The sequence below is a fragment of the Toxotes jaculatrix genome, chromosome 18 (genome assembly GCF_017976425.1).
Source record: "Toxotes jaculatrix isolate fToxJac2 chromosome 18, fToxJac2.pri, whole genome shotgun sequence".
NCBI classification, from domain to species: domain Eukaryota; kingdom Metazoa; phylum Chordata; class Actinopteri; family Toxotidae; genus Toxotes; species Toxotes jaculatrix.
The window spans coordinates 19,488,220-19,616,969 of record NC_054411.1 but is presented as its reverse complement, the minus strand read 5'-3'; the positions used below and the strand labels follow the sequence as shown (position 1 = coordinate 19,616,969).

The 128,750-nt window shown below is 41.1% G+C and overlaps 4 protein-coding genes across 4 annotated transcripts; 3 read left to right on the top strand and 1 right to left on the bottom strand.

Annotated features, from left to right (window-relative positions):
- Positions 1–3,421: 3,421 nt before the first annotated feature.
- On the bottom strand, positions 3,422–8,032 carry yipf2 (Yip1 domain family, member 2). The gene is made up of 9 exons (XM_041063574.1): positions 7,727–8,032; positions 7,483–7,548; positions 6,900–7,063; positions 6,746–6,826; positions 6,467–6,554; positions 5,486–5,602; positions 5,235–5,401; positions 4,795–4,977; positions 3,422–4,708 (listed from the first exon to the last, which is right to left on the bottom strand). The coding sequence occupies exons 2-9, from the start codon at positions 7,511–7,513 to the stop codon at positions 4,619–4,621; spliced, it is 921 nt and encodes a 306-aa protein (XP_040919508.1). The 5' UTR covers positions 7,514–7,548; positions 7,727–8,032; the 3' UTR covers positions 3,422–4,618.
- Positions 8,033–8,482: 450 nt separating this feature from the next.
- On the top strand, positions 8,483–10,520 carry timm29 (translocase of inner mitochondrial membrane 29). The gene is made up of 2 exons (XM_041061720.1): positions 8,483–8,695; positions 9,547–10,520. Exons 1-2 carry the CDS (start codon positions 8,590–8,592, stop codon positions 10,197–10,199), a joined length of 759 nt encoding a protein of 252 aa, XP_040917654.1. The 5' UTR covers positions 8,483–8,589; the 3' UTR covers positions 10,200–10,520.
- A 19,025-nt stretch (positions 10,521–29,545) lies between these two features.
- On the top strand, positions 29,546–36,179 carry LOC121197951 (cytosolic phospholipase A2 gamma-like). Its single transcript, XM_041061730.1, has 14 exons — positions 29,546–29,749; positions 30,186–30,296; positions 30,651–30,793; positions 31,100–31,286; positions 31,402–31,507; positions 31,601–31,741; positions 31,961–32,026; positions 32,176–32,316; positions 32,517–32,663; positions 32,777–32,860; positions 33,535–33,689; positions 33,923–34,094; positions 34,471–34,639; positions 35,128–36,179. Exons 1-14 carry the CDS (start codon positions 29,636–29,638, stop codon positions 35,156–35,158), a joined length of 1,767 nt encoding a protein of 588 aa, XP_040917664.1. The 5' UTR covers positions 29,546–29,635; the 3' UTR covers positions 35,159–36,179.
- A 2,466-nt stretch (positions 36,180–38,645) lies between these two features.
- Positions 38,646–116,054, top strand: LOC121198760 (carbonic anhydrase-related protein 10-like). The gene is made up of 9 exons (XM_041063075.1): positions 38,646–38,706; positions 43,832–43,906; positions 78,857–78,999; positions 99,445–99,630; positions 104,900–104,995; positions 105,158–105,230; positions 106,608–106,762; positions 109,318–109,492; positions 115,931–116,054. The coding sequence occupies exons 1-9, from the start codon at positions 38,646–38,648 to the stop codon at positions 115,951–115,953; spliced, it is 987 nt and encodes a 328-aa protein (XP_040919009.1). The 3' UTR covers positions 115,954–116,054.
- Positions 116,055–128,750: the final 12,696 nt, after the last annotated feature.

Sequence of the window (128,750 nt, the reverse complement as noted above, 5' to 3'; positions counted from 1 at the left end):
TCTCTCTCACACACACACACATACACAAATCCTAATTCCTATACAAACACAGATTCCTTCATGTTTTTGCATTTTGATTTCCCTCTGTGTTAAACTGAACCCATTTCAATCTTCTAATCTTTCTTACTCCCTGTAGGTCAGTTGTTCTGTTAATATTTCTACAGTGGGATCCAGATCAGAGAGAAGCACGGCCCAGCAAAGTGTCTCCTGCATATAACATCCACCGTCGTCGGCATTTGAGTGAAGAATTTCAGGTTGTCACTGAATGGAATACCATGCTCTCCCTTCGAAAAGCCACTTTAGGGTCACTGAAGAAAATGGTGAGAAGTAACCACAGCCCAGCAGAGGCAGCCAACACGTGTGACGGCAGTTTAATCGTCTCCGTTTCTTTTGTACAGGAAAAGAGGGATGATGGGATAGTGGCCACTGAGGTTGTGAATTTTGATGATGTTACTAATTTCTTTCAGCGTCCTTGTGAGTCAAAGCTCATCAACATCACTTACGTGGAGTGGACCAGAAAGACACTCGCACTGCAAAGCTCTGCTCATAACCGTTTTTATTTTGTTTTCATAGTTTTAAGCTTTCATAAGTTTTCCTTATTTCAGCACACGAGTAAATGATGTAATGTGGACATTTAATCCTGTTTCATTAATTAGCTTTAGTTTGAATTTAGAAACATGTCTGGCAGAAATTCACGTGATGTGTTGAAAGTCTTTTCTGTTGTACAGTTCTGTCCTCTGTACCTTTTAAAGTCTCACACATGGATTACTTTAGGAGCTTTAATTGCTACAGTTGTGAGTTTATCTTACAAACTTATGACCAATGTAATGATGTCCACCTTTAACATGAACAGTGATGGTCCCTGCAAAACCTCATACTCAGCAGGTTATGAAGCAGACTGAACACATTCTGTTTTTTTTGTCCTACACATTTCTATATGAAGGATTAAATGCAGGAAGTACCACATTTTTTTAAAGACTTGTGTCATAGCTGTGTGCCACATTGTGTCTGTGTGTGATATCCTACAGTTTAGCTGACTGAAATTTTGCAGCACACAGTGAGTGTGAGGTGAAGCTTCAACTTTACTGTTAATTCTTACAAGTAACTTTTTTTTTCTTTTCCTCATTCCTCAGATGCTGTGATGCCAGAGTCTGAGGACAAACCCAGAGAGACATGTCAAAGGTTGTGTCTCAGAACATTTCAAGTAGGCCTCAGCCTGAGCCAGTGGTGGGGGGCTACTGAAGGACTGTAGGTTCAAGTAGCTTCCTCCCATACATTCAGTGTCTGTCGTATACCACCTGCTATCATATGTACAATTCATTCACCAAACTTAAGTCACTGCACTTAATCCAGAGTGAACATGTTCCGAGTTGAAAACTCCTGAGTTTCCATCTCAGGTTCATCAACTCAGACTTGAGAGGTTCAGAGTTTGTTAAACCTGTTTTCTGAAAGAGGCCCCGCTCAGTCCTCTTTTATCTGTGTAATGAACTGGTTTACAGTCATTCAGCGCTGGATTTATCTTCACTGTGGTTAATGCTTTTACATGGTGATGCAATGTTTTAGACTGTCCACCAGAGGGCGTCGTTTGTCATGTCTCAGGCTGCTCGGTTTGCTTTGTTTACATGCATCTGTTCAGTCACCGTGGTTATGTGAGAAAGACAGTACCGTTAATGTTACTCTAGGTGTTTTATTACATTTGTACACATGAAAACATGTGTAACGTAATGTAAATATGTTGATATGTTAAAGATGCTGCAAACTGAATATTTTCTTGTGACCAGACACAGCAGACATTATACGTTGGTAATGTTTATTTTCTGTTTATTGTTCGTTCAGTCTTAAAACTAAGTTGGAGAAAGAAATTGCTAAGAAATAAACCTAGGAGAAAAGAGAAGAAAAGACAGAAGCTCAGACAGAAACTTCTTCAGCCTCCTCTTTCGTCATAATGTTGGCTAATTCCATTTAGCTGCTTCACTTTCAGGCTCCTGCAATAGAGAAGACACTTGATTAGAACCATAGACTGTGTGTGTGTGTGTGTGTGTGTGTGTGTGTGTGTGTGTTTTAAGTTTATTACCTTATTAATACCTTAAGCTTGGGAAATTTATCTCTGCATGTCACACACGAGCATGCACATGCAAGAGACGCTGGAGCAGGGGGCGTCTGGGGAGCTGGGGTGGATCGGTGCCTTGCTCAGGGGCACCTGAGAGCCATGAAAAAAAATGGTCGCAGAGGCCCCTCTTACCTCTGCGAGCATTTTTTTTTTTTTTTTCAAAAAAAGAGAAAGAGAGAGCCCCTCTCACTCTCTTCCTCTGCCCCTCTCCCTCCCCTGAGGGAGAGAGAGAGAGGAGGGGACAGCCTCTCATGGTCTTGGTCACGTCCGTCCCAGATGTCAGCCTGTGAGCCTCGCCTGACATCTGGGATTGCCGAGATCCGAAGACCAGCAGAGCTGTCCCTGCTTCCCCGAAGGAAGCCTGGATGAGTGAAGGAAGGCTCCTAATTTATATGATCTGGCTGCCGCGACTATGACGTCGTTGGTCATAATGACGTCGTTAGTCTAATGACGTCGTTAGTCTAACTGCGTCGTTCATAGAACCTTCGCCCGAACCGTTGCCTGGGGATACAACGCGGGGCGTGGCAGGTTTAGGATATTAGGACGTGTTCATTAGATTCCCCAGAACAAATGGTGGGTCAGAATGAGACAGAACCCTGAAAATGACATTTTGATATTATTTCAAGAGCTCAAATTTCACAACGAGGTTTTCAGTTGCTTCCAAAATTCCAATTATTCCAGCTTTCCTTTGTTTCCATTAACACATGGATTCAGGCCGTTGATGCCAAATTCTGAGCCAAGCATCCTCTGAACTGCTGCTCACTGTGTGCTTTTTGCTTTTAACTCCATTAGAGTTAAACTCTACAAACTGAGTGAAAATCCCAGGAGATCAGCAGTTTCACTCCAACAATCAGTCCACAGTCAGTCAGTGAGATCCCATTTTCTCACTCTGATATTTGATGTGAACATTAACTGAAGCTGCCACATCACTGGCTGATTGGATAATTGTATGAAGAAGCAAGTGTAGGGGTGTTGCTAATAAAAGGCTGGGTGAGTGTATTCTGTGTATGTTAGTGCACACTTATTTATAATACATGTAGCTATGCTAAAAGATTTTTTTTTTCCTTATATAGACTGAGCAGAGTGTCCAGTGCTCCACACACACTGGCACATCAAACTCTAGAGTCATTTTTACGTTGTGTGTGAAATGTGCTGTCAAACAGACTCAGACAAGAAGATTTAGAAATTTGAATCACGTATGACCACGATGCAGACGGGTCACACTTCTTCCCTCTTTCTCTGTTATAAGCCAGGACAAAGACATTTAAATGGCAGAACAAGGCAAACTTATTTATATAGAACATCTCAATTTCAAAGAAGTGTGTTTGGTCATTTACACTGATGATGATGGGAAGGCAATTCTAAATGTATGTTCTTGTAACAATTTGTTTTGTTTTTAGAACTCTGAAACAAACTGTGTTAATGTTTGTCTGCTGTTCTCAATTAGCAAACAACAAAATCATCTTTCCACAATAAAGTGTATGTATCCTGTGTGTTTCAGACCTCCCCCTGGCACAATCATCCAGGAGCTCGGCGTGCGGCTCAGACATGACAGAACTTGTGACACTCACACGTGTCGCTAGGCAGACTGACAAAGTGTCCATCTGATCCTTTGTGGTAAGTAAACATAACCAAATGTGTACTGTTGATGTGATCACAGCTGATTACAGTTTATCACAGCATCCAGCACATATTCATCATAAAATTCCAAATGCTTTACTGGAGAGAATATTTAACTAGTATCAGTGATGAGACACAATGTGTGACGGCAGTATACAATTTGACTCTTTCCAGAAATTTGGAGGAACCTAACAGGGAAATCACCGGCTGAGGTGAGTGGTTGGACTCCATTCAGAGTTAAACTCTAGAAAGTGTTGTGTGTGTGTGTGTGAAAATCATCTAATGAAAATAATGAAAATAATCCCACACTGCTGCTCTGCTTTGGACGCATTTGGTCACAAGTAGAAACATCCCACACAATCACATGAGTATTTTAGTTTTAGCGGATTAAAAAACAAACAAACCAGGTGACGTGTCATCACTTTCTTGGATCGCCGACCCTCGTGGCAAACCAACAATAAATTTATCAAAGTAACTCGTACTCCTGTGATGCCATAGTTTATTTCTCTAAACTTAAGAACTCCATTGTTTTCCATGTGATGTGTTAGAGGGAACGTTTGGCAGCCGCAGAGAGTTGTGATTCACTTGATGCATCTTGCGTTTTTAGTCTTTCTGATGAAATGAAGGAAATCGTTCTAAACATGCAGCACATCCTGAAACAGCACGGCAGAAATGTACAGTTATTGCAAGGAACAATTGCTACTTCAGTTACAGTAGAACCACCCTCAGAATAAATTAACAAACAACCACACACACACACCCATCCCAGCACGTAAGGGAAACATACAACGAATCACACAATGGCAATAATCAACATTGCCTCAACAAGCCTGTCTATACATGGATTTATATCAGCCAGCGCTCCCTTCTCCTCCTCCTTCCCCTGGGTCAGTGGGCCTTGGTGGCCAGTGTTATGTGAACTGCGGGGGTTGTGGGGACGGGTGCTGGTGCGTAGACATCAGTGTGGAAGAAGTACAGCTGAAAGAAAAGAGAGGAAATGAACTTTGTGGTCAGGGTTAACAGTGCACAGGAGATATGAGGCTACACCCACCCAGCTCACTGACCTTACAGCCTATCGCCAGCAGCGTGTGCAAAACCACTATGGTCACAACTGTAGCCACAGCCGTCACCTTGGTGTCGTCACGGACAACAGGCCAGAAGGTGAGGACTAGGACTGAGCCCGAGATCACCATGGCAACCAGGATCAGCATCCAGCGCAGCCACTCAAATGGGATGATCCACAAAATCTGAGGATGACAGGGTTACATGTCTAAGTGTGTTTTCACACCTAACCCGTTTGGTTAGTACGGTTTGTTGGGGCTGTCAATCAAACTGTGGTGCAGACTAAACAACCGGAATGAGACAGTCTCAGTCCGTCTCCACGTCATTTTTACATTAAAGATTAAGATTAAGCTTTATGTTGGAATAGTTCTTCTGTGTAAAAACAGCGTGTTATGACCCTGACACTTATTAGTAAATCTTTCAGGAGGGAGGATGCACTCACTGAGGTGGGAATATAGATGAAGAGAGAGTAGCCGTAGACACACACTGTCTCCAGGAAGGAGTATCCTCCAGTCTGTCTCTCAGTCCCTTGCCGCCACGTCAGGAAACCCCATAAGCCAATGGGCACCAGCCAGGCATACATGAAGATCACTACTGCAGCTATAGTTACTGCAAGCAAAAGAGCAGGAATCAGAAACAATGCAGTAAACGTAACACGGTGACTTCAGGAGCCTGACAATGTGCAGGACTGACCTCTGTGGAACTGTGGTCTGTAGTGGTAGGCAGGGTTTTTCATCTCACTGAGGAAGGTGGACACGTTCCCACTTATCACTACTGAGAACACCAGTGTCACGCAGATCCAGAATGGACCTATACACACACACACACACACAAACAAACACACCATAAATGAAGACATTTTATCATTTTATTTTACTCCTAAACTCAGATTTATAAACTAAATTCAGACTTCTAAGATCAAATTCACAAGATCTGTTGGATCCGAAATGAAATGTGCTTATTTCCTGTGTATTTAAATTGACACCCTTTTCCCAGATATCATATCTGCCTAAAATCCTCCAAAACAGCCTTCTTAGCAGAGCGCCCCATTTCTAGGCTGAGTACCTATGGAACTCAGTCATCTCCATTAATAGGCATTTTCTCTAACGGTGGGCTGATCAACATCTAAACTCTGAGATGACTTTGTGACCCTTTCCAGCTGTATCCAAATCAATAATTCTCGATCGTGAGGCATGGCATGGTTCATATCAGCAGATGCTTCTTGTGAACAGTTAAATCAGAATGGTTGGTTGGGGTTTTTTTTATAAGCCAAACCAGCTCTCACCCACACCTCCAATCTGGTTTCATTGACTGCACTCCAACTTTGCTAACTCCTGACTCCAGTCAGTTTTGTTGACGCCATTAGCCGAAAGGTTCACATACTTTTTCCAACACAATGACTTGAGTGTTATTAGTTCAAATAGATTGTGTTTGTTCATAGCTGTAGCACAATTGTAGCTTATTTCTATATAAATGCAGATAATTAATCACGGTATTCATTTTAAAATAAGAGGAAAAGCTTTAACCATCCTTGCGTATTTAGCATTAAAAACAAATCTAATGTAATATAAACCATCAGAAAAATGTGAAAGAGCTCATAAAAATCTCATAAACATTTACACATATGGTTTTTAAATCAAAGGAAAATAATAGAATATGTTTCTATTGGCTTACCATACAGATCTGGGTTAGATCTGAGGTAGTGTTTGATAAAGTTTCTTCCGGGTAACGGCAACACGGATCCCTTCAGTCTGTCCAGCACCTGCATCACATGATGGAGTGTCAAACAAAACAGCAACGCAAACTATTACATTATACATAACTATGCACAACTATTGTCTCAATTAGAAAAGTACATTTCTGTCTTTAAAAAAAAAAAAAACATGTATCCACTGTTCCATTACAACGCCAGCAGCATAAGGAGTGTGTTTGTAGAGAGGGAGTGGCTCATACCTGCACAGTGTCCACATTGAAGAAAGACTCATAGTACTCAAAGGTCCAGAAGCCACCAGTTGGTTTCTGTCCTCCTAACAACTGGAAAGCAAAGACATCTCTCAGGTGCTGTCAACCCAAAACGTCAACACTCTCAGCCAGATAATTTACTCACCTCTGAGCTCTCCTCCTGACCCTCCTCGTCCTCTGATAGGTCTAATTTCACATCCCCTCCTCCTCCTCCTCTTCCTCCTGCTGTAGCGGGGCTGTCTGGCGCAGACAAACGGATTGTGGAGGCCTCTGGGTTTGCAGACAGCAGCTCTGCTGCTTCCTCAAACTCTACAGATATACACAGGGGAAGACAGGGAGTCAGTGGTAGAGGTAGTGCTACAGTGGGCCCCAGATGTTCACAAACTGACACACTGCTCAACTCCAGATGAGGTTTTTCTTGCAGTCAGTGGTTTCTCTTTAACAGACAATTCAGTGTGTTTGTGAACCTTTAAATCTGTGTTGAACAAGATGTGAGATGTGAGGAAAGGACTCAACTTAGGGAAATGTGGAGACTATTAAAACAAATGAAAAGCATCCATTGTCCAGCATAGTTCACTATGAGGGCAGATAGCGATTTTTATTAGTTTCCAACAGTTGTAGCTTATGAAAAGCAGACTATCATGAAGTAAGTAAAACAAAAATAGCAAACATGCAGAAAAAAACAGGAGGTGCAGCAGAACCATATGTTTAAATTCCTTAATGATTACCTTGGAACTGTAGATCATTTGGACTGGCCATGTTTTCAGTGGCCAAACAGAAACCTCATGCAAGACCTAAGAGAAGATAAACACTGAGGTGAGACGTTATGTTCACATAATACAGCCTGTAGGCTGGACAGGCCTTATTAACCAGGTATTATCTCCTTAAAGACCAAACGTGCTAATTTACTAAGCAGCTAGCTAAGCTATCAACACAAACACACAACAATCAAGGCCTAATCAAGACACGTACCTTTTAAATTCTGGCTGTGAGTCGTGAGACAAAAAGCACAGTTTGACCTGTCCGCAGAAGAACCTGATAGTGATGGCGTGACAGCGGCCACACGGCAGTAATAGCTAAAACTAGCTAGGCTAAGCACACACTAACACAACTTGTTTCAGATTTATTTGAACATCTGAATACAGCTAACGTAAATATACGACAACGCGGTAAACATGTAGGTTTAATTAACTGACAGCAAATAATAAAACACCGCTAACGTTGGTCTGTCATAGCTAGCGCAACTGCTCTTAGTGAAGGCAGTCTAGTTAGCATGTCTTCCGGTACACGTCTCCATGTAAACAAAGCTGTCACGTGATTCATCATCATCTTCTTCTTCTTCTTCCTATTCTTCTCTTTATTAATTTATTTTTACATAAGATACCTTCATTTGAAATTTTAAAAGAATAAAAGATGAATAGAAAACCACAAAAAAGAGGAAATAGAAGAAAATAATGAAAACAAATAATGACAGTCCGCGACAATTTAAGCAGTAATATAGACGGAAAGAATAAAACCAGAGGAGATTTAATTAAATTACAGGAACTATACCTAGGTATTTAATTATTAATTATATAATTATTTAAAGGAAACTGGTCTGATATTACACACTCCAGTACAGTAGGTGGCGGTATGTAGGTAGGGTTTGTGAAGAAGAAAGGATTGAGCCTTGAGGGGCCAGCAAGCGGAACGTTTGCGAGGTAGAGCGTTCTGTCGGAAGATTAAAACAGATTCACCTCGGGGCGCCATTTTGGCTCCATGTGAGTTGTCCTCTTGACCACCAGTATGTTTCCTCTGCGTTAAGTCGACCTTCCTAGTGACTAAAATCGGTTAAAATGGCTTCGTTGCGTGTAGCGACGAGGATGTTCTGTGCTGCGGCAGAAACAGCAGCAGCTCCGGCCGCAAAGAGCCGCTGGGAAACGCTGAAGAACAGTAAAGCAGGTGAGCAACAGACCGCAACTAAAGCAGTGTGAGGTAACATGTACATTACTAGTTAGGTTTTAACATAAAGTTTAAGGTAAACAGTTTAACCTACTGCCTAGTTTACTAATAATATGTTGCATGTAGTAGGGGGGCATGTTGCTGTAACTGTTACCAGCAGGTTCATGATAACCACTGCTAACCACAGCAACTGGCTGTCCTGTCGTGTGTGTGACCCATTTCATTATTAGTTCACCTGTTATTAATTCAGTTTTTTTTTTCCATGTTGATTGGTTAAAACTTTGTTAATCTCTGTCAGAGAAGAGAAATGAATCAGTGAGCCGAGACTGTAAATGCACAATCAATTCTACTCTTTGTTTATATGTTTGTTAATTGTATGGACATTTCACTAACAATTGGTTTTGCTGTGTGTCATGTGTGATTTGTTAGAGAGCAGGCTTAGGAGTGACAAGGTCCTTTACAAGTCAAGTGTGAAGAATAAGACACATTTAATCCTGGAGTCTTTTGAAGACCTTGTCTCTGAGCCAAAGACTGTGTCTGAAAAGAGTGTGTAAATTTATGCAGGGCTGTAGGGTAATGATTAAATAAATATCTTTAATAGTTTTTATTCATAAAGATGTGAGTAAGTGAAAAAGTGAAGGATTTGTCTTTCACTATACAGGATCTGTCTTTTATTCCTTACTCTTCTGTAGCTGGTTCAACACATATCAGCTCTTCACCACTGAAAGCAGCTGCTTCAGTGTTTGGCTAAGATGAAAGCTGCAGACTGGCCCCACATGTTGGACCCCAGGTCCCCAGTGAGGTGTGTGTGTGTTTTTAGGACTAAGCGTCTTCTCCTCTGCTGTCTGTAGGCGTGTGGTGTCGCAGCCTGTTCTCTGATTATAAAGAGGCATGTAGGGAGATGGTGGTTGGTGCCTGGGAACGACCGCTCAAAGCCTCAGTGTACGTGAGTCTGCTGGGCGGGGCCTGGGCCTGTTTCCACACAACCCCGGACCAGTCGTCCTTTGAGGCAGCCCTGCTGGAGCGCTCCAACCAGCTGGCCCTGCTGTCGCCATGGATCCGCAACGCGACCTCAGATGGGCACGTGCAGAGTCTTGTGAAGCTTCGTAATGAGGGACGGCTCCACCACGCCAGCCTGGGTCTCCTCTCTCTGGTTTACCGCGCCAGCTACGACCCCGACGTCACACTGTACGAAGCCCAGTGCTCCAACGTGTCAGCACCCTGGCTGGAGTTCCCCAAGCGGGTGCTAGACGTGGGCTTTGCCGGCCGCTGGTGGATCCTGGACTTGAAGATGAAGGACTATGACGTGAACGAGGACGACTTCAAGCACTTGCCGGCTCACATGCAAGTAACGTCACCACCCAGTGTTCAGGAGGTGGAAAGGAATGAGAGGTTGCACAAGGAGTCCTGGGTAGCACTGACAGTGGAGGACGAGGAGAAAGAAGCAAATGTGGTGGACAGAAAGGAGGAGAGGGTCAGTGAAGAGAGTCAGACTCAAGCCTGAGCTCTGTGTGGATAACAGCAAATATTTCACGTGTCACAAACACATACTGGACAGGACAGAAGACTGCACCGAGGGGGGGGGACTTATTCTCATTTTCAGTGTGGTGCTGGATTCAGCAAACCATTTGACCTTTTTGTCCACTTTTTGTCCTCTGTTTACTGCTTCCACAAACCGCTACAGAGGGAGGAAACATTCGCGCCTGTGTCTCATCAAAGTAAAAGCAGCCCTTCAGAATTCTCACTTATGTTTTTATTTATTCCGTGTTGTTGTTTCACAGAATTTATACCACACATGTCAATAAACCTGTCACTTATCTCCAGACGTCTTGTTTTATCTCACTTGCCTCACAACTCCAGCACATTTATGAAGACCTTCGACCTTCGGCCTTTTACTTTTAAGGATTTTTAGAAGTTGGATAATAAACAGTGATTCCTACTTATCTAATCTCTGATGGATTTATCCTCGTATGATTGTTGAACGTCTACAAAGTTGCGGCTTTAGGAAGAGGTCTCTGTCTACTCTCCAGTTCTGAGTGGTTGACACCAAAATCTGACATTTACCTTTGAAGTTTTACATCATATAAAGGTCATAACGTGGATTCAGAAACCAAGATAAACCAAAACCAAACCAAATCCATCTGTTATGTTCAGAGTTTCCTCCTCAGCTCGACTTGGATAATAAACTAAGAATATGAGGACAAACAATGTGATGATGAAAGTGAAAGTCTGTAATGTTGATGTAGTAGATACAGTTTACTGTCACTCCCATCTTCTGTCACTGCTGATCACATGTTGAAGGGAAATCCAGCAGAGTGGTTAATGAGCTAAACTGGGTTCATCCTGGACAGCTCACTGAGAGCTGTGCATCATTACAATATAATACTCTGTTAGAATTCAGGATACACTTAGAACCATTTATTCAGGGATACCAAGATCCCCAAAGTTTTATTCTTCAATTAATAGTAGTAACTTTAACTTGGATTTTGAGGGTTTGTGGAGTACTGTGAAGTTGTAACTTGGACCCTAAATGGGCTTTATCTCCCACACAGTTCTTTCTATATTAATATAAACCTACTCAAAATGTCGTATCCATTATTTCATTTCAAATTCAGTGTGCTGAAGCTTAGTAACATCACCACTAAAACAATGTGAAGATACTCCATTATATGTAAAAAGCCTTAAATCCTTCTTAAGTAAAGATACTGAAGTATAATTTGTGTTGTACATTTCAAAAGTAAATTTGAATCACCTTATATTATTATATCTGACTTTTTCATGTCGTTAATACTGATGCATTACTGTGTAAGCACCTAATATACAGTTAGGTTTGTCCCGTGGGTTCCAGCCAGACCTGAATCCAGTAGAACACCTTTGGGATGTGGTAGAACAGGAGATTGGCAGCTTGAATGATGTGATGAATCATGTCAACATAGAGCAGAAGCTCAGAGGAAGGTTTCCAACATCATGTGGAATCAATGAGAAGAAGAGCTGAGGCTGTTTGAGAGTATAGGGAGGAACTACCCAATGTTAGTATGATGCTCCTAAATATGTGCTTTTCACTGCATTTTATTAGGTCATCATGTTTTTTTTAATGTAAAATTTTAACCTGTAAAGTACAGCAGCTTTTATAATTAGCAATAGAAATGCCGTAAACAGTAGTGGACGTATTCAGTCAAGCACCACGTGATCCCTCACCCTGATAACCCAGGTACAGGGAAATGGAGACTTGAACCATAATGGGGTCAAAGGTGGCTCATGATGTCACACTTTGACTCACTGTGATCAGATGTCAGCCACAGGAAGTCACAGGTCAGAGGCGAGCCTGTGGTTTTCAGCAGTGAGCTGATAAACTGCCTCTGGATTTCATGTCCAGTCAGTCCGAGGACAGTTGGCGTTTTCAGACTTTGCCACCAGAGGACGCTGTAGTGCCAAATAATGATGAGCCCGGTGCCAGCCAAGGCAGCCTCAGCACACTTCAATGCACTGGCTGCTGCTTAATAACTGCAATTTCACGTTCCATAAAACCCTAATATGGAACAGTGAGCAGATCCGTTATGAAACAGCAATAAGTCACTAAATGACTGTCAAGCATTTTGTTGACATGAGTTTTATAATGTGATAATTAAGCTGCAGAATCACTGAGGGATGTAGTTTCTTTTGTTTGGAGCCCAGTATGGAGCCCTGTTTGTCTCTGAGTTGGTGTGTAAACGTAATAGTGTTATTGTTTGAGTTACACTGACTCAGAATCCGTTCAGTAGCAGCTCTGAAGCTTTCCGTTACACAACTGCAAACTGAAAACATCAGAGCTTGAAGGGAATAGTTTGGGAAAATATTCTTAAACTGGAAACAGGTGGAAACGGGTAGCCTGACACTAAACCCCCTGTAAAACCACAGTTTGTCATTTTTAAACTTTGTTTTTTGTGGGGTTTAAAAAAAAAAAACCAAGATAACACATCACTTAGTAAACTTCAGAGGTGCTGATAGGCATATTCTGCTGGCTGTTTCCACCTGTTGAAATAATATAATATTTAATGGTTATTTATGGAGGTTTATGCTTATTTACATTTGCATTCACATGATGACAACTGAACCATCATCTTTCTCTTCAGTTGCTCTTTCTAATATTTCTTGCATTTTTTTGTCCTGCCAAATGTTTTTTTTTTTTCTTTTTTCTTCTTTTTTTTTACGGGGAGGGAGGTTTCCTCACCCGAATCGAGGATCAGATGGTGTCGTATACTGCACAGATTGTAAGCTGTGATTGTAAGCTGAGATTGTGAGCCACTGGAGGTTATTTGTTACATGTAGATACAGAAAAGCCTTATACTCCAGTGTAAAGTGATGAAGGGACAGAGGAGTGGGTCATCTTGTGTGTGCTAAGTGTGTGTAACTGACATCAGTTTCCTGTCAGGCTCTACCAGCATGACTCACTGTTTGTTACTGTACACAGACACAAACACCGTCTTCTCAAACACAGTGAGACGAGCTTGAGGACGGATGAATCTTTACTGAGATGTTTATAAAGACAGCTGTGATGCTGTTGGAAGCTTGATGTCCTGAGTTCAGATAAGAGGGTCTGCAGGGGACAGTCTGGGAGCAGGAAAAGAGATGTTTGGATTTAAACAGGTATTATAACTCAGCTGCTGGAGCGTTTACTCAAAAACATTTTATTAGACATTTACAGCATGAATTCCTCATGTAGTGTTTGTTAGGTATGCAAAACACTGCAGGTTCAACCCCTGTGCCAAAACACAGACTGGTCAGTCACTGCTCCTGAATGTTAAATGTACCGTACATGTTTAGCTGTACGTTCATGTATTTACATGAGCACACAGTCTTTATCCTGCTAAAGAGCATTAAATAAAGTTGGTGTAACTCATCCACATTAGTTTTATGAGACTGGATGTAAATCCTTGAAAGCAGACGTAGCGATGGACGGGTTGTCCTGCTCTCTACCCCTCTGTGTGACAGGCTGTGTGGTTTAGGTGGGTTGGTTTTACAGCACTTGTTAAAATGTGAGAGCTATGTGACTAATATGGATTGGCTGAAGGACCTGCCTAAAACAGGATACAATGATTGATCTGAGGCTGGAAAATTGGAACAATGACCAGTTTACACTAATGAACAGTTTTCTCATTCAACCAGGCTGAGACGTGGAACTTTGATCAATACACCTCACTGGCTACAGGAAGGAACACACACCAGTGTGACCAAATAGGAAAGGATTTATTTTATTTTATTTTACATTTGAGTTTCGGTTAACAGTCGAGATGCTGACAGGAAACTTAGGAAAAGAGAGAGAGAGAGCAACAAAGGTCCCTGACTGAAGTGGAATCAGGGACATACAGTCGTAAGCTTCTTATTATTTTCTTGATTCATTGATTAATCATCTGTTCTATAACATGTCAGCTGATAGTGAAAAATGAGACCGTAGCACAGGAATGTTTGGTTTTTGTGCTTAAAAAAATGACTTCAGCTGTTGATCGATTAAATAGTATCCATTATTTTTGTCGATCATTTAATTGACCGATCAGTTCAACTCTAATGTTAACTCTGTCGAGATGACATACATATTTTTTTTAACACTTTGCACAACTCCTCTATTACTTAACACTTTGAGAATAACAAAATCTTATATTTTTAAGATTAAAAGTTTGGATATTTCTCAGCTGTAACTAAAACACAAACTGCCTCAGAGCTTTACGCTGTAAAACTGTACTAGAAAGTGACATAACAGCTTTTTTAGAGCTTATTCAACTATTAGAACAATTGCGGCTCAAACCTAATGTTTCATATTTCACATTTCATTGACTCTCTGTGCACCGAGTTGAAAACATTAAGTTGGCTCTTGTGCTATCAGCGGTGGTCTCTATAGTGCGGTGCAGTTCTAGGTTCAGGTTACTGTTCTCATCCTGGAAAAACAAATTTGCCTAAAATAATACAACATCTTAGTCACACCAACAGTTAAACAATTTAAAGTGTGGTTAGAATTAAAACAGCTGTTTCCAGCTGTTAAGGTTTCTGCTGGCGAGTCAAAATAACATCTTATCTGTTACTCATGACTTTATAAAATACCTCTGGAGTCTGGCTGCGTGGTAACCGGTGGTTTCCAACCTTTTTTGGCCTCTTACAAAAAAAAACCAGTGTGTAGTCAGGGTCACATTTCAGATGTCGGAGCACTTAGCAGCTCCTCTAAATAGTGATTAATGGGTCTGGCTCTCCCCAGCCTTGCTCCACTCATGCTCAGTGGGTTGGGTGCTGCACCAGTGATGCATTAGGTTCCAATCTCACCAGTGGTTCAGGCACCACCACAACAGGCAGGTGTACATCTTCCCCCTTATAAAAGCACTTTACCAAACTATTACCCAGGATGACTGACACTCCCTGGGTTGGCAGCAGCAGCATCGGGCGCACAGCTATCTCTGCCACACCCTGGAACAAATCAGAATAGAGCATGTCATTTTGATCCGTTCCATGAATGGGAACGATGCTGCGTGTTTCAGGTTGTTTTGATCAGGGTAGAACTCCAGCCTTCACTCTTTCTGGCAGTTTGGTCGTCTGTGCACAGATCTCAAAAGTCTTCTGAAAGATCTCTAATAATAATAATGTCTCAGTGCGAGTAAGTAAAATGTACACAAAGAGGACTAAATGGTGCTGCTGCCTTGTCTCTTTTGCCTCCCTCTTGTGGCTCGTCCTTTCAAGCTTCCTCTGTCTGCATCTTTGCCTAATGGCCTTCATTGACCCCTGCACTCCTATCCATCCTGCCCCCTCCTCCACACAGACTGTGAGTCTGTTGGCCATAGGGGTCAGCAAGGACGGTCACTGTCAAGTAGTGTTTGAAAAACATGCTGCTTTTTTTTTTTTTCTTTAAATGCAAAGACAAAGCCAGTGAGGCGAGGGACATCACCTGACCGTCCTCAAAGAATGTGAGACATTTTTGCCTGCTTTTCACTATTGTATTGAATTCCTCTTCTTAATATTCAGATTGTCTTTCACCGAATGATTTGGGAAGTCAACTCTTTACTGTGTTGTCTTTCTTTCTTTCTCAAGCCAGTGCATTTATTTTCTGTCAGCTAATATCAACCTAGCTGTTAGCGGAGCTCGTGAAGGATGCAGGCGTTATTGTTTACCTCGCTTCTTTTACCTCTCTAACCCTGAGAGGAGAGAGAGCAGAAGGTGATGGAGGAGGTAGTGAAAAAAAAAAAACTAAACTGAAGGGGGTGGGGATGTCTGTCTGGCCACCATGTTGACCTCATTGACCACGGCAGGACCAGGCTCGTACGCATCCACACATAACCACACAACAACGCACACACACTTTGAGCGACCTAATCAATATGTAACTAAGGAAGGAGGGAGGATGATGGAGAGAGTGGGGGATAAGTTGCAGAAGATGGAGGAGGGTAAAGAAACGGTGTCAATGAAAATGTAAGTAAAGGGCGGGTGGTGTTTGGGTGGTGCTAAACAACAGGAGCAGAGATACACTTGAAGGAACATTTAAAAAAATGCTTTTATAACCATTAATGAATTAGACCAACCACAGACAATGATGAACCAAATATAGTAACAGTAGCATCATGTGCCTGGAAAACAAGAAGCAAATCTAATATGACAAGTGCAACTGTTGCATTGCAAAAAAAAAAAAAAAAACATTGTCCGGAAGCAAAATGGTCCATTTCTAATTAGAATAGGTGAATTTCTGAGCATTTCTGTCTTTTATTTCTGAAAAAAATAAAAGACAGCTGTTTTACAGGTTTTCCCTTTGTTTATAGATCAGACTCTCCTACAGACTATAGAAACATTACCTTCATAAACAACCTGAGTGTGGATTTAGCATTTAGCATTTATACACATTTCACTTTTATCCAGTAATTAATTCACAGGAGAGAAAATCACCTACAGGCACATGTGGTTCATCTTGTTTGAAACAAATTTTACACGTGATAAAACTGACATGTTGTAAGTCACAAGATTTTTTTATAAAGTCCAAATCCAAAATTTAAGACATGAAAATATCAATTTAACATATAAAACATGTATGAAACAACAGGTGTACGTGGCTCATCAAATGTGAAACAGCGTTATATTCCCATGATGCACACACACCTGATTTTGAGATGGTCCACATGTAAATGTATGTGAAACAGCATTTCGCAGGATTCAAACCTTTTTCTGTCATGGAACACCACACATGAAGCAAATTAAATAAATAAAATTCACACACATTATTTCACACATATTTCAGGTGGTAAAATCACTGATTGGCACGTGTGCGATTTCACTTGTGAGAAATCTTATTTCACAGATGAAAACGAGAGTTCACGTGTACTTTTTTTGGTGGTTTTTATTGTAAGACTAATAAAGTAGATTATAGACCAGAAAGTATTTATTTGACGAAAATATACAAAAACATCTTTATGTAAAAATACAGAGACCAGTGCTGGGAAAACAGCATCTATTAAGAAGACGATAATTCAAACAGACAGGACATGCAGCTGCATCAAAAGGGTTAACTGTCTGGGTCCAGTGAGAAGTGTGTGCTTTGTGTGTGTGTGTGTGTGTGTGTGTGTGTGTGTGTGTGTGTCGGTGGGGTGTCAGTAAGTGCAGTTCTATAATGTCAGTCTTGGAGTGTGAACATGTTTAAAGGCAGTGAGGGAAAAGGAGGAGGAGATAGCGAAGGAGGGCAAAGTGAGAGAGGAGTGGAGGAGGGGTGTCTGGTAGACAGAGAAAAGGAGGGAGGGAGAGAGAAAGAGAGGGGGGGGAGGAGAGACAAGCCGAGTGTGCACAATATTCATTCAAACTGACAGAGGCTCTGTATGTGTGTGTGTGTCCTGGTTTGCACTTCCCATTGCTCCTCGTTCTCTCTCTCTCTCTCTCTCTCTCTCTCTCTCTCTCTCTCTCTCTCTCTCTCTCTCTCCAGACAGTCTGCAGTTTACAGCAGTAGGAAGGAGACACCCGGAGAGGAGGAAAGAAAGAGAGAGAGAGAGAGACTGTGATAAATGACAGACAAGGAGAAGGAGCTGCAGGAAGCAAAACAGGGAGGAGGAAGGAAGTGATGAAAAGTGTGGATTTAGGGAAGAGGTGATGAGTAAAAGATGAGAACAGAGGATGAAAGAAAGAGAGAGAGAGAGAGAGGTGGCTTAGCTTTTCAATGGGAGGGGTAAAAAAAAAAAGGAGGTACAGAGACGGAGGAATGCAGAGAAAGAGGGACGGCGACACTACTGCTACCAGCAGAAGAGGATGTTGGGTAAGTCAGTTTGCACCTTCATTTCCTTCATTTTTCCAGATGGATTATCGTGCATGCGGCAGGGATCTGATCCCAGAGCAGCCCCGGCTGTGGGAGAGGCTCTGCTTGCCGGCAGACATGAATGCGATGTGACAGTGTGTCAGTGGATGTTTGCCGACACTGATGTGCATGTAGGATGCGATGCCAAGGAGGAACGCCCCGAGAGGCTGCGAGAGAGAGAGCAGAGTAAGGCATGCAAATGGGTGTAGTAAAGAACAGCAAGGTGGCATGCTAACACAGCAGTGGGTGTATTCACACAATGTGGATTTCCATTCATAATTTCTCATGTGACTGAGTGTGTGTGTGCGTGTGTGTGTGTGCCAGAAGGATGGACATGTTTTTTTTTACAAGTGTGCATTTGTTTTTGAGGAATACATGTGTACATTTATGCATGTGGGTGTCCACATAAATATGCATGTTGCAAATGTTGTGTGTGTGTGTGTGTGTGTGTATGTGTGTGTGTGTGTGTGTGTGTTGTGTGTTGCCTGTCCCAGTTGAAGAGAATGACAATTAGATTAAAGTACTGATCCAGTCTGTCTGGACCAGGTAGCGACATGCAGAGTTGGTCACACATCCAGCAGCAAACGGGAGGTGGGGTGGGGGTGTGGGGTGGGGGTGTGGGGGGGGCAATTACCATTTCCATTACCTCTGACATCACATGCGCACTGACAGACACACACATCTGTGTGCATTAATAATTTTAGCTTTAAGTGAAGCGAACCTCTAATTCAGTAATGTGATTATAAAGGGAGACTTTTAAGAAACACTACGGCTCTGTCAGTCAGTCCACACACAGACACGCAAACACAGACACCGGTGAACTCAACTCAGGTCACTTCGAGACACTCTCTTGCACGTGCACACGCCAGCACACACGCACACACACACACAAACAAACCAGCAGTTTCCCCAATAATGGCGGTGCCTCCCATGAACTCATTCACCGTGGGGTCACGGGTTCAAGTCCCAGGAGGGGGAGGGGGAGCAAGTAAGCGATTGGGAGAGTGAGGGAGGAAGGAAAGGAGGTAGGGAAAGAGGACCAACTCTCACTCACTCACTCACTCCCCACCCCGCCAACCGCCGCATGTCTCTGTGCCTCCCTTTACCCTCCCCCACTTTTTCTTTACCTCACAGCTACAATCTGTCTTCCCATTCAGGGCCATATGCATTCACACACACAACCATGCATGCAAACACACACACATGCGAAGCAGTGAACATGCAACTGATGCAACATGCCATTGTATGACTGTGTGTGTGTAATTATGCATGGATATGTGGTCTGTCTTACTCTGTGCTTCCCTGGTGCGTGTGTGTGTATGTGTGTGTGTGTATGTGTAGGTCAGTGGTGTTAAATGTTTATTTTGGTTGCTGTTACCTGAGCCACAGATGTTAAGTCTGCATGGTTGCATTTTTATCTGTCTAGATATGTGTATGTGTGTGTGTGTGTCCAGGCTTGTGTGTGTCCTTAAATTAAATTAAATTACAGCTACAGAAGTAGAAGGAGCCATGTCTTGTCTGAGGAGACAATGTTTGCGTGACTGTTGTCATCACCATGTCAGTGCAATGTAGTCATGTGAGCAGCCTCAGTCTGGATGGAGCTGAATACAGACAGACAGCCAAACAGACACACGCACGCAAACGGAGGGTAGTGTAGGGCAAATGTGTCAGATTTTATCCCAGCAGCAGCACCCACGACTATTTTTAGCTTTTTCCCATGTGCCCTTGAGCAAGACACCCAATCACCTGCCTGCACATTCTGTGTTAGCTGTTGTTTTCTGCTCAAAGTGCTCTGCTGTTCAGATCTTCATAGAGAAATACCTGGATTTTTATTACATAAACAGATAAGTTTAAACAGATTTTTAGTCATGTTGAATGTTTCCAGGACTTGAACAGAAGATGCTGTTCAAAGTCCATCGTAAACGACAACAGTAAACTGGGTGTGCTGGCAGTTGAGGGCAGCTTCGCTAATAGAAAAAGTAAAATTGAGCAAAAATTTCAAGGAGTTCTGATTAAGTTTCTCCAAGGAATTTAATCACAAGTAAATACTGAAATCACACAATGATTTTTGACCTGCAAAAAGTATGTTTAGGAGCCAGCTGTCTCTCACTTTGTTGAAATACAGATTTTTCATCCAATTTTCATTCAATTTTTGATAATAATTTATCAAGTCAAACATGTGACTTGAAAAATAATCAGATAAGGACGCTTGGCAGTTACGAATAGGAGTGTTAGAAAATGGCTTACATATAAATATTGTAAATAACATACAAAATACAAATTTAATCTGTAACAACAGAACCATAGATGTATGCACACAAACATGCAGCGTTCAGAGCGTCTGACTTGCACGTCTTTGCATGACCAGAGATTTGAAAAACACCATTTTTTTTTAACACAAAGCCAAGCAATTACGCACAAACATTTGCCGCTCTGCACATAAGCTTGAAAACACACACACCCACACCCACACACACACACACACACATAGATGCACACAAACACCCACACACACACACACACAACCTCTTTTTCATAGGAAACAAGAGCAGCTAACCTTTGACCTTTACCATTCAGCCTGTCTGGAAAATACCAAGCCTGGAATCGATCAGCACTCCACTCACCCAGACACCCCACCCTCCATCCCGCCCCCCACTACCCCCACCTTTCTTTATTCTCTCCACTCACCCTTGACTCTCCACCCTTCCCATCCTCACCCCCTTTCTCCGTCATCGCACAATCAACCAGACAGCGGTTAGGCTATGAGCTTAAAGCAGTTTTTAAGTTTTACTGTATGACCACACACACACACTCATACAGGCTTACTTACACAGGTTGAATACTCAGGTAAGACAATATATCAGAGTATTGTGGGAAATATCTGATTTATGATCATTTGTTTCGGTTTCATGATCCTTTTAAATTAAACATGAAAGAAAATGTAGTTTTGGAGGCACCACAGGCATCAAAGAAGTGTTTGTGTGTGTGTCTGTTTTATTAACATACGCAAATTAGCATAATTCATAAAAATGGATGAAGTTAGTTATCCCACTCTTTTTGTTAATTTTAAAAATGACCACATAGATTCTAATTAATATTAGGCATTTGTAAAAAAACAAAACAAAAAGACAAAATAAGAAGTGTGTGTGGAATAAAACCTATGAGGTGTTTTGTTTTTCATGTAAATTGCTCCACAAACAGAATGTCAGTGCAGCTTTTGTGTAATAATATCAGAACTGCTGTCAAATCCCATTGTTTACACTCAGTGAAACAATGGGTTTATACTGTGGTTTTATTCTAGCATTCCCATACGATTTGAGACTAACATCATTATTGTAAATATGAAAAATACATGACTGCAAATTAATTAAAAATTGCAATGTATATTTCTTATAACAACCCTAAAGACCATGATTTTCAAGCTCATGTAGTTACAATATCAGGCTGACAAATATAAGTAACCTCCACTCCCTAAACTGGTTTGAGAAGGTTTACTGTCCAATGCATCACTGGTTAAAATGTGTGTGTGTGCACCTGCAGTGCTCTTGTCTCTTCTTGTTTAACATCCTCTTGGGTCCGTCCTGTCATGGCTGTCCACTCCTTGTAGCACTGGAGGACAGGCTGTTTGTTAGCTCGCTGTCAGCCTGAGTTTTTCAAGTCTTGGGGAACATTCAACGCTGTCGGTGAGTTTGTGACTCAGTGAAACCATCGAGTGTTGAGTGTACCTTTACACTTGAGCTCACGTCAGTCACATCAGGCTGAAACGCTCGCAGCACACCATGTACTGTATACTGTACATCTCTACAGCATTGAGATATTACACAGGAGCATATTCTGACTTGCCAAACACAGGTGTAGCTAATCACATTAACAATGGCTGCATTCCTTTTAGGTGCAACAGTCTCAGCTCACTTACATGGCTTGCTGAGATGCCTAAATACAGCTGGGCCATGGTCAGCTTTATTACTTCCACCTGTGCTTTTCTTACTATGACAAATCAAAGTGTGTGCTGTGGAAAAGGCTTGTTTAAGTAATGTCCTGCCAACCAATCAGAAACCTCTGCATACATCATGTATGCAATGGGAGTACTGTACCTGAGTCCTGCACACCACAGTGAGTAGGTGCATTAAGGTAGATATTGCATAGATATTGCTGGTAACAGCTATGACACAGGGCTCATGATGTAGCGCACACGGCATCATTACAGGAGTAAAGTTAAACTGTTGTGGAGGAGCAGATTCAACCGGTAAAAATAATTAGGCACAGAGTTTTCTGACATAAGGAGGAGGGAGAGTCAATAAAGTTAATTTGAATACAGTGTCTGGCCAGCTTGGATATAAAAAAATATTTAAAATATATAATTTTATAATGAGAAACCTTTTCCTACTCTGGGACTTGGCAAAAGTGTTAGGATAATAGTAGTAACATTTTCCATATGCTTTGATTCCCTTGCTATAGGGTTTAATAGGAGACAATAAAATATGTGTTAAGCTGAAGTATTTTAAGCTTGATCTAAACTGTAACATTTAGTGTCTTGGCAGCAGAACTGACCCTTAACCCTTCAATTCATCATTGTAATATCACAGCCTTTAAAGAATAATAATAAATAACGCTGCAGCATCATCATGCTCCTCCTGCTGCTTAAATATTTTGATTCCAAAAGAGACATGTTGTCATGTAATTTCAGGAGGTTAATATACAGAACATTTTAGAAACGTGCATCCTCGGTTTGTTATAGATAAATATTAATCACTTCCTGTGCTTTGTTCACAGATTAATGCCAGCTGTGGAGAAAACGACCGACACCAGAGCCTTTCCATCAGCAAGAGTGGAGATGTTGGATGCAGGTAACAAATAAACAAAGTGTGTTCACACCTGGCATTAGCATGTGTCTTGGTTGATCCGATCACAAGCGGAGAGCTCTAAGTACAGATGTGAATGTACCCAAGACACATTGAGGACATCCTGTGATCTGATCCCTCAGACCACATTCAGAGGTCGTCTTCGCCATACACGAAGAACCACCTACTCAACTGTCACATGTCGCATTTGGTCTTTGCATGCGGAAATCATTTTCTGCAGAGCGGGCAAGTGAGATCCGATCACAGTTAGCCATTTGAAACACATGTGGAGCAGGTGTGATCGGATCACCCAAGACGCATGTTAAAGTCAAGTCTGAACAGGGCCTGTGTCTTTATGTGTAAACAGTGTGCAGCTGTGTTTGTGTTAGTGGAATCAGCTGGCACCGTTCTAAAATCTAATTAAATGAGATATTTGTTCATTTAATGTTAACTGTGCTTGTACATGATATTTTATAATAGTATGGTACAATGTTATGTTACTGTTGTAATGATAATTTGGACACTACCATGATGCTACAGTACCATGGTACCATCTCATGTGATTACTATGGAATTACACCATCATGGTCATGACCAAATTACCATGTCAGTTGTTTATGGTATTGTCATGGTATGGTTTTCTAAGGGAAAATGCAGGATGAGAAATGAAAGCTAATGGAACAGAGGCCATCCTACCTTTGGCTCTCTGTGGCTCCACCAGGCAAGTGTAAATGTACAGTAAGTTTTCCCATGCCAACTTTCCATGTTGTCCACCACTTTTGTTAACGAGTCCTCTTTTTATTAGGTTTTCCTGTTTTGCCACTACAGTGATTATGACTTGAAAGCTACAGCGCATTTACTCAATTTATATACACACACAGAGCATATTATTATGGAACACATGCTATGATCATGTTCATCCCATCATGGCCACAGTTCACCATCTTCTAATGGCTGCTTCCAGCAGGATAATGCTCCATGTCACAAAGCTAAAGTCGTCTCAAACTGGTTTCATCAACATGAGTTCAGTGAACCTCAGTGACCTCCCCCAGTCTGCAGACCTGAATCCAGTAGAACACCTTTGGGATGTGGTAGAACAGGAGGTTGGCAGCTTGAATGATGTGATGAATCATGTCAACATGGAGCAGAAGCTCAGAGGAAGGTTTCCAACATCATGTGGAATCAATGACAAGAAGAGCTGAGGCTGTTTGAGAGTAAAGGAAACTATCCAGTGTTAGCATGATGCTCCTAATAAAGTGCTTGGTGTGTGTATATGGTATGGGTTGTTAATTGTTAATTGGTACAGGTCAGTTATCTTAAAATCCCAAAGTTTGTATTTCATTATACACATGTGACAGTGTTGCGGCGCTCATCTCTGTTTTTCACACTATTGTCTAGATCATTTATTTATGACATATAATTGACATATAATATCACTTGAGATCAAGCAGCTTAAAGGGCATAGATCCTTATTGTTTTCAAGTCTAAACCAATACAACCCAATATGTCTGTTAAAGTAGTTTTTGATTGCTGTAATCATTCCTCTGGTGTAAGCGATGGGCATCAAACCTGAAAGTCCCTGTTCAGCACAAAATAACAAGAATAAAAAAAAAAAATTCCCTGTCAGTGTCATTTTCAGCTTCCATTCAGAGCAGGTAAAACAGAAAACAGCTTGATGTGTGCACTTACCATCTGTTTCGCACGCCTCAACAGCTGCTTCCTTATCAGCGGTTCCTTGGGGGAAAACCCACATGTACCAGTCCTCCACCAGTGCAGGTTTCCGGTTCACATTCATCGCTGTCGGTGGGTTGGTGATGCCGTCAACTCGCCGGTCGATGAATGACAACCGTGTCCTTGCGTGGCCACGTTTCCTGAAGCGCTGCCTTGATCATCTGCTATCAGCTGTTTTGCATCTGCCCAGCTGATGGGTTGTTTGTTCTTTTTTGAAACGAAAAATATCTTTTCAAAGAGATAAAGACATAAATAAAGAATCTGGAACAGCATACTGAAATTGTTGTGTATTTATTATATTGTGCCTTCTTATTGTAGTGCTTTATTTACTCTCACTCACCTGTTCACACACACACACTCAGCTGCCTTCCAAGGTGCTGGTCTGCACATCAGGAGCAACTTCAGCATCGGTGTCTTGCCCAAAGACACTTTGACATGAGGAGGGGAGGGGCCGATGTTTGAACTGCCAACCCAGAGGTTAGTGGACAATCTGCTCTACCACCTGAGACACAGCAGTTTTTCTTTGTGTTGCAGTTGCAAGAAAATGTATGTAAACCCTTTGGAATGATCTGGTTTTCATACAGTGTGATCTGATCTGAGCCATATTCTCAGGATTCTTGAGCTCATTCCACAGCATCTCTGCTGGGTCAGGGTCTGGACTCTGGTCGGGCTGAAAAAGCCATTCTGTTGTGTTTAGGGTCATCGTCCTGCTGTATCACCCAGCTTCTATTGAGCTTTAGCTGGCAGACAGCCACCTTGACATTATCCCCTTAAGATAGCTTGGAATTCATTTTCCTCTCCCTGATGTCAATGTTTTCATGTTCTTTTTACTTCATATGTGTTGCTGTGTCCTTCTCAAACAATACAACCTTGGTTACATCAGAAGTGCTGTGGAGGGTCAGCAGCTTTGGCAAACTTCAGGTGTGCTTCTGTGTTGTACCTTTGGAGTCATCTTAGCCGAGCATCCATTCTTGGGAGAGTAGCCACAGTATGACTTTCTTCTGAGCTTGATGCAAATTGGCAATTCCTGATCGGAAGTCTTCTGAGATCTCCTGTTTCACTGATTGGGCTCCATCCTGTTGTGTCCCACAGGTTTGCTCAGTGTTCCCAGAATCAAAACCAAACAAGGTGAAGCAGCTATTACTGCTATTCCATCTGTGGAACAAGCTTCCTGGGTATTGAGGTCTGCTAAAACTCTTACATCTGTTAAAAACAGCTTTGAAAACATTATTATTTGCTGCAGCTTATGAATAGATTCCATATGTGACCTCCTTTTAATCTTTAACCATTTATTTGTTTGTCTTTGCTTTTGTCTCTATTTTTACTATTGTTTTTAAAAAAAAAAAAAAAAAAACTCTGATAAAACCTGAAAGAAAATAACTGATAAGAGGAGAGAGTGGAGGAGGAAGATGTGTTTAGTAAAAAAGCAAAGCAACACTTTAGGAGAACGTGGACATTTGAAATGACATAAGGTAATTTGACTCCACTGTGGTGGATGTGTGTGTCTGTGAGTGTGTGTGTGTTTAACCTCAAAGCTTTGCAGCAAGGTCATTGAGCAAGGAGCCTTCTTATACACAGCATGTGTATAAGAAACTCCACGTATGCGTACGTTAGTTCAGGATTTGTAAAATGCTGGTCACAGCCCTGGCCATGACACCTGATTTAAGGTCAACACTGCAGTACCATAAGCATGACTAAATGTCAAAAGCCTGCTTCATGATATAAAAGTGTTGGCTGGAGTGATGCCAGGCCACTAGAGGGGTTTAAAATGTCATGTTGATCCTGAAGGCAACATTTGAGGAAAGGTCATGGGGTCAGAATGGTTCACCCCCTTGACACATGAATGTACTCAGCAACTGACCCGTGAGGATGGATTTGGACATGTGACGGATGTATCAGCAGTTACCTGTTAAAAATAGGCAGATGTAGAATATTAGAAGTGCCATGGTGAGTCTTTGTTTGTGCTTAATGTTTGGCATAACCTTTATTTTGATGTTGCAGAAGGTGTCATAAAAAAACCTGTGTGTGGGAATTAAAATGCTTATTTTTCAACTCAGACCTTTTACAGTCAGATAGCAAAGACATGATGGAGCATTGCTTCTAACTGTAGAGTACAAAGGCTGTCTGATACATGGCAGAATTTAGACTAGTGCTTAAAGTGGGAAAAGTCCAATGCTACCCAGGAATGAATCCTCTCTCATTTTGTTTGTTAAGAAAAGCACTATTATACGAAATTCAACTTTATTGCCATTTCCACACATGCATGTAATACATGGACAGGTTTTATGTTACTTCCCAGTCAGATGGACGGCTTTTTGGATCAACCAAGAAAGAGGCAAATAATAATGATGAAATTTTTTAAGGTGCAGTATTTAGCCACTTGGTGGCAGCAAAACAAGCTGCAAACACTTCACTGACACATTAATATAAAGTTGTTATTGTGAACTTACTGGTAAACATCTGCCTATTAATACATCCAGCACATATGGGGCAGCACTAACATTCATTTAGACTGGTGTTTGTAGTCACCTGATGAATGTAAGCCCAATATTCATGCTGCTTTTAGCTCTGGTTTGCTTTCCATCACCTCCTGAGACAAAACATCTTCACCTCTTTAGCTGATAAATGCTCCACTGTGTTCACCAGCTAGTTGATCTGCTATTTGCTGCTGGGCATGTGGTGTACAGTGGATTTACCTGAGATTTTTCACTAAAAACAGTTGGGTGCTTGTGATACATGTCCCTCGAAGTGACTCTTTGGACTCTTTTTTCCCAGTTTTAGTTTGAAATTATTTACCTGTTGTGTCTGTTGTTGTTTAACTTCCTGCCCTTGTGTATTTCCTGCCCCACCGTGTGTCACCTGTCACCTCTGCCTCCCTTGTGTATAACTCTCAGTGTTCGCACCATACCTTTTTTTCAGTTTGTCTGCTTTGGTTTGCTGAGTTTCCGCTTTAGTTCCTGTTCATGTTTGGTTTTTCTTCCACTTCCAGTTCCTCATCTGCTTGTAAGTCTGTATTTTAGTCCTTAGTTTTTTTGCCAACTTCTTTTTATGCCTTCAGTTTTTAAACATGGTAACTGTCTCTAATGTAGTATTTTCTGGTCAATAACATTGTGGGACAGTTAAAAAGCAGTTTCACTGGAGAACAGTTTGCAGAGGGCAGCTGCCTGAGCTTCAGGAGACTGTGGTGGCCACACATCTAATGGTCAAAGACATCCCAGTAACTGTTGACCTGCTTTGGTGCTGATACATGAACATATAGATTAATACCTAACATGCACTGTTACAGTCTGCTTTACAAGCTGCTGTTGAATAAAGCTGGTACCTTCAGCACACAAAGTCATTTCTGCTGCTGTAAATGTAACCGTGCCGTCATCGTGCATGTTCCTACTGCTGCTCAACACGTTGAGAAATTAGCTTCTTTGCTTTCTTGTTACACATGTTACATCTTATTTGTTAAATCCAAACAAAAACGAAACTGTAAACACATGTTGTGGTTTCACAGGGGGACGTTTTCCTGGCCAGACCACAGGTGACTTACTTGTGCCTCCAGCGGTTTCCTGGCAACTGTCTTGGAGCTGTTGGGGAAACTAAATGCAGATAAACTCTTTGTAAAGGAGTCTAGCCTGAGGGAGGGATGAAACCTCCCTCCTGTGGTTCTGTTGATAATATACACCTGTAGTACAAGGATACACATCTGTAGTAGTTTATGGAGGATGTTTGAGATGTTGTAAGAAGGATAAAGGAGGAGGTATGAGCCTTTAAGCCCAGCTAAAGTAATTACTTTCCTCTTGTAAGAGCCTCTTCACATCGTGATTGACAGCAAAACACAATGTCACGCTGTTTTCTTAAGAACATATAGGAGGATGTCTTGAAATGCATCAGTGTGCTTTATGCCTTTGTGAGTCAAGGATGATGAGTCACGGTTACTCTTGTCCAGGTGATTTCACTACAGCATGTATAAAAACACTGAGAAGAAGAGGCTGTCTGTGCCTGTTTTCAAGTGTGACAATGAAACTCAGAAAGACTGTTTGTGGGTTCTACGTTACAGAAATTGTGTGTGTGTGTGTGTGTGTGTGTATAGAGGGGTGGGAAAAGGGGGTGGGTTAGAGGGGTTCATTTAAAATGTGTGATTGCAGAAAACGTTGACAGGATGTTATTTTCTTAAGGCCACACAGCCTCTGCCTGTGAGTGGGCTCCACACACCGCCGGTTGCTTTAGCAGAGTGACAGCCCGTTACACCTCTGTTCAGTGTCAAAGTGTCTTTCAGTGTGTTCGATGTGCTTCTGTGTGTTAGAATTTGTTAACACGGCAGCTCCTCCTCAACCAGCTATATACAACAGCAGACAGCATGCTGTTTACAGCCTGATGCTTCAGTATTAAACTCGCTGATCATCCTCATGTACTTTTACATAAGATGAAGTTTGAATGCAGGGCTTTAGCTTTTAATGGTGTATTTCTGCATCTGTGAATCAGTACTGTTACTAAGGGATCTGAGCAGTCATGTGAGTCAGCTCCCTGCACCTGGAATCCCCATTGAATTTCAAATCCAAAACTTCAACCACTCTGTCATCACAGATCTTTTGTTTTTTTGTTTTTGTTTTTCTCATTGATACAATCAATAATTGATTGGTTGCCTGCTGTTTCCTTAGACTCTTCAATGATCATATGATTTATTAGCCAGCTAAACTGAAGTCAGCCACAGGCCCAGTGCTAATCATCAACAGATAAGAGCATTGTGAGAAGAAAGAGAAAGAGTAGGTGTGTGATTGTGTGGGGGTTCAGTATTGCATATACTCTTCAAACGTATGAAGTGATTAATTTATGTGCTTTGGTTGAGAGGCCCGGCGCTCCACCCACGTCATTCCTCCTTGCTTTTCATATTGTTTTGAATTTAACATCTGGTAAGTGTTGAGAAATTCTTCCCCTTTGTAGCCAACACATGGTAGAAATCAACCAGCTGATCGTCTGTAGCCTGGTGAGTTCCACAAAGGAAGAAGTCAGAGGAAGGCAGAAGTGTCACTTACAGTGTGGATTTAACTTCAGCACTTCATTTGACGTTGAAGTTGGTTTCCACATCCAGACATGCAGACCGGGAATACAAGTTTGTCATTCTCACTGATTTGCCTTTGGCTTGTGATTTCAGGAGCTCTGGTAAAAGCAGTGGACAACATGGAGGGAAATGGAACAGCTTCATGGGTGAGAGATGCATGGCACAGGATTTAAGATATTTATTATTACCATGATATCTATAATCCACTGTCTAATGTCCTTCACTAGGAAACTACACCAATTGTCTGAACACGCTGCTCTGACACTGCATTCAGGTTATCTGTCCTTGTCTTTATGGTACTAAATACTGATAAAAAAAATATATATATATATCATTTGATCTGTACACTTTTATTGACTATCATGGCAACAAGTATGAACTGCACTGTTATTTATTTATCTTATTGTGGAAATTGTAAAAAGATGTGTTTGCCTTTGACTTCACTCACAATTATGTGGAAAATTGAAACACAAGCTGTGTTTGTATTATTTGGCAGTGGCAATTTAATGTACAAGAATGACAGTATGTTGTGTATTATATTTTTATTTTCTGGATTGTTTTTTTGTTTTGTTTTTCCCCCAGAGAACCATCCATCAGTCCCACTCTCTGTGTGCTGGTGAACAGGAGTATGTTGACCAGAGAAAGAGAGTAGTTCTGGAGTCACTCAACAGCCTGGAAATCAACTGTACTGCAGTAAGATAGAAATTCTTTAATAAACTCCATTTCTGTCTGTCTGCTGTGCCTGAGCTACCTGCTTCAGAGTTGGTGGAGACCATAACAGAGCTTAGAAAAGCGAACTTTAGACTGAGCGGTTGCCAGAAACACAGCCCCAAATGAAGTTCAGCATCTCATTTGACATCATAGGGTGTTTGTATTGTTTGCAAAGCATATCTAAACAGTTCAAATGCCACCAATAGCCCTAATGACCACTAATAACCTCATTAGGATGATAGATACTAAATAAATAAATACATTCTCCACAGCTGTTCCCTGCAATTAGCTTAGCAGCTGTAAAATTTAGCATCTCTCCATCATTTCTCCAATCAGGATTCCGTTCCCCACATCGCTCTGCTGGCATCAGGTGGGGGTCAGAGGGCGGCCGTGGGCCTGGTGGGTTCCCTCTATCAGATGGAAAAGGACGGTCTGCTGGACACTCTGCTCTACCTGGGAGGAGTTTCAGGTTCAACATGGTAACAGCAATGACACTGACACACATAAAATCAAGTTTGTGTATGAATGAGAGCTGAACAGATGGATGGCAGACGGATGACCAGCAATGTGTCCTTTGAAAAGGTTTTTGATCTTTGGTTGAGTTTTGAGATGCTGCTGAATCAAGTCTAGTTGAAAAAAACACACAGACAATGACAGTAGTGAGACGGATGTGACCTCTGGACCCTTTTCTACATTCAGGGAGACGTTACAGGCCTACAAACAAACTTTATTTATTTCATGATGATTTCTTTTAAGCCGTGTACCTGTCTGTCTTCCTCTGATAGGGCCATGGCCTCCCTGTACAATGACTCACAGTGGAGCACCGACTTGGACAGTGCAGTGGCCAGGTTGTCAGGGCCTGGGGTCAACCTGGAGCAGGCTCTGGCTTGGCTGAGCGAGAGGGCAGAGGAGGAGTTCTTCTCTCTCACCGATGTCTGGGGGGTCTTAACCTCTGCTGGGATCATGAATCAGGTACCAGGGCAAAGACAAGCACGTGTTTACTCCTAATCTTTCCCATTTGAAATGCAACACACTCTGTTCCAATGACTGAGGCAGTCCTTCAGAGATGAATCTTGTTTTTCATCAGATGGACTTACGACATCTTTCAGATGAGAGCAGTAGGAATGCCACCAACCCTTATCCCATTTACAATGCCTTAGAGAAGCACTGCTTTTCAACTGGCCCTATAGAAGGTATACACATGCATGTGCACATGTCACATTACGGTCTAAGTGAGTCATTGATTTGTTTTACAGGAAGTGTAAAGTAAACCCTCTGTCTCGTAGGGAAATGGTTTGAGGTGACCCCTCACGAGGCTGGATTCACAGAGATGGATCTCTTTGTTGAAACATCTCTCCTGGGCAGCAAATTCCAGAGCGGAGAGCTGCTGGAGAAGAAGCCAGAGATGGACATGGTCAAACTGCAAGGTGTGCTGTTTACAGGCAGTGCGGGTTTATGTGATAGAAACGGAGGAATGGTGGTGCGCAGTGGCCAAAGATGTGAAAAGGTGCAGCAAGTGCATCTTTGCCATTGCATGTCTTAAAATAATACGTTGACAGGACTGTCGGTAATGTTTGTATATCAGTCCTCATTTTCAAACTCTATGTGTGTGTGTGTGTGTGTGTGTGTGTGCTGAAATTGTGCAGGTTTTCTAGGTTGTGCATTGGCTCATGAGGATACCATCAGAGATGTCATCCCTCCCTGGCTGAATGGTAATCACAGTTGCATATATAAGCTGCAGGGATAAATCTGTGGCTGGTCTGAGCATCATTGTAGTATTTATTCCCTGCTCCATTATAACATGTATTATCTTACACACTTTCTGTGTGTGTGTGTGTGTGTGTGTGTGTGTTTGGTTCAGTGCCTGAGTATATAGACACAGCTGCTGAAGAGTACCTGCGTATATACAACACCCTTGATAAACTGGTGGTCCTGATCAGCAGTACCATTGAGGATCCTACTGGTCTATCTGACCTGAATAAGCTGCAGCTGACACTAAAAGGTTGGAGATAATTTGCTATCAAATTTCCCTCTTTACCAGTTCTACTCATTAAATCCAACTATTTTGGTAGCTGTAAGCTAATTTATGAAACAGCACGTACTGATACTCATACAGGAACATTTTTATTTATTTATTTATTTATTTATTTAGGCCTCTGATGAAAAAAGCCACAGTGCCCATTAGATCCTTATCTTTTTCAGACAAGGTAAACCATAATAAGTCTGCGCTGCTGGAGTCTAAGAGTTTGGAGGAAAGAAAAAGTGTTTTTCAGGCGTGGATTGTGGAGCTGCTGGCAGAGGTAGAGCTCTGGAGCCAAAGGCTGGAGGATGGAGCTTTCAAAACACATGGTCAGAGGCAGATAAACAGACAAACTGTTCAATATTATTTGACAACAGACACATATTACTAAAATGTAATGGAAACACTTGTATTTCTTTTCACTGTGTTCCCTCCCCCCCAGTCGCTTTGCTTACCACGCAAGTCCTTCCCCTGATTATGAGATGGGAGTGGGGAACAACCAGAAACTTCCTCTACCAATACCAAGGTGAGAAGGCAGATCTTTTCCTCAACAATAAGAATGAACTTTATTAAAGTAAAACATGTTCAGTCTGATGTCACACTCATGCTGTTCTTACACTTAATTAAACAAGACCTTTTAGTTATAGTGGTGAATCTACCAACTCCGCGGTTCACCTCGGCTGTACAGAACTTTGCAGCGTCTTCCTTCTTCTTTGTTTTGGTTATCCAGTTTTATTTCAGTCACACAGCTGTCTTCAGCATGGTTTCCAGCTGCAGCTGGCAGCTGTTTGCAGTGAAAAAGCTCTATAAACACACTACACACTACTTCCAGAGCACCATATAGCAGGCAGGAAAAAGTTTGTGACTAGCTGGTGAGCATAAGGGAGTTAGCAGACACCAAAACAGAGCTAAAGAGTGTAAATACTGAGTCCACACTGATGAGGTGACCTGAAACACAAATCCAAGTAAATGCTAATAATGTTGTTCTGTGTCTAATTCTTGAGAGGAACTTATGATCTCTCAAGGAGGTATGAAACATCACCTGGTGACATATAACAAAAGTAAAGAAACAGAAATAAGAGAAAGAAAGAAAGAAATAGGTGGATAGTGACACCAACTGTTCAGTAACAGGCAAATCCAAGACAAGTTCATAGTGATATTAAATGGTGGTAATACTTAACTGAAAATTTCTGTTGGCAGATTTCACCGTACCACCTTGCCTTTACTCTCAAGAAAGCTTCCACCTGATAGATGCCGGGCTGTTGATCAATGTGCCCTACCCTCCATTTCTGGGAGACAAGAGAGACATCGACCTCATCATCGCACCGGAGTACAGCGCTGGAAACATGTTTGAGGTACTGTGGAGAGAGAGTGTGTGTGTGTGTGTTATGTGTGCACTTTGGCCTGAGGTAACAATATTAGTATTCTTAACAAAACCAATAAAATCATTTCATTTCGCAAAACTGATCTGTTAGCTTCATGAGAGTGGGGTGGGATGATGGTCTCTCTGAGTATTTTATGTTTTAAGTTTTATGCTGTAAGATCAGAGTCTGAAACATTGTCCACCCCCTGCCTGCTCTCCTCACAGACTCTGACTCTTGCCAGAGACTATGCAGCTCAGGTGAACAAGTCTTTCCCAGAGATAGACGACAAAATCCTGGAGGAAAGAGACTGGCCCAGGGACTGCTATGTGTTTGAGGGAAAAGAGAAGGAGCCCACGATCATTTACATGCCACTCTTCAACAGACAGAACTGCAAAGGTTTGTTACACACACTTTCAGATTTGTCCTTAGTGATTTTTCCTTTCAGAAGCAGAGCTGCTCTGCAGGCAAACATAAACTTAAATGGGCAGAAACAAAGAGGAACCATAATTTTTTTTGGCATCTAGCTAAACAGAAAACTTGTTTATGGATATTTTTTTTGTAAATAATTTAGCCGATACAACAAAACTATTTTAAAGCAACAGTGTGGCTTATCCTTGAGTTAGCTGGGAAACTGTGTTTGATGATTTCTGATTTGCTGTTTTGTATTTTTGTCTAATGTATTCACCAGCATGGATGCATTTTTCTCTGTACAATGAAGTGTCTTCTACCCACCTGTGATTGGATCCTTACATGTCTTCACTGTTTTGTGCAGATGCAGAGGAGTTCAAAGCAAAGATGGAAGAGTTCTCCACCTTTCAGCTTCCCTTTGGCCAGGAGAAGATCGAGTTTGTGTTGGAGACGGCCAAAGCTAACATGAAGAACAACAAGGAAACTCTGCTGAGGGAGATCAACAAGGCCGTTCTCCGCCGAGAGAACAAGAGGTAGGGATGGGCCTGAGTGGGAGGGGGTGTTAAGTATAGCACTGTTAATGTTGGTAAAACCTGAATCTCACATTTCTTTTCAGTATTTAATTTCTGAGCTTGGTGTGTCTGAGGAAACAGTGAAACAGTTAAACTCCAAATTCATTCAGATTAAACCCATAGAAGGCAAACAAGCTTGTTTTCTCCCCTTAAAGAGAGGCAGTTCATAACTCGTGTGACAGGTCTGGACCACACGTGAATTTCTAAGAGAAGATCCTAAAACTGGTGAAGGCCACAGATTCTCTGAAACCACCTCTATATACTACTCACAATCTCTTTGCACAACTGGTTCTTGGATGAGGCCCAATCTATGTGGAAGGACTCACTAAAAGGAGTTTATGTAATATCTGTGTGTCTGAGACAGAGAGAGAGAGATGTGGATGGCTGATGGATAAATAACTGACTCATCAGAAATCTAACGTGCTTTTCTCTATTCTTCTCTCTTCCAGGAAGTCTGTACTCGCCAGATCTTTGATTTAATCTTTTTGCTTTGCTGTGAACTGAGCTTTGTGGTTTCATAATGATTATGAGTATACGTTCTCAGACAGACACAGCCACGGGAGACAGAGAAAACATAATATGAACAATACCTAATCATGTGATGTATGCATGCCATGATGTCTGCTAAAATAACTGACTGAAAGTTTAGATAAATGTCAGTTACATATGTGACAGTATGTCTTCTTGAAGGTTTACTGTACTGCACATACACACTATTATATTAGCATGATACAATATAATACCATATAATACCATATAATACCATACTTCCGACTTTATGACTTTGTTTTTGAGTATCTTCAGTTTTACCTGACCTCACTATCTCCATCGCTTTGCTACTGATCTCCCAAAGCTCCTGTGAGGCCTTTGCAGGAAGGTGTAGTTCTAGAGGCAGGTGCAATAGATTAGCTCCTCGTCCTTCACTGATTGTTGGACTGAAGAGTCAGACAGAACAGAAAAGAACCTGGCTGATTGTAACTTTTCCTGAAGCTCATCAATACAGCACTAGGACTGTGACATGCCTGGTCGTGCTACAGTATGTGTTATGTTGAGGTCCAGGCTGGAGAGCCACCAGCTTGGCAATGAAGTAGGCAGTTTTGAAGACGTTCACCATCTTTTCTTTTACTGCTGCGTCCATTCTGTCAAAAGCTGACTCCAGTGCTCCTCTTTCTGACTGAGCTCTTGCTCGTAGAGCATCTTTAGCTGATTTGTGTGCAGTCGTGATTGCATTCTCTTTGATGCTCCTCACTCTTACGTTTTCTCCAGTTACCCTGTGGAACAGGCTGTTCCCTATATGGGCTGAGCTGGACAGCTCCTGCAGGTTTTGCAGTACATTAACTGTGCCATTTCATCACTACTCAGTGAAAGGAAATTTTCTTTTTTGTTATCCTTCATACATCACATCCTTGTTTCTGTGGAGAAGTTGAAAATAAAGTCATTTGTTCATGCGTGACTGTTTTCTCTTAACAATTTACATTAAAGATTAGAGATGCTGCTTTCAGTCATTGTAAATGTTTCCATGGTGAAATGTGCCTTTGCAAGATCGCTTGTTTATTCAAAGTTTATTCATTCTAAACATGTGCTGCGTCAAAGTTGCACCTTCAAGTATGAAGTCCATAGGATGAACGGTTCTGAAGACAGGCCAAGGACAGACAGAGATTATTTTGCTTGCACAGATATGTGCTGCATGCTGCTGTCCTGTGTCTGTATTTCTTTACATTCTCAGTCATTAGTTTGCTTAGTTGTGAGGCTGTTATGATCAGCCCCTTGGTGACTGCTGTTGAACTCTTTTTGGACTATCCTGGACTCTTGTTTTGGTTCCTTGGTTTCATTCAGCATTTCCTGTTTTATTTTGAAGTCTGGTTCCTTGTATATCTGTTCCCAGTCTACTTCCTGTCTTTGTCTCTTTCCCTTGCTTGTTGATTGTCTGCCCCACCCTAATGTGAAACACCTGTTGCCCAGTGTAAATCTCATTGCTCCCCTGTTTCCTGGTCGGTTTGTCTGTTGTCAGCCCAGTTGTCATCCCTGGGTTTGTCCCTGCTGTCCTGCCTGTGCTTACCTCCAGTGTGTGCTCCTCATGTCTTCCTGTGGACTTACCTCATGTCTTCCTGTGGACTTACCTCATGTTTTCCTGTGGACTTGCCTCAGACCTACAGGTAAGAATCCCTGAGTTTTCCTTTGAGTTTGTGTTCCTGGGTTTACTTTGTGGATGATTGTGGATTGTGGATTGAGTTTTATTTCCTTGCCTCTTGGACTTTGTATGCTAGTGATTTATTGTTATTAAAAGTAATGTTAGCAAGGAGCTAGTAACTTTCAATCCAAAACAATACACCTTGTAGGCCTACCTGGCTTCAATAAAGACCTATTGGTGGATCCTCTGAGTTTAACCAGTGCAACAGGTCGACTGAGGGGATAGATGGACCTGTGTTATACAGAGCTTTTCCACTGGAACATTTCAGGTTCATGCTGGGTGAAAGTAAGGTCTGTTGTACTCAGTGGTCAGTGCTTGTTTCAGGTTGTCATTTGCTAAGTGATAGTTCTCAGTGATCAGATGTGTCCTCAGTGGATCTTGGGTGCAGTCACACCTGCACTTAATGTTGTTCATCTGTGATTAGATCACCTGAGATGAATGTTAATGCCAGGTCTGAAAAGGGCCTTGTTGTTGTTGTTGTTTTAGATGACCCCCCTCTCAGTGCTGAGTCAGGGCACATTCTCTCTCTTCCTGTAGTTCTGCCCTCAAAGCTGTGGTTTTACAGGGGATTATCATGTTGGCATTGATGATGCATCTTCCTCTTAAAAAGAAAAAAAAGCTCCCTTACATGAAAACTTTTGACAGAGCTTTGCATCTGGTATTGTAAGGTCTGTGCTGGAGAACAGTGAAATGCAATACATCCACATATTGTTCATACATACAGTACATCCCCCAATATTCTGTTTAGTATGTCACATTGAATCTTACACCCACAGCTTTGCTCTGAAAGGAGAAACCCAAACCTAACGCTAGAGGTCGCACAACATCCACAGGAGAGAGTTTCACTGACTGTCAATGCAGTGAGTGTTTGATCAGGGCCATCTGCACACATCTCACTGCATCCACAGTTGGTTGCTCAGCGACTATGTCAGTGTAATTTTTTTTTTTTTTTTTTTTTTTTTTGTAGGAAATAAAATGAATCACTGGGCTGGGTGTTTCTTTTATGAGCCAAATTCAGACAATTATACCCAGATTTTAATTCTCTTTTTAAAAAAAATGAGACTGGCAAAACAGAATTGGAATCTCACAGTGTTTGCTTATAATATTTTATATTTTATATTTTATAAGCCCTATAGATGTACATCTATATCTATATGCCCAAAACAGTATTATATATGTGTATGTCTGTATCACACATGTATATCATTTAGTGGTTTCCCATTGATAAGTTAACTTTTTTTCTCCTTGCTTTACGATTATTCTGTCATCCCTGTCAGTGTCTTGTTGTCTCCCTCTGTGAGTACGTGCGCTCTTGGTGCGCTTTGCGTTGTCAGTAAAGTTGCCTGATCCGCCGCAGACGAACCGTGCGCCACTAACACCCGCCCGACCCAAAGGAGAAGCAGAAGAGCAAAATGCGCGTTGAAAGATTTTACAGCTGATTATTTTTTTTCCTCCCACGGGTGGACAAATAAATAGATGAGAAACGCGGGTTAAAATAAATAAAAAATTAAATGAATTTTTAAAAAAAAAGCTGAAATGCTGCCTGAGCACCAAACCGGGAAGCGAAAGAGGACAACGCTGTGAGGGCGGATCTCCCCTGCGAGGCTTCAGACCTTCTCGGCGCTCCGTGACGGAGAGACGGGGATGAGGAGAACCAAAGAGGAGGAGTGGGAAAAAAAAAATGCTCAAAGTTTGGCCGTGTCGTCCGGAAGTGTGAGCCTGCAAAGTGAAGTCCCCGCAACAGCTGCAGAAAAATGAGCGTGAATTGAACGAAGAATGCGTGTCGTTTGGGATTTATCTGTGATTTTACACACATATATCATCTGCACGTCATCAGGTAAGGAGGCAACAGGAGCTGCGGTCCTTCAGAAATGTTAGAACAACATGGAAATAGAAGAGAAAGATTGGATTGATGCCATTGCGAATATTAAGTTACCGTTCAATAGTTATAGTATTTTGGAGACAAGCTCACCTGCCCGTCAGGTAAACCATTAACTATAGTGATTCCACTTTTTAAAAAATGAAGTGTGTGGTTTACAGTATTTATGTGGCAACAGGCTCTTTGTGGCATCAGCCAGTGCACACTGGTCACATCCATTCCCTCCAAACTCACACATCACAGTCCAGCATTTTGATCAGCAGACTCATGCATTTGGATGCACTCACACACACACACACACATACACACACACATACACACACACATGCACATCATAGTGGTGGCAGCATACAGTATACCACAGAGCATAAATCCACAGGCTGACTAAATTGGACTGTGAATATAAGTAGCTCATGCATGTCGCTGTCATGCTGCAGCCTGTGTCAAAGAGCTCATTCAGCAGGGCCGTGTCAGTGAGGCAGCCGTCCATTTAGTCAGATGGACTACACACAGAGAATCCCACTATGGGATGAGTCAGAATTTCATACTCATCACGGGCCGAAGCTGTCAGCCTTGGACTTCGTGACAAAATGTGAGAGTTTGGGCAGCTGATGTTTTCAAACAGATATGCAGACAGCAGTGTCATCTCTTGATAACCCAGCGAGCAAGGAATATTCAGCCGGCTGCTGATTTCTCTTTCTGTCAGGCAGCAGCATCACAGCTCGGTTGAACATGAGCTGCAAAACTCTCCTTTTTTTTTTTTTCGATGGGACGATCTGAGTTTCTCAGCAGGGTGCTGGTAATGTGCTCACTGACTACGCCTGAAAAGGTTCAAAGGAGGTTTAATTTCACAGTGATGAGCTGAAATAATAAATAGAAAACAGAAGCTGAAGTGACTATTTACTGATCTGAAACATTAAACTGCACAGGTGCTCTGACTTCAACAGTTTGACCATGTGGGCGTTTGGTGCAGACAGCTGCCCTTTAAAGTCTAAACTTTGCCGTGGCAGGTCACAGCTCTGCAGACGTTCCCTGTGCACGTCTGTCCTTATTAAATTGATCTGCTCTTTGTTCTTAAAGGTTTTGTCTAAGTGGAGTCAATGGCTCAGTCATTTAGATGCTTGAAAGGCAGAGGCTTGGAGCGACCCAGACATTGGACATTGGACTCTCTTCATAGATGTCTTGTCCCTGTGGACACTTGTGGTTACTGCATCCCTAAAAAAAAAAACTCCTGCAGCCCAGAAAGCATTAGCACAGCCCTGACTGTACAGGGAGGTCCAGAGGGGGTGGGGAAGTTAAAGGACTGTAGCTCAGGGTGTGTCAGCCGTTTTCTGTAGACTGCTCGACTTTCGAAGCAGTGGTGTAGAGTAAGGAACAGGTGAGTGCGTAGAGAGGGTGTGACCGTCCTGGGGCCCACGCTGCGTGGGGGCCCCTACTAAGCAACTTTTTGGTTAGACTTCAACAGCATATGCCTGTCGCTGACTGAGTGATTAAGTTTTAAAAAGGGACTGTGATATATACAAAGATCGTTCACGTGTTTGGATTTTGTTATTTAGGAGGATGATGGAATACAAAAATGGACAAGACTAAACTACAGCAGGCTGGACAGGGACAACACCTGGTGACGTTTCTGTCCACAGACCTGCTCCTCACTGGATACTTTTGTGTTTTTGGCAGCATTCTGAGTAAACTCTTGACTGTCGTGTGTGAAAATTCGAAATAAAAATACCTGCATGATTTTATGCATTGCATTACTGATATGACTGGCTGATTGGATAATTGCATGAATAAGTAAGTGTTCCTAATAAAGTGCTTGGTGAGTGTAGACATTGACTTGACATAGTGTCACCAGTGACTGCACCTGTCTGATTGGTTATATCTGTCCTCCATAAACTGCTTTCACACACGAACCGCAAACGTTTCTAGACATTACCCAGAGGAGCTGCAGGTGTGAATGCAAATGTCCAAATTAGCTGAACTGGACATTAAAAGGACTTTTGCCCTCCCAGGTCGATAGTATAGAGTCTGTGAAATCTGCCTGAGCCGATGTGTGAATAGAGCAGGTCATTGTCTGGAGGATCCACAGTGAGTGAGTGGGTGTGTTGATGACGTCTCTATCCTGCCTTCTGCACGCTTCGTGATACTGTTGCCTCAAGGAATGCCTCATGTATAGGGTGAAAAGAAGGACAGAACCCTGTGGAACTCTATGACTAACTCTTGTGTGCATGGAAGAATCATTGTTAACATGAACAAACTGCAATCTTTTCGCTAAATATGACGTAAACCTTCCTTTAATCCCAATGAAATGTTCCAGGCCATGTAATAAAATCTCTCTACGTCCTGATTCAAACCTTCTCACACACCACTCCTTTGCAGTTAATCACATAATTGGTTTGCAACATCTTTTTCAAGGATTTTAGAACTAAAGAAGAGGTTGGATGGAGGTCTATAGGTGGCTAAAACATCTGGATCAAGAGAAAGCATTTTCAGTAGAGGTTTAATTACTGCAACCTTAAAAGCCTGCAGTGCATAGCCTGTTAAGTATCCTTAAACAGCTTATTGGAATAGAGTCTAAAAGGTTGATGGTTTAGATGAACAACCAGTTGAGGTTATCTCAGACAGATCTATAGGAGAGAAGTATAAATCCAGGCGTAACAGTCAAGGCCACGGTGCTGCACAGTGCATCTGTGCCAGGTGTGGGAAGGAAGTGATGAATTTACTCTCTAATAGTGAGAATTTTATTTGTAAAGAAGCTCATGAAGTTGTTATTACTACTGGGAGTGTGAATGGCTCAATAGATCTATGACTGTCAGCCTGGATTCAGTGCTGCCAAGAAGCCTGGAGTTCTTATTTTCCCTCTCTCTCAGTGATGAATAACAGGCGGTTCTGGTATTACAGAGGGCTTTCTTTTATATATTATTAGACTTTCTTCTCAGGTTAGACCAAGTTCGTTTCCATTGGTGGAACACCATCTTTCAGCTTTTTGCAATTTCTGCTTTAAAGCACACATTTGTGAATTGTACCTCGGAGCCTCCTCTGATTCACTACAGGGGCTACGGCTGTCGAGTGTCGTACGCACTGAGGCTGCAGCACTATCAACAAGACCAGCAACTCGTGTGGGAGGAAAGTTGAGATAGCTGCCCCCCCCGCATTGTATTGACACATGGAATTGGAGTAAATAATAATGTACAGCAACAATTCTTTGCTTAAATTTGCTTACAGCAGTATCAGATAATGTAATGTTTTTTTTTCTCCAAATGCCGTGCAGTCCATTATTGTGAAGAGGGTTTTGTGAATATATTATTAAATGTCCAATTTCTATGCCATATGTCAGGACAAGATCGAGGGTGTGATTAAAAACAGCGACTGGGTTCCTTTACATTTGGAGAAAGTTGAGTTCAGTTGTGAATTAAATGCAGAGCTAAGGCCGCTGCTGTCAACATTTACATGGATGTATATATGAAAGCAATCGGAGAAGTCCAGAGACGGCTCATTAAGTTCACACGTGTTAAGCCAAGCTTCAAAGCCTGCTGCTCTGCTAAAATTTTATAACCACGACGGCGTCTGACGAAATCACCACACACGAGTTAAATACTGACACCGCTGTGCTGTGATTTCAGCTATCACATTGTGCATAGGTGCTTTTTGGGAAACAAACAAGAAAACAAAAAAAACAAAGAAGTTGTTAAAGGGGTGTGAGAGACTCTAAGCTGACAACACTGTCCATCTCTGTCCATGTTTAAATCACAGGTTAAAGTGTCCACATACAGTTAATTCTGACAGGAAAAAAGGGTCGTTTATCAGTCGTTCCATGAAAATGTTTTTGAGACTCCCAGCCATCAGCCGGTCATAGTAACAGGGACTAACAGTCTAGATGTATTAGGTTGATACAGACATGTACATTCTCATGGGCTCTGCTCAGTAGCTACTGTTAGTAGCTGGAAGAGCTACTTTTAGCAAATATTAGAGGGTGTCACAGTGGGGACATTTTCCTCCTCTGCTCTGCTCAGTCCTGATTTTTTCTTCTTCTCCTGATATTTCTTCCTGTTCTGTCCTGGTTCTCTGGGTGACTGCAGTTCTGCCTCAACCCATTGGTGTCACTTTTACATGAGTAATTTTCTACCAGGCCAATTATTAGTGAGCCAGTACCCATTACTATTACCCATAATAATAGTTAAGATACATATTCATGTTAATCGTATAACGTGGCTCTTAGATTCAACCTCTCTCACGTAAAGGTATAATATCTGGCATATTCTCTTTCATGATGGCTATGTTTCGATCTGAGGACTCTTTATAATGTGAAGTTTCCATATTATCTTTCTGCATGCGTGGGCGTCCTCCAGGTGTTTCCTCAGTCTATAGCCTTGCAGATCAGATGAACTGCAGAGTCTAACCTGTCAATAGGTGGGAATGTGAGTTCAGCATAGCTTAGTAGTCAACTGCAGCCTTGTTCATGTTTGGTTTCATGTGACCTGCTTCTGAATTGGTGCAACTCAGATTCCACCGTTCAGATCCAGCCATCAGATCCCAGCGGCTCTGTTTTAATTGTGCTGCTTGCTGCTGCTGCCAGGCAGAGTGGGTGCAGCCTGCAGAGCTGGGTGGCAGCAGAGCTAAAGCACAGTCAGAGGCAGCCTGAGGCCAGAAACACACAAGACATGCAAGTGTGAAGTAACGTGTACTATGGGAAACTGTGTGTGTGTGTGTGTGTGTCGGTGCAGGCCCATCACAGGGGACTCCCTCCATACGCCACGTGAATGTATGAACAAATCTTCATTTGACCTACTTTGAACGTTTTATTACACGTTTATACATTTTCATGAAAAGTCTTCAAAAGAGCTGTTTTTTTAAGGAAAGTTATGATTAAAAACCAGTTTAAACTCTAGTAAAGAAATATGTTAACATCGCTGCACATTTATTATAAATAAACAGTGGAATTCTTATTTTCTGCTTCAGTGCCCCTCTGACTCTCTGATATGCTCTAAAAATGCACACACATGCAAAGATATATGTGTAGATATATATACATATCATTTATTAACTGAATTTGTCTCCTCTTTCTGTTTTTCCTTTCTCCCTGCAGCTCAGCCTATTACATCCAAGCTTGATGAGGGTTGGTGGGCGTATAAGGACGTTGTCCAGGAAAGCTTTGTTCCAGGTAATAGACCATCACCCACCTCATACACAGCAGGATTCAGCAGCAAATGCTATGATCAGTTTTTTTTTCACTTTCACTTTTTTCCCCCTACAATTGGTGATAATATAAGACTTTGGTATAAATAATTGAACTGGGGAGCGTGTTATTTTAGGCTGAAGGAACAGCAGTCCCTGTTGTCTACGATTATGGATTATGATTCATTCAGTTTGAGGGTGTTCACAGCTCTCGGATCAACCTGTGGTTGTAAATGACAAAGAGAGAGATTATGGGCTAGTGTTTGCCCAGTGGATGTTTTAGATGGGTTTGATACAGCACTGCTCTGTAAGTGTTTGTCAAGACTTTTCATAATGCGTCCTCGTTTGTTATCCTGTTAGACAGCACCAACAGAACAGTCAACATCCAGTCACTAATCTCCTCTGCGTTTTAAGTCGTCGTTATAATGCGACTAGAATAGAATTTATTATGTTTTTTCTTTCCTAAGCACTTCTCTTGTTTGTTTTATTGAAATCGCTGTTTGTTTGGGTTTTTTTTTTTAACAATGTAAAATCAGGCAGAATAAGTGAGCATGACCCTGGCAACAAAGGAAGTATTTTTCTCTGGAAAACTCAAGGAGACAATCAGTTTAGTTTAGTCCTTTAGGCCACTACAGTGCAGTGTGTAGTCTGCACTTAACAGCACTTTTAAGCCAGGAGGAAACTACGCAACATTTATGCCTTTTGAGGTGGAAACTTTTAGTTAAGAAATTGTGTTGCCTCTAAGGTGCTTAAAATTTATCAGATGAAAAGCGGAGAAATGAGCCACATCTTGTTTTGCAGACCACTTTTATGGCCGCACTAGTGACATGGTTCGGGGGACAGCGGTGTCAGTCAGTGTGAAATTTATGTACAGATAGCTGAGGTGCCCAAAGGATGAATGCAAATGACTATGATGGTCCCTTACATCTGCTGCAGACGTTTTCAGAGACTGACACAGCGCCTCAATTATTCTCCCTATGATTTCTAAGGTGCTTTATGGAGGTTTAATCACAATGCATGTCACGCTGAATCTAAATATATATGTATCGTGTCTGTTTGTTTAGTTCTGACTGAGTAAAGAGTCCCAGAAGAAGTGCATTATTTGACACAAATTTCAACAGTCTGGTTAAAGTATTTTAACTGCCTCCATCAGCTGTGTGTCGCTGCTCCCGCCGCTGACTGTTACAAATGTGTATCACATGATCTATAAATGAAAAATGAGATTTATAAATGCTCAATCATTTGTGTGTAATTTTGGGTATTTTGGGGAAAATTGGACATTTGGACACAAATTGGACATTGGGGCTTTTGTTGAATTCATGTGTAATTTCAAAGCAGGAATTAGAACTAATACATTTAGCAACTACAGACTCTGTACAGTGTGTGTGTGCGTGCGTGCGTACGTGTGTGTCAGTCATCATGGCAAAATGTGGTCCCGGAGACAGCTACTGTAGTGGGGACTACCACAGAGGTGGCTTTGAGCACTGGATTGTCTGTCTGTCCGTGGACAAAGTTTGTCACTGTGAAAGCATCACAACTGTCCAGGGTGCATTCGCAAAACTTTACAGGTGTGTAGCTGGGATCAAAATGGAGTTGGAATACAGGTGTGGTGACCCATGATTACTCAGTACTCATGGGTAAGAACATGAACATGTTGATGGGCGTCTCGGCTCGGAGTGATCCCATCGCAAGACGGTCGGAAAGTGACTGTAAATATTTTTTCTGATGTTTACAACAGTAAAATACCATCTTGACTTAACTGTGACATTCTGCTGTTGAGATGTGGAGACTGGGACGGACACAGCATGTGATTCACATTGTTTTCATACACATCACACCATTCAGTGAGCCCTCGTGCCCTCTGGATTAGGCGTTGTCCTGTTTCTCCTCTCATTTTTTGGCTTTTTCCTTTAATGTGCCGCCTCGTCTGTATCAGCCATTAGAAATGAACTGCACGAGATGCTATGGAGCCTTTTCACCGGAGACATTTTGACTTTGTCAGTGATAAAGAGTAGGTGGAAGTTATAACACTAATGATGGCCAGTTTCAGGGCTCTGGAAATGTGCATGTTGCTTCACTAACACGGCTTGCTGGGACATTTTAAGAGCTTGTTGCTGCCTTTTCTGCTGTGATTGCAAGCCTAAAGGAACAGTTCAACATTTTGGGGGGAAATAATCTATTTGCTTTTCTTGCCAAGATTTAGATCAAAAGATGGACACCACTCTCTGCATCTGTACTGCAAATATGAAGCGACAGCCATCAGCCATCAGGTTAGCTTAGCTTAGCAACACAGCGTGGAAACAGGGGGACACACAGCCTGGCTCTGTGTGATGCTGAATGTCCTCCAGGATGTGGCTCAGTCACCGCTCCTTCACGGTTTCAGTGTCTTCTGGAAACATTTCAGAAGCAATTTGTAGTAAAGTAGTAGTCTGTCACAGTTGTGGTCAATAACCTGTATTTATACTGATTTTATCAGGCAGTGTTATGGTTATAAAATATTGATGCGATCAACACTGCAGTGCAGCAGTCTCAGAATGACTGATCAACATGTAGTATTTATGAGCCACGATGAAATCACTCTTCTAGACTTGTTTTGTTGTCTGACAACAAACATAGAAATCTGTCAATGAGAGCAACGGAGCTCATGAATTTAGTTTTATCACAACAACACAGCGTAAGGGGATCACGGAGCAAAATCAAGGGGATGAAGAGAAAAAGATCTTCTCTCCCCCTCTCTCGTTTTTCCCTTTCTTTCTCCTTCACTCTTTCACTCTCTCTCTTCTTTTCCTTCCCAATAAAGTTTCCTGTACAGGCCAGTGTACCACACGAAAGCTATCACTGTCAATAAATACAGGAAAAACAGCCGTGAATGAGGCCATGGTCATTGCCAGCAGCCACAACAGAGCCAGAGTGCAGCACAGCTGGATCCAGTGGACATTGGCCTTAAGATGTTAGACATAGGTTTTTTTTTTATGGAGCTCTGCAGCAGATGAAATCAAGAAGTTTCAGTGGCCTCTGGTCAACAGTGTCACATCTGTTTTCTAACTTACAGATTTATTCGTTTTCATCTCTTTAGTAAACAGAGACATTTGATCAGTTCCATTCGTGTCTTTCAGCCTTTGTTTATCACTGTGTTGGTATGCCGTCCACTCCTTCTTCTTGCCCTCTGTCGTTATTCTCCCCATCGCTCTATCTGTCTTTGCTTCAGGCTGTGAGGAGCGTCTGGTTCATCCTTAGTTGTACAGTTCTTATGTATATTTGATCACATCTGTGTCTGGTTGTCTCCCTGTGTCCTTTTATCTTCTCCCTCCCCTTGCCTTTATTCTCTCTCATCTCCTCTGGCCTTTCAGCCCCTCTCCTCCTCAGTTCCTTCTTTCCCCCCCCTCTGCTCATTGCTGGTCCATTTTTCCTTTGCCCCTTCTCTCTTTTTTTTCCTCTCTCTTTCCCACGAGCATGCTTCCCTCGTCTCGTCCACAGACACCCATCTTTCTCTTTCTGTCTGTCATCCCTCTCACTTCTCGTCTCTGGCTCTGTTCCCTCCGGCTCACTCTTCCTTCCATCCTGAATGACCTGGAGATGTTGCTATCATTCATTTGAATTTGCTCACGACGTGAAGCCCATTCAGAGCCTCAGAGGAAATCTCAGACTGAGCGCTTTGGTCAGAGATGGCTGCTCCGTCAGCATTTACCTGGACATGTGAAGAACAGACAAAGACTGATTGATAGATCTTGTTGGTCAGGCTAACCCAAAATGTCACAGTATCAGAAAAGCTCATGTCCTTGCTTCCAGCTTCCTGCAAAGAAAGAGATCGAATAAACCAAACAGGCTCTAGAGCTTGGTGCTTGTAGAATTAGGTTTATACTAGGATGAGGACAATTTGAAGAAGAAGAACATTTTCTATGTAGAACAGGAAACTGAACAGATTTGACTTTTTTTTTTTTTTCTTTTAAGAATTAACATTATTTCTTTTAACAGTTAACATAATAGATTTTCTTGGCCGTGTGGGTGCAGCAGAACAAGAAGACGACATTGAGTATTTATCAGCTTATGAAGCTTTTAAGGCTAACATGTTAGCAAACAGCTGCCTGTTTACACTCCCAGCAGACCCCACACAACATTAGTATTTTGGTCTTCATCATCTCCTGAGGAAAAAACATCAGGCTCAGACAGGCAAGCTGGTACAGGCAACAGGAAACAAAAAGCAGCAAGCAGGCACATGGGAAAAGACACTGGAACATCTCATAAGCATGGCTGGTGGTGATGGCAGGTTTAAATAGTGGCTGGGGTAATGAGGAAAATTGGTACAGGTGCATGAGATGCTCATGTGATAGCAGATAAACAGGTAAGGAGGTGGGTTAGGAGACGAGAAATGTTTGGGGATGTGGTGGGTGGATGGGAAATCGCAGCTTAGTCTGGCTCTCTTGGGGTTATCTGGCTTCAGTGAGCTTAACATTGTCCCCTGTATCAAGAAGTTTGTTATTAACTGGCTTTGTTAATCCTGGATTTATTTATCCGGCTATGAACATGTACATGTAAAAGAGGCAGAGCTGTTAATTACAAACAACATCATCAGAGCTGTGAATGAAGGACTTAAACTGATATGAATAGGAGAGGAAACAGTGATGCCTGTGGGGACATTTGGTTATAGCGACAGCAGAAAGTCATATTCCTCCTGGTGAAATGTAAACAGTATGATCACATAACTAGAATAGAACAAGAAGCTGTAGAAACACTAGAGATCATTTTAAAATGTTAAAGGAAGGCTAAGGATATACTGTAAATAAGCATAGGATTAAGTGTCTTAGTGTCTTTTGTCTAGTGTGTGTCTATTTTCTTTTATGTCTCATGATAAACAAACTATTATGAATATGAATAGACATCAAGCATTTACAAGTCAGGTCAGACTGTTTCTGCTGCCAAAGCAGAAGAGAGAGGGGGAGGTAAGTAGTTACTGTGTGATAAGGTCAGTCCGACTGGCTTGTTGCTTTGATGATCACTGTCAGAAATCCTGCAGGGAATGGAAAAAAATCTTTGTGCAATTAAATGATGCTGTGATCGTCATGATGTAGTTGTTTGGTGTGAAAAATGTAAAGCTTGGAACAACAAAATTATTCTACTGATCTCTAAAATGATCTCTCACTCTGTCACTATTTGTCACTTAAATGTAAACAGTAAACTTCAGTCTGTATTGGGATCCAGTAGGAATGATGACTCTGTGTTTCCAGTGATCTGATTGGTCGGTCGTTGGACTATTGGCAGGTTTTGATCTGAAGTTAACTGCTTCAGAGCAGGTTAGCTGTGAAGAATAGGTTACCATGGTGATCTGCCTCGGTTAAAAGTGAGCCAGCTTTGTGATACCAGACATCCTGAGCTAAGCACAAAGAGAGCTGGGTAACTCACTCATCTTGCTTTGTGGTACAGGCCCAGGTTTTGTCTCTTTCTTAATTCTTTCATGACGTTTAGATGGAACATGAGAAACCTTGTTATTCATCTCCCTGTAAATATTACTCTAAGGTTTCCCTAAGCCGGGATATATGACCTCATACATGTCTCTGAAACCACGATAAAGTGTTTACGTGCTGATCTGGATTAACTGTGGCCTTCCAGTGAGGAAGTGCAGGACCTGGTTGCAGAGGAAGGTGTTTAGATCTAGCTGGCCCCGCTTCAGGTGTTGTGGGGTGATTGTGTTGAAGGCTGAGGTAAAGTTATTCAATAGCATCCTGACATAAGAGTTCTTTCTCTCTAGGTGGGACAGGTGTGGGTGGAGAGTAGGTCTTACAGCTTCCTAAACTGTAAGACCTACTTCCTAGACTCCAGAACTTGTATAAAGGCACCAGTATTTTGGTAGTTTGTACTCACTCTATCAATCTCCAGAAGACCCCAGCAGCTATAGCTGAGTTTCACTGTGTATTTTACAATTGAAAACATGTCAGGCAACCAGTAGAGTGAGCAAAGGAGTTGGATTCATGACCACTGACTAAAAAATATAGAAACTTACTGAATAAAAAATAAACTATGCAACATTTAGCCACTTTGATACTGAAGCTGATGTTTATCAATAGTAAAGTGGTTCAGATGAAATCCTGGCGAACCAGTAACAGCTCCGTCTGTGGGCTAACTACCTTTGTTGTGAGCTGCATTGAAAGCAGAGTACCTATGAGCTCTGCCTCCACCTAAAACAGGTGCATGCACTCTGGTAAAGCAACACTATTTGCATTTCTACATGCTATACCAGTTTACTCATCATGGTTATTACTACTCAGTCTGTGGAAACAGTTGTATAATGTCTGCTGTGGCTTTGAAGGGAGCTTTGTCACGTGTGGAGCTGTGTGGCATTAAAGAAGACAACCTTTTGTGAGCACTCGTTTTAAATGTCAACATAGCTGATCCCACAGTACAACTGCTGTCGTTATTCTGTCAGACCATCACGTAGCCATAAAATAATGATGTCATCCTCACTGTGCCGCAGACTGCTGCTGATAAATACGACCTATAGATGACCCGTGGTCAAATTACTATTTCCATCTCATCCTGTCCCATGGATTCATTTACTCAACCTTGTTTGTTCTGTGTATGCTTTAAGAAAAAGTCATGTGAAACTCATCATCGCATATTAATTTGAAGTCATTTGCCAATGAAATATACAGGAAACGTATGTATATTCAAGTAATGTGCTTCAGAGATGGAAGCTTATCTAGGAAAAACAGACCTGACATATAAAGACCACAGAGCAGAGGAAAGGCAGGAGACATTACTACACTGGTTGGAATGGTCATCATACCCAACACCCATAACAGAGCCAGATCTTGTGAATTTTGGACTTTTAATTAAAGATTCTATCTAGCTGCATAACGAGAATTGTAGGGTCCAGAATTGAAAGAATTTAAGGATTTGAAGTCAGGGATATCTGAGCCTCTGCTGCTCTCCAATTTTGAGAAAAGATTTTGGAATCAAGGAAGATTTTCTGAAAGTGCACTGCTGCACTGGAGTGATCATTTAATATCCACAAAGTCTGCAGTTGAAGAGTAAGTGGGTTCTACCTTGCTCTGATGTCTTTCTCATATAGAATAATCAAATTCAAAACTGATATTCTGAGATCAGGTGAAGTAAAATCAAACCTCAACTTGTGCACTAAATCCTTTAAAGGTCATCTTCCTTTTACTGGAGCTTATGTTATGAATATTGTGGTTGTCTGTGAGTTCTTTAGACAGCCAAATTTTTGTTCTGTGGCCATGCAGTTTTTAAATATTGCAAACTGAACTGGAAAGATGCTACAAATGTAGGCATTTTTTTTTTTGGGCTGCAAACTGGCCAGACCGGATTCTACACTTTGAGTTTCTTGGCTTTTTTGGCTCGACACAGCAGATTGAATAAACTGTCAAACTGCCATTCTCTCATCCTGAGTTTTCTCCAGCACACAAGTTTGTCTGCCCAGCCTTGTTAGAGGTAGCGAAGTTTGTTTTTGCTTTTGTGTTGCTGCCAACCTCTGAGAAGGATGTCAAGATACAGCAAAAATAGAGCAGTTTATGCTTCAGACATGTGGTGTGTGGGAGCAAAAGGAGGAGCTTTTAAATGATAATTGATCCTTTCTTAAGCATATGTCAGGTAAATTGTGCTGTGTCGCTCCTGTCAATTCTACAGTCGATTATTATTATGTAAAAAAACTGCCAATCAGATTTATTCACTTAATAATCGAGGGTGCCAGGACACTGTTCGGGATCGTACCCAGCCCACATTAACCACCGGTTGCAGGGGATTTTTTTTTTTAACCTAAAAACCTGTCTAAATTTTTTTTTACCAACATGTGGAGGGCGAGGGCACCACAGACTCTATCTACTCTAATATCTGCGGGGGCTTACAAAACTACTGCTTCCCCCCCATGTTGGTAACTCTAATCACATTTCAGTCAGGCTCATTCCACTGTACAGCACAGTGTCACAACCCTGCCAGAAACAAATCAGTTGAGCCAGATGGAGCCACATCAGCATTGCAGGAACGTTTCAAGAATACTGACTGGGACGTGCTCAGGGAAGCAGCTACCGCAGAAGGAATCGTCGAATAGACAGGCACCGTGACCAGCTACATATGCAAGTGTGTGGAGGGTGTCCCCGTCACCAAGACCATCACAGCAAGGCCTAAGCACAAAAACTGGATTATGGACTGGATTATCACGGGATTATCACGACTAAAAATCCGGACACTTCCTTTAAAGTGTGTAATGAGGCTGAACTCAGGACAGCCAGGAGCCGATCTGTCCCCCTGGGAAAGCAGGAAGGCACAGGACATACAGCATCATTGCTGTGAAACAGGTGATACCTGGTGTTTGTGACAGGGCAAACTCTCACTGACCACAAGCTAACTCTGCAGACCCACTGCAGCGACAAGACCATCTCTGATAGGCTCCATATTGTTAATCCTCAGAGCATGCGTGAAACCTGACAATAATGTTCCTCCAAGAGAGGCTCTACACGGCTGTGTGGAGAGGGTCATAAGAACAGCTGAGCTCCTCTCCCTGCCATCCAGGACGTCTTCCACAAGAGCTCCGTCTGCAGAGCCAGGAGCATTTAATGAAACAGTTCACACCCCTCCCCTCCAACAAGAGGTTCCACAGCCTGAAAACCAGAACCCCCTGCAGGAGGAACAGCTTTTTCAGACCCCCCCACCTCTGAGCCCTGGATGGACACTTTTAGAGAGACTGCCACACACACATAGCTTGGCCTTAATCCCCTCCTTCACACACACTGCAGTACCTCTACACATATCTATCTGTCTATCTGTCTATCTGTCTGTCTGTCTGTCTACTGGATCATTTGATCCTTTTGCACCACTGAACTTTTTATATATTCTGTTTTTTTGCTTTTTATTTTATTCTTTATTCGTATTTCTTCTTATCTCTTATATCCTTTCTTCTTGAGGGCTTCTACAAAGTTTCAGACACTGGATTGCTCTTGTTGAATTATATTGCAATATTCTTATAGACTGATTTTCCATTTTAAATTCTTAGTTTCTTCAACTACTCTTAAGTTTAAAGTTGTGTTATTTTTCCTCACCTAAGCCAATAGTTGTCGAGATATTTTAGTCCGTACCAAAGTGGTGAAATGGCTAACGCTGCCCTCCCCAGAGCCCGCTAAAAACTCTATTTTTCTATTATTTAAGCTGCCATGTGAAGAGTCCTTGACTTTAACAGAGCGACACACTGCTTTTTTTTTTTTTTTTTTTTTTACAAACTTCCTGTTCATCAAGAAGATTCTGTCATACAGAGAAGAGTTGTTAAAAGTTCTTCTTTGGTTCTTAGATCTCAGTCACATGACACATTGATGACACATTTACATGTTAACAGAATCAAAGAAAATGTGCTAAATTTCAGTCATTTCAGTACATTTGATTATGTGCTAATATCAAACTAATCCATGAAGGTCTAAGCAGCCAGTCTCCTGGGTTGATAAATATGTGGAACTCTTTCTCCACAGAGCTCAAAACTGATCGTGACTGAGAGACTGAATTTAAAACTTGTTGCTGAGTTTAATGGTGATTTTTTGTATCGTTGCTGGTAAATCGTTTCTCCTGTGCTGTCCTGTGTGTATTTTATCATTTAGCTCTCTGTCTCTTAGAGGCCGTTATATGAACGGTCTTTGCAAATGAGCTTAGGCCATAAAGCCTGTGCTGTGCGGCATTGGTTCCTGCTTTATACTTATTGCTGTATACACAAACATACATTCTGCTGTTGGACCTAATTTGGGTTAATGCTGATGTTTTGTTTGGCTGCTGGTTAACTGTGCTCTGTGTTGCTTTGTGCTCTTAGCTGGAAGAAATAAAGGTTAAATTTGTCCCTGTTACAGAGGAGAGGATGCTGGGAGATGGCAGATAGCTCACTTGAGAAAAAGAAAAGCAGAAAAAAAAAAAAAGACAAGGCAAAACAGACTGTATCACCTCCGGAGTGTTTATGGAGGAAAGTGCAACATATATTGCAGTTATTTGTGTATTGTGAAGATGGGGGCGTGTGTCTGCACTGGATGTAATATCACTGTTGTTGTTTAAGTGTGTGTAAGTTCCTTTGCTGTGTGTGTATGTGTGTTTGTGTGTTTGTGTGTGTGTGTGTGTGTGTGTGTGTGTGTGTGTGTGTGTGTGTGTGTGTGTGTGTGTGTGTGTGTGTGTGTGTGTATGTAAGTGGTTATTTCTGTGTCTGTGTGTTTTGGGTATATTATATCACAGCTCAGGGTTGTTATTTGGGTGTGCTGCAGAGTGAGAGTAAGTAGGACACCAAGTCAGTGATCAGAGGAGCCTCTGCCTTGCTCTCACTCACACATATGCACATACACATGTGCGAACACCCTCACGTACACATATACATTCCTATTATCCATATATATTTTTTCCTCTTCGTCTTTGCCTATTTCTGTCTTTCTCAGTGTTTCTTCTTAATATCTCTTTCTGTCAATGCCTCTCTCTTTCTCTCTCTCTCTCTCTCTCTCAGACATACTTAACATGCAGACACACACCCTTGCAGAGACTCACAGGGCCACAGGAGAGAAGAGAGAGAGAGAGGAAAAAAGAGGAAGAAATAAAGAGAAGTAGCGAGATCAGGAGAAGGAGGAGGAGGAGAAGGGGAAACTACATTTCTCCCACGCAGTAGAGGAGGTATGAGCAATTTCAGATGGGACAAGAGGAGGGAGAGACAGAGAAATGAAAGGGACGGAAAGAGAGAGAGAGGGACATGTGAGAGAGACAGTCTGAGAACAGAACTATCACTAAAATTATAACACAACAAAAACAATCTGGCCCTAAAAAGACAGTGGCACTGTACACTCTGAGGACCCACCTGAGCACAGTGACTGATGTTCAACACACAACTGTGTTAACAAAGTTCACACTGAGTGCACACAGCCTGGCTAACAGGTCGGTAAGAGAAAACATGGCTGCCAAAAGAGGAATGACTGTGCCATCCCTGTGGAGGAACCTGTGCAGAGACAGAGACACACGTCCTCACACGGTGCCCAAAATTTAAATCAACATCAGGATAAGCAGATAAAACAATGGCATCACCAGGTTAAATCAGTATACCAGACAGTGCACAGCCCTGCTGGATTCCTCTATGCAGTCTGAAAGGAGCAAACAAATTACCCTTAAACCTCAGTACTCTGTCAATATCACTGTACAACTACTCTGATTTTGGCAATGAGGCCAGCACTGAAGCCAAACCTCGCCATGGTTTTCCAGAGGAAGCAGTGGTCAGAGCTGTCAAAGGCCTTTTCCTGATCCAGACAAATAAAACCAGTGTTTGAGTTGAAGACATCCACAACAACACCTCGAATTAGGTATCTTTAATGGACCTGCTGGTCCTGATGGCTGTCCGGCTCCACAGTCTCTCCCACAGCCAAGGCTTTGGACTGAATTTCTGAAATCCGTACAGAGGAGAGACACAGGGCTCCAGTCCCTGATGTCCAGCAGGTTAATCTGCCCCGTGACAGGACAGTGGAAGTGAACCTGTGACCAGACTTTTATTAAAAATACATCTAAAATACATCTAAAAGACTGAGAAAATGTCCCAGAAATCATGAAACACAGACGCTCAGGCCGTCTGTGCCTGGATGCCTCCGTCGCCATTCACTGGTGTAGAGTTAGGAGTAAAAACCAACAGCTCAGCTTCTTATCTGGCCAGGTTCTGAGAGGGTGGATTACTTTGTTCAGCTTCCATCCATTTCTGGGATGTTCTGTACTCGGGGGCCTTTTTAGCAATAGCCATTTTTTAGACTCAAGAATTTCAGTATTTCCTGTGGACTCAGTCATTCTCTCTAATTCCACAATATCAGTCTCCACATCTCTCAGAGATCTGCTCATCTGTCATGTAACATCGAGTGTGTGCTGCTGACATCAGAGTTTAATTTCAGGCTTTCCATGGTCCCAGCACTGCTTTAGACAGGTAAAATCACTCTTCCTCTGTCTACAAGCATGAATAACTAAGAGCATCCCTAATTCTTTTAATCAAAAGTTGAAACAAATAAAATGCCAATGTAAAAATAAATAAATTAAAAATTAAAAATATTAAAATGGTGTTTAAAGCAATAAAACCGGTCAAGTCGGGCTAAAGAGATCCTATCCTCCCTCGTGTGGGACCATGGATGCTGTCTCCACACATCCATCGGGCCATGAGAGTAGACCAGCTGCTTCAGAGCGTGTTGGGAGGCTGGATGAGGCTCTGCCTGACTGCTGTCTAAAAAAATAGTTTGCAGCACAATTAGAAGTCCCAGCCTAAATGAATGAATAAATAAATAAATAATAACCCCTGACCCACAGTCAGTTGATTTGTCACTGAGGCTCTGGGGGCCGTCACAGTGAGATATTAAAGACAAAACTAAAAACAACCAGTAATTTAAATAAAGTGCAAATCAGTGCCTTTTCCATCATCATTAAGATTTCATGAAAGATTAATGACTCATGAAATATTTCCTGGTCAGTGAAAGCTGATTCTTCTTTATTTCTCATGCACACTGCAGTCAGAAACTCAACACCCCATTTTGACAAAGCAAAAACTGAATTTGAGATATTTTGCAAATTCATTAAAAAGGAAATGCTGAAATATCACATTGACAAAAGTATTGAGACGTTACTCAGCACCTCTGGCAGTGATTACAGCCTCAAGTCTTCTTGGCCCCTTTTCTGTGCAGATCCTCTCAAGCTCTGTCAGGTTGGACGGGGGCGGTCGGTGGACAGCCATTTTCAGGTCTCACCTGAGATGTTTGACTGGGCTCCAGTCAGGGCTCTGGCTCGTCCACTGAAAGGCAGAGTTGTCCCTATGTCTGAGCTCAGGGTCATTGTTCTGTTGGACATTGAACCTGCAGCCTCGGTCTGACGTCCTGAGCTCTCTGGATCAGGTTTTCATTAAGGATATCTCCGTACTTTGCTTCATTCAGCTTTCTCTCAACCTTGACCAGCATCTCTGTCCCTGCTGCTAAACAACACCCCCACGGTATGATGCTGCCTCCACCATGCTTCACTACTGGTGGACGATATCAAGCAGGTGATGAGTGGCGTCTGATTTCCTCCAGATGTGATGCTCAGCTTTCACGTGCCTTTCCCTGAGGAGAGGCTTCTGTCTGACCACTCCGCCATAAAGTCCAGATTGGTGAGGTGCTGCAGTGATGGTTGTCTTTCTAGTAGTTTCTCACATCTACACACAGAATCTCTGGAGCTCAGCCAGAATGACCATGCTGTTTTTGGTCAAGTGTCTTTCTCAAATGAATTTAGCTGAGGGGCTGAGGGGCCATCACTAGGAAGAGTCCTGGTTGTTCCAGACTTCTTCCATTTTAGAGGTACAGAGGCCACTGTGCTGCAGAATATTTCAACACAGTCCTGTCCCTGAGCTCTTCAGGCAGTTCCTTTCACCTCATGGCTTGGTTTTTTTTGCCTTTTTGGGAACCCCCCCCCCCCCCCCCCCCCAAAAAAAAACAAGCCCTGAGATCAAAAATCAGATGTTTTTGGAGATTATATTAGATCATCTAAATACAGATTGGACCTGAGGAAAACTGTTGATAGCTTTCATACTTCCACTGACCAACACTTTAAAGTTATATCCTCCCTCTATCATCTTTCACTTCTCTCCTCATCTCTTCTTCCTCCCACTAATAAGTACATCCAGAACTTTTAAAGGCACTCAAAGATGTATCCTTCCATTCCCACCTGTCTTCATCTTTGTACCCATTCCTTTTTCAAGTCATTGTTAGTAATAGTTGTAGTTCTTGTTCAAAGACCCACATGTATTCCTTTAAATATTGAATTAGTCTCTTTCTATAATTGTCATTATATAAGTCGACAGTTTTATGTTTTTATCATTTTGTAGCATGAGGTTATTTTTCTAAATGGCCTTCGGTGTCTGTTTTGACTTAATATTTGCTGGATGATAAATCCTAGCAAACTGTAAAGTTTTACAAAGCAGTGGTATTTCAAACACTGAGAGATCCTGCAGGATGGTTTTACAGTCACGGTGTCTTTACATCTTTTTAAACGTGACCTTTGTCTTTAGTGTTGAGAGTTATAACAGCACACGAGGAAGTCACAGAGACAGACGTCAAGAGAGGACAAAATATGCTGTAGGAAAGATGGAGGAGTGACGAGAATACAAAGGGACAACAATGGGTTAGAGAAAAATGACCCTGTCTGCACACACACACACACTCGTACACACACATAAAGATGCAGGGGAAGACAGAAACTCCTGCAGCAGATGGCTGCAAATCCCCCATGATGACTGAGTGAAGGTCGAGACCCTGGAATATCATCACCTGTCCAGCAGTGGTGCTAATGTTGCAGCTCAGCTCAGCTCAGACAGGCGATATGTTGATAGGCCTCCAACTCTACTGTATACAGTGGTTTCAGGAAATATTCAGGCCCCTTTACTTTGTGCACACTTTATCGTGTTGTAGATTTAATTTGTTAATGGAGAAAATTGTCATTTTTGCTTTACAGTCTCGACTCAAAAATCCATAAGGACCAAAGGAAACATGGTTTTAGAATTTTTTTGCAAATATATGAAAAATCAAAAACTGAAAATAAATGAATAAAATTAAATTAAATTAGAATCTTGTTTCTGTTTTAGTTGGGCTTAAAACAATAGATTGCAGGGTTATCAAATCAGTCTCACAAATAATTAACCACACATTTTGGGAATTTTAATTTGTACTTAAAATGATCAAGATAAATTGAAAATCCAGTTAAATTATGAACAAGTTCATTATAATTATGTTACAACTGGGTTTATACCACCAATGAAGTAACAGTATAATGAAGGCAGTAGCTGTACTTTGCTTGGGCTTCAGTGAATATTGCAGCAAAAACAAGCAGGACAACAGTTAATTATAAAGAAAAAAAAAATTAAAACAATTAAATCTAATTAGCAACAAATACTAATCAAATACAATCAATAGCAAACGGCAGTATGATAATCAAGGCACAAGTGGTGATATTAGGTCATGAGGCTCTGTGCAGGTATTCCAATGTAAGATTAAAGGAGTGGAAGAGTGGAGTCAGTGCTAGGGTGAGAAGGGAAGTGTGTATTTGTACGTCTGTCTTTGTGAGGACCAGTTTGAGTTTTAAACCATTGCAGTCAGGACATTTTGGTCCTCACTTTCTTTGTAGGTTTCTTTTCAGTTTTCATTATTGTCTGATGGATTGTGCTCATTGTGCCACTGAACCTGTTTTTTCCATCGTATTCTGAAATTTCACAAATGACTCTGGTGAGAGGAGTTTTTCTTCTAAAAGTAATGGCTGGAGTTAACCTGAATATCACATTGTACTCTGGTTTCGATCTTTTCATTTAACTTGAGACGAAGCATATTTCCAAAAATGTCAAAGAATTCCTTTAGGTGCTTATAAAACCTTTAGCTATTTAACTCACTAAAGCTGTACTCACCTAGCTTAACCCAGCACTGGGCCTTAAAGTTGAATACGTTTGAGTATTTTGATAGTTGAAGTTACCATTAGTCTTTTTTTCTACCTTAGAAGCCTCCTCCATCCACACCAAATATTGGCTCAGCGAGAAATGTCACACTAAGCCCGGGACGGTTAACGACAGTTATGCAAGATATTGAAGTAAAAAACTGGCTGCTGGTCCTGCAAATTGCATCAGCTTTTATCAAGGGAGTCTGAGCTGTGCATCATTTCATTTCATTTTAATTAAGTTTTCATGGCCATCACTTTTCTATACATTTATGGTAAATGTGCAGGTATGTCTGAGCTCCCCCTGTGGCAGTGTATGTGGAGGATATATACATATATATATATAAATAAGATCTGGAAAAAAACCCACAAGCTTATGAAACAAGATCTGCTGAATGTCTGTGAGTTTTCAGTATATGCATAGCAGAAAAAAGGGTCTTTGGTAAAAAGTTCTACATAGTCATGCAGAAACTTCTTCCCATTTGCCAGGTTGATGCAAGTGGGTGACTGACAGTGATCAGTCACCCACTTGCAGAGTTATTGCATCAGTCTGAACATTCCCTCATCACTCTGATAGTTAATTTGGCCCGGGACAGCCTCTTTGGACGCTTAATTAGTTCAAGAAATCTGATTTTAAATTGAGCTCACCCGCACTGATGACTTGATTTTAGCGAACAAGTCTCCGTTATTGCTGGATGATCCCTCCTTGATCTTTTTTTGTTCGTGTGTTTTGGAGGGGGTGTTTCTGCTTAATCGGATAGCACAGATGTGAGGATGGCAGGAAAATGGTAGAAAAGATGATATGCAACCTAGTTGGACTTGAACCTGCGATACTTAGTCAGGGATATAAGGGGGTTATTTTGGTTTTAGACATATGAGGGACATACAAGGAAAGTAAGTTTTTAGGATGCTACAAGCGTGGATGTGATTAGTTGAATGACTCCTAACGATCTGACGATTTAATGATTGATTTCCTGACTTTATCCATCATCAGGTCAAAATGTTCCAGTACTTTAGTCAGTGATCAGATAGCAGCAAAAATAATGACATACCCACCTGCCTCAGGTGTACTTTGTGTTTAGTGCAAATTAACCAATGTTAGCAGTTAGCAGTAGCCAAGTTGGCAGTTTTGTCCTGCGAGTGCAAGGCCGTGCTTTCCCTCCTCAAGCACACCTCTCTGTGCATCTCATTCTCTGAGTGATCGTTTTACAAATAAATACAGCAGAAATCGCAGAACAGCCATTGTCTTTTACTTATGTGGGATGATTTTGTCAGACGCCATCACCGTTATAAAACCAGGGTTTTAGCAGAGCGGAGCAGAGGCTTTGACTAGTTTTTAGCATGTGGTCCTAACATTTCAGTCACTATTTCATACTTGATCCAACGTCTTACATCAGAAAAAGAAAAACATACAAATGAAAATATCTTCCCTGGGAATTTAGTTGTATTAAAACCTGTACATAGAGTGTACAGTAGAGTGTACAGTAGAGTGGGAGAGAAGCAAACAGATAGAGGGTGATCCACCCATATAGGAAGCTTTGACCTCGTCTTGTTTTCAGATCTCTTTCTTTCACTCTTCCCTCTTCACACCCTCTATTTTTTGCTGCGTTCCATGACTTCTTCTCTCCTCATGACCCACAGGAACAGTTCCCTCTCTGTACTCTGTGACCTCCTGATTTTACCAACGAAACACTGAATAAATTGTCGCTCCATGTGATAGCTCGCAGATCTGGCTATGGCTGCTTGGTTAAGAATGACTCTGTGGCACAAAAGCTCCAATTTTTTTTTTTTTTTTTTTTTTTTTGTGACCAATCAGCAACTCGTGTGCACTTTGACTTTCACAAACACACTCAATAAAATATATTCTAAGGCTAATTATACCACTGGTACAGGCAATGAAAGGTGAAAAAAATATGTTATTTTCTTTTTTTCTCCATCTGCCAAACTCCAGGTTGAGAACCACTTCTCATCGTCTATGTACAATCCTCCTCTTTTATTTTATTTTACCCAGGGTTAGCTTGTGACCTGTGCCACCCTTTATAGCGCAATCCATCACTGACAGCAGTCTCATGTACAGATCCTCTTTGAACAGTACAGTTTAGCTGTTCCTCAACAATTGTTACGAGCACCCACACCACCCACACCATTCCCTCAGCCCCTTTATATCTTCTTAAGAATATGAGATTACTGCTTGACACGCAGCACCCCTAACAGCTAGATACTCACACAACAGTGTTATTTTTAAATGTCTATCTCGTGTAAGTCATGTCAGATGTGAAACAGGCTTTGAGAGGAAGGGACACTGGTGGTGCTGAGGATTCAGCATCAAGAGCGTAGCTTCCCCCGCATCCCTGGGTATGAGGGTTATCCATCATACCCTTACACCAGCTACTGGCACACACAGAAATGGGAAGAGTCTTTATTGTTCACTGTAAATTAAATCATCGTTGGCGTCAGGTCTGACCTCTTTATGTACTGTGTGTCTTTATGTACGGATTGTTTTAGCGCTTTTTATGTCACACACATTATTGTTGGAGAGCAGGAGCCTGTCTGTATTGATAATAAACCCATGAACAAGGCAGATATAGATTTAAGGTTGGCATCAAGGGCCGTTGACTCGTGGAGAGGAAAAGGATTTCAATCACACGGACTTAACAAGCTTTTATTCTGCACGGGACTGAAATCAATATCTTTTGGAGGGTTTGGTAGCTGCTGTGTGTTGGATCATTTTTTTTTCCCCTTTTCCAAAGTCTGGGCGGCTTCGTTCTCAATTCTGTTATTTTTTAAATGTTGATTTTATTTTTCTAATTACTGATTAATTATTTCATTTCATTTATCCACTCTGGGTCTTCCTCATGTTTTAGCTGAGGTTTTATGCTGCTGTGTGTGGAAGAAAATGAGAAAACAAATGAAATAGATTAATACACCTCTGGTGCTCTAGTCAGTATTTATGGCAGCAACTATGTTAGTCAGTGGCTGCATGAATAATTCTTGTTAGGGTCAATTAATTGTTGGTTTGGGTCTTTCGTGCGATATGTTGACAGGAAGAATAATGTAGAATATCAGGAGATTTATCTTTTAGTCTTTAGCACATTGTAGAAAATTCAAAATCAGTAAGACAAAGTCACTAATTTACTAAACCTGTGCTTCACTGTGTCAGTGTATTAATGCACTTCACATAAAGAACAGCAGCATTGCTCACAGACATTACCTTACACTGTATGGTACAAATATCAGAACTATAAATATAAACGGAAATACACTGTAGGTCTGTGTTTGTGGCATCTCCCTGTATGTCAGCAGCCCCAGTATGTTTTCTGGGAGCCTGGTTCCCAGAATGCCACTGAAATCACTTGTCACTTTTCTTAAAATTCAGGTCCTGAGCTGAAAACACGCACAAGTCGTACATCCAGCTGATATTTTCATAGAAACTTTAGAAGCCAAAAAGATCCCTTACCCAGCTGCCTCTCTGTCGTGCTGACAGTCAGACTCACAGGTTCGAGAGTAAGATAGCGAGCTGTCCCAGTTTTGACTGCTGTTTTTCAGACTGCTGTTTGGAAAACCGGAAAACATAATCCTTCCAGCTGAGTCCTGGTGGATTTCTATGGCAATTTGGGAATGAATTGGACTAAAACAAAGGTTCATTAATTAACGAGGCTTAGAGCAACAACACTGTACAGATAGATGTTAAGTCGTGCTTTTTATACATCAGTGTGTGGTATAGGTGAAGTGGGTGATGTCCTCTGTTCCCACCCTTTGAGGCACTTGAACGCTGCTGATTGAACTGTCAGGTATAACTTTCTATTCTATTCTTTGAAATTGGTGTAGCCTGTCTTGAGACAGGCCGTAGGAGTTTCCAAAAATGAGAACCTCATACATGTGACCTGGCTTAGGGCCCTGAATGGGCTAAAACCAGTCCTGGCCTCTAAGGTTGTTGTAGCTGCGTTTAGCATTAAACAAAGGCTGCAGACTCAAATCAGGGCTTTAAAATTCAACTGTGCATGTTTTGTAGATTAAAAATACGTGTGTATAAATGCATGAAAATGGAGAATGGTCACTATGGTCTTCTCCCATTAATTTAACTGCATATCCACTGTCAGTTAACTACAATGACAACATGAACCCGCTGTGAGTTTTGCATCAGTGGTCAGTGCTTTTTGTGAAGTTGCATAATGTATTCCATGGAAACAAATTTATTAAATTTAGTGTGTGTGTGCATGTGTGCATGCGTGGTGCGTGCGTGCGTGTGTGTGTGTGTGATCATAACTCACGTCAGACAAATCATCCGTAATGTTCTGGGTCATGTTCACACTGAACGTGTACACCTGGGTCAGAGATGCAAACTGCACCTGCTTTTCACACAGTCACATTGTCTCTCTCTTTCTTTCTCTCTCTCTCTCTCTCTCTCTCTCTCTCTCACACACACACACACACACACAGAGAGAGAGAGAGAGAGAGAGAGAGAGAGAGAGAGAGAGAGAGAGAGAGAGAGAGAGAGAGAGAGAGAGAGAGAGAGAGAGAGAGAGAGAGAGAGACGTACAGAAACTCTCTGTTTCCTGGTCCAAGAATAAACACAACCTGAGAACATAGTGGTGTGTGGGTGTGGGTGTGGGTGTGTGTGCATGGGGGGGTCATCATGTTCCTGGAAAATGGCCAACGATCAGATTGAGCTTTGTGCTTTTTGCTCCTCTCCACCTCTTGTTCTTGGTGTGAAAAGAAACAGATGATAGAAAATGAGAAATTGAGAGAAAGTCTGAATTGATTCATTCAGTATGTCAGAGACAGAAGTGGAAAAATCACCAGAGATGACACGTAATCCTGACCGTGACCCAGCTGAAGTGAGGAAAAGGCTTCAGCAGTCCATTAACCTGCGCCTTCGGCTACTTCAGAACTAACAATTAATGTGACGTCATCACACACACACACACACAAGGCACAGCATCAGCTGAGTCCTGCCACAGACGAATGAAGGATTCAGAGCCAGAGACACAGAGTAAAGCAGCACTGTGTAACCGACTGGTTTTCTGATTGAAATGTTCAGATATGTTTTACAAACCTGTCTGCAGGCCACCAGGACATATATACTGTAACTATATGTTTGTATCTTTCTCCCTCTTTCCATCGTCTCTGTCCTTGTTGCTGCTGCCTCTCTCTTTCCTCCGTCCACCTCAGATGTAAAGAAATTAGTGAGCAGGATGGAGAAGAACAGAGAGACAGTAAAGGGGAAATGATACAAAGTGGATTACAGTGGAGTTACATCATTGTTTGAAAACACGGAGACTTTTTATTTGCCCCTCATGATCATTATTTTTTACTGGCAGCTGCTGTCAGTGGAATGCAAAATTCTGAAATTGAAATTCATTTGAGTCTTCTGTGGTTATAATCTGCGCGCCTTCCATTCAGCTCACATCTGTTTTGAGATCAGATTATTTTTTAAACAACAAAAAAAAACTTCTTTGTGCTTTTATTTACCCATTTATGTATTTATATTTTATTATTTTCCAATTCCAAATGGAAATGAATACATATAAGCTTGGGATGGTTTAATACAGAGGGAATATTTTACTGCTACACAAGCTGGATTTATCACAGAACAGCACAGCACAGTACAGTACAGTGTGTTGCATCAGCATCCGATCATCTCAAACAAGTTCACGTTAGTAGCAGAAGAGAACACTTAAACTAAAGTCTTTGAAGTGAATTCCCACATTTTAAAAACAACATCATCCTGCTCTCTGATACAGCGATGTTTGAGTGCTGCCTGTGGATCAGTTAGTAAAATATAGATTATAGTTTAAAATCTTGGGTTTTAATCTGCAGCGCATCCTTTGACAATAAAGACAGTTACAACTCATCGTAAACATTTGTTTGTGAATGAGTATAGTATGTAAATAAGTACAGTGTGAGCACAGAAAGTGAGGTAAATCACACGAGACTGGATAGAGACCAACCAACACACACACACATATACACACATTAGGAGCAGTTGCAGCAGGTTATAATGAAAATTAAGAGTTTTTTATCCGAAGATCTCAAACTACGGGCTGGTGAGTAATGATTTCGAAGCTCAGTCGGGTTGCTCGGAGCTTTGCCATCAAGGGAACTTAAAAGGCAAGAGTAAAATTTTACAATCATTTCTAAAAAGGGTACCAGTACCCAGCTGATGAGAACCTAAGACAGTTGCAGAAGTTGGGGGATGAATCTTTGATCTAATGTCCTCGATAAAGGTTGAAAACCTTTCTTAGTCTGCTCAGACTGGAGGAAACAGGGATACCGGGGGAACCAGGGTTGACTAATCAGTTATTGGTATTAAATAAGAATCTAGGATTGTGCTGGTTGGAGGTGATGAGCTCTGAAAAGTATTTTGCTGTTGCATATTTAATTTCACAGTCACAAGTTTGGAATAAAAATTTCATATGTTCATAGTGTACTGAAAGCTTTGATTTCCTCCACTGCCTCAGTCCTCTTCCACTCCCTTTTTATTCCATGGAAACTTTCACTAATCCAGGGGGATACAGTTGATGAATTAGATTTGAATCAATGCTTTAGAGGAGTAACATTATCTAAAGCAGTTGAGCACTCAGTATTTAAACAGATCAGTTGGTCATTTGTGTTTGAGAGCAAATCTAAAGAATCGCCAGACTCCACAAATAATGAGGATAATCTGAAAGAAAGATGTATGAGCACATGAAAGGAAGGAAGTGCTTATGGAAATCTTTCATAATGGTGTCATTAGGCGAACGCCAGATAAGGACAGTCAGACAGAAGCATAGCGTCTCAGGCAAGTTTATTAAAAAACGCTTGAACATGCTGCTACAACCTAAGTTATGTAATAATATGGGTTTTCACCACAGTACTTTTGGCGGCACCCTTGGTGTCCCCTTCAGGAATTGCTCTTGAGAAGATTTTCTGTTAATTGCCCCCCCCCCCCCCCAACAGTGTAATGAAAATCCACGCTGGGTTCAATTCTAGCAACGTTTAAGGAGAATATCAATAGTCAGCGTTTAACTGAGAAACATGCAGAGGAGGTAGCAGTACTTTTGTTGTCCTCTCAGGCCGAGTTTAGCCCCAACAAGGTAGGACAGAGCGTATGTAGCCTGAGAGACGAAACCTCTGGTGAAATAAGTCCTGAAGTCATTAGCTGCAGCACTGGCTACTGCTGCTAAAGCTTATTGAAAAGGGATAGACATGCCTCCCCTCAGTCCCAGAGGAAATTATGTCCTTGAGTTATTAACCAGTATTTCTCTCAGCTGATGAACTTTTGAAAATCTTTCTGCTGCAGTCCTTTCGGTCTTTCTTAATGGAATAAAATGGTCTCCTAATCTCATTACCCGCTCTCATAACTCATGATCTGCAGTTTTCGGATGTTGTGATATCAACATCCCGTCGCAGCTGTGAGATTAAGTCCATAGTGAACTTGCTAACAGCAACGATGGAGCTGTGTCAGTAATGTAGCACTTCAGAGGAAATCCTGGATGCTGCATAATCCCTGCTGTCCATTTAAACATATGGCTGTTCCCTTGCATTTCACGATGTTTGCATATGTGTATGTAATGCAGGCTACATACATGTGTCTGTATGTATCTGTGAGAGAAAAGTACCCAATATGGGTCAGAATGGGTAGTTAATGGAATGCTAATGGCTAAGCTAACAGTATGCACCTACTATGACACAGATATATACATACAGGGCTCATTGTATCACTGTCACAGGAATAGTGACAACAGTTAATGCAGTCTTAATCATATATATACTGTGTGTGTATGTGTGTGTGTGTAGGGTGTGAACAGCTCTGAACCAACAACATATGAATTTCAGCACTGTTTTCTTATGCACTGTCCCCTAATTGCAGGCAGATTGACATTTTCAGAAGATATGATAATTGATGTCAAGTAAATACAGTGGGTCCCGACACGAATGGAAAAGTGGTCTGTGTAGCTGGATCCAAGAGCTGAGCAAAAACACTGTGTAAAACTGACAACTTGCATAGAGTGACTAACCTTACACCTTGGTTTTCAGAACCGTTTACACAAACAAGGCGTAATGTGTTCATACATGAGGTGCAGGTAGGCACAGTTTGTTCCTTTTGGAGAGAGCTGGGCCACCGGTTTCCCTCTGTTCTCAGTCTGCAGGTTAACTAAGCTAACTGGCTGCTGCTGCTTGAATTGAACTTTGGTTCTCTTTTATATTAGACCAGACTGTACTTTGAAATTTTTAAGGTGACCCAAGTAAAAGAAGCTTCTGTCTAAATCCAGGCTCTTATAGGAAAGGAGTTTGTTCTGACATGGTTTGCAGAACAATATAGACATAGATATAGATAAATGTAAGACAAGGAGAAACAATCATGTCCCAAATTTTTTAAAGTAGGGGCCAAGGCTTCTTGTTTTACACGTGTGCGGCATTTCAGAAACAGTCAGCTGCAGTGAATGCTGCAGTACCAACACAGAAGGGATGCCTGATAAGAGACTTCTATTATGTCTTCCTCTCTTGCAGGAGCTGATAATGAAATCATTTCAGAGGATAAATTGCTTTTATAAAGAACAAGAAAGGTTAATGTGAGCCTCCGCGAGCTTTGTGACTGCAGAGCGTGTTCCCCGCTGTGACACATCAATTCTGAAAGTGGCAAAACTCATATTTTCTCAAGTAACCAATTTACTTAATGCCCATTGTTTTCTGAGAGAGGTGGGTCACTCCAGATTTATTTGACATGCACAGCGAAACATTAATTCTGTGAGTGCATTATCCCAAAACAAACACGCCACTGTTGTCACGAATGGTGTTTTAGAGCACAGGCAGAGAGGACTCCAGCTCAGACACGAAACAGGCAAGTGCACACATTTGAATATATACATATACACACACACACACATATATATAGAGAGCGAGAGCGCGAGTACATATATAGTACATTTATTAATCTATATCATACTGAGAAATAGTATGATAAAAAGTAAAGTACTTTACTTGAGTATTTTAAGTTAATCAATTGACTTTATTTTGTATAGCACCAGCTCATAACATACATCATTATCTCAAGGCACGTTACAGATTAAGGTCAAGACCTTACAAACAGTTTCCACCAGGAACAAACACTTGACTTGACACTTGAGAGGAAAAACTCAATTTTGACAGGAAGAAACCTCTGTCAGACCTGAACTCAGACTGGGCGGCCATCTGTCTCAACTGGTTGGGTTGGGAGAACAAGAACTGGGGAGAGAGAAGAGATAGAGAGACAAGGAACAGCTGAATATACTGCTGTATTCAGGCACTGTCATACTGGTTGTTATAATGATGATAACAGTGAATAATAATGAATAATTACAGATAGCAATGATAGAAATGGAGTGTTTTAAGCCTGATGTTAAATGTAGAGGGGCAGTCTGCCTCCTGAACCCAAACTGTGAGCTGGTTCCACAGGAGAGGAGCCTGAGAGTTGAAGGCTCTGCCTCCTGTTCTTCTCTTCGAAACTCTAAACCTGCCTTTTGAAAGTGAAGTGTTGTATGAGGATGATAGGGTACTGTAAGGTCTTTCAGATATGATGGAGCTTGATCATTAAGAGCTTTGCATGTGAGGAGATGAATTCTGAATTCTGGATTTTACAGGAAGCCAATGCAGAGAAGCCGACGTGCTTTCTAGATCCTGTCAGAACCAGTGCTGCAGCATTTTGGATCAATTGGAGGATTTGGAGTTATTTGGACGTCCTGATCATAAGGAATCACAGTATTCAGTAGTAGGTGGGCTCATTAGAGGTGGTGACAATTGTGTGGCCAATCACATTTTCTACTTTCATCCCCTTTAAACACATGGCTCTTCCTGCGATGATGCAGTTTAGGAATCCTGTGGAGAGTTTAGACCACACACAGGACTCATGATGTAATCCAACATCTCCCACTTACACAACAGAATACAGAGTCGTAACAGACCAGTCTCATGTGTGCAGAGGTGTATGTGGTTATTTTGCAGCAGCCTGGTGTCATTTGCAGCGGATTTAAAAACGGTAATAACTTTTGGAGCGCTGCTTGTGCTGGTCATTGTGCCGCCATGAAAACAGGGCCCTCTGTGTGTTTGCTTCATATTTTGTAGCGTGCTCCGTTTGCTAGGTAATAGTGTTTCTGACTATACATCATCCATTTCATACCTCTCTCTGTAGCTCATGGGTTATGTAATGACAGCAACAAAGACAGACATTTGTTTCCTGAATTTGTTCCTCAGGCAGTGCCTCACTACAGTCTGTGTGCCTTTTATGTCTGGATGAAGACCCTGCCTAGAAATCTCTCTGTGCCCAGAGAGGGGAGCACACAACACTTGACCTCTGCTTTACGGTTCATAGGAATATTGTCAAACTGTGGACCATAAAAAAAATTTGACAACCGTCTTTGAACTTCTCACTGATGGATAAGAAGTGAAACTTGCTCCTGTGTTGCACCCGGTGTCAGTTAAATGCTTTAACAAATGAAAAGCTGAAAAATAACTAGTGACATGTGAGGTTTTGAGTTTATACTAATCCATCAGCCAAGGCCTGGGCCTTCATCCTGCTTTTCTACTGTTGGTTCGAGGTATTTTAAAAGTCATATTATAAATTGTGATCCTACAATTCTGCACCAGCAGAGCTGTTTATCAGGTTTACCAGGTTTTGCCTGTTTTCCCTAAAAAAGATGAATACAAACTGGACATGGCTGCAGCAATGAGCCAGTCGAACAGAGCAAATCATGAATGAAAGCTTAATAGCTGTGAATATGCCTGAAGATTTAACTCTAAAAGTTAAAAATAGAGGCATTAATGGGCACGTGGGGTTATAACCATCTTCCAGCTTGGACATGATAGTAATGTCAAGTAGTTTTAAGACAGGATGAAAATATCATTCACTGTAATCAGTAGCTTAGGAAATTAGAAACATGCTTTAGGAACTGGCCACCACTGAACCTTGGACTCTAGCAAATTATAGCAACCCCTGTGGTTTCACACATAATTTTAAAGCCTCATGCTTTTAAATTGTTTTTCATTTAGCTTCTATCACTCACCGTACACTGGTGTATGCTAAAATGCAGAATTAATTATGTTCTTATCACTTAGCACATAAGTCTCCTGAAAACTCATTGTTTTCCTTTAAGAAGTGTCACGTCTCACTCTTTATCTCCTTCTTCTCACTGTGTTTTTGTCTCCCTCTCTCTCTCTTTTCCCCCCATTTGAACCCAGTCAGATTTATGAATATTAAAAAGGAGAGTGGGTCCTCAGGGCTTCCTCCCTCTGCCTCCTTCCTCTCACTGTCTCTTTCTTTGTCTCTGTGTCCCTCACCCTTCTCTCCACAATTCGACCCAGGTATGGTTAAGTATTATCAATGGTTAGGAAGCACTTGAGCTGTCGTCTGTCTTTGTGAGTCTGTCTATCCAGTCCTTTTACAGATATATGCTAATGCACACCGGTCAGCAGTTGGGGCAGACATGCTCAGGACACACACATAGTCAAATTTTAGTTTCCTCTTGTATTTACTATGTCTCAGTTATAATGAGTCAGTCAGTTTTTGACAGTCAACACAGAAGTTAACCCACAAGCTGATCATCCAATCAGATATAGCAATCAGTCTCCTTAGGAATGATGTGCATTACGGACAGTTCTGCTCCTCAGGATTTCAGCATTCAGTGTAAGTGCAGGAAGCAGTGCGTCGATGCAGCAGGATGGAAAATAATGATAGGGAGATCGAGGTGGTGAATGGGTTCATAGTAGGGATGTAAACAGACATGAATACATTGCTGTGAAATGAACAGATAATTTACTCTGAACTCATATGAGGCATAAAAGCACAGCTATATAGTCCGGAAATTACTTTAGTAAAGTTCATCCCTCATAACTACTTATCAGTTTTCATCAGATTTGTTGTGCAGTAGAATAATAGCTTGTCTGGTACATGGTATTTTAGCCTCATGATCAGATATTGAAGTTATGACCCATCTCAAACTTGCATACAAATTGGTCAAGAACTCTTTTCAGGTTTTTGTCAATAGCTTTTTTATTTTCTTTTTTTCAGAAAAAAAAACATTAGTTTCATCTGGATCTCCCTTAAAAAAAAAAAAAAGAAACCATGAAACCATGCAATATGGGACAGATCCATAGGACAGACCCGGATGTTTCCTTATTATCTAGGCTCACAGACTCAGTTCATTCTTCATGTGCCACAGCATGAATACGAGTGCTGTGCTTCACAGTTTCGGTGTCCAGTATTTTAAAACTCCCAGGACTGGAAACATAAGTCGGTGTGTGCACTGAGCTAAAACTAGCTCACAGGTCAGCTGGTTCATTCTCTCCCCCATGCTGCCAGCATGAGACCCAGACGTGAGACACAGCACTGAGGCCTAATTTGGCTGCGACAATGGCAACTCACTAGAGGCCAGAAGCACGGCACTCTTCGGTTACAGTAACGTCAGGCTGCTGAGACATTACAATATAAAGCCACTGAAAAGCTTCTAGTCTGCAGTCCTGTCACACTCCTGTCTCTTTATATTAGTCACTATTTTAGCGGTGCTAACGTTGGAGCGTTATCTGTTAATGCTAACTGAACGTTTCCTGTTGCTGCTCCTCCACATAAAAAACTTTCCATTGTCAAAATACAAGGCAACTATTATTGTGAAGCAGCCACAGAAAATGCATTTGTCATTACTGCTGCTACGTTCGGAGACTAGAACACACTCCTACACATCGAGACATGGATATTTTGGGCATTTTTTTGTAGGTGTATCAGTTTTAATGATGACAGGGAGGAAACGTTAGGGGAGGAAACAGACGTGAGCTTTATTTTGTGGAAAACTACTGCATTTCCTCAAATAGTGACTGGATCCTTACTTTACCTCAACTGCAGAAGGTACCAGGCCTTTGTTTGAAGCGGGCTTGTAGTAGAGGCAGGGCTTTATTTCTAATTCCCTCTGTCTGATAAGTATAATTGGTTATATTTTAGTATGAAGCCTCGTTTTGATTTGTCCCCATTTGCCCTGTTAAAGTTACTGCATTACGCTGTTAATACAAACGCTAACACTTTCATTAATTAAAATTAAATCAAAGCCTTTCAGTGGACAGAAACCCTTCATTTCTTAACAGGGCTTTTATTGTGAAACATTGTACATTGTTCATTATTACAAACTACAGTTGGCTGAGACATTAAAACACATACACCCACAGTGACTGAAATATACTTTAGATGAGTAATCCAGAACAACGCGTTTAAAAGAGCAGGATTATACTATTGAATTGATCAAATTAAAGGCATAGAAATGTACATGACACTAATAATGGGGGAGTTTTTTTTATTTTGTCACTTTCAATTAATCCGACAGGGTAGAGAGTGCTGCGCCAGAAACCATCTTCTACTGTTAATAGCAATGAAGTGTAGCTAAGATGAAATAACTCTGACAGCCATAGGAGAAGTGTCAGTACCCAAGTATCTAATGTTACCAGAGCAAAGTGGAGGTGTTGAGTTGAATTAGAAATATTGGAGAAGGTGTTAATGAGATTAGAGGTTTAATTCTATTTAGGTGATGGGATAATATAGGTACAGCAATATGTCATCTGTAAAGAGGCTGATTTCATCTTGAGGGCTTCTGGGGTCCATTCCTTTAATGCTCTTGCTCTGATGTATAGGTACAGCAAGTGGCTCTATAATGATAGCAGTGAAAGCAAGTGGACATTCTTGCCTGGTACCCCATTGTAGTGTGAAGCTCTTTTGTCATGATCCTTTTGGTGATGACTGTGGATTTAGGTGAGCTGCACAGTGTCCTTTATCTGAAACATGTCTTTTTTTTCCTTTTTTTTTTGACAAAAACATTTCTGATCAGGGTGCGTTAAAGTTAGAGTTAAAGTTAGTGCTTTGTTATTTGGAATCTGATACAGAACTCAGAGTTCAGAGTTCATCTAATGTCAGTGCTGCATCTTGGGTGTCCTGGGTTCTTGCCTGGGTAATTTGGGGAGGTCCAGGTTGTTAAGGATGGACTGTGTCTAGGTTGGAGTCTGTGTCTGAGCTGTATAACTTACTGTGGAATGTGTACAAATTTGAGTTTCTGATTTGAAACTTCTAATTGTAGTGGATTCCAGAGCTGGTAAGAATCACTCATTAGTCTTTATTCTGACTGGCAGCCATTAAGGCCATAATTACAATACAATTTTTTTATTGCAACATAACCTAATATGAAAGTGGAAAGTGCTCAGTGTACATTCAATCCTGTGAAGCCTGTGTTGTGCATTGTGTGCAGGCATGAGCCCCAAGAGTCTACAGCCATGTTAGCAGCTCAGACTGTACTTAGATGCAGTAGTGCTTTAAGCTAAATGATAACACCAGCATGCTGACATTCTCACAAAAATGGTGCTGACATTCTCATGTTTAGTGGGTATCATTTTTACCATGTTCACTGTCTTAGTTTAGCTGTCTTGATCCCGCATGCATACCTCTGCTAATTAGCAGTTCAGCTGAGGCTGATGGGAATGTCATTTATTTTGCAAGTATTTTGTCATTTATCAAAGTATCAGAAATTCAGGTTCAGCTACACACTTCCTGTTTCACATACAGAATCCCACCAACACGACAAGACACACACATTCACATTTTCTCCATTTTTAGCCCAATGTTGTTAGATTCTACACATCTATGTGCACTTTCTGACACATAGTCTTTCCCACACACACCTACTGTGCATTCACACACACACACACACACACACACACACACACACACACACACACACACACACACACACACACACCAACGCAGCTGGGTAACATAACAGTGTGTTGACATGCCGAGCCGAGGTCAGGATTGCACTCTGCAGGTCAGGAATGGCACATCTGTCACTTCACTCCTCCACTGTCAGAGAGAGAGAGAGAATGGAGGGAGAAAGCGAGAGAGAGTGAGATAGATAGATAGAAATTGAGTGAAAGTATGAAGGAGGACTGGGAGGACAGTGTGACAGAGGAGAGGAGCAGAGGGACTGTTGTTGTCCTGGGCAGCTCCCAGGTGTGAATCATTGTGTATTAAAATGAAAACAGCACGCAGCTGGAGAGAGAGACTAGAATGATATCAGTTTTTAAAAAACAAAAATTTTATGGACTACAAGTTCACATCCATCAAGCATTTAAACAGTTTTCCCATTTAGTCTTAGCTGAGCGCGCTGACTACTGTTGATGAGTTTTTTGATCATAATGACATCTGTTTTACACTCTGATTTGTCATTAAGCCCGTCTCTGACAAGTATTATGAGTTTAGCCTGTCATAAGCCCTCTTATCTGTGTGTGTGTGTCTGCCTGTGTGTGTGTGAGCGTGAGACAGAGACAGAGAGCGAGAAATTAAAAAAAAAAAATCTTTGTGTTCAGGTGACAGTGGTCTCACCGAGGTCTAGTGAACACTCTGTGTGTGGACTTTTGAGCTTCTGATTATGTACAGCGTGTGTTTGTGTTTGCATGTGATCATTCTCTTCCTTTCTGTTCACTGCAGTGTTAAATCATGCATATCACATCTGGCTGGCTTTAGATCAGCTTTCATCCCGGCATTCCCATCTGATCCCGTTCCAGATCCATCGCCACAGGATAGAAGATCTTAGTAATTATGTTATGGCAGAGGATTAGCTGGTGGGAGAGAAAGCCTGGGGCATCTGATCCTGAACAGATCTCATGTTTCCTGCCTGTAGACTCACATATACTACACAGACCCATGTATCATAAAACAAGAGAGAGATAAGATAAGATAAGATAATACTTTATTGATCCCCGGAGGGAAACTAGAAAAATATAAAGTAACAAATAGGCTTAGAAAATTAAATATAGAATATAGAAAATAACCACAAGCAACTAGAAAAAAGATATAAAGTAAGTAACAAATAAGCTAAAAATTAAATATAGAATATATAAAATATACAGAATAATCTTAAAATGAAATGAAATGCACAGCGGTGTAATTATGTTCTACATCATGAGTAGGTCAAAACCTAGTATATGGCTGGACCATGCATGGTCCATGAGTGAAACTGAGGACGTCGTTGAAAACGGTTGTTAAACTGTTGTAAGCAACTACTGAATAGTTGCTGAATATTTCTAAATGATGTAATAAGCTAATTAGCATATTCAATATGTCATCTCGTCATATTTGCATTCTGCATAGTGCCTGGTGTGTTATCTGTTTGCTTCCCTCCTACTCTCTGTGCTCACATACAGAATTTTAATACAGCTAAATCCCCAATAAAGCTGTTCTCATTTAGGTGTTGTTCAGACTGCAGGCAAATCAGATTTGTTTCTCAAATCAGATCTTTAGGACAGACTGTCCACCCTATTATTTGAAAGTGATCAGATGGATGGATTTGTGTGTCCAGACATCACCAACCTGTCTGCATGAGTTGCTGTAGTAACGACATAGATGCCTAATTGCTGCTATGACTATGACTATCAACTATGTATTTTTTTTGCTGTCCAGACTTTCCAACCTGGATAGGCACACATGTTCACATGTTTTTGTGTGTCAGTCAATGGAACAAGTGTGAAATAGTGACTGAAACATCAGTCCAGCAGTCACTTCTAAGGGACTTCCAAGTTGCTACTCCGCTCTGCTAAAATCCTGGTTTTATAACCATAACGGCTTCTGACAAAATCACCATACACACAGGTAAAACACAACGTCTGTGCTGTGATTTTGTCTATATTTACTTGTAAAGACAGAAGCTCAGTCATGTCTGTGTCAGCTGCCATGCTGTCAGTCGAATGTGATACATAGAGGTGTATCTGTGGAGGGAAAGTCTGACTTCGCAGTCACAGGAAAGTATTTCAGATTCTCTTCCACTGGAAGTAGATAAGGTTTATCCAAAAAGTTGCCAGATTTGTCACATGGTGGTTTAAAAAACAAACAAAAAAAAAAGTTGGGCTGTGTTTCAAAAACAAAAACCCAAGAGCAGAATGGAGGAATGGATTAAACCTGTTCTAATGTAAGCTGTTAGCATGTCCGGTCAACTCAGCATAGACTTCCATGTTCCCTGCCTTTCCTGCCACTAACTTGTTGAATTTGTTGTATGTTCAGGTTGCTTATCAGCTGCAGACTGTAAACCTGTCTAGGCCACAGTTTTTAGTGAAACATTAATTTAACTGTACAGCCTAAGTGTTTGCATTTTGGGTCCTTTTCTTTGTGGCAAAGTACCTGAACTGTGGCAGCCTTGAACAAAATGTCACATTCATAATGAGACATTTTGTAGCCAGATAAATTAATTGAAATGAAATGGCTCTGATCAGCAGATCCATTCACAGTGGGCAAAGTAAATCTGTTTCTGTTCTGACATTGACCAGTAACAACCAGTCTATGAGGCTATGATATTAGATGTAGTACACCATCCACTTTTGTATAATGCTTCTCTGCTGGACTATAAACTGTCAAAAGAGACAAAAGAGACATGGTTTACAGGCAGTTATGGCGGAACAAATGTCTCTTGAATAAACTTATTGGCCCTGAGTCTTTCTGCTTCAAAGGTTAGAGATCATGTTACCAAATGTTAGATAATATAGTTGAGATATATATTTCTATTATATTTTTTATATATATAAGCTATTATATGTATATTTTGATAACTAGAACTAGGCTTCTGTTTGATATTGATATATTTAATCACATATTAAATCACATGTTGCTCAGTTGATGTTCCCTAACACTGTAGGCTGCTGCTGGAATATGGCCAGATGTTCATTCCAGTCTATTTTAAATAATGAAATAATGTAACAATGCCATCATTTCTTATTGTTCTTGTCCATACCGAACCCTTAATTCAAACATTCACAGTGTTGGCTGGGGAAAAAGTAGGTGAGCCTATCAGCTAATGACTCAAGCAAAAGCTAAATGGAATCAGGAGTTATCAAAACTGGTGTCTAAACAATGAAACAAGATTGGAGATTTGGGTCTGAGTTACTTTTACTTAAAAAACAAACAAAAAAAAAAACAGTCAAACATTTTAACTTTGGGATTCACAAGAAGCATCTGGTGATGTGAACAATATTTAGGAAAAAGATCTCAGAGGACTTATGGTCAGGAATTGCTGATTTGCATGAGGCTAGAGGGGGTTATAAAGTCGACAACAACCAAGGGCTTAAAGGAGTCACTGGCACTGGTTTACATCTCTATTCATGAGTTGAGCATACACAAATCATGTTGCAGGTTACGGGATAATTGACCCTAAACATAGAAGTAAATCCCCATCCAGAATGACTTCAAACAAAGAAAATCCATCTCAAGAGAGCCGCCCACACCAGACATCCTGAGAATATGGCTGAATTAAAGTAGTACTGGTCGTTCAGGTCTGACGCGCAACTACCAGAAGTGCTTGTTTGAGGTTATTGCTGTCAAAGGAGGTTGGACCAGTTATTAAACCCATGGTTCAGTTACTTTTTTCCACCTACACTGTGAATTTTTAATGGGTGTGTTCAATAAAAACACAAAAGATTATTATTGTTTGTGTGTTATTAGCTTATCTTAGCTTATAGGCTTATATTAGGTTGTCAGATCAGATCACAGTTTATGACCAATTAATGCGGAAAACCACTGTAGGTGACAAGGAAGAAGAATGTGTGGAATAAACAATATTTTTTCTGGTTTTGCTGCATCAGTTTGGATAGTTACTGTTACAGTGATGTAAGACTGCAGATCGGTGGTGGAGCCTTTTAAAATCTATACTGTGTTGTAATATCAAGTCAAAGCAACAGCTATTGAAGGACCTTTTAACTAGATCTGAACCTGTGAGCTTCTATTATGAAGAAAGGCTACACAGGCCACCCTGCTGGGATCATGTTGTTACTCAGTACTTCTCAACCAAGGGGGTCAGGGCACTCCAAGAGGCTGCAAGATAAATCTGAGGAGGTCACAAGATCTTTCTGTTACAGAATTTGGTTTCTTCTTCTTCTTTTTGCTTTATTCCTGTGAAATCCAAGATACTTTCACCTCCTCAGGCAACTGAATAGCCTTCCAATGAGACAAATGCAGGAAAACTCACCGCTCAAAACTCACGACGACACCGAGGCCAGAACCTGTGATGGGGGGGTCACAAGTATTGCTTCTTTTTAAGAGATCAGAAGACAAAAGGTTGGGAACCCCTGCCGTACGTTAGAAGCAATGAAAACTAGTGGGAGAACTTTTAGACAGACTTTAATAAAGTCCATTTCTCTGCCTTAGTTATACTTGCAGATAATAACCTGGAGACTTAAATGAAAACTCTTTCATAAGTCAGATTTTAATGAAGCCATATGTAAATTCAAATCTCCCTAAACTCCCCATTTCTCCTGTCCCATCATAATGAAGCCCATCTGCTCACTTTCTCTCTGTTTTTATGGTTTGATCTTGTGGAGCGCGCGTGCACACACACACACACACACACACGCACACACACACACACACACACACACACACACACACACACACACACACACGCACACACACACACACACACACACACACACACACACACACTAATTAGTATTACTCTCTCTTTTTTTTTTCCAACAGTCCCATCCTTCTGGGGTTTGGTGAACTCAGCCTGGAACCTGTGCACCATAGGCAAGAGGCAGTCTCCCATCGACATCGAAACCAGTCACATGATCTTTGACCCCTACCTGACCCCTCTGAGGCTCAACACAGCTGGACGCAAGGTAAGGACCACCATCGTTTTAGATGACCTGACATCTGTCGTCGGTGAGAAAACTGCTCCTCAAGGGCTCAATCCTTTTAGAAGGTCAGTGTCCTTTAGAAGAGACACTGACCAATGAATTTCAAGCTGATGTGCGGAAACAGAGCTCGTCAGAGGTTATGAGACAAGCGGGACTGTCCTTCTCTGACAGCGCCGGGCTTTAATTCATCAGAGTGGCTGAGAGCAGAACATGACACATTCCCTAAATCAAGACGCAGAGAAGCTTCTGTCTGACAGAGACTATGAGCTTTTCATCCATATCTGAAGGCTTTAAAATTCCCAGCTGCATTTGACTGCGCTAGGCTCAGGGGGCATTACTATTTTAGCCCTCTACGCAGCAATCACTGTTAATCTTTACAGGAAAAATCCTCTCTAAAGCACCCTGAATCACCGTTAAAACACAGCTTTCAACGACGCTGTACATCGCATCCTGGATTAATGTTTGTATTTAGGAGTGCATTCTACTTATTGGCCATATTTAGATGAGATGATATCTCACCGAGGTGTTTTCAGCGGAGAGGGAAACTGACTGCAGGCAAAAAAAAAGTCACCTCAAGCAGAGAAGATAATCGGAAATATGGTCATATTGACATGTTGTGATCTTAGAATTATAAGGTTCTATTTTGATCTAAATGGTTTTGAGATTAAGAGATTAAGGTTCAAAGTTTAGACATCTTGGATAGCAAAGCCGATATACAGTAAAGTTAAATAACAAGTGCCCTTAATATGCTCTAAATATATGATATCAAATCAAAATCCCATCCTGTTTTAAAATGGGGTTTTCTCTAAAATCAGGTGGATTTCAGATTGAACTTTGGCCAGCATGACAACTCACTATCTGCTGGGAATTATAAGATTCTGCAAAGGACAGAAAGTAATGGTTTTATTGAAATTAAGACACAAATTTTAATGCACAAATTTAAAAAAATGTATCAAATAAGTTACTAATTATTAAGGGTGTTATGATATAAAATATTTGTTATATATTACCAGTTACTGCAGTGCACTGAACTCTGAAGGTGTGTGGCCAAAAATGAGTGAAATAAGGCGTTGGAATGTTTACGTCGGCTGAAACCGAGCGATTTAATCTTACTCAGCTGATCTTAATGAATGTGAAACGCTGCCTTTTCTGTGTGAACTCTACAGAAGCTGTCATTTTTTTTACATCTAGAGCTTTAGTTTTCACTTTTCCCTATTGAGCAGTTCCCTGTCACAATATTCATTAAAATAATTATTCTTAGTGTTACCTACAAAATGACCACAGCTGTTACAGTCCACCGTTTTTAATGATCCACCCCCGAAAATGAGCCAGGCTCCAAACTGAAGGCACATTTGACCATTACAACATCTCAGTCATGAGTCATTATTTCACAACATCGTCTCTTTATTAAAATTTGATCATTGCGGGGGGCTTTGATCTCGGCAAAGACCATGGCTGCTACGTTTTAAAATTCTCCTAAGAGATTTCCAAACTCCAGGAGCACTGTTCTCTCAGATTAGGTTTAAGTTTTGCTTAAGTTTGTGATGATGATGATGATGATGATGATGATGATGATAACTGTAGGTGTTTTATATCTGTCCAGAAACTGTTGAATGTGTGAATACAGGCTGCCCACCTTAAAGCTTTCTCACCTCATAACTCCACTGTTGGAGAAAAGATTCTCTCCTTCAGAACAAAGACATCAGAGAGTTTTTAACACACTGACTAATTTGCGAATTAAAACAAAATATAAAAACAGATTATCAGAAAAGGCCAACGTATTAATGGATGTATTACTAAATAATATCGTTAGGAAAAAATAAACAAAACGCAGTGTAAAAAGAAATGTAAAGCTTCTTACTAAAGAGGCTGTAAAACTTAACACTGTCTCTGACAACCCGTAAAGTATCAGGATAATGGACAGTCATTCGGTTAATAAAAACTCAACTTCAAGGTTCTGGAGAGCTTCATAAATCTCTTCTTCATTGTCTTCTTCATACGTCCGCCTGACTGAATGCAGTGTGCCATAAGGTGTTTGCTGCCCTTCACTAGAGGGAAGGAGGAAAAAGTCTGTATATAATGTTTTATTAAATAGAGAGCATCAGTCACTAAATAGTAAAAATCAATGCAAGATGTTCTTGCAAGCATTTCTACCTTATTTTACATTGACAGCATAATGGGCAGTGAGCAGAACTGCAGCATGATCGCTCATCTCTTCATCATCACAGCCACACACGGGGAAAAAAAGAAATGGAAAGGCCATTTGTCCTCTTCATTGTTGTGTTGCAGTGAGTTACAGTAGAATAAACTGTGGTTTAATGTTACAGTATTACTGTAGTTTACTGTGTTTAAGATGATTTAAATATCTGGGGTTTGGTGTTTTAGTGCTGTGTGTGCAAATCACTTTGGCATGTATGAATGTAGGATTTGCTGTAGTGTAAGATCAGACTCTTATATTTACAGTTATAGAGCATATTCAGGAAACAGAATGAAAATGATCATTTCCAAAACTGACATTGCATAAATTTCACGTTTTTTCTTCTTCTTGCTGTTTGTAAAACATTTGAGGAATGATTCACTGATAAGCAATGACAATTTGATCTTAAAAAGCAACAGTGATTAAACTGTTGTGGAAACTGAGCCAATTGGAAAATACTGTAACATCACTGTAGCAAATCCTTTTCACTTCACATGTAGTGCAGCAGAGGCTAGAAGATGTTCTGACTTTGAATTGCTAATATGGGTCAAACAGAAGGAATACTGCATCCTCCATTTCCCAAAATGCAACTTGATTTCATTTTTTTGTTAAACCTTTGCAGAGGTAACTCTGACATCGTTGTCAGCATTTCAGACGTTTACTCCTCACGTTTAGTAAAGTTACAGCAAATGACTGCATTTCCGTATATATTTTATTTGTGTTTGAACCTTTTTGTTTTTGCATCGTGTGTCACCCTCCTAAGCACTTAAAAGGTTGTAGGCGAGGACAGCCAGAGAGAGGGGTGATTATAGTTGTAATAGAACAACTGTAATGGAAAGTGCCCACTTCATCTGTTAAATGACAAAGCCTGGCCACTCATCCACTTAGCTATCACATTTTAGCGAACCTCTTATCTGAGGTTTTGTATGAAAAGCAGGCACATTTGATCCTGCAAGTTCTAAAATAAAGCTTTCAAGCATCTGTCAGCTCAAAGACTAAAGGTGCTGTGCATATCATTCCCTGTGGAGAAAATGTACTACTTTGTGTGTTTGTTTATTGGAAGGTGTATCACTTTCATTTATGATTTTTAGTTATTTTCTATTAAATCAGGACATGACGGAGCCAAGCATTACGTCCCTTTAGGTCCTTTCTTTTTGTCACATGCTAATACCACACTTCTATTATTTAATTGTTAATGGATAACACTTGCCCCCGCACACCAGAAAGTAACCCAGAGGGAACATCAGCCCCATCCGTGACCCCTTCAGAACGTCCTATCCCTGTAATTCCCCAGAGAGTCACTCACTCACTGTGACGAGGGCTAAGAAGTGCCGCGGGGGGTGAGCTCCATGTTGTTCCCCGAGAGAGAGCCGTGTCAGCCACTAATCATGGCTGCCGTGGCACGCTGCGGTTCAGACGAGGATGGTTTGAGATCAGATGAGCGTCATCAGAAGCTCAGGGTCTGCTAATCCAAACCACTGAGGAATGTAGGTCACCTAGGAGAATGAAAAAAAATCTGGATTATTGAAACACTGTGCCAGAGCTCATTTGAAATACATTTGCATGAAGTTTTTGTTAATATGCGTAAATATGCAGTTCCCTTCATGGTCTAATTTTTTTTTTTTTTTAGAAAACTGGAGCAATTTTTATTTGTAATTTGTTGTTATTGTTTTGTGTGTGTGTTTGTGTGTGTGTGTGTGTGTGTCAGCTGCACGTTAATATATTAATGGTTTCTAAAAAAAAAAAGATATTTCATGCAGAAAATGTAGGTTATAAATGAAATAAACACAAAAACTATTCATTCACAAAGCCATTTCAAAGTGTGCAGGATGAGCCAAACACATAGACAACCACACAACAACACATAGTCAAAATCTACATTCAAACAGCTGATATATGAAATGAATCACTACGGGAAAAAAACGACAATTTTATTTGGTTACAATTTGGGTTTTATTTTTATAGGTTAAGCCACTGGATCTGTCAGTTATGATAAAAGGTCTTAGAAAGCACTGGCATCACTGTGACTCAGTGTTCAGAGGTAAAGCTCTGATAGACACACTGTACATCATCTGCTCAGCACGAACCAGCAGACAGACACAGTACGTGAAGAGCTGGAGGAGAACATGGCGGCTGATGTCCCCGGCCACACACACACAAGTAGATCGAACAGAAACAGATGAAACAGACTCTGTACACGTGTGTATGCGTTTGTATGCATTGTACATATCTGTATATACACGGACTTGTAGGTGGGTATAAATAAAATACATAAGCATAGGTTTGACAAGAGAATCCAGTTAAATGTTGCTCAGTGTTCACATGTTTGTTGTTGTTTAAGCCAGGGTTTCAGTTGTGTTGTGAATACTTGTGTTTAAAGTGGCATAAAATGAATATAGTCAAAGTGCTTGTATGGTACAAGTACATGAATATAGTACAATACTTGGGTAACTGTACGTAGTCCCTTTCCCTCACTGGTTGAAACACAGCTGCAGACCCTGGCCAGTGCATAGCAGTGATCTGTAGCAGCATTTTTCAGTTTCACTCTAACGACTTGAACATGAGTCTATAATAAAATGGGATGTTATAATGGTGTAATGTGTCCAGCCCTGTGTTCAGATCAGGGACTGAGACATTAACAGCCTCAGACTTTATGCTGTAAAAACTCTTAGCACCTTTCCATCCCCCGGGGGGGTTCCTGTCCAAAATAGTTTCAGACAGAGTGCTGTGCTCACAGTCAGGTTCTGGAGGGGGGCGGGAGGGGGGCCTTAATCCTTCCATGCATCAAATCCACAGTCCATGCTGCTTACCTCGCTAGGCTTAACTGGACCTGTCCAGTGGGATGGTTTTACACAGATGTTTTATTGCAGGCTGTGTGCTTCTTTATTTAACAATGGGTCCAAATTTCCAATTCTTTTGTGGCAGCCAGGCCAGCTGTATGATGGGAGAGTAATGTAGGATTTTCTCAGAACTGCTTGATGAATTGTGAAACCATGCGCTCTGGCTCTTTCCCAGTATATCTAGATTTCCGGAGTGGGATGCTTTTAGCGCAACTGCTCGTGTGTTCTTGGTGGTTTATTGTCTGCAAATAATGTTTTCTTTCAAGTTTAAATTCTCTTGCATTGATTATCTGTATCACAGGAGATCAATGTTGGACTTAGATGAATTTAGATGTTTTCTTAGGTGTTTGAAGATGCACAGCTGTGCTTTAACCCAGGCTCTTGAAGGCTGTTCTCCCTAATCAGCAGGCTCCTTAATGCCCCAAACTGCTGTAGATTCTGATTAAAGGGGTACTCCACCTAACCCTGGCCGTAAGCCTGTTTTACACATTAGGATCAGTGTACTTGCCATAGAGAGTACTCTTCTGTCCTTGAGAACAGTTGTATAATGTCTTGAATATGTCCCCGGTGATGTGAAACTGTCTATTTACTTGCGTCTTGGAGCTTTCAGCCACATCTGCACTTCATTCAGCTAGTGGAGCTGTGTCAGGTGTCAACATAAATATAAGGATATGAAATAAATGTGAACCTGTCGTGACATGTCAACAAGTGGTTGTATATGGGGAAGATCAGGAATCCTGTCTCAGTTCAAGAGTAAACGTCATGCTCAAAACTTGACGATCAGGATTATCTCGGCTTGGGCTCGGAGACTGAAAAAAATGTCCAACAGAAAACCTGTGTTTTAAACCGAAGGTGTGGAGTTTGAAAAACGTAGGCATCCACCATGGAAGATGCTGTCAAGTTACATCAAAGCAACTGGGGAATCCAGTGTTTTTGGAGCTTGACCCATTCTAGGAACTGAAGTTCATTTGATGTCTGTAACATAAAGAGAATTCCTCAGACAGAAGCACGGATGTGCCGGTCCTCAGAGCAGGGTGGATCTGGCCTAGCCTCTGTGCCACTACCTTCTCAGTGCAATCAGCATTTCTTTTATTGGTCTTTCTGGAAAAAAAAAAAAAAAAAAAATCAAGTGTAGCAGTGCAGATACTTGGTAAGCTGGTGCAGAGGAAATTCCCCTGAAGCTTCGAAGAGCAGACAGTCCAACAGAGAACTGAATCGTATGGACTCTTAAATGTAGTCTTACTTTAGGCGTAAATCATTTTTATCATATTTAAATACTGAAATATTGATATCATTCTGTATGTCTAAGTCTCAACATGCTAAATCTATAACTGGAAATGAGAAATTCTGTGATTCTAATAACAATAACATTTTCAGTAACAACTTGCAGAAGTAGAGCCGCCCTGTCCCTTGACAGCAGGGGACCGTCCCTTTGCTGTCCCTTGACAGCAGGGGACTGTCTCTGCACCCCCCCCCCCCCCCCAGAACTTTTCAAAGCTGGTAGAAGGTAGAAGATAAAAACAAAAGGACTTTGAGTCTAGAGCTGAGGAACCTCTCCTCATCAGACCCTGTCCTGTCCTGATGCTGGCCCATTCATTCGTCACCTGTCATCTTCACATGCTGGCACTCTGAACAGTCCACCAATACAGCGTTAGTTCATCAGACATTTCTTGTTGAGAAAAGGAATGAAGACTTGCAAGTAAACAACTGTTAATGCTAACGTTGGCTATGAAGCAATAGCAAAAATGTCAATTTAGATAGAGAGATAGAGAGATAGAGAGATAGAGAGATAGATGTTGATATGCATATCTGCATGCTGCATATAAGCAGTAGTATTTGTCTGCACCTAAACTGAGCTTGTTATTATTTGTTTGTACTGTCTCGCTTACACCTCAGTCACTTAACCTGGAATCTTAAAAGATCTGCACTTAACATTCAGTAATTAAGACTGTTAAAGGGACGTGCTTCCATAAAATAAAAATCCCAAGATTAATAATACTCATAATTTCAATTAACCTCTCTTGAGAGGCCAGCTCGAAGGACTGTTCTCCTATTATTATTATACGGTGTCTGATAAGAGTTATCTTGCAGGATGAAGAATTTCATATGTGCAGTGATAAGTCCTCCTCAGAGCCATAATACCACTTGAGCATCACAAAATTCACTACATTAGTTTTGTCCATATCCATAAAACTCACCAGCAATCTCAAGTCACACTGTGAGTGTTTAGTCTTCTCTGTCCTGTTGTTATTACAGCCGTCTCCGTGCTAACTGTGACCTCTCAACTCTATCGGCACCATGAGAGATTTTGCCTTGTCAGTGGCAGCTGGGGGTTTAATTATTTAGTAGTGGGGCTATGAAATTTGTAGTAAATACATTTACAAACGACAGAGGTCCCACCCATGTAGAAATCAACGAGTGCAGGTGTTTTTACATGGGTCAGCATATACATACAGAAAAGAAAACATACTGCAAACGTCCTGGATCTGTTTTGTTTCTGTACATTTCTGCTCATTTACCTCTGCTACAGAGGATTTCTAAGCTGCAGTATTTCATCATACCCAAGAACTATCACAATGAACTGACTCTGAGTGTGAGTGCCAACTGATCAGGCTACTGGCCAGAGTTAAACTAATCACACGCCATTTTTATCCAAAGAGTCTCACATTACCATGTGTGCATAAATTGGACTGTGAGCTGCACCTGGTGGGAGGAATACTGTTAATTTTGCCAGTGTTAATCCTCTGAGCTACACAGGACCACAGAGTTCGCGAATGCGATTTCACATTATTAGTGCAATGTGTCACCCCAGTATATGTACACTGCTAGATTGTTTTATAACTATATTCATTAATCAGCCATTGGCACGATTTGGCTTCGTAATCTGCTTTCCTTCCCCGCCAACTCTTGACATCTGAGGAAATTGCAGTATTTTGTCTCATAGATCAGATGAGTCTTCAAATAAGCAGTTCCTTTTTTTGGTCTGATGCGAGGACGTGACTGTCACTGATCTTCAAAAGACAAATTAATCTGGTCTCTTTACAGGAAGCAGCACAACTGTGGTAAGAGTTAAATCCTCTGTTTGAGTCTTGTTTCATGATTAATGCTCTTGTGCATCTGCTGAGCAAGAGCTCATAGCCATCTGTCCTGGCGAGTGTGTGTGTGTGTGTGTGTTGGGTGTATGCTGAGGAGAGAGAGAGAGAGAGAGAGATGGAAAGCATGTGTATGGTGAAAGTGAGTCTGTGTGTGAGAAATGAGAGCAAAAACGGAGGGCAAATGCCAGAGCACGCGTTTGTGTGGCTATGAATCGCTTGTGGGTGCATGTGCAGGTTAATGTCAAGACTTACATTTGACTTTGCTTGTGTGTGTGTGTGTATAGAGTAGTGTGCACCTGTGTGTTATCGAGTTATCCAGGCTAACCTCTACTGTGTTCTAGCTTCTTGTACGTGAGTTTCCTCCGAAGCTGTTGCACAACAGATTGGCTGTTTTGGCTCCTGCTTTCAGCAGCAGATTCCTTTGTTGCTTGGAAGTGCACAGGATGCTTTTACATACATTTATACAGGAATCCTCAGTGTTTTCACACACTCATATGGATATGCAGGCACACACAAACTGAGTACTGCGCAAACTCAGCTGAAGAGCTTGCACATTTGGTGTCTTATGAAGTACAAATGGGATGTTTAAGCAAGGCCTTCACATCTGTTCGCACACCTGTTTTCCTGAACAGGGGCTGAATTAGTGATTTGCAGGTCTAGAGCAAAGTCAAGCATGGCACTCTCTGAATTCCAGCTTCAATGAACCTAGTAACTTATGTTTAATGTGGAGAATTTGAAGTCTGTAGTCATAGTTGTGTGCAAGGAGCACAGAAAGAGATTTCACAGAAGCACAATTACTTCAAGGTTTGTTTATCAGTCAGCTGATCGATGCAGGGAGTTTGTTCTTTTGGGGGGACGAGGAGGAAGCAGCTGAAGGCTGAGGTGGCGTTTATCAAATCGCCGTCGACCGGACAGCTCACTATATAAATGCTTACTTAATCCGCGACGAACCTGCCCATTATTCTTTTGAAAGAATGTCTCGTTTACTCTGTAGGTCGGCTGCCGTCCGTCAGTTTGCACAAGCGGATAAGATGGTTTCAGTGATGGATGGTCATTAAAAGTCAATCAACAGCTCACATCACCCTGCGGTCTGTTACATATCAACCGGTGACCACGCAGCTCTGCAAAGGCCATCAGCTTCATTTACATCCGACACAGCGACAGAGGCACCTTCACATGTGGAGCAGAGAGATTTTACAGCAACGTGTGATAAGACCTTCAAATATGACAAATAGCTGTCTTCACATAGACTTTGAATGATCTGCAGCATGCTGACATTTTACTAATGGGTTGGACAGTACGGGTGCATGTGTGTGCGTGCGTGTGTGTTTGACAGTTCATTAGTCATATCCTATCTCATACACTGCTGCGGTACACAAAGACACACACACACACACGCGTTCACACGTAGAGACATGCACGCACTCATTTAACACAGCTCCGTGACAACAGTCTCTCATTAACTATCCAAGAGACAATTTGAATTTCTTTATTAAATTTCATTTAATGTTGATGTGGCATTAAATAATTACACCCAGAGAGTTCTGTCAGAGGAGGAGCAGCTCTGGATTCTCAGGGCCAAGAGACAAATTACACTTTCCTCTGTGTTTGTAATTAGTGACTGTTACATTTGCATGATCCATTTGATCTAATTTGAACTTTGCCTTGAAGAGCTTGTGAGTGCCAGACGATGTGTTCCAGCTCCAATTTCTTACATAAAAAAAAAACCCAAGATTTTCTTTCTAAATAAAATGTAATAAAGTTATGTAAATCAAAATAATGTTGAATGTTAATCAGCCCTGCTGTTGATACATTTTCACTGCTGTTTGGAACACAGATGCCTTAAAAAACAAGGCATCTTTTTGTTTTTATTTTTTTTAAATAACTTAAATAAGTAATATAAGTCACAGAAGTTAGTAATAGGAGTAATAAGAGTGGAATTTTGAACCAGCTGTAGACGTGCTGTGGCTTCTGGCTTCTACAGAGAATCTAAGTTGCTGCTGTAATATCTCCAACGTCTGACTTGTTGTGATTTAGCTACAAGAAACTCCACGACATCGAGACACTAAAATTCCTTGTGACAGTAATATAAAGATTTGAAAGTTCCCCAGGTTTCACAAACACATACAGCTGGAAATGATCATCATAGCAAAGATAAAAGACACAACAAGCATGTATGGAACTGACCTTTGACTTGACAAGAAGGTTGGTCAAGAGAGGACCAAGTGAAATAAAACGGAGGAGGAGAAAGAAAAGAAGACCAGCCGAAAGGAAGTAGTGATTAGGTGGAGGAGGGAAGCAAAGTGATGAGGGAGAACGAGGTTGGAAGAGAAAAGAAAAGAAAGGTAAGAGAATGAGAGTAGATTGGGTCATTCAAACAGGGAATTAATCATTTTGACAGCCTATCTGCCTCCTCTCTCTGCGTTGCTTTGGCCTACACACACACACACACACACACACACTGCGTGCTCTCCTTCAAACATTTAAGCTCTTATCAGCATAAAGAGTCACAGCAGAAAATAAGTACGAGTGTGATGTTAACACAGTTTACACATGTATCTGCAGTGTACAATATTTCATAATGTATTTATAGATTAAACCTAAAAGGGAATCAAACCTGTAGTTTGGTTCATTTGGTTGAGATGAAGGGGAAAAAAAGTCTCTTATTGCTTTTTAGTTCTGGTCTGGTTCATGTTCATTCTGGCTTATTACAAAGGGGCCAAGACCGGTAAACATAAAGTCATTAAAGAGTGATTGAAATGACAGAAACGCAGTCACACACAGTAACATACATAATACATTTTTTCTTCTGCCTGTTCGTCACTTTTATTACACACAGGGTTCGGTTGCAGGTTTTACTGTTAATGCCCAGAATCAGTTCTTTTTCCTCTGTTCTTTGTGGCACCAGAGAACATAAATAAATGGTAAAAGGGCTTCACTTATGTTGTGCTTTTACAATTCACTTCTCATTAACACATTGATGGAAGGCACTGCCTTGCCTGTCGGGAGCAACTTGTGTCCTGCTCAAGGACACTTTGACCTATGGTCAGGGCGAGCTGGGGATCGAACCGAGGACCCTGCGGTTAGTGGGCTAGGATGTCTTCAGATCTTGCTTAGCTTGTAATAAGAACGACCAGAGATCATAGACCAGAACTACAAGCTAACAACATTTTTTTTTTCCCTGGCCTGCACCAAATGAACTGAACTATGAGACCTTAGCTTAAATCCAATCAAATTCTTCAGCAAACCTGTGAGGTCCGCAGCAGGTCTTTCCCATTCACTGTAACAGACTTGGTGTGATGTACACTATATTAGGTCTCTTTGCACAAATGAAATTCTTGCATTACTGGCAGGAAATCAGTTCTACCCGCTGGATGTGCAGCTTTGGAGAAAAATGATTAGGAGGACCACGTTTTGAAGCAGATCCAGGGTTTTCATGCTTGTATACTGACTGTTTTCCGCATTCTGACTTTGTTGTGAGTATGAAGTAAATGTAACTTTAGATGCGATCAAGAGGCATGACTTTCAAATCCAGCAGTACAGTTTAGAGGTAAATATGAGCGTTATAAAAAAAAGCTAAATACATGTCAAGTTAGCCAGTGGGTGTTTATGCGGGTGTGTCTGAGGGCCTGGATGTTAAAATGTCCATTAAATTGGTCTTACTATTTATCAGTGCTGGTTGGTTGCTGTTATCAAGTAAATCTATGACCTCAAATGCCATCTTAGAGTAAAAATATCAGCTGCCATTAAAAATAAATAGACCGTTTTTTTAATGAGTGTGTGTGAAAAAAAAAAAAAAAGACTGAAATGCCCATGAGACCAAATGACCCAAAGACCAAGAGATTCTACTGACCTATAAACTTTCAACTGAAAGCCCCAGAGGCAATTTCACACTTGAATAGAATGGAAAACAGCTGTTTGAAGCTGTTTGGCCTTGAAGCTTTTCAGGGCCATGAATATCCAGAATGCAGTGAAATCAGAGCACAGACATGTATTCATTGTATGAAAAGAGCAGATGTAAAACGAAGTTATTTGATAATGTAAATTCTACAATTTGCAAAGAGCAGCACATCAGATACACAGATAAACAAATAAATAAATACAAATAAACTGTTGGAGCTATTTAATGTCTAATAAGGGATTTAGATGAAAATGAGGAAGTTGTTTTGTATATGACTAATGACTGGAACAATTTTAACCTTCAAAGCTAACAAGCTGGTGCTAATAGCACTGCCTGTATAGGGTAAGTGCTCTTCTTCTGAAAGAACTAAAATTGATGATTCCAACACATTTTCATGAGAACTACATAAAATCATTGTTAAGGTATCCTGAGCTCCACAATTAGTAAAGAGACAGAAGTTTACGACATGTGCAGTATATTAACTGACCTACAAGCAAAAGCATGTCCCTGTTTTCAGCTCCATTACTGGACTACTGCTCTGCTTTTATACTGAAGCAACAGGGAATGACTTATGCTATTAGAGACTTACCCAAACTTGTTCTGGAGAGCAGGCAGAGTCTGGCCTGACAAGAACAGCAGCATTTGTCATTTGCTGAAATGAACATTGTTTATCAGTGCGAGAGTTTAAGGGTGGCTGCTGTGGTACTGCAGCCACGGATGAGCCATCTGTAAAAATTAGCAAAGCCCAGGAAACGCTACAGTTGTGTGTGGAAATCTGGGGGACTGGCCAGTCCATCACCGCTGTCACCTTAGTGGGATGTGTTTTGGATGCTGCTTGCAGAGACCAAAAACTCCAAAAAGGATACAGCAGATCTGGAAGATGAAAGAGCTTCCAAAATGAATACACTGACTTTCAAAACAAATGACAGTAACTTCGAAAACCAACAAGGACTTTACATACATGCATAAAGAGAAAATCACTTAGCAGAGTTACATATGGTATTTGGAGGTTGACATTTTGGTTGTGAAAGTCAACAAGATCCAAAGTCCAAAATCAGTATGTTGACTGCTAAGTTTCAAAACCAATAAGGAATTTCTATAAATGCAAAAGTATTGATTTCCAGTGCACTTATAAAACCAATGCGTGAAGCTACATACCGACCTGCGAACTTCAATATTATTAGATTTGGGAGTTAAAAACAGATTTGGATTCAGATTTGGAATGCCCAGATTTTAATAACCTCACCTCTAGATATGCTCTCTTTCAAATCCAACATCGGCCTTGAAAACTAACAAACTGTGCTTCCAGTACCCAAATTAGAAAATGGGCATCTTCCAAAAGCATTACATGATATTTCCACTTATAGTTTTGGAACTTCCTAATCTGTGGAATATAATATAATATAATATACTATTCTGTTCTCTACTCTAGCATATAACTGAGTCACTGCAAAAAGTCTCATTTGAACGTGTCCTTATCTGGAATTAGGGTATGTAAGATTTAGCTTTACAGGATAGTTGAACACATTTGGACTTTGCCACTTCACATCACAAATACAGCATATCACAGTGATCAAAAAAAAGGCAGTAAATATCTTCTTGAGGCATGGATTAGCCTAGTAAGAGATGCCCCGCAGCATCATGAGTGTGTAGGTGGGATTGGTTGGATATTATTGGCCTCCAGCAGGGTAAAGCCTGGAAAAGAGCTAGCAAAGCAGAGCAATCTACTCGCCTTCCTCTATTGTGATAATTAAACCCACAGAGGGATCGCCAGAGAACTTGTCTCTAATAGATACCGACAAAGCAGAGGACTTAAATTAAAACCTTGGCCCTCACTGTGTGCTCATTTGGGTTACATGCATTATGCAGTGGGCTATTACAGCCCTGGCCCAGGTGGGACTGATCACTTTTCCTCTTAAATATTAGCATTTCATTTTCCTTACTGTTTCTCGGAGGAGCTGAAGCTCTTCGTAACCTATTTCTCTATCTGTCCAAAAGTATTTCTCTGTGCCTCTCAACCTCTCCCTCCAGCCTAGTTCTCTCTGTCTAACAATTCTATTTATTTTTCCATCATAATTTTCTCTCTCTTTTTTTTTGTCATTATTATTCTGCCTTTCTCTGTGACAGTTCTGCTAATTCCAATTTTCTTTCCCACTGGTAATTCTTTGACTGGCCGATTCCTGATGCTCTGTCTTTGTCAGTATCTATTTCTCTTTCAATTAATTTCTAATGTGAGATGTTATGGTGTTTTGGGCTAATGGTATTCCTCCAGTAATCAGTCACATTCCCAGGAGTACAAAAGGCAGTTCTACTCTCTCCTGTCAGTTCTCTATGTAGTAGTTTCATGTACAATAGATTCATGTAGGTACATTCATACCATGATACATGTAACTGTATTTGCATTATGATGACATCCTGTACAGCTCTGTTAAGGAGGGGGATCTTTTATCTGTAAGAGATAAAGTAAGAGATGCATCTTCACTAAGTGCAAATTCAACCCCTCAAAAAAAGCCAAAGGGTATAAATTGAGCCAATTGTGTTTTTCTTTTAAGCAACACCTTCGCTGAGAAGCACAAGTCGACCTTAATTATCTCTCTCACTGTATATTTTAATGTCATTCTCTGATGTTTTTTGTTTTGTTTTTTTTTTCTCATGCACTTTTGTTACATTTCTTTTTGTCCGGGGACCTGACATTTTCTTCTTCTGTTAACTAAAACAGCAGCTGCATGATGTGATTTTCACCAGTATAATTATGCTTATCCACATGATGTGTCTTTTGTATGTATATATTCCATTACAACTGTGTATACTGTGGGTGTAAGACAAAGAAGCGGTATCTGTATCTATTTAAATAAGCTGATTTGTATTTGACCCTTGACTTCAAAAAAAAAAAAAAGTAAGTTTGATGGTCCCAGTGGAAATGAGTAGTACTGAATATTGAACTTGAAACCGTCCATATTTCTGTGTTTTTAGCCTGTTTGTTTACATTTTGGCAAATCTTTATCACGCTACCTTGGCTACTTGCGTTTCTTGTGCCGACAACAATCACTATTCTTAACTGTTGTGTGTAGGTTTATCTTTGATTGACAATCATAATCCTGACACCACTGTAAAAAGCCAGTTAGCAGAGTGTGTGTATGAAATCTGAAACAGTGACCGTTGCTGGAGTGGGTCGAATATTCTCGCTAAAAATAATATATTATCTATTCAGCCCTGTAGTTTACTCTACAAAATAAATTGTGTGCAAAATTGTGTAAACCAGACAAAATGACATGTTCCTTCTTTTTAGTGTTAAATGAACCGCACACTGTGGTTTTTGTATCAAAGCAAAACTCAAACTAAAAGGCATAATAATTAACACTGTGTGCAGTTTGATGACTGTAAACAGTTGTACACATTTCTTTTTTTGTAATCCCTAAAAGAATTATTTCTCGCACACTCATTCGAGCCCTATACCAGCACACTCCCTCCTCCACGTTTAAAGGTCAGCACTATGCAGTCACTGTGGTGATCGTAGCCAGGTCCACACCAAACATGTTGGATCCCATCTGATTCAAACACATTTATTTTGGTTTCGTCAGACCGAAGAATGTGCCGCCAACATTCAACAGGCTTCTTTTTGTCTTCTTTGGCAAAGTGTAATCTTGTGGTTTTGTAATCTTACAGTTCTTGCAGTGGAGGAGCACTTACCCATCTGTTTTTTTTGGGGTTTTGTTTTTTTTTTTGCAGGGTTGCATAAATAGCCAACTGTGCATGACGTCATTATCCAAGGGCAACTACTGCACCTTCTGTTTTTGGTAGTTCAATTAAATTCAATTATATTTACATAGAGCCAAATCGTAACATACATGATCTCACGGCACTTGAGATAATGTCTGTGTGGCCAAGACCTTATAGTATCAGAGAGAACCCCAGCAGCAGCAGCAACTGTACTCTGTACTCAGGGTGGGCCCAACCCTCTGCATCGACTGGTTGGGTCGAGAGGTGAAAAATGGGGTAGAGAGAAAAGAGAGACCAGGAGCAGCTGTATATTCTGTTGTATTCAAGCACTGTCATACCACTTGTTATAATGATAATAGTTATACTAATAGGTGCAATAATGGTATTGACAGTGACTGACGCCAGCGTCAATTACTAATATGACTTTTAATAATAGAGATAATAATAAATTTAATAATGAAGAGTTGTAGTGGCAGATCAGAATCCTGCAGCTAAGATGTCAGAGGGACCTGCAGAATGAGGACAGAGAGGAAAAGCACAAACTACAGGAGAGAGAAGACACAAAGGTAGTGACATACAGGAGGGTAATATAAATACATGGAGAGAAAAAGAAGAAGAGAAAGAGAAGTGCTCAGTGCATCATGGGAGTTCCCTCAACAGTCTCAGCCTATAGCGATTCAGGGCTCTCCCATCTTTACGAAGTCTCACAGCCTGGTTTCTGACTTGTTGAGTTAATTCCTTATTGTGTGGAGCCTTGTTGCATCACACACAGCCCAGGTTAAAACTGAGAAAGCTGTGGTGTTCACGGGCTCTTTTATAACCTTGTTCGTGCCAGTGTCTCTGTCCCCCTGCCGGCTGCTGAACAACAGCCCCACAGCATGATGCTCCCAGCACAACGCTTCACCATTGGGATGGTATTGGGCAGGTGATGAGCAGCACCTGGTTTCTTCCAGACATGATGCTTATTATTGAGCCTGAACAGTTCAGTCTTGGTTTCATCAGACTTTTTTTTTGTTTTTTGTTTTTTTACATTTTTTACAATCTCTCTCTTGCAAGTTAACTCTATAACTACAATACTAAGACAACCTCTTGTCCAGCTCAGAAAAAAATGAGGGAAATTCAATTCAGGCCCAGTATCTCAGGTTTTCTTCTTCAGGGTTTTTTCATGATTCCCTCTTCTTCCCCTCTGTCTCCTCTCTTTCTCTGTATTGACCCTCCTGTCTTGTCTCTCTCTCTCTCTCCATACATTTGATTTCATCATATGCTTGACAGAAAACAGGCAGAGCCTTTGAAGATTTACCTCACTCTGACTTGGTTTTCTAAGAACGCACATCAAACAGCTTTAACCTGTTTGTACTCAATTACTTGGAGTATGTTTGATTTGTTGTCCTCAATCCAGTGCAGAGAGCTCCCACGTGCATTTGCCAAATCCCACCTGCCGGGGCAACAACCCAGTCATCCATTGCAGTTTTCATGAAAAGATGTGAAAGTCACTTGAGATCTTAGGTTCTGTGCTGCTCATCTGTGGGCACAGTCGTTCTTCCACTGTAACTTAGAGCTGGAAGTTACAAACAAACTCTTTTTTAATCTCTTTTTTTACTCTTGGGTGATGTTATTGTGAGTGAAACTCATCCACAACTGGGACAGAACATCTAACACTTTAAAGCAAATCTCAAACATGCCCAATTATTCATTAAAAGAAGACCTTTACAACACTGTTAGTGTAGTTAGGAGAGTTTGGTGAACCCAACTTGGATCGCGTCTACAAGTAAGTCTCATAGAAAAAAGCACGAAGTTTAGGAGAAGAATATGAAAATGTTCTTGCGTGATGCTCATTCTTTTAAAATATCTTTTTACATTATACAGTATATAACAGGAAAGTGCTTACCCTCTGTGGCGTTTGTAACAGAACCTGTTTGTGAGTGACGTAGAACAGTGGACTCATTTAGTCATTTTTAGATTCTAAATCCTTAGCCTCTTTTAAAATAATGTTGTGCTTTTCTTTAAGGATTATCCTGTGAATAGATTCCAGGCTGGTGAGTAATGGTTTAATTTCAGTCTACCCGAGCAGTGGCACGCCACAATTAAACTGAGGGCGAGTGCTTTCTCCTCATTTATTATATACAAACAGCGGTAATGAATATGTGAATGTAGCGAATGTCATATAAAATGTATGATGAATCTGGCTGGCATGCAGGTAACGAGTGTTAATATTTTATGTGTTGCCAGGGGCATTGTGAGGAACTGACACCATATGGCTCAGCAGCCATATGAGCACTAGGAAAAGCTGTTTTAATCCACACAAACAGAATCATCTTTATTTGTCATACAAGGCAAATGTAGACGAATTTGTTCTGTATTACAGGGCCGAGTAAGGTGCGAGGACACTGAGTGCAATGCAAAGGGCAGTCGAAGAAAACACAGTGAGCAAGACATCAATCTACAGACATACTCAACCTAGGATAGAAAAAATATGGGCTTTACATCTATAGCAGTTGCAACGCTCTGAATTTAAATTTGCATTCGCTGAAAACTGGGGCTCCACCTTTGATTGAAGGAAAATAAATAAACCGCATGAATCAGTCTCATAATCAGAAGTAGTAAAATCTCCATTCAGGTTTCTCCGTCTCTGCGTCTACTACTTTTCTAGGACTTCAAATGAATAATTCAGAGAACTATCCAACATCCTCTCTTGTCACAGACAGGAGAGGGAAAGTTCAGCCTACTTTTGCAGCCATGTCTCAGACCTGAGACCCTTTCAGTCAGACCTGAAGTGGTTGTTTCGGTGCTTGCTTCACTCCTGAGGGCTTCACTCGTGAGGGCTTCCCTCCAGGGGTTGAGGGAGCAGATTTTTACAGCTATCAAAGTGAGACTTACCAAAGTAGGGGGGGAAAAAAAAGGAATATGCAGTCTAGAAAAATAAAATAAAATGAGACCAGAGCAAAGGCAAAAGTTACAAGATACCATTTTTCAGTACTTATTAATGCAGTGAATGCTTTTTTTTTTTTTAAATGCAGCTTTTGTTGTTTGTATTGTCTTAAACAATATTTATAAAATCATCATAGAACCCTAACTAACCCAAAGTAAATAATATTTATAATATTAGAAAATGATGTAAATATTTTATTATTATTATTTAACACTATGCTGGAGTTTCTATTTCATGTATCATTCTACAAATTGAGATGTAAAGTATAACGTATGGGTGAGGTTGTGTATGTACTGGGCCTCTCCAGCACTGCTGTATTATATATGTTTCATTATGGGTCACAGTACCTGAACAGTGTGTCTCTGTGCCTGTCTGACGCCTTTTTCCACCTGGAAAATCAGAGATTGAGAAAAGGCAGCATGAGGTGGTGACTGATGTACTGGTGGTTTTTGCTGCACCTTCTTTGGTGCAAACTGTTTTTGTTGCAACTGTGGCAGGAGCTGCTAATTGTAGCTGCAGCCTCCTGGTCTACCTCTGTGGTCAGCTGGCTGGCTGTGTGTGTGTGTGAAGTAGGACAGTGTAAGTCCTTCAAGAGGTTCATGGATCAATCTAAGTAAGTTACTAGGCCCATAACATATGAATTCAGTTAAATATGTTGTGCACTTATTAGTTTTCTTCTTCATTGATGAAAAAACACCACTAGCACCCTGTAGTTAGTCTCTTGCCGACAGCATACAGCGCCTCTTACTTTGACTTAGAGTAACATAACATTAATATCCAGAGTGAAGAAGTAAAGCGGCATGTCCTGTTGTTCTGTAATTAGACTGAGAAGGTCAGCCTACTTAAGCTTCCATAAAATATATTAAGAAGCAACAGAAGCAAACCTCATTATACATCACCACACATCTCCCTGTTTGCATTTCGTCAGAAGACAAAACTGCTGTCGCTGGATAACTGGGCCATGGTGCTGCTCGGGCTGGAGGCAACTGGATTACCCATGTTGAAAATAAAAACAGGCTCATTATGGGTATTAGAGTACAAGAGTCTATAAGTAGCGCATGCTATGCTTATAAATAAATAATGAAAATATTAATAAAGGCAACACTGCCATGGCAACAGTTTGAAGCGTTGTTATAGTTTATTGTCAGAGCTGTTTCAGGAAAAGGAAACTGTTACTGACTTTTCTCAAATCATGAGGAATAGTGAACCAAGATTCTTGCATTTCCAGTGGCTGATACATTTGAGTGTTCTACAGTAATACCTGAATTTTTGTGACTCTGAGACTAAAAATTCTCTTTAAGACACCACCGTAAACAAGAAAAAATAAGACCTATAAGAAAAAACAAGTCTAAGACTCTTTGTGAGGCTATACTTTGGCACAGCAATGCTTTACATGAAGTGCTACCATCAGCATGCTAACTTGATCACAACATTCACCACGTTCAGCATCTTAATTTAGAATGTTAGCAGGGTTACATTTGTGAATCAACATTAAACCCATACAGTTTACAGAAGGTGATGGGAATGCTATCGGATTGTCACGTACAGTATATTGTCATTAAGCAAAATCATTTGAGTTTTGACTCATGACGTCTTTACTAACCTTCACTACACTCCCTGGCAATCTATAAAATGCTACTCTGAAGTGAAGACACTGATCACGAGTCACAGCTGAACGGATTTCACAAGCTTAATTTGTTATTGTTATTATTCATGCCCATCCCTGTCTATCTGTCTCTGTGTAGATGGGAGGCACCATGTACAACACAGGGAAGCATGTGTCCCTGCGGCCGGACAAAGCCCACCTGGTGAACATCTCGGGGGGCCCGCTGGGTTACAGCTACCGGCTGGAGGAGGTCCGCCTCCACTTTGGGAGCGAGGATACCCAGGGTTCAGAGCACCTTCTCAATGGACAGGCCTTTCCTGGAGAGGTGAGAGACAACACAGTGTATGTGTACACAGACACACACATAAAGAACAGAGCAGTGAATAGTAACAGGCTGATGATTTCTGACAGCAGACGGAGCCAGTGGCAAGATTATTGGGAACAACGACAACATAATTGTTTTATTTCAGATAAACACACAGCTGCATGCAGACACACAGGAAGACACACACAGGACACCCTTACAGAGTAAGTTATTCTGAAACAGTCATCTCTCATTAAGAACTATACATTTCAATCTGGTTCTCAAAGCTCATCTTGTTATCCATCATGAAAGCAATTCAAATCTGGTTGTCAAAATTGGAAAAGCAAATGTTTTGTTGTCCCTGTGGAGTTTGGGGCTGTGTGGAGATTCCCTGAGCTTTTCTTTTGTGTTTAACTAGTCAGGGATCACAATGCTGCATTTGTTTTGTAAATCCAACCTGTCCCGAGAGGCACGCCGAGGTGTTAAAAGGGAGCTGTAAACATTTGAGACGCCACACACACTCCTGTTATGCAGATTGGAGTCCTGGTTGTACATCTGTCAGAGGTGTTCAGAAGAAGAAGTAATCTCATTGGTTGAGCCAAAATTAATGGAACAGAACTGTAGGACAACAACTTTTCCAGCTTGAGGACCAAAGCTTGTGGATGAGGTGAAATTTATGAGCACTACTAACAAAGAAAATCTAGAAAACGATGCTTCCAATGAGTCTTCTCTTTGAGGCCATGGTACGCCTCCAGAAAACAGTGGACTGGTCTTTATGGGCCGATGGACCCGAGCACAGTCATGGTGTCCACACCAAATTCTGACCCTACTGACTACATGTGGCAGCAGAAAATGAGATTGTTTAAACCAGGCATGGTGTCGTCTTCTGTCCAGTTTTGGTGGGCCTGCGTCCACTGTAGCCTCACTTACCTGTTCTGATCTGGCAGGAGTGGAACCTGCTGTGGTCTACTGATGCTGTAGTCCGTTCACTTCAAGATCTGATGTGTTGTGTGTTCAGAGATACTCTTCTGCATAGATTGGCCGTAACACGTGGTTATCTGAGTCATTGTCGTCTTTCTTTTAGCTTGTTAGCTTTGCCCACAGAACTGTTGCTCTCTGGATCTTTTTTTTTTTTCCCAATGAACTCCGAGACCGTTGTGTGGGAAAAGGAGGAGAGCATCAGTTTCTGAGACGCTTAAACGCGCCCGTTTGACACCATCATCCCACGCTCAGAGTCTCTCAGATCACATTTCCTTCCCATTCTGATGTTTGGTCTGAACAGCAACTGAACCTTTTGACCACACCGCAGGATGATTTGCACAAGGCGATTGATGCTCTAATAAACACTGTGTTCTCATACTCGATCACGGAAGGGATGATACTGATCACCGACTCTTCTTACAACTATACCCATCAAACAACTTGATTCCAAAATATCTTTTCATGGTCCACTATCAGAGGAGCATTTGAAAAATTAGACCACTCATTCATATCTGGAGCACAAACAAAAACTTTTCAGAGATTGAGTGAAGAATTTCAAGAACTTGACAGTATCACTTAACTTTAAAAAAGAGCCTGGTCCAGTAAAACTGTGTTTACTTGAAACACACTTCTATCTTCATACTGATCCACCAGCAGCTGCCAACCTCACAGACTGGTGCTGAATGGTGTTAGCCTCTTTGTTTGCACGGGCGCTGATGAAAACATGCTGGTGTTCAGCAGGTAGGTTGTTCTTTTCAAAATAGGCCATAATTAAAAGCATCCATCCTGTTTAATAAGCTAATGTTCACTCAAACATTAAAATAGCGATTTGACCTCATATTGACCAACGCCTTCCAAAATATCAAGCGTGATGTCAACAGCATCATTTTCTGCAATATTGAAATACTGCACTGTATTAAGTATGCTCTTAGTCTTGATTATAAATGAAGAGGGTTATGTCACATCATGTGCCAAAGTAGTATAATGCTGACCATTCAGAACTGGTGATCTTAATTCAAATAGGCTTTAATTTATCAATGAAGCAAAATCTGCGTACTAAAGAAATATTAAAGAATACTATGCTTTACCCATGTTATCACTGGTTATTTGTGCAAGAGTGCTACTCACAGAAACCCCTGTAATCTAATATTTTCAAGTGCTTTACTAAGGGTTTCAGTATTTCATCAATTCCACATGTCTTAGCTTCTTTTTTCATGAACCAATGATACCAGCTTAGTGTCCCTTAAGGCAGGGGAGAGGATTTTTAAGGATGAAGTTAAGGCAGCAAACTTCATGTTACCTCTTTCTGAACCTAGAGGATACACACACTCTAATTTGTCATACCACAATTGGATTTGAAGGGCAAACTTATTACTCACAAACAAAGGGTGACATTTGAAGCAGCTTCCATCACAGACGTCCTCACATTTGTCACACTGAGCACATGTTTGCATCATCATCTCCCAAACATTTCCATTCTTCAAAATTAGTTTTTTTCAGAATGGAAATATCTATGGATTTGTCACTGATTAGGACTTACTCATAGGTTCCAGTTGTGCTGTTTCACCTGGTATCACACTTCTAGGCACAGTTGGACTGGCTTTACTATGTCCCATTTTTTTCCTGAAATATTTCCTCCATTTGCTGTCAGAATTCAACTGGCTTAAAGGGCTGTCCATACTTTTAAATAACTCTCCCATGGCTGCTCTGGAAGGATTGTCGACTGGGAGTTAGTTCAGTACTCGCTCCTGAATATTACACTGCAAATCTCCCACACGTTCCTCTAAAGTCTCCATTGTAGAAAAAAAAGTATTTGGTGCACCGCTCTCCAAAAGTTTGGCTATAATAGAGGCACATACATATCTTTCCTGTGAGCTGACACAGAAGGGCCTGCTTCAGTATTTTGGCACTGAGATGAAGCAGAGGGTGTTTCATCATTTAAGCACTGAGAGTTATTGTGCTGTTGGCTGTCACAGTTACAAGCTAAATCCTATTTGACCACGTTCTAGTTTCAAATTTTTCCCAGGATATATTCCATGAGTTAGTCTGAGGTGCCTGAACAAAAGTGAAGCTGAATTAGCGTAAACCCCCTTCTGCTATTCCTCGAACCTCTTAAACCTCACAGATCAGAGTGGACCAGTCGTTACAAAACTGTGCTGTGCAATGGTCAAATCCACAGACTTTATCTTAAAGCATAGAATCAGGTTTGATCAAGTCAGGAAATGTTTATCAAGACATGCATAGTTCTGATGCACTGCACAAAACAGCTTGTGTTGCTCTGAATGTCTAGTGCATATATGCTACAACAAACCAAATGTAACTATCATCATTATTTTGCATTACGGCTACAGTGGAAACTCCCTTTTTTGAGTATTGAAGATGGGAAGAGTGACACAATCCCACGGGCAAGAAGCTCCTTTGTAGGTTTACTTACAGCTCTCCTGCAAAAGCAGAAGTGTTATTTGTGATGATATTCGTGCCTCTCCTACAAATGAGAATTTCATGTCACTAACATCAAGCCTCCTACCCTTCCTTTTCACACATGTGAGCTACAGTGATGTTCGCCATTAATTGCCTGGTGGAATCTTTCAAACTCCCAGTGTCTTCATGCTCTTTGATCACCGTCGTCTCTTCTGGCCTAGAAGTGAGAATTCTCTCTACCGTCTAAATACAACTGATATAAAATACAAAAACAAAAATTAACAATATGAAAATATGATGTAATTTTGAACCAAAACAACCATCTCAATCTATTGATTATACAGATACATCACCAATTAAATGCTTTTTCAAATCCTTAAACACAATTTGTATAAACTTGGTTTTGAAACCAGGAAGAGCAAAGTGTAAAAGCATGTAAGTAGTAAAATTACATTTCTTGCACGAGTGCTGTCCATGACATCCAGCATTACATGCGTCACTGCTGGAGGTTGAGATGAATAAGGTATCTGTTAGATGTGGTGAGGAAGGCCCTTCACCGTCTTCATAAAATCTGAGGATTGCAAATAACAGCGTCAGGAAACAGGGCACGTGCAATCAACCACCACTAAACTACCACATTTCCTAGGGAACCATGGAGGCCCAACAAGTGGCCCGTTTTCATTCCAACTGATCAGTTACCTCAGCCAGTGATTTCACTGGCAATTTCATCAAGAGGAGTCAACACCAGGAGAGTAGTGTTGACTAAAACGAGTATCAAAGAGTATCCCTGAACATAAGCTGTAGTCTAAATGAGAAGATAAACTCCACTCTTTCACTTTTTTTTGTCTTAGATTATTCTAATCTAATTCTAATGTGCTCTATATATATACACCATTCTTGTATTTTTCCATCTCAAACATAAGTTGCTTCCCAATGTCAGCCATCAGAACTGCAGATGGCTGACAACAGGACCTAGATTTAAATTTTTCAGATGACATTTGGGACCTGGCCCTTAGCAAGAGACACTCCCCTGCTATATGCATGAGCCATCCACTTATCCAGCTCAGGGTAGTTCATCATGCTCCTATTTCTGGTGCACTGGTCATGCTCTTCCCGAGCGGATTTTCGGAAATCAGTCTTCCAGGCCTCTTTTGAAACTTGAAGAAGAAATAGAAAAAGAAAAGAGGAATCTATTGTAGCTTATTACCTGTGTTGCATTATTCACTTTTCTTTAACCTCCCCAGGTTAAAAGCTGCTCCACATGAGACAAAAATCCATGGTACAAATACGTCTTTTCAGTAAACTGTTAATTTATTGTCCTGCTAGAGACTAAGCTAATGAACTTGGCAGCAAACTTGTTGTTGTTGTTCACACAGCTTATTTCCTCAACATAATCCTGAAAACAAAATGCTGAGGGGCAGTAGAACAGTGGTTGCAAATTGCAGCCCCAGGATCCAGATTTTTCCCTTAGACACAGGTTGCGGTCCACATGTAGCCCAGCACTCTTTTTACTCCAGTTCTGTTCATCTAATATGCCTGTAAGTGGATTTAAACCAAGGATTTTCTTGCTTTGAGGAGACAGTTTTAACTACTGTTTATAGCCTTCGATTTTTAATAATACAATAAAATAATTCAATAAAATAATAAAAATAATGAATAAATATATAATAATACTTAAACATTGCAACTTCATCATAATACTGCTATTCAAGAAATTAACTGCTTTGCAGAGTTTTTTAAGAAGCTGACTTTTCACATTTTTTTATGTTTTAAAAATGAAAACATAACATTTGTATAAGTCTTACTGAAAAATATTCATGAGTTGCAGTCTGATGGACTTGCTTTAGTTTAGCCTGTAATGCTCTGTATCACTGTGTCTCTCTTTCAGGTCCAGCTGATCCATTATAACCAGGATCTATATGCCAACTTCAGTGAGGCAGCCAAGAGCCCTCATGGCATCGCTGTGGTCTCCATCTTCATAAAGGTCAGCATGTCCTGCCAGGAGTTCAGTGGATTACCTCAGTCATAACATAACCACAGTTAAAACTGTGTGTGCATGTGTGTTTGTGTGTGTGTTTGTGTGTGTGTGTGTGTGTGTATTGTACAGTTGTTTTTCATGAATATTTGATCCCTCTCTCTCTCTCAGCTCTCTGAAAACTCCAACGCCTTCCTCAACCGCATGCTCAATAGAGACACAATCACCAGAATCAACTACAAACGTAAGTCGCACACAATCACTGCATTCTTCGACATTTTCACTATTTATTAGTAAATTTAACATGTATAACCCAGCATGTCATGCAGTGTCTGACTGGACACATGTTGTTGTTGTAAGGTTGCACACGGTGATCGCTTTTCCTCTGATCCAGTTGCTAACTACTGTTAAGCTGCTATTTCTATGTACAACTGACATTGCAGATTAAATAATGAAATCAAGACTAAGAGTCTGCAGCCATTCTAGCAGCCCTGTGAGTATAATGTTTAGCATTGTAGTATAGCATGTCAACATGCTAACAAAGCTGAGGCTGATGGGAATGCCATTAGCACTGCAGGTATTTGATGGTGCAGGAAGAAAAGTCAGAGGATCACCAAAGTTAATGCAATTCATCGTGAGGGGGACATGAACATCATGGTGACACAAAATGAAAAGTCAGAGGATCACTAAGGGTTGTGGGGTTCATCCTCTGGGAACCATGAATGTACAAAATTTCATGGCAATTCATCCAGAATAGCTGTTGAGATATTTCAGAGGTGGTCTGACTGAAATAACCGACAGATTGACACTGCTACCGTGGCTAAAAACATCTGAGGTCTAAAACTAAATGCACTTGTCTTTTCTTTCTTTCTTTTGTATGCAGTTCTCTCTTGATGATGGCAGATTTAGTCTACTCGCTGTTACTGAAACACAACACTCACACACAACACGCAAACACACACACACAGGCATCTTCTAGTGTTTTCCCTCAGCAAGAAAGCATTCTTAATTTCACACAAATCAGTGCTACACTGCCAGAATCGTGCTGGCACAGGGCGCTTTGAATTGTTGTCCAACCTCAGCTGTGAAGGAAGATGTACGACCCTCTGCAGTATTCCCTTCTGTTAAAGAAGCTAAACATAGCAGCGTTCACTACCACACACACAGCATCTTGTTTTTGTCACTTGGCGGGACATTACTTTGACTAACGTTAATAATCCGGAGACGTACACTAATATTAAACAAAAAGTAATCTTCAACCCTATTAATGGCAATGGTTCAGCCAATGGGAAGCATGTTTTTCACCAAAAATGGGATCTGAGTCCCCCATAATGTGATTGTGTGTGAACAGTCCCTGATTAATACAAAACACACACGCACTCTCTGGTGTAACATGTTTATGTATTTTCTCAGGCAGGCAAATCATTCCTTTTAATTGGTCCAATAGATTAACACCCGTTCTACATCAACCACGCACACACACACACACACACAATTCATCTCCTTCTCTTTCAAAGGATTCTTGTTAACAGGTCTGAACATAACACGACGACTTTCACACAACCCACTGCATCACTTCAACACTCTCTTCCTCTCCCTTTGTTCTCCCCTCTCTCTTTAGACGATGCGTTCCTATTGATGGGCCTGAACATAGCTGACCTTTACCCTGACACCACGCGTTACATCACTTACGAGGGCTCCATCACCGTCCCTCCCTGCTACGAGACATCCACGTGGATACTCATCAACAAGCCTGTCTACGTGACACAGATGCAGGTACACGCTGAGTGTAGGATACATGTGACACACGGGAAAATAACACACTTTCTGGTGGCTGGGGCACAAATGTCATTTCTACATTCCTTGCTTTGAATTGCAAATGGTGACCTCCCAACCTGTCACCGAAAGCATCTGAGTGTTTCAGATGAGTGAGGCTGGGTTGTTGCAGCAGTAATGTAATGAAATATGGAGCATTTACACAGAAACAGACCATCCTAATGTTAAATTGCATGGCCTCAGCAGTCTGAGGGTCTGCCAGTATCTTTCTCCTTCATCTGTATCTTTGAAGAGTTTGTTGTTTAAACAGTATAAATGGAGTAGATTTAGTAAGTGGCGTAAAAAATATATATATATCATGCAGTCACATTGATACAGCTACTTATCTAATCATCATGTTGTAGCTGGTGACCAAAAAATCCTTTTTATAACAGAGGAACAACTGGATAGATCAGATTTAGACTCACTTCTTCAAACCAGGAAGCTCACCGTCAAAGTGCAGCACATTACAATGTAGCGCAGCGCTCACCTGCAATGTAATCAACTCCCACGTACCATCTGCCATTTACTCTCACATTATTTACTCCTGCTCACTACTCGTCCGTCTCTTGCTCTCTCTTGTCTGTCAACCCACTCTAAGCTCTCTCTCATCTTCATTCCCTTTCCTGTCTCCTTCATCTCTTTTTCTTTAATTATTTAGTTTTTTTTTTTTTTTTTTTTTTTCATCCCTACACTTTTCACCTCCTCTTTCTAACTTTCTTGGCCTTTTGTCTGAAGTATTCTCCCTGTCTCCCCGATCTGTCTCTACAACCCTGTTTCTTCAGGTTAACAAACTCCTCTTGCCTCCTTCTTTCGAGGCAGACTTTAGTGATGCAGGTTTGCAAGCTGGAGCATATTTCCAAAAGCTACACAAAGGCAACTGGACTTGCTTGAGGTTTTTGAAGGTGTTAATGACCCCATGAGAATGTAAACACCTGGATTACACAGCAGTCAGTCAGAACTGAAGAAGCTTTTTGGATGAGAGGTGAAACATCTTCAAGAACCTCAAGAAAGTCCAATTGCCTTTGTACAGCTTTTGGAAATACAATGGCCTGGATGGCTGAGGACCTTTACAGACAAACTGGAACATACACTTTTCCATAGCTTGTTAAAAAATGACCAGAATCAGAAACAGGTTTATGGTGCATAACAGTCAGAGGAGAGAAACAAAAGTCAAGTTCGCAGAGTGTAGGTATAAATGGACTGGTATATGCAGTATACAGGGGAATAAATGAGGAGTGAGAAACGGGTGAGTAGGTGGGTGGGGAGGAGTCCGATGGCAGGAAGCTGTGAAAAGCTGGGGGTTACTGCTGGGGCAGGTGGGAATGGCAGGGTATGAAATGACAAGAGAGTTGCTGATTCTTGGCATAGGCAGCGAGGAATGAATGATTAACTGCATGAACTGTGACAACCCCAAAGTGTTCAATATTAAATGAATAAACCACAGTCAGTTAATATTGTAATCATAAACCCACATGGCAAATCATGACAGACATCAATCTGCCTTTTAATGTTTTAGTAAGAGAGCGCCTGCAGCATTAGATTCACATTTTATGAGCCAAAATAAATACAGTGTTGGCTCTTTAATATGAGATCTACTCCATATTAATATATGCTCGTAGGTTGTTTGTGATATTGAGTGTGATGAGTGTTGCACCGGACTGCCGTAGTGAAGAGGGCTCTAAGCCTGAAGCATTGGGTTGTGAGAGGAGGGATGAGACTCCAGATACAAGAAACAAGAAAGGAGTTTCCTTCACATGGTGTCTGGGCTCAGCCTTAGGGATGGGGTGTGAAGCTCAGACATCCACGAGGAGCTCAGAGTGAAACCCCGGTATTGTGAGAATCTGGTTAGGGTGCCTCCTGGACTCCTTGCTGAGAGGGTACTCCTGGCAGGTCCAAATATGACGAGACCCCAAGGCAAACCGAGAACGAGCTTTGATAAATTATACAACTCATCTGGACTGGGAGTGCTTGAGGAATCCCCAGGAGGAGCTCAGGAACGTACATCAATGTCTTTCCCTAATGTCGGTAATTTGCTTTAGCAATTAGCAGTACTTTGCTTCCCATTGCAACCTGGACATGGATAAACTGACTTCCTGTTCCAGTGCACATGAATGACATTGAATAAATTAGTCTGTCACAGTATGTATTCATCACCTCACAGTCGCTCCGTTGAGTATTTTGGACAGGTGTGCGTCGTCCTGCGGCAAAATCATCTCACAGCCCACTTGCCATTGCCAGTGGCTTGGTAATTACACTTTCATAAACTTGTAGAGGGACTTTTTTTTCCTCTCTTTTCCATTTTGCTCAGACCGTGCCTTATTGCAAAGACTTCTTCACTTCCTGGAGCCAACATTTAGTGTTGATTAACTGCAGGTTAAGTCATAACATGGTGGTTACCTTTTGCTGAGCTAAACTGAATCGTGTTAGTGATTTAAACCCAACAAGTTTAACTCTGATAAAACCTCACCTCAACTTCCACCTGTTCTCCTTTAACACCTCGCACTCCTCCACAGATGCACTCCCTGCGCCTCCTCAGCCAGAACGAGCCCTACAAGATCTTCATGAGCATGAGCGACAACTCCCGGCCCACCCAGCCCCTGTTGCAGCGCTGCATCCGAACCAACATCAACTTCAGCAAGCAGGGCCGCAACTGCCCCAACAACCGCGCCCTCCGCCCACAGTACAGAGGTAATATGGGGAGGGAGTAGTAAGCCAGAGCTGCTGGGAAGTTGTTTGAAGTAAATGCCATGTATGATTTTTTTTTTTTTTTTTATGTTATCATATCTACGAGTCTACGTGCACATGTGATAATGTCCTACTTGTGCTAACCCAGGCTGTGTAGCCCAGCTTTTAGAAATACTGAGGTCAAAGGTCTTCAGTAACCCCACCTTATGAATTTTTTGACTTGCCGTCTTTTCTAATATTGTGTATATTGATTCAAATGAGTGTACAGTATGGCTCTCAGATTTTTTTGCAGATTGTGTTGCTAGGCAACATCTGCCTTAACAGGAAGGGGTTCACAAAGCTGTCGTTTTCAAAATCCTGACAAGTTTAGAAATCAACTCAAAGTCCCCACCCACACTCACATGACATACTGTTCTCACTGCAACACATATCCAACGCACTCTTTTAATCATAGTGGTGTACATTAGACATCAATGCTCTGCGTGCCTGCTGCCACAGTGTTCTCAAAGCAATTTCAAAAGCCCCACCTCCGCCCTGACATCCACCTCTAGGCTCGAAGTCCCCCCCCCCCCCCCCCCAGGGTTAACAGTTGTATTATCACTGTGCTGAAGCGATGAACTACAACCACATGTAACACTGAGTATAGTCTACATACACATGGAGTCTGATCCACAGGAGTTCTCTGACTGAAGTAAAGAATAGAGCTGCATCCTGCCACATGATGCCTCACTGATGGTGTCGCTACCTGAGGCTTAATACTTGTGCATTCATTTAGACCCGCAAACAACAAACAGTCAAATTAAATGTGATAATTAGATGCACAGGTAATGTGACAAATTACAACAATGCATCGTGCTAATGTGCACTAACTAAGACAGCACCGTGTCTCTCATTTGCCGTGAGCACACATCAGCAGCTTCTCTCTGTGGAAAATACATTGGGTTTTTTTAGACTCTTAACAGGAAAAAGAAATGAATGTGTAATCCTTAAAGGTCTGAACGTGAAATCGGTTTAAGTTAGTGGTGAGTGACTAGAAGCCGGTGGTAGGTCCTTATGAGAACAGAGATACAGCATGGGGCTTTGTCAGCTTTGTCTTGAGAATGTGAAAATAGAGAATGAAACAGAGAGGAAGATCTCCTTAGAGCAAAAGAAGGGTGAGACATAAATGAAAATGATATATTTATATATATATATATATATATTCAGTAGGTGTGGGAGTGAATCGTCTATTGTTGCGGATGTAAAACCAGGAGAGCGTAGGTGAGCTAGTTGGCGTTAAAGAAAAACTGGTACATCGCACACACACACACACACTCACAACAAATGTGGAAGTGTTATGCAGAGAGTGTAGGAGTCTTCGTATCCTTCAGGAAAAATACACTTGACAACCTCTTCTGTGCACTGTGAATATCTTTGTTATTGATCTGCTCTCCACAACATCAAATGATTTTCTGCTTCCCTTTGATAATGGCTTGTTACAAAACAGAACCCCCAACAGAAGTTTGTGCATTCAAGGTCAGAGAGCACAGAGAACACAGTGGCATTGAGTTGTCTAAAAACCACGCTTAGCCGATAGTACTGGACTGTGTGGGGGAGGGGGGCATATTGAAGGAAGACTGAGAGTAGAGGATGGAGACAGACAGGTAGATAACAAACATGTTCTGTACAGTCCTGGAGAACATTTGCAGAAATAACACATGGGCCTAATTAAAGCTGAATGAAGATATTGTCAGTGTTCAACATCACATCCCTTCTAAAGTAAACGTGTTAAAATGGCTCATTATGCCCATAAAGTCAGGTATGGTGAATGATGGGGAAATAGATGGAGGCAGTGAAAGAGAAGAAAGAAAACAAACTACATTAAAGCCAAATCTATGTACTGTATATTGTAATAACTGTGTTAAGTTTAACATATATATTAAATTAACAATGTTTGTCCTGCTTCAATGACAAATAACAACGCAGATGAAAATAGCTTTAATAGCTTTAAGCTAAGTCTGGAACAGTATATCAAATAGTAATAATATTGTACATGGTCTCTAAGAAATAAAATAAAAAAATATTATCAGCAGGTTGTCAGTATAATTAGATAATTTCATGTGTGATGTGACAGTAATGGGGGGATCTGTACTCAAAGCCCTGTAATTCTCTGGTCTCTATGATTTTACAGATTGAAATTATGACAGCAACAGAAACCAGAGATCTTGGGGGGTTGTTACTGTGGTGCTTCAGACAACGGATTATTCCCTCATTATTTTGTTATTGTTTTGTTGTTTTATTTATTTATTTATATATCTTTGTTTTTTTTGGGGGGGGGGGGGGGGGGTATAATTAACAAGTGACAAACAGCCAAAAGCTGCCATCATAGCTGGGATCAGTCAGGGGCAAACTTCATAAAATGAGGTGAAACAACAGGAGAAAAGGCAGCCAAGCATCTCCAATCAGTTCAACAAACACACACAGCCTGATCTTTGGAACACAGTCTCAAACTGCGGCATTGACAAACAGATCTGTTAGTGGACGCTGGCGTGCTGGTTGCCATGGAAACCCAGTGCTCATTGACTTCTTATCTACCCCAGTCTTTGACTAAACTAAATGAAAACACTAAAATGAAATGAAAACTCTCTCAGTGGTGACAACACAGCGTCTTGTTTCATTACAGCTGTCCCAGAACTGAATAGGCCGTCCTCTGGGGCTCTGAAAAGGATGTCACTTAGCTATAAAAATGGTTTTCATCCAGAAAAACAGTATAACCTGTGGTAAAGGTTACTGAGGTCCAGACCTCTGGGATCTCAGTGGTAGTTCCATCAGTGAATGGACACCAAGATTTCCTTAACTCAGAGGAAATCTCTGTGGAGTTTTGGACCAGCAGGGCAATGTTTTTATCAGGAGGTTTTATTTGGATCTCATGCATGTGCATGAGGACGGGTGATTCACCTTCCTGTTGTTGGTGTCATGTTTCTTTTACTCACTGTGTCAACAAGAGGCAGAAAAGAAGACTGCTAGCAAACAGTTATCTAAACAATGCAGGTCTCATAATATTCAGGAACTGGAACGTTACACTGTTGCGTGATATGACAGAAGATGTTCCCCCTGACAGTGCCTGCATAAAAACCCTGAGGCACTGAGTCCGAGATTTACAACGTGGCATGTCATAATATGCCAATGAAATATATATTTAAAAAAAAAAAACGAGAGTCTTCCTATATGTTTTCAAAATATCTCGCCAGGCAGGAATGTGAGATTCTCCCTGTTCTTTCCTTTCAGGTTTTCACATGCTTTGCTTTAATTAGCAGATTTGGGAGTTAAACCATAGCGCTAACCTCATATGTGTTACTGTCTTCCTTTTTAGAGGGGCAATAGAGTTGAGTGTCATTCGCAGTGAGCCTGCAGCACTGTCAACAAGATGATCAATTTGGGAGGGACTAACGTTAGCACAGGAGTCCTCTGTCATACTGAGACATGGCAATGAATTAAGCGCTGATGGAATCACCTCCTTAAATTTAGCTCCAGCACCATCAGACAGACATCTAGTGAAGACATTTTTTGGCAAATGGCGGGTATTCCAGTCATAGGAATTCAAAATCTAAGACTCAGAACAAGGCGTTCGAATGAGTTAATATTTGAATTTAGGTTTAGATCAAATCTCTCAAACAGTCAAAAATTCAAACACATGTCACAAGATTAGTGATCGTGGATCCAATCAGCTGCCATCATCTCTTCTGAGGAGGATATAGTAACGTCAGAGAGCTGCTCATTGACACTGAATCATTACCAAAGACAACAGCTCATTACACACAGTATAAACATAGAAAACCTGCTCATAAAACTGTAGAAATACTTAATGGGTTTAAATTTGGGGTATTCTCACTTGTGCTGTAGTGTTGTGCACAGAGCATCTCCAATTCTGGATTGGCTAGCGCTCCCTTCATGTTTTTTTTTTTTTTTTCCCAGAGGTTAATTGAGACCATCTGCATTGTGAGCACTGCAAACACTGGCATAAGCTACGTAGCAGCCATTAGCTGTGTTTGCAGATCAGTTGCTAAAATTCTCTTGCAGGCACAGCAATCAAACATCACTGAATTCTCCATGGAAGTGATGAAGACAGATGATCAAACAGCAGGCCAGAGAGCTGAGATAACACTGGAAAAAAAAGAAAGAAAAAAAAAAAGATGACTGATGTAGAGCCAAAGTTTGGAAGCACCCAGGTACAGAGGAATGAAATGTCTCATGTTTTGTTTTGACCAGCCAGACTCTGGCTCTTAAAGACAGCATTGAAGGAGAGAGAAGACACAGAGACACAAAAAGCAGAGAGCTCTTTCTGGTGATGAGAGGATCCCTGGTGGGAAATAAGTACATTTACTTCTCTTCTGGCTTGAGTTATTTTCAATATTTCTCTCTCTCTACTTCAAAGATTTATTCACTCCGAATTTCTCTTCTCTCCTTTACTTTGTTCTTCTCTTGCTCGTACCCATTGATTTCCACTCTGTCCTTCCCGTCCTTTTAGTCCTGTCTGGTTTTCTCTGTTTATTACATTGTTAGCAGTAGGGTTTTTGGACTCTGACTAAAAGTTTTGCATAGCTTCACAGCTGCTGTTAAAGGTTTGCATTTGGTCACGGTGCAAAGACTATAACAAATGACGAGTTGACTGTCAATGTGCACAGATGCTCTATGGCAGTAATGTAGAAAACAGCTACCCAATTATTAATTAAACTGACCAGTCCACCATTTTTACACCACTCTGAATCTAGAATCTGCTTGGAATAAAAAAACAAAACAAAGAGACAGATGCAAACAATAAGGAGAAATTGAACTAAAGGGGTTTGTTAGACCAGTCAGAGTTCCCTCTCACTGACTGCCTCTGCCAGATTTAACAGGCTGAGATGCCCAAATCGAGCAAACAGTGTAGAATAGACTGCTAAAAACTGCCGGTGATGGTCAGTCACAGATGTATTAAATAAAAGCCAGCTGACAGCTTGGTGTGTTAGGGCTCTTAGAGGACAAGAATGCCTCAATTTGTGGTTTTGTTGTCAATAAATCCAATTCTAAAAACCAGCACCAGCAACAAATTTGTCCTACTTATACATTTGCCTGTGTAGCCTCTACAGAGATATAAAATGCAGTCGTTGGGGACAACTGATTAGCTGATGCCAAATCAGTTCTTGAGGATGTTCTGAATAATGCATTTCTATTTGTTTACATCCCTACTATATACCGACCTTCACAGTGTACTGTTATGACTGTTTGTACAGGCTGCAGAACATAATAAGGTGTGAACTAACTATGATTGTGTCAGCTTGATCCTCCAAATTGAAATGTAGCTATTTTTTACGAATTCTGTACACACAACATTTACTGCATGTCCCTGCACCCTGCTCTCCTGAGGTTTCTTCCATTTCTTTCCTCATTGAAGGTTTTTCTGGGGGGAGTTTTTCCCATATCCAAATCAAGGGTGTTAAATAGAGCGTGTCATATGTTGGACAGACTCTAAAGCTCCTTGAAGCAAATTTGTATATTGGGTGATATGTTATGGTTTCATAAAGTATTCAGATTTTCAGAAAGTATTCACTCCCCGTCCATTTTTGCACACTTTATCGTGTTGTAGATTTAATTTTAATTGAAAAATTCTTGCCATTTTTCCCCATTAATCTACCCTGAATAATTCATAATGACAATTATGTTTTTAAGCCTCTGACTGGTCTTGAGTGGCTCAGCCAAAGCCCCCACTTAAACCCCACAGAACTTGGGGGAGACCTGAAGGTGGAAGTTCATAGACACTTCCCATCCAATCTGACGGAGCTCGAGAGGATCTGTCAGGAAGAATGAGATCGTCCAAATCCAGGTCTGCAAAGCCTGTAATGACTTACCCAAGAAGACTGTAATTGCCACCAAAGGGGCAAACTACTGCATGAAGGGTCTTAATACTTTTGTAAATGAGAGATTTTAGTTTTTCAGATTTCCACAGATTGTCTTACAAAGATGTACTAAACTTCACAAAGAGAAAACAAAATGTTTTTTCTCAATATTTAATATTTTTTTCTTTCTGCCACTTTTTCACCTCTGTTGTTAATTATGTTTCTTTCATATTCTGTCCGCGTACCGACTGGTTTGAGTTTATATAATTTCATCACTTTTGCACCGTGCGTGCACCACAAACTCATATCCTGCATAGACTAGGAAACAGAGAACTAGGAACTGGGACAGAGTTTTAGTCTTTTTTCTCCCCTACCTTTGCCTCTCATTATCCTTTCTCAGGGAAACATTTTCTCGCTTTGTCTTTCTCTTCACAACTTCTGAAACCCGAGGCACCCCTTTATTCTTTTTCATTCCACCCTGCTTATCCTTTTTGTACTAATTATCTCTTCTCCTCTTCTCTTCCCTTCTCCTCTTCTCTTCTCTTCTTTTCTCTTCTCCTCTTTTCTCATCTCTTCTCTTCCACAGTGAATCAGTGGCTCCTGAAGTAGGAGATAAAAAGATGTCGAGCCACAGCGCCACAAGAAGAGAGGCAGAGATGCCTTTGAGTTTATTTCACACTGCCGATCCGAGCTGAGCTGAACATCGCCTGCTGATTGAGCTGAGACACAACTGAAAGACAATTTGACTAAACTGTCTCAGCTGAGCTCAACTGACCAGACTCCAAGCAATTTGCTGTGTTGGCCTCCTACACACCCACAACCTGTTCATGCAGGCCAGCCCAGTGAGAGTACAGATCAGACTGAGTCCAAAGTGTGAAATAGACCATAAGGACCCTGATGTCTACTATGTTTTTATTTATTGTGTGAACTCACAAAGACTGGAGATGTAAAGGCTCTCAATCATTTTCTTTGGCTGGTTTTCAGAGGGATGGATGTTACTTAAAGACTACAGTACGTTCTGTTTGGCTGTGGTCATCACTTGTCCACATTCAAATCCTGGCTACAAGGCAATAATGAAAAATAATCACTGTCTGATTGGAGGAATTATTACATTTCCATTGATGGTCTGAACCCCCAGCAACACAGAAGCACACAACTGCGGTATGATGTGAGAGATAGAAATCTGATGGCTCTGGTATCAAAAGTAACTAAAGGAGAACATTTTCAAAGAGAATGTAAAATGTGTGAATTTCAGCTTAGATAGCTACAGGGGGAGAAACAGGGAGTTACTGCAACTCTGACATTTTACAGACCTGAACAGATGGAATCACTGGAGATCGGCAAGGGTCGCTTGTTTTGCATAGAATTTAAAATAGTTCATTTGGCTTCAAGGTATTTAATTAAAAAGAATTCACTTCACATCAGTTCCCTGCTTTGCAGGGAAACATAGGGTAGACCTCCCCACTGCAACTAAAGAGCCAAAAGTGTTCAATCTGAACTGTTAAGGCCTACGTCTTTAAAGCCAGAGACCAAACTGACCACTCACTAAACCATTTCCCCCCCAGCTAACTTGTTGTTAGCTTTTACAACACCAAAATCACAAGAGCAAAAGTGTAAAAGGTGTGCAAAAGAATTGAACAATGTGTTTATCTGTTCAAATGGAAGCTGCAAATGTTAGCATGAGTGGTAATTTACTGCAGCTTATTTCCACAGGTAAAAGGCACGTCATTAGCTAACTATATGATTTTGTGAGGTTATGGGTTACATTACATAAATACCTCTTCAGAGCTGGAACATCCAGACCGTGGCAGGCCAAGACGCCAGTGTATCAGATTCAGCAACAATATATTTGCCACACTCTTTTGTTGTCCCCCATCATAAAAGTGTTGTAATGTAGATAATATAAGATCTACATTGATCAGTGACTGCTGACTTTTAGCCTGGAAGATGAGGCCTTATCCTCAGTATTTTAGTGTTGTATCATGTCTCAAACCTATATTGAAGAACCCTTTTACAGGGTTGTCTTTGTAAGACACATGGAAACATGAAGAAGCGAGCTGGAGACCGATTTTTAACTAACTCACATCATTTTTGTGTTAGCGTAAGCTGACACTGGCTAGCGACAGCTGTTAAAATCTGCCGGTGACAGTTACCATTTTAATCAAAGAAATCTGCAGTCGCGTGCTAGGAGTAAGAAGCAGCATTTATTTGTAGACCCATTGTTTCAAACACTACAAAAAATTATCTGTGATAAATCTGCTGCCATTATCATTGTAAACTATGTTACATGGTGTTGGAACAATTACTAAGGCGAACAGTCAATTGGACGTGGAACAGTGAGTCAGATTTAACCACAGCAAAGCAGAGAGACACAGGGCAAGGCTAAACTGAGTTCAGGAGTCTCATTTCAAAATAAAACTTCCATGACTTGAAATGTGTTACTGTGTTACTGTAGCATATTTCCTGCTTCATCTCAACATAGTTAATTTTGCTTTTTTTTTTAAATCTTCATTACAGCAGATTATTACCCACTGTACATTTAAACTTACTCTATTTCTGGTGAAGCACTCATAGCTCTCTCCTTCCGTTAGCCACTGTCTCACTAATCCCACTGTTGTTTGCACACTATTCAGATCTGCTATAGTTTCTTTAGCTTAGCAGTTCCATGACTTGAAATTAAATCTGTTGTTGTTGAAAGGAAATCACATTATCACTGATCATGTTATTATTCAAGTCAGAAATCTTCAAATTGTGCTCAAATCAATCATGCAATTTCAAGATGGAAAAATCAGCGAATTATTAACTAATGGATCTACAGTTTTAAGTTTTCAGTGGTCTATGCGCTGCAGGATTGGAGCTGAGGGATCCTTTTAGGAATTAGACACACTGATACACAGACCTGAGACCCTGAATATAATCTGAACCCTGCCTGAGTGGAACCATGATGAATAGAGTTGACAGAGGCCATGTGGAGTTTTGAAGTGACTCTTTAAAGTATATTAAAATGAGTGACCTGCAGGATGGATATTATGGATGGACACCATGGATCAACACAGACATAACACTGATCATTAGCTCGTTGGAATGTTTTGTTCAGTTTGCTGTGATATTGTGTCTCACGGGAGAAACAATGTAATTCAGTACAACTCAAAATGTAACTGTAATAAATAGATGGAATTGTAACACGGTTGGAGATCAGTGTGATCACATGTAGCTCAGTGGAGAAATGCACAAGCTATACCACCAACTATAAACATGATTTCATTTCTTACAGGGTCACCTGAGATAAGTGGCATTGAGTGAGTGAAATGAGTGATACTGTGAGTATGAATGACAGTGGGAATTCACACTTTGACAATTCATTTTTGTCAAAGTGTGAATTTCCACTGTTATCCAGCTGTCGAATGCTTAAAAGGTGTGGCACTTGTGAACCCAGCAGTAAGAAGTAAGTGAAAGAAAACTAACATCACGGCAACCCCAACAAACTTTGCTAAAACTTCTGTTTGCTAAATTTAGTGATAATGAGCTTCTATACAAACTCCCTGCAGGTTTTCCAGTCGTTCCCAGTGGATCACACTATCTTTGTAAATACATCTGTTGACCGCAGCTAACGGTCTGGAGGACAAATGGAAGTTAAACTGGGTCTTGAGCGTTAGAAGTGATCGCCTTCATAGCTGAACCTAAAATGAAAGCAAGAAGGAAGAAGAAAGAGACAAAGTATTTAGGACCACCAAATATTCTAGTTTAAATGACATTGTCCTTGTCTAATGGGTAAGAACAGTGTCCCATTTCCAGTTGCTGGTGTTTGTGTTACCGTAGCATATTTCCTGCTTTATCTCAGCCTATTTAATTTTGTTATTGTCTTCATTACAGCAGATAATTACCCACTGTACATTTAAATTTACCCGGCTGCTAAAGCACTCATAGCTCTCTCCATTAGAGACTTTCCTGCTAATCCCACTGTTGCTTACACACTATTCAGCTCTGGTAGTTTCGTTAGCTTATCGGTTAGCGGTGGCTTCTCCCCACTCAGCAGTACAAGCGCTGAGAAACCAACTCTTAACCAGCGGATTACTGACAGCTCTGTCTTGAGAAACATGAAGTTAGTGACACCAGCGACCACGGTCAAATGTAGTGCTGGGGTCAGAGCTGGCAACGTAGAATCAAAATTCAAACTGCTGGCTAAGATAGTAAGCCAATCTGATGTCACGAAAATAAATGTTGAGTTGGTGTGTCTCTGGGCTCCTGCCAAATGTAACCAGTGATGACATGTATGACTGTTATGACATGGGCTTTGTAGATAATTGGTGAACCTTGAGAGACGGCGTTCATCCCATGTTCTCTCTCTCGTCTCTAGAAATCTGACAGAGTTTATTAGAAAGCCGAAGCTGTGACATCCCAAAGCAGAGACCGGGAGGCAGAGATGCAGTCCTACACGGGGCTCTGCAGTTTCCAGTAAGTAAGTAACTATTATTATCATTTCAACATCCAGTCTGATGCACGAATCCAACAGTAGGCTGTTCTTTGTATCTTTCTCTCTGTTATGTTTTGGCACTACACAAAGTTTTGTGACTGTATCTTACATGGACACTATCCTGGTGACAAAAGCTGTCCACAAATGGACAGAAAGATGCACAAACACCTGCCAAAGTACTGAAAACTACCTCTGTGGTAGTTCCTGTTACAGTTTGTGTCTCTAATACCACACTGTTACACACAGATTCACAAGGTGAAAACAATACCAGCCACACTGACGCGACTGGTAAATATTCATTAGTGGTTTTGTACTGCCCTCTGGTAGAGTTTCTGTTTTTGCACAGATCCCTCTCTTTCTTTTACAGATGCCATCGCAGAGCACTGTTAGATCAACTCTGTAAGTGACTGGGCTTTTGAGTGCGAGCACCATATATATGTCTGGTTTAATTCACAGTTGTCATCGATATGTGCAGCAGCAGAAGCTCGCAGCACTGGCATGGTTTTCCTTCAGGAGAGACAAATTAGTCAAGGTTCAGTTACCCAGCTCAGCCTTTCCGTGTTTTCTTGAACTTTTTTTCAAATGTTCAAATGTCAGTGCTGTGCTTAATAACTGTTCTCAGAATTTACGCATAATGGAATTTATATATTTTTTTATAGCTTTTGTTTGTTTCCATGTACTGATTCTATTTGTCCATATGACATAACAGCTAATGTGTAGTAAAATGCTTAATAGCACGGAAGAGGATTTGTATGTGGCTCTTATATCCCATTTGTGTGATATAGTGCAGTACTGTAAAACAATGATCCTGGGACATGTCTCAGGCTGGATATGCTCTACAGACTCCGCTGCTGAGAAATGTGGATGGGTTGTCAGCTTGTCCGGGTTCATACTGCCAGCAATACATCTGAGCTCAGCCTGCATGTTTGTTTGGAGATATTTCACTCCTTGTATAGCCTGGACACCAAGATGATGTAACACGAACAACATAATATTTGCTGTCGTTCTAGGATGATACATGGCACATAGCAAAGTTACAAAGAAAGCCTTGTCCACTATCCCTTACACTGTTCACTGTGAGTTTGGTCAGAAAAAAAACTGTGATTTAGTAATAATTAATAACAAATAAAATAAAAAAAACGATTTTGTCAGAATTTTATGGAAGCCTGGGGCAGTTTTTCTTTCATTTCACTAACATTATTGCGAGTTTGCAACTTAATTATTATATTCAGGTTATTAAAGGAAGTGCAGGTGCAGCTGTCATGAAACTGTGTTGTCAAGCTAAGTCAGTTTTCTAATGGCAGGTCATCTTTGTATGTTACCATCAAATAAAATAGTGGAGTGTGAAACATTTAGGGCTACAGTGGGAGAAAACAAGACTAATTGTGTTTGTATCATGAACACTTCTTTCTGTACAGTAGGCGGCAGTGCAAGATGATGGTTTACCCCAGGGACTGCAGCCAGGATGCATACTCCGCTTTCTTTCTTTGTGGATAATTAAGCAAAGGTAAGCCACGTCTCCTGTCTCATTACCATTTCCTGTATTTCAGGATACATACGGCTGCTTATGGGTGCTACAGCCCGATACCCGTAACACAAGCATGCAGGCGACACAGAATAAATTTCTGCAGCCAGTTTTATACTATTCAGTTGACAATCCAAAAAGGAACAAAGTGTCAAACACAGAAATACCAGCAATGCTACAGAAACTGAGATGAATAAGCCAGTGACTGATGCCGATAAACCTGTTGCCCTGGTGAGTCCTGAGAGGCTTTCCACTACTGCACACCCACATTATTGGCATGCAGCAGTATTAAGAACACAGATGGTCAAATTACCACCAGAAACCAAACCCTCAGGTGTGCAGCATACCTACAGAGCTTGATGCTTAAGTGCAGTTTGCAACTCATTAATACAAAATAACCCAAATATTCATGAAGCAAGCCACAGCAACTGTGATTGTCCATTAGGACTGGCGACACAATGGGTCTGGTTCCAAACTTCTATGATCTTGAAAAACAAAGAAAATCAATGGAAATGACTGATGCTAGTATTCATGTCCATTAGTGTGTTCCCAGCATAAAGGTCTTCAGCCAAACAGTGAGGTCCACCCACAGCTGTAGGCTGCCCGAAGAAGCTACACTGTATTTGACCTAGATCCTCTGTTAAAGAGGAGTTTTTTTTTTTTGTTTTTTTTGTTTTTTTTCTTCCCGGACACAGCGAGCGACGTGATTTGTCTGCAAATTCAACTCACAAGGCGTTCCTTATCAAATATTTATCCTCATTTTGGATTCAGAGCTGTAACTGTGAAGAGGAGTGTGCGTGTGTGTGTATGTGTACATGTGCCAGTCTGTTTTCTGTGTGGCTGTTTGGTGTGTGTGTGTGCGTGCGTGCGTGCGTGCGTGCGTGCGTGCGTGCGTGCGTGCGTGTGTGTGTGCGTGCATATCCATCCACCCAGCTCTCAGCTGGGCTGTATTTTGTCAGATTAAAGTGGGTCTGATGCAGGGTGTTAAGCAGCCTCCTGTCCGCTTTGGTTTTGGTGTCTATCACAATAGTAGCCATGGGAATATCACAGTGCTCTGCCCTCAGGTTAGAAGTATGCTGCTTCTCTGGTTAGATCATTGTCTCTCTGTATATCTGGCACTCACTGCATCTGTATCATTCACCCCTTGCATCTCTCTCACGCTTCGTTGCCTTCTGACACAGTACTGTGCAGAAATGATGAACAATGATGTAGATATCATTCTACAATGTGGTCAGAAGTATGTGGACAACGTTGTCCACTTCTTTGTACTTTTAATCTGGGACAGTTTTTCATTGTGTTTACTAGGCCCCTTAGTTCCTGTGAAGCTTAATGTTACATTATGTGCTGATATTTAATAGTCTGATTCCAGCTTTGTGGCACCAGTTTGGTAATGGTCCCTTCCTGTTTATGTGTCTGGTTTTCCCAGTTTGGTGTGACAGGATTCGATACAGCCCTTTTCTCAACCCAATCCTACACCTTTTAACATCTTTGCTTTGGTTCTATGTTCTGCCTTGACACCTGTTTGATTGGGTTCTGCAGTTGTGGGATTTGCAATAATAAAGTAAGCGGTAGGAGGTCGACAGAAAAGAGCAACAACTTAACAAGACTGGCACCCAAGCACAGCACTACACCGGGGCTAGGGGTGATATAGCCTTGTCACAAATCTGCATAGCCCCAGTTAAGCCTCCTCAAGCTGTTGTGATGGACTACTTTCTGATCAAGAGGAGAAGAGTGGGGGATGAAAATGAAAACCCCAGATGAGTCGAACTCAGACCCTGTCTGCCTGTCCGAGTGGGCCAAAGAAGGAGATAAGAAGGATGAGTCAGAGAGAGAAACCCGTGAACCGAGACATGAGGGAGAGCCAGAGCAATTGTGGCTGCCAGCTGCTCCACAGCCACTGTTAGCTGCTCTGTTAGCATAGTCACCACTCCTTCTGATATAAGCCAGTCAGAAGCAAAGAGCCCTCTTCACAGAGTTCACAACAACAGGCTCTGTTCAAGGTTTCTACCTGTTAAAAGGGAATTTTTCCTTGCTAACGCCACCAAGTTCTGCTCTTGGGGGAAATGTTGGGTCTCTGTAGATAATATTATAAAGAGTATGGTCTAGACCTGCTCTATATGGATAGTGCCTTGAGATTAACTTCTGTTATAATTTGGTGATATATAAATAAAAATAAAAATTGAATTGAACTGAACAACGGGATCTGGCAGAAATTCAGACATGTGGTCCTTCAGGCTACATTCATCGCCACGCAAACCTCCTCAGTCTGGTTTTGGTGGACTGTGTCATATAAACTTTTACACATCTGTACATGCTGCCAGTAACCTCCACGTCATGTGAGTACAGTTTTCCCTTGAATTGAGAAACAGAATGGCAAACCCTTGACTCAGTAACCTTACTTGCCAGTCACACAGAAAGATCCAAGGCCCTGGATGTTCAAGAGATTATAGACTCATTTCCACTATAACAACCTATAAAACAAGTCTTTGTCAGTTTTTTCTGATGTTGTGATAGACGTTTAGTCCATTACATTTAATGCACAGCAGGGTGGCTGCTGTGTTTTAATTGCCTAGACTTAACCTGCATTATTTTCCCTTTTTTTTTTTGACCACATCAGGGCAGCGCATTAAACATTAGATGCATTGACGTATCACCACATTATAAAGGTATTATGCATCGAGAAGCTATGGATCGACATCATCATTCCTTTTGACTTGAGTTTATGGCCAACTGATGAATGTAAGCCCAATATTCCCAATACTCTTTCTTTAGGACAAAACATGAAAAGAAGATTTCACAGAAACGACAAAAATAGACAGTCACATAATATACAAAAAGAAACAAAGGACTTTTGGCTCTTTTAGTCCCCCACTAACTCCTGAGGGAAATATGGTTCTTAAGCTGCTAAATCCACCAGCTAGAACAGACCTGAGCATTTTACGGCCCGCGGGCCACATCCGGCCCTTTAGCTGTCTTTGTTCAGCCCGAATGAGGTCAATCGGAAATTAGAAATCAAATGTAAATAAGGGCACGCCATGCACACAATACAAGTGTGATGCTTTTTTTTCTTCTTTTTTTTCATTTTAGGTTTTTTTTTGTGTGTGTGCCTTCACACTTTCGCAGTCATGTGTTGGAGAACAGGTGTCTACAAGAGATGCTGAGTTAGCTGTTAGCCCTAAAACATGTCTTCTCACGTTAAAAAAAGAAAGACTGATGCAGAGTTTTTAACAAGACATGGACTTGGATTACAATTTTTGCCACTTCATGACTAAACACTCACAGAAATACAAGAACTTGACTATTGATGTGACTGCACTATGAACTAAATAACTAACATGTCTGATCAAAACAAAACCATATAATTGACTGCCTTTTATAAAGCGACAAAATTAATACTGAGCAGAATTAAATGCCCACCCCTGAGCTAGAAGCTTACTTGGTCTGTTTCCTGTTAGTTGCTGAGCAGGCAGTGTTGAGCAGCCGCTGCAGTAAGGCTGATGAGAGTGAATAACAACAGTAAAGCTGTGGCCGCCTAAACTAAAACAATGAGCTGAAAGAAGCTAAAACAAGAGCTGCGTTGTGGGTTCATTGCTGGGAGCAAGATCAAGATATTGATTAGAGAATTTACTCTCTCCTTAACCATACTCTGGTGATAAAGAAAGTTTTTAATCACACTGGCATTAGACATTAAAAACCGTAGTAATTGAACATAATCTGGGGTTTTTGAGGAATTCTTCAACATCAGCACTCTTGCCTGGCGACAGGGTTTCAACATCAGTGCCCACCCTCTTTGACACACTTGTGACCGAATGGGAGCAAATCCCTTCTCCCAGGTTCCAATGAAAAACTTTCCCAGAAGGAGTTTGGGGATTGTTATAGCAGCACATTAATGCCCATGATTTAAGAAAGAACCTGTTCAACAGTGATAAACAGTATTGTAGTCAACTTCTCTTGTCTGCATACTTTTGACCATGTATTGCATCTTCCTCTCCTTCATACGTAGCTGCTTCTTGCTCTCTCATCTCCTCTCCTCCTACAGTCCTCTTCCTGCCCTACTGTGGAAACCAGTGATTCACTAAATGCTTGAAGGGTGTGTGAAGGTGGATCACACAAAAACCAGGCAAACTCCATGTCCCACACATAACCTGTATCTGTAAGAGGAAAATGTGTGCACCTTACCTTATCTCAGATTATATACTCTTTATGGTGAAATGCTGCATGCAGTCACAGGGGCCCGTGTTAAGCTAACCTCTAAAATGGTGAAAATGAGTTTACCAGACCTCTGTCTTTGTTGCTGTTGAGAAATTAGTGATGCAATTGCTTTACTAAATACTAATAAGTAATATATATTAAGTAATTGATTACATTTGTGAAGTAATTTCATTTAATGCATTCCTTAGTGTAATAACTTTCTGTGTGACTATGGCTGAATTATTGCCACAGATATTGGCTTACAGGTGTTTGTAATGAATTATTGATAGAATTCATAGCCACAGCCACTAATGACAACTGCTAAAATCTAAACGTTACCCTTTAAATCGAAATGTTAAATCTAAATGTCAAATCTAAATACTAAATCAAAACCTAAATGTTATATCTAAATCCTAAATGTAAATATTAAATCTATATCTTGAATCTAAATCCAAATGTTACTCTCTAAATCTAAATGTTAAATCTAAATCTTAAAAGTGCTGCTTGGGGAAACTAAATATTTCGCTAATATGCAAACTGACAACTTTTGTCAGCACTCGATGAGCATGAATTCAATCTATCCTGCAGTATGTTTCAGGTATATACATTTATTAGGTGTTTCCATACACCTGCACAGTCTATTGCATCCATGCAGTGTCCTTGCAGCAGTTCCTGTGTTTGTAAGGAGTATTAGCCTATGCTCAGTTTATGTTGGCGTTGTGTTAAATCCTAAAGATCATTGTGTAGTGGTGCTGTTGTTGAGCTCTGGACATTTAAGCATTTAGGATTATGCCTGGGATTATTTTAGTGTTCATTTATATTATAATCTTTGATCCCCCATCATTGTTTATTTTTTATTTTTTAAACTTTATTCTTATATAAAATACTTTGTGTCACTAAGCCAGTGAAAAACTCACCAGCGGTCAAATTTATTAGCTCTTGAGTGACATCGGTTTTCATCAGCGGATGGCAGTAGAGCTTTGTAATGTCAGCTGCTTCACCTGCTTATTCGTGTAATTATCCAATCAGCCCATTGTGTGGCAGCAGTGCAAGGTGTAAAATCATTCAGGCACAGGTCAGGAGCTTCAGTTCATGTTCACATCAAACATCAGAATGAGAAAATGGGATCTCAGTGACTTTGACTGTGGACTGATTTTTGGTTTGAGTGTTTGTGAAACTGCTGATCTCCTGGGATTTTCACTCACAACAGTTTCTGGAGTGTAACTCAGAATGGCGCAAAAAGCAAAACCCATCCAGTGAGCACACAAACACACCTTGTTGATGAGAGAGGTCAAAGGAGTGTGGCAAGACTGGTTTGAATTGATAGAAAGGCTACGGTAACTCAGATAATCACTGTTTACAACTGTGCTGAGCAGAAAAGCATCTCAGAGTGAACAACATGTCCAACCTTGAGGTGGATGGACTACAACAGCAGACGACCACATCATGTTCACATAGTCTGGACAGTTAAAGACCTAAAAAACATAGCCTGGTCTGATGGATCTGGATTTCTGCTGAGGCTGAGGGTCAGAATTTGGCATCAACAGCGTGAATTCATGGACATAACCTGCCTTGTGTCAACAGTCCAGGCTGGTGGTGGTGGTGTGATGGTGTGATGGTGTGGGAAATGTTTTCTTGGTTCACTTTGGGCCTTAATACCAATCAGTCATGGTCTGAATGTCACAGTCTGTCTGAGAATTGATGGATTGCCATTATATTGGGGACAAACATTCATGCTCCTCACAGGATGAGTCGTAACAACTTTTCATTTATGTTTGTGAGCTGCTCTAAATGATTTAGGTCTTCAGTAGAAACCAGCAGCCTTAGGGCTGAATGCTACAGGAGGTCAGAAAGTATTGAGAAAGAGACTAAACACATTGCTTTTTAGTCCTTTCAAGGGATTTGTGACAATAAGATAAATTAAGTGGAACTCCAACCTCATCCCTTAAGGGGGAGAACTGAAACAAAGCCTAAATTGTCTGTAAGGACAATTAACTGCTTAACTGTACCTTTACACCACTGCACCTAGCAAGCAACTGGAAAACCCCTGCTAAATTAAAATGTGGCTAAAACTTTTTCTCCCAAAGGGGAGGAAAAGAAAAACATGTGAAGAGCACAAAATAAAACTGGCAGCAGAGCTGTGCTGTGTTCACGGTGCCCTCTGAAAACGATGGCAGTCACACTCATGTCTTCATTTCAATAGAAATTGTTGGTGGTATTGCTACTATCAGCATGTTTCACCACAGTGTATAGTAAATCCGTTGCTCTTACATGTCTCTATGACCGACCAGCACTGCATATCCCTGGAGTCGTGCGGTTAGCATGGCTTAAAGCTGAAAAGGAAAATGCCTGCCTGAGATCTTTCTCGTGTGGACATGTTTACAGTGGCCAGAGACAGAAACTTTGGTGTTGGGTCCCTTGTCTTACAGTTCACAAAAGGGGAGAAAAGATCAGAGATGAAGCAAAGGTCACAAGCGGTACTCCTGCAAACACCGCTACGAGCACACGACGTGCACTCTGAACCCCACTGAGCTACAGAAACAGCAGGAAGAGAGCACATTTTCCCTCACCACCTTTGATGAGAGAAGAAAAGACACTGTGCAGACGGAGGACATTGGATGTGAATTATTGAACAGTGTCCGACAGCGGCGTGTCTCTATATTCACATCACAAGTAGACTTTGAAAAAAAAAAAAAAGGCCACATGCGCATAAACAAATACCTGTATGTCTGGACATACAGTCTCTGTCAAGTCCCTTACTCATATATACAGCATTCACACATCTGTCACATCATTACAAATTTATTCCATCTTACTCTTAAGACCATGGTATGTATGTGACATGGTATGACGTGTGAGGCCACATCATCTGTATATTTATCTGGAATTAAAAGGGTCAGTGTGTAAGAACAGTGGTGAAATATTGATGTCCTGGCATGTGCAGCTAAATATGATGATGTGAGTGTTGATCAGTAGTGATCATATAGTAATTATAAACAGTACTGTAAATGGCCTGTGTGGTAGATGACTGATTACACAGTATGTAGGATTTAGTTATTGTATTTTTTATTTTACCAGACTCTCAGTCTACTGAACTTTTTTTTTATTTGTTTGTGTTTGTTTGTGTCATTAGCTTGCAGCAAAGTTATTTGACAGTTACCACAGAACATTCTTTCAGAAAATGATTCTAGTTTCAGTGTAGAAGTGCAGAATGTC

Bases quoted from the DNA above. Each gene is read 5' to 3' on its own strand.
- yipf2 (XM_041063574.1), bottom strand. From the start codon at position 7,513: ATGGCCAGTCCAAATGATCTACAGTTCCAAG. The intron at 6,827-6,899 runs GTGAGTAAATTA...TTTGCTTTCCAG, and splicing joins GTCAGGAGGAGAGCTCAGAG to TTGTTAGGAGGACAGAAACC. The intron at 4,709-4,794 runs GTCAGTGAGCTG...CTTTTCTTTCAG, and splicing joins TGCTGGCGATAGGCTGTAAG to CTGTACTTCTTCCACACTGA.
- timm29 (XM_041061720.1), top strand. From the start codon at position 8,590: ATGGCTTCGTTGCGTGTAGCGACGAGGATGTTCTGTGCTGCGGCAGAA. The intron at 8,696-9,546 runs GTGAGCAACAGA...TGCTGTCTGTAG, and splicing joins GCTGAAGAACAGTAAAGCAG to GCGTGTGGTGTCGCAGCCTG.
- LOC121197951 (XM_041061730.1), top strand. From the start codon at position 29,636: ATGCAGACCGGGAATACAAGTTTGTCATTCTCACTGATTTGCCTTTGG. The intron at 34,095-34,470 runs GTTTGTTACACA...TGTTTTGTGCAG, and splicing joins CAACAGACAGAACTGCAAAG to ATGCAGAGGAGTTCAAAGCA. The intron at 34,640-35,127 runs GTAGGGATGGGC...TCTCTCTTCCAG, and splicing joins CTCCGCCGAGAGAACAAGAG to GAAGTCTGTACTCGCCAGAT.
- LOC121198760 (XM_041063075.1), top strand. From the start codon at position 38,646: ATGCGTGTCGTTTGGGATTTATCTGTGATTTTACACACATATATCATC. The intron at 79,000-99,444 runs GTAAGGACCACC...GTCTCTGTGTAG, and splicing joins TCAACACAGCTGGACGCAAG to ATGGGAGGCACCATGTACAA. The intron at 104,996-105,157 runs GTCAGCATGTCC...TCTCTCTCTCAG, and splicing joins TGGTCTCCATCTTCATAAAG to CTCTCTGAAAACTCCAACGC.